This window comes from Andrographis paniculata, unplaced genomic scaffold (assembly GCF_009805555.1).
Source record: "Andrographis paniculata isolate CXL003 unplaced genomic scaffold, ASM980555v1 Contig57END, whole genome shotgun sequence".
Taxonomy (NCBI): Eukaryota; Viridiplantae; Streptophyta; class Magnoliopsida; order Lamiales; family Acanthaceae; genus Andrographis; species Andrographis paniculata.
In genome coordinates this window covers 3,824,876-3,969,054 of record NW_026137592.1, presented here as the reverse complement: position 1 = coordinate 3,969,054, position 144,179 = coordinate 3,824,876, and the positions used below count along the sequence as shown (strand labels likewise).

The window sequence follows — 144,179 nt, the reverse complement described above, 5'->3', positions numbered from 1 at the left end:
TGGCCAATACATGGAACGAAAGCATTAAGCTCCATTTATTTACCTTTTCATCATCTAAAATCTCCACCATGGCAAGATTTGGACACCATGTGCATGCCATACACACACAATGTATGAATTAGAATGCAAAATTTTGTTCCAGTACATTAGATAAAAGTTCCGTTCTAGAATTTCAATGAAAAAACTGAAGGATTTTAATCTCTAATACTTCTTCCTTATGATACATATCTCAGTCAGTTCTGCATCTTTAATTAGAAGTTTCTTAAAATATATCTTTTCCGAAGAAAATTTAGTACACACAATAGTTTCTGCCACGGAGCTGAGTAGCCTCGTATGCCAATCTTAGGTCCAAATGGAAAATAAGATAAAATAAGCATATGCTTAATTTAATGAGTTTTGAAAGGGATCAGAACCTGCAGATGTCTTTCAATTTTTCCGCCATAACAATTACAATATTAAGCTAAGACATGTTATCATATCTTCATCAAAGAAATGCTCAATGTTTCACTTGTACAAAGTTATATAGCATAGTTCTGATGCTTCAAATCTTCATGATTAATTAAGAAATAGAACAAAGAAATTTGCAAGAGGGACAATAGCATATAAAAAATTGTTGTTGACTAGAACTATAAAACATGTAAGCATTAGCTTGAAGGTGCGATAGTCTTATCCTTAAGATAAAATAAACAAACAAATAAAGGTTACAAGGAACTGACAACCATATTCATCAGATGTAAGGTCACCCAACTATAGGAACCTTCAAAATACCGAGCTGCCTCAATAACAGAGCAAATCTGGCCTCGAGTGAAAATCAAACACAAAATCCCCAAACTGAGAACAACAATTTTTTTTTTTTTTTACTCTATGCTCTTTGAAAACTACAAAAAAATCTCCCAACAATAAACTTTAACCTAACATAAGGTTAAGGATTGACCTTACAAACCCTCCGACAAAAACACAGAAGAGGAAAATGAAATTGCTCACCTACGCCGCTGGAGAGCCGCAACTGCTGCTGAAACTTCTACCGAGAAAAATTAAGCTTTCAAAGTCCCTAAATGTGGTGATAAAAACTTGAGAAACAATCAAAATCGATGTAAACGGGTGAGGGAGAGTGGCTGCGGGATGGGTGTGTTTGCGTCGGTGGGGAAGTGGGTTGCCGATGATGTGATTTGAGGAAGCTATTGGGATGATAAATATTTGTTGGTTATGATGGAATAAATATCCATTGTACAATTCCTTGAAAAACTGCAACGGATCTGATTATTCGTCGTATACAATTTAGTATAATTATATATTTTGTGATGGAATAATTTGTTTTTGCAAATTCCGTTGCTAAAATTGCAATAGTTTAAATATTTGGTTGTCTAATTAGTAGTTATTTTGCAACATAATCAATTTCTTTGTAAATTCCGTTGTTGAATTACAATTTCTTGTTTCTGTCTTAATATTTCATGCAAAAATTGTTAATTACAACGGATTATATTTATCATTGTAATTTCAATTGCAATGCTGCGACGGAATGTAAACCCTTGCAGAATTCAATCGGAATTTGCAATTTTTTTTTTGTAGTATGTATTAATGATTGTTAGTTTAAAATTTTATATTTTATTATTGCAAATTTTTGTTGATATATTTATTTATTTTAATTATATTAATTTGTCCACCCACAAAATTTTAAATCCTAAGTCTGCCGCTGCTTTCTACAATAAAAATAAAATTTGAGGGTTAGTATTTAGTATTGTGTGCCGGTGGTGGTGGATAGATGCATGAATATAGATGATGACGTCGTATGTAGTCACTATTTGTGTTTTTGCTCGGCTAAGGAAACGTGGCCAATTACAACATCATAATAATAATAATAATATATTAAAGTAGGTTTCATTTATATTAATTGAATGATAGTGAAAGAGGAGCTAGGGCCTAGGAGTCGCAAGTCCACCACTAATCATGTTTGACTTGAAATTACATATTAGCCCTTTTCGTATACTAGCTTGGAGTCGCAAGTCCACCACTAATCATGTTTGACGTGAAATTACATATTAGCCCTTTTCGTATACTCCTATCTTGCTTTTATTTATTTATTTATTTATTTTACAACTATATATATATTATATAGAACTAGACACATATACTTCGTCTTCCATAGAGTATTCAAATTATTATAAAAACAAAAATTTAAAATGATTATAATTAATAAGTAATTGGAAAATATATTGATAAAAAATAATTATAATATAAAACAAGTAATTATATACTATGACTAGAATAATTAAATAATTTAATTAAGATTATAAAATTATAAATTATAAAATTTAAAATATGATTAAAATGTATAATTATTTTTCGAATTGATACATTTCTATTTTGGACAATACTTACTAAATCAATATATTGTATTGTAAATATTGTAAATATTTTTATCTGTAATTAAAACTCTAATTTTTTTTTAAAATAAAACTAGTTTATATTAATGATAAATGAATATACGTAATTTTTTTATTTACTTGTATTTATATTGCACATATTTTTTTATTGTGATATAACTTTTAAAATATTTAAATATATATTCTAATATTTTTACTCATATATATTAAATTTATTTTAAAAGTACAAATATTATTAATAATATAAAAAATAATAAAACAATAATAACATACTCTTATTAACTAATTACAATATATATTAGAACATACACACATAAATGTTGCGAAAAGACAACCAAATACACCTTCATACTTTCCTTTTTACGAAGTATAATTAGGGTTGAAAAAATATGTAAAGAAATACTTTCATTCGTCTAAAAAAAAATTGTCTTATTTTACTATTTTTGTCCATTCCAAAATAATTTTCATGTTTCATTATTTAGTAACCATGATCTTCACTATATAATAAAATTATTCATATTTTTCAAAATTACCCATAATTATTATTTTAATCTATTTTTTTTTAATACTTCATAAAGTATGGACAATTATTTATATGATAGTTTATATTCACTTTCAATTTAATATTATTATTCCTTAAATTTTATTTTTACTCCCAATCATATACCTCTTTTTTGGGACGGTGAGAGTATAATATATCAGCCATACAATACAAAACATATCATATTTCTCATACAATACATTTTGATATGGTGTCTTACTATGTCATAGATCTTCGATACGATAATAATATATAATTTTGTATATCATAGTCTATCACAATTGCACCAAAATTCGGATTATACTATGATATTGATATATATTAGAATTTTGTACATATCAGTATTACGCTATATACGAGTATATCGAATAAAATTAAATAATAAAATAAAAATAAATAAAAGAATTTATATATTCCCTCCGTCTACAAACTAACATCATACTTTCCTATTTGGAATGTTCAACAATTATTGTGTTCTTTCTATTTTCATACACAAAATTTACTCTTTTACCTTTACTTTATTTACTATTTCATTTTCTATACATATAAGATTAAGGGCAAATTCGTTATTTTATAACAAAAACCCTAATTGCCTAAAAATACGTGAAAATATCAAATAGGACATTAAAAAATAGACGGAGAGAGTATTCATTTTGTTATTTTTAAATTTGGTTATTTTCTATATTTTTAGTTATTTTTGATATTTTAGTATGTTTAGTATACCATTAATTTCGATGCATTCATTTTTAGTACGGTGTACCAATTTGACATTCTAGTATACCAAGAAATTAGTATGGTATGTCAAAAAATCAAGTTGGTATCAATACAAAAAGTATTTATATTATAACTTTCAATATATCGAAAATTGATATTATGCATAATTCAGTTTAATACCAAAATATAATTTTTTATTTTTATTTTTTTATACTAATACTTTCAATACATCATATAGTATAATGTAAAATCTACGGTATATCTTATCCTCGCACCACTAAGAATAATACATATGTATTTATAATGTACACATAATATATATGTAATTTGTGTAATGCATTTAATTTGTCAAAATTGTCTTTATATATGCTTTCATATATGTATATATATATATATATGAATAAGACTCATCACCACATCCACAAACTTCTTTTTATGTAATTTTCTTTACACACTCACGTACAGTCTGGGGCGGAAGTACACGGGCCAGGGGTCAACTGACCTCAGTCCCCAAAATATATGTATTTTTTTTATATAAAAAATAATAAAATTATGTATTTTAAAGTAATTTGTTCTTTTTAATTTTTTTATTTTGTAATATAAAAAATTATAAATTATACTTTTAATCTTTAAATTTTATTTTTTTATAGTAAAAACAGATTATATCTTACGTAATTTTGTTGAAATTTTTTTCTAAAATATTTAAATTTTCCAATTTTTCATTTCTTGTCAAGATGTACGAAGAATAAAAAAAAACCACATTGAATCGATAAAAAGAAAAAAAAAATTGATTTTGTCCCCCCCGAACTTCTATTGTTCATTCCGTCACTGCATACAATACTAACTATAGGACGGCGCTTAAGGTGTTGATTTATTCAATTCAACACCTAATTTAAGTTAATTAACACTTCAACTGTAGTGAGACAATACTCTAACCGCAAGACATGTTGCATTTTAACTGTAGGCAACAATATAAGATTGTACAAATATATTTAGGGGATGTATTCAATTGGGATTTTTATGGATTTTTTTTGGATTTTAAAAAGTTTATGAATTTATGTGGATTTAGAAAATCCACGGAGTCTACATTGAGTTTGATGGATTTTAGTAATTGATTTATATGTATTTCTACAGATTTGATTGAATTCGATTGAATTCTTTATAGATTTATATGGATTTTGTAGGATTGTAAAATAATTTTTTTATGAATATATATTAATTATATAAATTTATATCAAACAACAAATTCTATAAATATATTAATAAAATAATATTTAATATTAATAAATAAGTATATAAGTATTAATAATATAGAAATATTGTAGCATTTGTAATACTACTATATTCTAGATTATTAATTTTAATTTTATACTTTTAGTATTATATTATCATTCAATCTAGAAAATTAGTTTTATATTTCTTTATTAGTTATTATTATTATTTATATATAACTTTTTTACATAAAGAGTAAATACATATATAAATAAAATAAAAAATATAATTTACAATTTTTTAAAAAAATATTAAAAAATAATAAATAAATAAAAATTAACCGTTCAACAAAAAATATATATTTAAATATCTATTTCATTGTTATCGTAATGATAATATAGCGTATTCGATAATTGAAAAGAAAAGACCACAGTAATATATATTTATTGTGATAATAATATTTTTTAAAATTGTATTTATAATATAAAAATATATATTTAAAAAAAATTCATAATAATTTGCTAATATATTTTAGTTTTAAATTATCATTTTTATTAAAAATTATAATAATAAAAATAATAAATATTATCATATTATTGATCACATATACAACAACAACAATAATAATAATAATAATAATAATTTTAAGAATCCATCAAAATCTGTCATGATGAGGAGAGATTCTTTCTTATATAAAATTTTCACAATTTTTCATTAAAATCTATAGATTGTTGAATATGTCAAGATTTTAAAAATTTATATTGAATACCTCAAAATTTTAAAAGTCTTGATTGAATATACCAGATTTTGAAAGTTCAATAAAATCATACAAAATCTATATTGAATATATCCCGTTAGTGTATTGAAATCAATAATATATTATATTATATATTGTATCATTATGTGCTGTCATTTATGCGCCTTCCTTTATATATATTTACAAACTAAATCATAATAGAAGCATAAGCACGAGCTATGGATACATATTTACAAATTCATTCATGTCTAATATTATACGCATTCACAAGTATGTGTCTATGTTACGTATCAATACACAATGTAGATGTGTTAATGATGTTGATGCTTTCATTAAAAGGCCTTTGTTGTGTAGGTATAGGACAAAAGACATGGTTAAATCTCAATCATAAAATTGCCAACCCTAACTCCTATACACACATAGATATATATATATATATATATTAACAAGGAAATATACTTTCTCCATCCCAAATAAGGTGCAATATTTACTTTTGGCACGAATTTTTAGGTGAGTAGTATTAAGTATGATAATTTAGAAATTAGATGATGTGATGGAGAGAGAAATATATATTTTATTTTTTTATCTGGATGATGTGGGGTATAAAGTGTCGGGTAGAGATTAAGTATAATTAATTATTTCCTATTTTGAAAATGTTGCAGGGTGTTTGAGACATACCAAAAAAAAATATTGCAGAGTGTTTGGGTGGGAGGGAGTATAAAACTTCACTGTCTACATTAATTTGTTATAGTTGCACTAGCATATTTCATACATATTTACTTATCTCATATGCATATTTACATACGAACACATATGCATACATTTCTATACATGTAGAAGTCTAAATGTAATATAGGATAAAATATATTTTTGGTCTATTTTATACAATTATGCTCAGTCACATTATCTACATTCTGCTGCACGTGGATCTTAGTATATTAATATTTTATAGGTAATAGTACAATAAAAAGATAAAAAAAAAAATTATTTTGATTTTAACTTATTTATTTTTTAATGACATTGTTTGTAATAGTGTAAAAAAATAAGGATATTTTTTATTAAAAGAAAAAATATTGTTACTATAAAAAAAATAGATATATTAAAGTGGGACAAACTGAAATGACAAAACGGTTACATTTGTGGTGGGCGGATAGAGTATATATGAGTAGGGGTGGGCAAAAAAATCGAATTGAATCGCCGAACTGAAAATCGAATAGAATTTTTAGTTAATCGACCAAATTCGGTTCGAATATAAATACTGCATATTTGATATTTGTTCAGTTCAGTTCGGTTTGGTTTTGGTTTTTTATATTTTTTTTTTCGATTCGGTTATCCGAACCGAATATATTTATATTATTATATTTTAAAATTTATATTAATAATTATATTCGGTTTGGTTTCATTTCAGATATTTGAAATATTTGCAAATATTTTTGTTTAATTAGAATTTTAATTTTTTTTAATGTATTTTTTCTTAATTTCGGTTCCATTCAAATTATTTGCAAATATTTTCGGTTAACCGAAATTTTGGGTTTGAATACGGTTTGCAGTTTTAGATATTTGTTCAATTCGGTTCGAATATCAAATACCTGCATATTTGCAAATAACTTAATCGTGTCCATATTGGAACTTATCAGGAATTCAACATTCAGCCCATGATTTGTCGTGTTGAAATAATTGAGATAAGAAAATAAAGGTAATTAAATCTAACCCGATTCCAATAGCGAAAGCAGATTAGGATCTAAAAATTGACGGATGGTTTTGTGTTCTTTAAGCCTATGGAGCAACTCCTCCTGAGAAAACCGCTAGAGTTTCTGCCGTTGCCCTCACGATGAGATATGAAAAGTAATAGACGTTGTGTTAGACCTGGGATCACAACCCTAATATATATCTCTTATTATTAATTAGCTACATCACTCAATTAATAAGTTACCGGGTTTCTGCACATAGGAGACCCGTACTTACTAAATACATTTAAGTTAGATCACTTAACATAGACTTAACCTGACTGATAGCCCAAATAGTTACATTTAACGCACAATTGGATTTTTAATCCAACAATCTTCCACTTGGATAAATGTATACTGAATAACCTTATGAGCTCATGAAAATTGTCATCAGATCCTTTAACGTATATTACCAATCTTATTTATAAATCACATCAATGCGGATCAAAGTGGCCGTCACTGCATTTATCGCAATGAGACCGATCAATAGTTACAACATCAATATAACCTAAGAGTCGATCAAATGTGGATGTACAACATGAAAATTTCATGTAATGTGGTCTTAATATATCTATTTCCAACTAATCCACATTGACTTTAACTCAGAACAACTGAATACTGAATTAAAAATGAATACTGAACCGTGAATACATAATACTGCAATATAAAATAAAGTAACTTTAATATCATTCGAACACTACTACTCAGCTCCCACTAAACCGAAATATCGAAATATGGTTTCACTCTCAAACGAGCAACACGCTTACTATAGAACTTATGTGGAAACTTTTTAGTAATTAAGTGGATCCGCAATCATCGAAGCTATACAAATATGTTCAATAATTAATTTATGATGTGAAGCCACGCTATTAAGTAAATAATGATCATTATTATTATCAAACAGAGTACTAGATTCAACTAATTTTGAATTTTGGAAGATACAAAAACTTTTTATCTGAATGAACAATAATAACCGAATTTGTCCAAAACAGAAATTGAAATTAAATTTCGACTAAAGATGGTATCATAAAAAATGTTTCATCCAAATTCAAATAATAACCAATACTTAATAATAATAATCTAGAATTGTCAATAACTTCAACTTTAACCTTATTTCCGTCATCCATATAGATGCATTTTTCACCATCAATTGATTTTCGGCAATGAAAATAATCTTACATAAACACACTTATGTGAGTTATTACACCAAAAAATCAACCCTCAGGTGTGTCTATGAATTAAAATTAAATTAATTTCAAGAGCAAGACCAATAGGACAAACATGTCATCTGAAAGATCGAGCTTAAATGACCTCAATCTAGTAGCAATATTAAATATGTTCAAGATGTACTCTTTTATGGTATGTTTGTCGTTATATTTTATAGTAATGAGACTCTTAAGAAGATTACTCATTTATGCCTTATTGTTTTTATAAAATGTTTCTTAATTTCGACGAGGAATCCATATCATCATATTTCGGAAAAATTTATGGAGTGCTTTTCTTAATGATCATCAAACTTAGGCGTTGGACATATCTCACTTTTCAAATAACTACTTTTCATCTACAATGTTTTTCACCGTATAAGTGGGTTGGTCTACCCTTAGTGTCAAGTCAAAATTCATACGGTCTAAATGAATCAATATTGATTCTTTTCGGTGTTTATATTTATTCCCATACCATATTGGGACCGATAAATATATATATATATATATATATAATTATATGAAAGCACAATGAAATTCAAGAAAATTTGTTTGGCGGGACAGAATTTTTTTAATGTATAATAATTTTTAAATTAAATAATAGGAGAATTTTTTTTAAAAAAGAAAATTACAAACAACTTTCCACATTGTTTTTTCTTGTTTTATTTTTTTCAAATATATCTAAATATTTCAAGTGTTTGAACACCAAAAATTTCAATTAAATATCAAAATCGGCCATCAAACATAGATAGTTCCCGCTTTGGCATATAGCACCATCATACGTATAGAAGTTCTTGACAATATTGAATTAAGAAATTGCAGTCGGAAAGGAAAAAAAAAAAACAAGAGCATGAAAAATAAAAATGTACGAGTAATAAGTAATAGCAATAATATTTTACTATGAGAAATGTATATTATATATATTGAAATTTGTATTATGTGAAAACAATGATTAGATCGCTCCATCACAACAGGTTTTTTTTTTTTACAGCTTTCATTTGTTTTATTCAAAATTATATATTTTCTATTATAGTAAAAATAATTTATATATAAATATAAAAATATTTATAAATTTTACAAAAAAATTTATTTTATATACTTACCAAGATAAATATCAATATTATTTTACACATTCTCATTAATCAATTAAATAATACTCAATCCGTCCCAAAATAGTTGTTTTATTTTTTCATTATCATCTGTACTTTTCCAAAACAATTGTCTTGTTTCCGCCGTTTTTGTCGGTTTCACATCTCATGTTACTTTTCGTTTTCTGAAAATGATTACACACCTTTATCTCATTTTAAATTTTAATTTTTTTAATTTTAATTAAAATAATTAATATCTTAATTTTAATCTATAATAATTTATATTATAGAATAATTATTTTTACTAATACATTTTTAATTATCTATTAATTATACTTATATTGAATTTCCGTATCTACATTAACAAAAGACATCCAATATGGACGAATGAAGTATTATTTCTTAATTCCTGTATTAACTCCAATAAGACACGTCTTCTTGAACAGAAGGAGTATTATTTTTGTAATATATTAAAAAATATATATGTAGACAAAAAAATGTGTTATTTTTAATAAATACAAAATTTGTACAAATTATATTTGATTTGAATTTAAAGTGGGTCATATTCTCTAAATGGGTCCTTTGATTCTCCTTCCGAGTCGATTTGTTTTCCAACTTAATTTCCGATGGCTTCTTTGATCCGAAGAGGTTTGGTCTTCGATTTGACTTTGCTGGCTTTTGGAGAGCTTTGGTCTCCGTGCGGGCGATTTGATCGTCGGCTTTGGATTTGATGTCTTTTTTTAGACGATCCGAGACTTTGATCTTTGATTTGGCTTTGCCGCCTTTTGGAGGACTTTGGTCTCCGCGTTGGCGATTTGATCATCGTCTTTGGATTTGTTGTCTTCTTTGGACGATCCACGACTTTGACATTTGTTTTGGCTTTGCCGCTTTTGAAGGACTTTGGTCTCCGTATTGGCGATTTGATCATCGTCTTTGGATTTGTTGTCTTCTTTAGACGATCCGCGACTTTGACCTTTGCTTTGGCTTTGCCGTTTTTGGAGGACTTTGGTCTCCGCATGGGCAATTTGATCATTTGCTTTGGATTTTGGACGATCCGCGGCTTTGATCTTTGTTTTGTCTTTTCCGCCGTTCGGAGGGCTTTGGTCTCCATGTAGGCGATTTGATCATCGGCTTTGGATTTTGTGTCTTCTTTGAACGATCCGCAACTTTGATCTTTGTTTTGTCTTTTCCGCCGTTCGGAGGGCTTTGGTCTCCGCGTGGGCGATTTGATCATCGGCTTTGGATTTGGTGTCTTCTTTAAACGATCCGCAGCTTTGATCTTTGAGGAGGTAGATTTGGTGCTCCGTAACGCTTTTGGCTTCGTGTCCCTTTGACTTTTGGATCGAAGAGGACGGAATTGTTGCTTTGGCGAAGAACGCGATGAACACCTTGAAGCTTTGGGATGAACTTTGGATGCCTTCCCTTGGCTTTGACGAATTCCTCAACTGCTTTGAGAACTTTGATCCTTGAAGAGGTAGATTTAGTGCTCCATAACGCTTTTGGCGGCGTGTCCCTTTGAATTTTGGATCGAAGAGGGCCTGGTTTGCGCCTTTTATGAAGAACGCGACGAACATCTTGAAGCTTTGAGAGCGGCTTTGGAGGCTCTTCCTTGGCTTTGATGGATTCCTCGATGGCTTTGAGAGCTTTGATCCTTCATCCGGCTCGGACATACGACGAAAAACGTTAACTTCATCGATTCGCCAACCAATATTGGATCATTTGTCCACATCGGTGACTTTTCAACGAAGAAAGCTTCGAAGGACACGAAGAACAATAAAGAACATTGCAGAGAGTCTAAAGAGACTTACCCTTGTGCGAGTCTTCAAATGAACTTCGGTGTCTCAAATGAACTGACCATGACTCCTATTTATAGGGGAGGGTGGCCTTGGCTTTCTTTTCGGATGGTGCCACGTGGATGGAAAGATTTTATAATCTTCCCTTTTCCATCAGATGTTGTTTTCCATTCTTGACGGATTTGATTGCGAACCTTCTTTTCTCGCCAAAATGTTTATATCATTATCTTTTTTAAAATATATTTATATACTTCCTTTATTGACAAGATCTTTTATCATTGCCTTTTTTTTTGGAAGATATTAATTTATATACTTTCTTTATTGACAAGATTAATTATTTTGCTGTCAAATTTATTATGGCTCTATTTATGCACGTAATATTTGTACGATATCTTCCATTTTAAGCATATTTTTGCATTAATGGTTGATATTTATTGTACAAAAATTAACATATGTGTATAATTAAATACCATATATTTATTTTATTGGAATTTTATTTTCTTCCAAAAGACATGATATTTATTTGATTTTAGACATATATTTTTAGTGTCTACAAAATGCCCCCTCGAGACTCTTTTAAGCCGACGCAAAGCGTTTAAGGCGTGAATGAGTCTCGAAACATAAGTCAATTTTTCTTTTTGACTGATTTTTTTTTTATGGCTATCCTTTTTTATTTTTTTAGCCAATATTTTTTTTTCTAAGGACTTTTTCTTTTTTTTTTCTTTTTTTTTGATGAGATTTTTTTTTTGTTCAAATGATTTTTTTAAGCTCGATTTTTTTTTGGACTTTTTTTTTTTGTTTTTTAGGGCTTTTCTTTTCTTTTTTTTTTTTTTTGGCATAATTGACTGAACTCGGAGTTATATTCCAAGTTGCCTACGTATCCGGTTAAGGAATCAAGTCATAACGTAGTTCAAAACAAATTGAATTTGTTTGTTTTTGTTAACAGTTTATTCTCGTGTTAAGGAGTCTTGTTAGAAAGTTTATTCTCATTTCCAGGAGATTATAGAAAGTTTATCCTCGTTTTTAGGAGATTAGAGAAAGTTTATCCTCATTTCCAGGAGTGTTGTAGAAAGTTTATCCTCGTTTCCAGGAGATTAGAGAAAGTTTATCCTTATTTCCAGGAGTGCTGTAGAAAGTTTATCCTCCTTTCCAAGAGATTGAAGAAAGTTTATCCTCGTTTCTAGGAGGGGTGAAGGTATGACTGCCACCACTGTTTGGAGTGTTGTATTTTTCGTCTTCTGAAAAATCTTCAGTAGGCGGTCCATACATTCCACTAGACATCATGCTCAATTCCATATCATGAGCACGAGTGGCGAGTTCTTCAAAAGTATGGGGTCGGATCCCTTGTAGGATGTATTTCAAGCTCCATTGCATCACTTGAATGCATATTTCTATGCCGGAAGCCTCGGACAGACGGTCTTTGCAGTTGAGACTTAGACTTCTCCAGCGGTTGATGTAGTCAATTACTGGTTCATCTTTCCATTGGCGGCTGTTGGTGAGTTCGGTCATGCTGAAGGTTCTCTTTGTGTTGTAGAACCGATTGAAGAACTCGTACTTTAGTTGTTCCCAATTGTCGATGGAACCAGCCTCTAAGTCGATGTACCAGTCGAAGGCGTTGCCGTTTAGTGACCGCACAAATTGTTTGACTAGGAGGTCTCCATATGTTCCAGCATCGTTGCATGTCTCGACAAAGTGCGCTATATGTTGCTTTGAGTTGCCTTTGCCGTCAAATTGTTGAAACTTTGGTGGTTGATACCTCGTAGGCATTTTGAGGGCATCAATCCTTGCAGTGTAAGGCTTGGTGTAAGTGTGCGTCGGCCTTGAACTCCCTTCGAATTCTCTTTTGATTGTCCATTTGATGTATTTGTCAAGTTGGGATATATGGATGAAGGAGTTGGATGATCCTTGAAATGGATTTAATTCCGCCACCTTTTCTTTGCCATGACGTCGCTCCAAAAATGTTACCGCTTTATTTTGGACCGCTGGGGAAGATTGTTGATTTTCAGTTGCATGGCCGGCTTCTTCAGACTTGTCCAGCTTTGTGAGAAGTTTTTCAATAAGGGTGTCTTGTTGTTGCATGTGTTGAGACATTCCTTCAACGATTTTGGCCAATGCTATAAGTTGATCTTCTATATTTGAAGTGTTGATAGTCATCACCGGAGCAAAGCTTGATGCGGTTGAATTACTTGAAATTGGCCGATGAGTAGGTGGCATGAAAGTACCTTTGAAGCTTTTATATTCCTTGAGAAGACTTTGATCCACAATCTTTGGATCCTCAATATTTGAAGCGTTTGTAGTCATCACCGGAGCAGAGCTTGATGCGGCTGAATGACTTGCAGTTTGTTGAGGGGTGAACAGTGCGGCAGTACTCTTAAAGTTGTCGTCTTCTTCATAGAGTGGACTTTGCTCTGTGATTTTTGGAGAAGTGTCTTCAGATAACAACAATGCTCTTTTGGTCATGTTTCGTGTTGTCATTCCAGTATTTGTCGAAGCGCTTGAGGTTTTGGACGCGATGGGTGCGCCAACTTCTTTGGCAGCGATGGTGGCTTGAGCAGCAACTTTTGACGCAACGTTGGAAGTCTTGATCTTGTAGGAAGCCATTGGTTGTTGAAAGTTCGTCGGAAAGAGAGATGAAAGGTAGAGAGGTCCCACTGGGCGTACCAAAAATATGTAGACAAAAAATTATGTTATTCTTAATAAACACAAAATTTGTACAAATTATATTTGATTTGAATTTAAAGTGGGTCATATTCTCTAAATGGGTCCTTTGATTCTCCTTCCGAGTCGATTTGTTTTCCAACTTAGTTTTCGATGGCTTCTTTGATCCGAAGAGGTTTGGTCTTCGGTTTGACTTTGCCGGCTTTTGGAGAGCTTTGGTCTCCGTGCGGGCGATTTGATCGTCGGCTTTGGATTTGATGTCTTTTTTAAGACGGTCCGAGACTTTGATCTTTGATTTGGCTTTGCCGCCTTTTGGAGGAATTTGGTCTCCGCGTTGGCGATTTGATCTTCTTTGGACGATCCGCGACTTTGAAATTTGTTTTGGCTTTGCTGCTTTCGGAGGACTTTGGTTTCCATATTGGCGATTTGATCATCGTCTTTGGATTTGTTGTCTTCTTTAGACGATCCGCGACTTTGACCTTTGCTTTGGCTTTGCCGTTTTTGGAGGACTTTGGTCTCCGCATGGGCAATTTGATCATTTGCTTTGGATTTTGGACGATCCGCGGCTTTGATCTTCGTTTTGCCTTTTCCGCCGTTCGGAGGACTTTGGTCTCCATGTAGGCGATTTGATCATCGGCTTTGGATTTTGTGTATTCTTTGAACGATCCGTAGCTTTGATCTTTGTTTTGTCTTTTCCGCCATTCGGAGGACTTTGGTCTCCGCGTGGGCGATTTGATCATCGACTTTGGATTTGGTGTCTTCTTTGAACGATCCGCAGCTTTGATCTTTGAGGAGGTAGATTTGGTGCTCCGTAACGCTTTTGGCGGCGTGTCCTTTTGACTTTTGGATCGAAGAGGGCCGAGTTGTTGCTTTGGCGAAAAACGCAATGAACACCTCGAAGCTTTGGGATGAACTTTGGATGCCTCCCTTGGCTTTGACGAATTCCTCAACGGCTTTGAGAGCTTTGATCCTTGAAGAGGTGGATTTAGTGCTCCATAGCGCTTTTGGCGGCGTGTCCCTTTGAATTTTGGATCGAAGAGGGCCTGGTTTGCGCCTTTTATGAAGAACGCGACGAACATCTTGAAGCTTTGAGAGCGGCTTTGGAGGCTCTTCCTTGGCTTTGATGGATTCCTCGATGGCTTTGAGAGCTTTGATCCTTCCTCCGGCTCGGACATACGACGAAGAACGTAAACTTCATCGATTCGCCAACCAATATTGAGTCATTTGTCCACATCAGTGACTTTTCGACGAAGAACGCTTCGAAGGACTCGAAGAACAATGAAGAATATTGCAGAGAGTTTAAAAAGACTTACCCTTGCGCGAGTATTCAAATGAACTTCGGTGTCTCAAATGAAGTGACCATGGCTCCTATTTATAGGGGAGGGTGGCCTTGGTTTCATTTTCAGATGGTGCCACGTGGATGGAAATATTTTATAATCTTCCATTTTCCATCAGATGCTGTTTTCCATTCTTGACATATTTGATTGCGCACCTTCTTTTCTCGCCAAAATGTTTATATCATTGTCTTTTTTGAAAGATATTAATTTATATACTTCATTTATTGACAAGATCTTTATATCATTGCCTTTTTTTTTGAAAGATATTAATTTATATACTTCATTTATTGACAAGATTAATTTATTTTGCTGTCAAATTTATTATGACTCTATTTATGCACGTAATATTTGTACAATATCTTCCATTTTAAATATATTTTTGCATTAATGGTTGATATTTATTGTACAAAAATTAATATATGTGCATAATTAAATACCATATATTTATTTTATTGTAATTTTATTTTCTTCCAAAATATATGATATTTAATTAATTTTAGACATATATTTTTAGTGTGTACACTATAATTTGACTTGGAACATATATATATATATATATTTATAAATAATGGTGTATTAAATATCTAATTTTGTTTTGTACTACTCCAAAAGATGTATTAAGATTTTAGAAAGTTGTATCTAATCCGATCAGAAATAGAGTATTTGAGTGGTGGTAGTTTTGTCATTTGACGTCGGGATTCGTCATCTTTATTATACTTTTCCACTCATAAAAGCTAAGCCACTGCAATCCCCCACTTTGTTCCTACCTTGCTTGGATCGCCAGGCACAGGCACCACCCTCTCCTCTCTTCCATGGCGGTTACGGACTTATTTGCCGGCGAGATCGCCGCCGAGCTCCTCAAACATCTCATCACCATCGCTCGGAAATCCACGTCCTGCCGCTCCAGCGCCGAGCAGCTCATCCACTACATCCGCGACCTCCTCCCGATCATCCAGGAGATCAAGCTCTCCGGAACTGAACTCCCACAGCATCGCCAGCGGCAGCTGGATAATTTCTCCGAGATACTCTCCGGCGGCCTTGAGTTGGCCAACAAAGTCCTCAATTCCCCCCGTTGGAACGTTTACCGCAACATCTGCTTAGCCAGGAGGATGGAGAAATTGGAGAGAAACGTCTCCAGATTCATGAAAGGCCCCATCCAGGTAGGACATGCGTAAAGAGCTTCACTCTAGTATCACTTATGTTTTCGCCTCTCATCTTCTAGAATTGCGATCTCCATTCTAACCGTCGCGCGCAGGCGCACGTACTGGCCGACGTGCATCACGTGAGGGTGGGAATGGACGAGAGACTCGATCGGCTGGAGTGGAAATTAGGATCCATGAAAATCGGCGTGGAGGAGGGCGGAGGCTGGTTGGGTGCTGCGGTGAAGAGAGTGGAGGATGAGGAGCGTTGGTGTGAGGATAATTTGGTGAATTTAGGGTTCACAGGACTGGAATTGGGGAAGATGAAGGTTAAGGAGATGCTAATGGCTGACAAAAAAGGTCTAAATCTAAACACCTTCAGTGTGGTAGGGATTCATGGAATTGGTGGCATAGGGAAAACCACACTGGCTAGAGAAATCTGCAAAGATCACGAGATCAGAAGTAAGAATTTTCTTGCTAAATTTGAATTTGCACACCAAGTGTTCGATGAATTGACACTCTGCTTTTCCAGGTCATTTCAACGATAAGGTTCATTTCCTTACAATATCTCAATCTCCAAATGTCGAGCAATTGAGGTCTAAAATACGGGGAATGGTGTCGGGGAACACCACTGTCGGAGATAGGTTCCCCCAAATCAAATTAGGATTCGAAGATGTCGAAAGCTCCTCGCCGCAATCTCTGTTGGTTCTCGATGATGTTTGGACATTATCAGTGCTCGAGCAGCTACTGATCAAGATTCCGGGACTGAAAATCCTCGTCGTTTCGAGGATAAAGTTCCCTCCTTCAGTCGTCGAAAACTCCTATGAATTGGATTTGTTGACTGAGAATGAGGCCTTGTCCTTGTTCTGTCACTTTGCTTTCGGGCAAACATCGATACCTATAGGCGCAGACGAGGCCTTGATTAAGGAGGTACTAAAATTTTTCAACAGTTTCCGAATTCTTTTGATCTTTTTCTTGCCGAATTTTGTGCTGATTCCGTATTTTGAGTAGGTTGTGGATGAGTGCAAAAGGCTTCCATTGGCTCTAAAAGTGATTGGCGCTTCGCTCAAGGGCCAGTCAGAGATGTTCTGGACAAGTGCCAAGAATCGACTCTCGCGCAGCCAGCCGCTGTGCGAGTCTCACGAAGTGCAGCTACTCGAGAGAATGAAATTGAGCATTGATAATCTATCCGACAAGGAAAAGGAGTGTTTCTTGGATTTGGGTGCCTTTCCGGAGGACAAAAGAATACCTCTGGACATACTTATCAACATGTGGGTCGAACTTCGCGACATCGATGAACAAGAAGCTTTCGCTGTCTTGGTTCAGCTTTCGGATAAAAATCTCCTCACCCTTGTGAAAGATGCAAGGTTTCTTCCTCCGTAGATTTACATATATCAAAAGAACTACTTTGTCCGAATCTTGCTTGTCTCAATATTGGTTTGAACTCACACTGCAGGGCTGGAGATAAGTTCAGCAGTTACTACGAAATTTCCGTGTATCAGCATGACGTATTGAGGGATCTCGCGATACACTTAAGCAATGCTGGCGGCGTAAATCAGCGAAAAAGACTTCTAATGCCGAGAAGAGAAGCGGCGCTCCCGAAAGACTGGGAAAGGCACGCCGACGAGCCCTTCAACGCTCAAGTAATCTCAATACACACAGGTATATTTAGCGAATGTCGAAAATTTAGTTATTGCGACAAATTTGTGCAAAAGATTGAAGTTTTATGCATCCAATTACAGGCGAAATGAGTGAGATGGAGTGGCTACAAATGAACTGCCCGAAAACGGAAGTATTAGTCCTGAATTTCTCGTCGAACACCTATTTCCTGCCTCCCTTCATCAAAACGATGCCGAAGCTTAGAGCCCTGATACTGATCAACTACAGCAACACCAACGCCTTCCTCAAGAACGCGTCGGTTTTCAGCAGCTTAACGAATCTCCGAAGCCTCTGGTTCGAAAAGATCGCGCTCCCTTTACTACCCCACACGACGACGCCCCTCGAGAACTTGCAGAAAGTCTCGTTGGTTCTCTGCGACATAAGCAAGAGCATCCACCACTCGCACGCCGACCTACCCCACCTCTTCCCGCGGCTCGCCGAGCTCACATTGGACCACTGCATCAACTTGTCGGAGCTCCCGTCGAGCATCTGCCTAATTCAGACGCTCACGAGCCTGAGCGTTACGAACTGCGACAGTCTTGAGGAGCTGCCGGAAAATTTAGGGAGACTCGGGTCACTGCAGATTCTGAGGCTATCGGCGTGCCCAAATCTGAAGAAGCTCCCGCCGGGAGTCGGGAATTTGGGGCGTCTCAAGTATATCGACGTCTCGCAATGTGTGAACTTGGGGAGCCTCCCTGAGGGGATCGGCGGGTGCGCGAGGCTTGAGAAGATTGATATGAGGGAATGCCCGCAGATGAAGAGGGTGCCGGGTTCGGCGTTGGGGCTGGCGTCGTTGCGGCGGGTTATTTGCGACGAGGAAGTGTCGTGGCTGTGGAAGGATGTGGAGAAGAGTAGGCCTGGTTTGTGCCAAGTTGCTCGGGAATGTTTCACCCTGGATTGGCTCGATGAGTAGCGATGGCAGATTTCTACGTTATTATAGAAAATAAAAAAAAAAGTTGTTTTTTAGAGTTTGCAAATTTTGAATAATTTCATCATGCAGTTAGGATGTAAAAAATGAATGGCAATGGGGATGGAAAGAATTAGAAATTATTTGTCGATTCTTAATTATTTGTTTGGACTTTGGAAACAATTGCCACAAATGGATGAATAGTTGACTGGATGTTGGATATTTTTTATATATAATACTCTCTCTATTCCAAAAAAATTGTCAAAATTGTCTTAGACAATTAAGGAATAATAGTATTTAATTAAAAGTAAATATAAAATAAAAGGTAAAAGATTAAAATATCTTTACTTTTTGAATGATTTTAAAAAGTATATTAGAGTAATAATTATGGATAGTTTGAAAAGGTATAAATAATTTTGTTATAAAATTTGAACCACAATTACTAAAGAAACAAGATAATTATTTTGGAAAGACGAAAATAGAAAAATAAGACAACTCTATTGAGATGGAGGAGCAGTATCTTTTGTTATTCTATATCATTTAAAATTGTAGTTATAAAAACAATTATTAAGATTAAATCAGTAATATTTTATAATATCCATTACTCCTGTATTAAACGGAAAGTTAGATGATAGAAGAAAAATATATATATATTTAATTTTTATTTAAATAATATGATTAAATAAATTATATTTAATTATTTTTTAAAAAATATTACAAAATATGCAGATAGATCAAAATAAAAATTATTACAAAATATATGGATGGATTAAGTATTATTTCATCTATTCCGCATAAAGTAATCATTTTTTTTTTTAAATTTTGTAAATCTACACCATTTGTCTTTTCTTTTCTTAAAAATATAAGAATATATTTTAATTATATTTTAAATTTATAATTTATAATAATAATTTTTATTAATATATTTTTTAATTACTTATTAACTATAATTTTTATCTAAATTTGTATGTCTACGGTAATATTAACACTTTTTAATGAGATAAAAAGATATTTAAGTTTGTCTATTTATAATTGTTAATTTTATCATTAATAATATAGGAATCTCCGAAATGTAACAAGAGTAAAATCAAGAGAAGACGCGTGGACCCATGAGAATGAGATCTGATTTGATCGAGTAGTCATCAATTCAGACCTTCTTTTTGTTCTTATTTATTTATTTATTTTATACAATATTAAATAAGTACTATTCAATTAAGATCTTTTGTTTAGCCACAAATTTTTGAAATTTTAAAAAGTAATAATAAAAAATTAATATTTAATTTAATATTTTGTAAAATAAAAAATAAATTTGATGTAATATTTTTTAAAAATAAATAGTGAAAAAAAAAAAAAAGCGAAAGTGTCAATTAAACAAAGCCCTTGTTTCTTACAAAACATTTGTGCATTCAAATTTATGGAGTATTAATGATTAGGGATGTCCACGGGGCGGGTTTGGGATGCGTTCTGCAGGGCCCGAGATCCACTCCGCTAAAAAATATTAGGATCCGAGATCTGCCCCGCTTTCACCCGGCCCTAGGATTCGTCCCGCCCCGAATCCTTCGGGTTCGGAGCCAACCCGACAAACCCATTTTTTTAAAAAATATATAATAATAAATATTTTTTTAACAATAGAATGGTAAAACAAATAGCATTAAAAGTACAAAAATAAAAAAAATCTAAAAACAATCAAATATTAATCCATAAAAATAAGATAAATAAATAAATAATATATTTTTATTATATAAATATAGATATATTAGGTATAATAATTTTAAAAAATTATTTAGAGCAAGCGACTAATTGAATTTTATATTTAAAATTGTTTAAGTAAATAAATAATATATTTTTATTATATAAATATACATATATATTAGTTATAATAATTTTAAAAAATATCCGAGTTCGGATCCGGATCTGAGTTGAGGCGGGTTTTTAGTAAAATTCGTAACCCGCCCTGAACCCAGCCTGGTTTAATATTTTAAATCTACAACTCGCTTCGAAACATATTATTTAGATCCGAACCCACCCCATTAAAAACGGATCCGAGGCGGGCCCGGGGCTAACCCGGCCCGGGGCTAACCCGCCCCATTTGACATCCTATTAATGATAAGTCACAAGAAACAGCGCGGAATCTGCCAACGTCAATTCATTCATAGTACATATGATTATTGCCCATCATATCAATAAATAAATTAATTAACTAAAATACAAAACATTGTCTAAGACCCTCTTTAGACAAAAAGAAAAAAAAAAAAAAAAAAAAGAATAAAAAGGTGTGATATAGGTACGATTTTAATTTTGAATTTTTAATTGAAAATAATAATTTAATATAATATAAATATATATTAATATGATTTTTTAATATAAATTAAATTTTCATATAATATAATAAATAAAAAATAAAGTTCTATTCGTTGATTTTCCAACTCCAATGGGCATTATATTTTCAATGTTTTTTTTTCTAAAAAAAATCTATTTAAAATTTAGTCATTTTTTTAATAAATAATTATATTTATATACATTTAAAACTTATAATTTATTTACAAAATATTTTATGTTAACTATAAATAAATATTTATATTTTTTTATTATATAAAATTTTATATTTTACAAAATAATTTAAATATTGTATATATTTTATTAAAATAATTAAACATATATTTTTAAAAAATTTAATGGTGTATATATATTACATCATAAATTAAATATTAATTGAATAAAATCACTTTCGATTTAACTTTAAATACAAAAATTCAACCGATAACCAAACGCACAATGAGTGTTTGATTTGATAGTTTTTCGGAGAAAAAAAAATTAAAATAATAAAATCAAATGTAAAATATTATAACTAAACACACACTTAGGAAGTTTGAAAGATTTTGAATTTAAACTACATCTTTTAAAAATATGGTAGAATTGGATTTAAATCCCTATTTGCCAAAAATTATTTACATTTAGTTTGTATTTGATAAAACTAGGGCTGCACTCCCTCCCTTTCTATATTATTTATTTTTTCCTTCATTCCCACCCTCCTTCTCCACCCAACGAAAAAGAAACCTCTACAATTATTTTTCGATCGCAAAATCCATGAAGAAACACCGGCAACTACAAAATTGAACCTGCCGTGCTGGTCGCTCACACTCTTTTGATCTTCATCACTTATTCATTCGTCGGTTGTCGATCTCGAACACCCATTGCTCCGCGCCCAAATCGAAAGACCTCAATTTTTTTTAGGTTAGTAACTATATATCAATTAGGGGTAAAATCAGGGTATATTGTGGGAAATTATAATGCCCTGCTCGATGATGCTTACTCACATTTAACAAATTTTCAAACATATCCATCTGTAAATATATTCAAAATCTATTTGCGAATATTTGGTTTTTCAAGCGATTGAATATTGAAAATTGTGTGGATAATTACTCATTTTTATAAGTTAACTAAGATCATGAGAGTCATCTTCAAGCAGAGATAGTTCATTTCTTATGTTGAATATACCCGCTTGATGGGAGGTTGTCACCAATTTGTTTCTATATTGTTCCAATCAATGTACTAATCCTCATGTTTCGTCTGTGTAACCTGGTCGATCAAAGAAAACGTTATATTCCCAATAGATAAAAGCAAGTCACAAAAATACAATTCTTGTGGTCGTCTCGGGCACAATAGAAGAAACTGTAAAGATCGGTTGTCGTAGTCCTTTCGGATGTTGTAATGTTTGGCTTTGTCATGGACGTCTTATTTGACGTGTAATTACTTTTTTCGTGCTTGATATAATGTAATATTTTAGTTAATTATACAACAACAAGACCCCATTTGCATAGAACCACAATTATAATTTGGATGTATTGTGGTACATGAACACGAAAAATGGGTATTTGACACTCTCATTTTATATATAATAATTCATTAACACAGGTATCATGAAACGTAACAGAGACATATATGTTATCTGGGGGGTATTTAGTTGCTCTTTCGAAGCACAATGACATTTTTTGATATTACAGTCTTATAGACAATTGATTGTAATTTGTATGAAGGAATTGGAGCACGTTGTGTTACATCTGTTAGACCCATACACAATTGATTGTAATTTGTACACTAAAGGGAACGGTAGAATGTATTGACGTACATAGACACGAACTTCGGATTTGAAATAGTTCTCATTTTTTCTATGATACTTAAGCCAACAGTTTATGAGAACTTATCAAAGCCACACAACTTATTTTTATATTAACTTTCCCAATTGGTGTATCAAAACACTCTGGCATAGTAGCTTATGTAACAATTTATCAAGGTCACTTTCGGTCATATCTTAAATCTTCACAAGTATTAACAAGAGCTATGAAGGTACGAAGTTAGGAAACCATGTCATAAGATTAGATTTTTCAGTTACATAAAACACTATAATAGGTACGCATAATTTCGTACACGAAGCCAGATTGGGGGTATAGCACAACCGATCTGGAGTACTCACTTGCTCAACCGAGTCAGACCCTATGCTTAGATGCCCTAAACCAAAAATTATTGTGTGCGCTATGGTCTGGATTAATATGTAATAGGTCTAAAAAATTTTTGTTTGTGGCAGTAGTCGTGTACTATAACAACCAACATAATTCAACTTAGTCACTTATGACTTGATTAGACATCTACAAGTGAAGGTTGAACTATGATAGCACATATATCATACAACCTAACTTAGTCAATCCTGACTTGTTTAACCATCAATAAAGAATACGTGTTGTTTACCTATTCTGACATTTCAAAGTGTCTTAATAAGACTACTATGATAAACTCATCTCTGGTTACCGTCAGCAAGTGAAAATTTCGAACCACAAGCGACTCTACCCTAACCACAGGTTACCAGGGCATATAAACGCTTTACAGAAGCATATGAGACCATAATTATTAGTAGTTAGTATCATCCCTAGGGTATGTAGTTATTCTATGTAGGTACGTGAGAATGTGATAAAGGTACAAACCCTGACATGCGAGGTATAAATAATGGTCCCTCGAGTATTATCTGTGTAGTACCAGGTATCCTCAAATGTAGTTGATTACAGTCATTCAAAACACATAAGGATCAATTCGCATCACTTCCTTTCTCAACTTTGGTGGACCGAATGTTGCGTATGCTACAGTTTCGATTACTACATAATAGGTCTAAAAACAATCAATCTGTAGGAGTAGTGATGCATGAGTAGCAAACTACATAACTTAACTATGTCATGTCTGATTTATTTAGCCATCCATAGTAAAAAATATGTTCTTTTCCTTCACTTACAGTTCGATCGATATAAAGAAATACAATAATGATAAATTTATCCCTGGTTACCACGAGCAATTGAATATTTTGAACCAAGCACAACCTATTTTCCAACCACAGATAATCAGGACATATATATGTTTCAACGGAGCATATAATTTCATTTTTCAGGTACGTAAATACTGCATTGGGGTATGCCCGCTGTGCACGTATGTAACAATATTCTCGAGGTACAAACACCAACATTGTAGGTATGATTGATGGTTACTTAAGTATTATATGTATAGTTGCAGGTATCCTTATATCAGTCGATCCTCCAACGATTGAGGTAATTAAGGCACTTTCTGGGAGCACTCCCTCTAATAGTAAAGGTATGTGCATGAGTGTTAAGCCAGTATACATTATGTTACTGAAAGTATTTGTGGACAATCAGTTTAATATATTAATCATAACATGGCCAGATAATCACTGTAAACTACATACAACTGATACATGTAAGGTCATTAACGTACCCCAGAAGAAAAATAAGGACATGATAGTTTTTCATCATGAATAAAATATTGCAAAAATCAAATAAACGAGCAACGTCAGAAATAGCTAAAGGCTCCAGCCCCCTGTGTTAGAGCCTCTTTCAGCTTCTCCAAAATGTCGGACCAAGGTAAGGAGCGTGGCTTCCTTCCAAAAATACGAAAAAAGCTCTCGCTATGAACCATGGAATTATCTGTAACGTACACTCCTTTCGAATGTAATCCAAACACCACAAAAAACTACTCACAGAAAACAACAACTCCAAATCCGTGCCAATAGTAAAGGTCATGCTATCCGGCTGATAACTATTGACTAAAGCTAATAATCGATGCCATGAGAATCTCAATTTCGAACAATCAAGAAAGTGTCCGTACAAAGTCCGTTTTATTTCCTTAATATGAAAATCTAACATTTCCTTCATTAACTTCTCCACCACATTATAAAAGTGAGCAACGACAAACCTGCTAACTACATATTTATACTCATTTCATATTATGTGAAAAAATAAATATTAGTATGTTAGATTTAAAAGATGCAATTATGGGTATATAACAATATCATAACTGATTCTCAACCGATTTAACTTGTAACACAAGTGTCAACCCCTAAACATGATTATTGTTCTTAAAAATACCAACCAATATGTAAAAATTAAACAATTGCAGCCAAATAAAACTCATTGTCCTGTAAAACTTTTCGGAAATATAAAATGTTGAACCCTAAACACACAACTATGCCCAAACACTACTTTCAATAAACGAGGATTTCTCGAGGACGAACGGAGGCATACCATATTAAGGCTGAGGTTTAAACCACGATCAAACATACAATCTAGGGTTAAGAACTGTGAATAAAATAAAAATTTTTAGGAAGAACAAAAGAAAACTTACTTCTTCGTGCTGCGTCGGGGTGATGGGCTTGCTTCCAGTTTCTTTTTCATCATATTTTTCAGTTCGGCAGACGGTGAGCTGAAATAAGAGTGATCGGCTGCGGGTGAGAATTATGAAAACTAGTGTAGAATTTTGTTTGCAACTGAGAATAGTGAGTATTGGTTTTTCCTGACCCACTATTAAATCATGTTTGTAACTTTTGTTTAATTATTATTCTTTTTCTTAAAAGAAAAATGCAAAGGTATATAACAAGCATATATAGGTATATATTTAGAACATGGTAAGTAGCGGGAAGAGTTATGAGTATATATAATAGTTATATAGACACACATATATATATATGACATCGAAGTATTCCTTACTTTTTAGTATTTAGAAATTAAAATAATAACAAAAATACCAATAGGGAGTTTGTTCAAATCAAATCAAAAAAAGGAGGGCAGACCAATTTATTATAAAGAGAGACTGAACTTTAACTTATTATGTGTCAGAGTATTTTAAACCAACTTTCCCTAAAAAAAATTTAGTACTATTTATTTCTCAAAAGTATTATATTTTAAATATATTTTTTTTCTCATTCAATTTTACATAAAATATTAATTTTTTACTATTCTTAAAGTTTCAAAAATTTAAAACTCCTAAAACTTTCTTACTTAAAAGGGATTTTTTTTTTAATTGAAAATATATAGAATAGATAGAAATCATTCAATCGATTTTTCATAATGTTTCATTTACTCCACACCAAGTCTTATTTCTGTACGTCATCTCTATTTATATACATATAACAATTTCATTTACAGTTTTTCTCTTTTTTTATTTCCATCATCAAATTATTTATTTTTAAATATAATTGAAAATATTTTTATATTTATTCAAGGACATCTTTCACATAAATTTATTTGACCAAATCCACTTTTATATAACTCAGCATTCCTAATTTTTATTCCAACAAACCCTCACTTTAACATTTCATTTCCTTTCATTTTTTTTGTTTTTATTTTTTATAACATGGAATCAGCCGCTACTCGATGAGTATGCTTCGGATAAATCCCCAATCGAAATTAATAGTTGGCAATAATTTCCTTTCTATTTTCATTTACGGTGAAGTAACCAAAATAATCTTAAAAAATGTATTTTTATCATTTTCTCCTTAAAAAAAAATAAAAAAAACAAACAAACAAGAAATGAAAACATATATATATATACACGCGTGCACTAGGTGAGTTCAAATAAAACGGTAAAGTTGTATCTTAATGATAATTAATGGGTATTTTTTTATATCTAAGGATTATATAATTATTCTGTCATCCAATTTTCCTCACTGTTTTTAAGTTTTAATAAAAAAATATTTTTATTTTCCTTTTTCTTATATATATGTTATCAATATTAAAGTAGGTGCCCAAAAATATGAACATATAACAGGATGACAGATGGAGTAAACCTTTACAATGAATAGAAGAAGTACTATACTTAGGGGAGACGGACACCATGCTGATACAATATAAACTCTTTATCATAGTAGATTATATACTAATGGTTGAGATTAAACAGGGGTTGGATGTTAATTTCTCAATTCAAACTAAAGGTTTAAGCATTTGTCATCCCTCCCCTCATACCGATTCGTAAGATTTCCGCTCTCGGTATTCTTCTTCGAACCGTCTTCTTCATCAAACTTGTTCACTCGTTCCTCGACCGTCTTCAATTCGTCATCAACTTCAATTCTTCGTTTCAACTTCTTCAACTCGCTGCGTCGTTTCAAATCGACGACATGGATGCGCTCATGGTTGTTGATTTCCTCATCGCCGGTTCCTCATAAGTTTCGGTAAGTATTGTATGTTTAATCGCTCGTTAAATGTTTCTCTCCTTCCATGTTACCCAAGTTAAATCGTTGTTCTTGTTGTTGTAGTTTTGGAGAAGCCTTATTTTGAGTTCGTGAAGTCCTAGTTCGATTAATTCCAACTCGTCGAAAGCGATCAACAATGCCGAAGGAACCTATCGTTCAACTACCACACATTCCCAGAAAAGTCACTCACCTCAACGAATCTTTACAACAACTTTCTCGGAAGTCGATTATGAGGTATATTCAATATAGCCCTTTTAAAGGATTATTCCATGTGAAACCGATGCCTATTCATGTGGCTCCAATTATGCAATTATTGAGTTATTGGGACCCTGATAGCGAGCGTTTTCATCTATCTAATGGAATAGATGGTATATTACAGATCGAAATGTTTCTACTGTGTATGGGCTGCCATATGGGAAAATTAAGGAACCTATTTCTTTGTATGAGTCTGATTTTTGGTACAGTTTTGCCAATAGATTTGGGTTAGATATAAAACTTATAGGTAGGGATAAGAAACATATTGTTGAGTCTACTAGACAGTGGCAGGCTAAGGAGTGATGTTAATTTTAGGAGAATATATGTCACGTATTTGCGTCTTGCTTACGCTCATATCCAATTTGAAGATTAATCATCGTAAATTCCAGTTCCTTGAGTCCAAGGAGTTGGAAAGTGAGTTTAGTTGGGCTGGTTTTGTGAGTTATAAGATTGTGAAGAGTTTGGACACAATTTCCAAAAAATTCAAGAAAAAAACACTGGTCAGTGGAAAGTCATCCGAAGATATGCATTATTTAATGGTAAATCAAAATATTGTAATATGTTTGCTTACTTTTCTATTTTATTGTTCTCTTTGTGTAATATGCTATTTTTCTATTTTCAATATATGTTTTTTGACGAGTTCCATAGTGAGAAATGCGAGAGGCCTTTTTTTTTCATGTCATCTTACAAGAAAACTAACTTTGCAAGATGTTTCAAAGGTCTTCAGCCACCCAAATGCTCGATCCTCAAAAGTTAGAATTTGTATTCTAGTTAAAACATGTAGCTTTGAATATGCTGAGTTGATGGATTTTTCTGCTTGCTAATTGTGCCTCTATGATATGACAAATAACACTTGTTGACATGTTAAATTATACTTTCTGAAATGCGGATTTGATATATATTGTTTGTTTTTGTCTGCTGATTGTTCCACTGTGATATGCTAATCAATACTTGTTGACATGCTACATTAGTGCTTTTGGAGTGTTGTCTTTATTTCTTGACTGACACATAAGAGGATGATTCCAACAACTCATTACAATGGTAGGAGAATGAGATTTCCCGAGTGTCCGAAATTCTTCGCAATTTAAGACAAGAATACAATAAAAAGTTTAAGGGTCATGAGGATACTATTGTTGATGGCAGCAAAATAGCAGAAGAAGAAGATCTTTACGAAAGTTGAGAAGGTGATTTTAATTGTATGAGTTTATAGTTTTAATGTTGTTCTATTATAAATTCATTGTCTTTCTTGTACAATTGCAATGTATATAAGTCTTAGTCTTGATTATTGTATAGGAATTTTTCGAGTGTGATTTGCCCCCGCGGGAGGAAGTTGTCCATGAAGAAGAAGGTATTGATGAAAAGAATGTAGAGAAGATGATTTTAACTGTATGAGTTTAAAGTTTTCATGTTGTTATGTTATATATCAATTGTTTTTCTTGTACAATTGCAATGTATATAAACCTTCTGGTTATTGTCATAGGAATTTGTTGAGTGTGATTTGCCTCTGTAGGAGGAACCTGTCAATGAAGAAGAAAATGTTGAACAGGTATTTTTAATTGATCATTGTTAGATAACCATTATATCCTTTATATTTTAAATTAATTAAGAATATATTGTTGATCATTGTTATAGGACCAAACTGAAAATAAGACGGAAGTACAAACTGAGGGAGTAGATTGTGAACCTCCCAGAAAGAAACAAAGGTGCGTTGAAGAAGTTGATGTTGATCCAATGAGTCTTTTTTCACTTGGGTTAACACAAGAGTTTAAGAATGCTGTTGGACGTTCGAAGGAAGGTTCGCCAACCAAGATTGATATGAGTATTTGCAAGGTATAACTAATTATATAATGCATTTTTAGCTTTATATATAATTGCATATATGAAACCTTTTTTAAGACTGATGAATTTATTTGGCAAGAAATTGTATTATATGAATCAACTGAACGAGAAAACATTCAATCGCCAATGTCCCCTAGTCTAAAATTACCCGAGTATAGTGAGTCCTCCATTCCCAAACTTCATAAAGAAATTAAGGTTCATCGGGATCGAATGCCTTTGAAAGTTTTATGTTCTCCATACAAAAGATCCTTTAGCATTTTTTATGAGTTCAAGTTGAGTAAATAGGAAGAAAGGGCTGTTAAATGGTCATTTTATTTACAACGCGCATCAGCGGCCGATTTGGGAGACATTATTTTTTCGGATGGCATCAATGTCATATTCAAGCATAATATTCAGAGTTTACGTCCCTCTTCTGATGTCGCAAGCAATGTGGTTGATGTGTTTGATACATCTCTAAACAGATCAGTTTTCAGAGAAAGCAAGCATAGAGGTGTTCCAATGTCCAAATTTTGTGTCTCATCCAACATGGTTGTGAGTATTTTTACATGTACTTAAAATATGTATTGAAAATGATTATTTTAATCATATATCAAATGTTAACTCATGGAATATTGGATGCTTATGGTAGAAATAAACTGATGCTATATTTTTTTTATGCATGTAGTATATGGTGCGAGTTGAGATCGATAATAGTTTTCCCCAGAAAATTGACCAATAACTGGTCAAGGAATAAGAACGACAATTGAATCTGGAATACCTTGGTAACGATCGGATTAAATGCTTAAAGGCTGACAATGTGAGTGTTTTTTTATGTATATATGGAATACTGAGTTTACGCACGTGAGATGATGATGTGATGCATTATGAAATGCTGAATTGGTTTTTTGTATCTTGTTGCAGCTCATTTTTCCATTCTATTATTTCAACCACTGAGTGTTATTTTCCGTCTCCATTCTTCGCAAGAAGATTTTCTATTTCAATAGCTTCAATGTTGTTGATGGTTGGAAATCAGACTCGGTGGTTTTTGACCAAATTTTTGGGTATTTTCGACGGGATGCAAATATATTATTTCTAGATCCACGGTGGGATGTCCATTATGCAGTCGAGTTGCCACCCCGTTTTATGCAACCGGATATCAACAGTTGTTGTATTTTCGCTATGTTTTACATGGAAAATTGGCCCTTGACTTGACTCGGCAGGTTTGTGAGCAAATTGACAGGAGTAAATTTTTGGATTGCGAAAGAAGTATTGTGTACAAATCTTACTGCAGGAGGAGAATCGTAATATTGGGAATATGAAAGAGAGGTCAATGTTTTCTGCTGGTGCAAAGATTGCATGTGAAGAAAATTAAAAGGTGATACTCAACCGAGGGAAGAGTCGTATTAAGATGCGTGCACGAAAATATGTTGGTGGACAAGGGCAAAGTCGAGGGCGAGGGCAAGGGCGAGGTCGTGGGCAAGGCAAAAATTGAGTGTGATTATTGGTTTTTTGACTTTGATGAATTGAATTTGAAAGAATTGTTGGTATTGATCGATCGATTTAATTATATGGATTGTTGGTGTTAATCGATGAATTGAATTTTAATTGGTGATTGATATGTTGACTGTATTTTTGCAACAATTACTGTTTAAAACGCATGCCGCTTGTTAAAAAAGGAAAATGTTGACAGATATTTAGTAAAATTTTTGGCTTACTATATATAAATGTTGGCAGGTTTAGAATGAATGTTGTATGTTTCTAGCGGAAACAAGGTATGTTTCTGCTAGCTCGCGGAAACAAACCTTGTTTCTGCGGAAAGCATAATTGAATTGCATTATTTTATAAGAAATAAATTCTACTGTCACTAGAGATTTTTGTGACCCAATAGACCAGCGCCTATGCCCCATTAATTATCCTAATCTCTGTCTCATTAGTGACTTTACCTTTATGCTACATCTCTTTAATCAAAATCGAATTTCTAATAGCAACTAAGTAGGTCGAAAAGGCTCCCGTGTAATTAGCTACATTGAACTACCTAGAATATGTTAATGAATACAACTCGAAATTAGGATAAGATAGTCGAATCTTCTCTGTTCTTCCACAAAGAAATAAGATTCTATTCCTAACATTTTGACACAAATGTGAAGTATGGATGAAAGTGAATATGAAGAAATCTTGATATTTCATTACTTACTAAGAAAACGGTAACAATCTATATTACAAAACCAATAACCAAAGCAGTAAAGTATCCTAAAAGCAGTAAGGTGAACAACCAAATGAGGAGAAAATCTCGACTCCCCTAGTCATTCCTATCTAGAGAACTCCCTTATAAGGTTGAAGCTCTCGGAAAACACAAAAATCTGCAGAAAAGAAGTCTATCACGTAGATTTTTTACAAGATGAATCTGGCCCTATTTATAGATTTATGTGATTGGCAGTTGCAAAGCAGTTGAACGGAAGTTTAAACTGTTTGGCAGTTAGGCGGTTAACGGCGGTTAATCAGTTAAAGGAGTTGCACAGGTCATAACTCTCTGGTTTTCACTTCCCTTGCTTCAGAATGTAAGGGCATATCCCTTGCCTGGATGGTGGAGGGCATCAGCGCAGCTCGAGCTCGTCACTAGCTGACAATGAATGGCTGGGCCGCTGAGATAACACTTAGTGAATTTTTGGAGTAGTTCACTCTCGCTTCGCTGCGGTAGATATCAAACAAAACAAATCAATAAAGTATATCATTAATCAGATATTGTGATGGATTTCACATAAAAATTCAAGCTATACACAGTTTTTCCAAACAAAAATATATTCTTATTTGGAGTTATCAGTGACCTGTCGCGCGGTCAATCAAATATTTTACCTATTCCATGATCACAATTTAATGTAATACATGAGAAGGAATCGTCTCCACAAGGATTGTGTGATTCACTCTTTCGTGTTCTATTGCAGTAAATAAAAGGTGGGAATTTTATTTTATTAACTAATGAAGATAAAATAACAAAACAATTAAATTAACGGAGAACTAGCTATTAAGAGGATGTCTGGCTCAAGGGATGATACAGTTGTGGCACTTGTGTTTTTATCATTAATTCAATAAAGTTAGTTCTTATTAATGTATCAATAAATTGGTTATAGTTATCAACAAACTCTGACAACCAATTTTTACTTACAATGTAGGTAATTAAGGTACGATCGTTAACTACTCCTAATTAAGCAAATAAACCTAGGTACACCCATAAGAAATATTGTCTAATCGCATTCTAATATAGAAAAACCCAATTCAAAACAATTAGTACCTAAGAGGAGCAATTAGATTTGATTGTCTAACCCCCGGGAAGGAACTATTCAACCCGGTTGTCACCTATTCAAATGCGAATACAATTACGGATATCCTACCTGAATTGACTATAGATTATCAGACTAATTCAAATATCGGTACCAAAATATTAAATCAATCTAACAATCACAAATGTTATTCTCAGAATTAAACAAATATTGATAATAAAAAAGAACTTTTATAAAGAAAATTAAGAATCGCCAAAACAAAAGAACCAAAACATTATCATCCCTCAAACTAGAAAAGTATCCATTCCATAATCAAATAACAAAGAACAATATAGAAAGATAAAGTCATAGTGTGAGGGGAAATCTTCTTTGTCAATTTGCTCCTATGCGATCTATGAGTCTGTCAGTCTCCTGCTCCTTGCGTATCTGTCTGGCCATTCTCTCCTTTCGTCTGCGTGTGCCTCCCCTTATTTTATTCAATTTTTGCCCTAATTATTTTGTAGCTGAGCTTTTAGGCCTTTAATTAAATTCTCATGTCATGAGGGTATAGTTAGTCATGGCCATGACTAACTAGATAGTGCAAATCTGAATTTTTCTTTACTTTTTCTGTCAATTACATCAAATTTGATATTTTTCCTCTACACACAACAAATATAAAATACGCCTATAAATTAGGTAGAATCCAATCAAAATCAATCAAATATCGCATATGATATGACATAAAACCTATGCGATTTCTAACTATTAATGACATACACTTTAATACTCTTTTGTTTTTTTTACATCACATTCTCTGTTAGGTTTTTTAAGAATTTGTTGAAAAATTATGAAATTGTAATATTACGAAAATAAGAGTACAAAAATTTATATACTAGTAGGCTCGGGGTTAAACTAAAATAAATAATACAAAATAGATATCTATATATAACACCCCCCTCAAACTCAAGTAGGCGCTGTAGAGACCAACTTGAGTTTGTCCAAGAGCAATTGGAAGCGGTTGGGAAAAAGAGACTCGGTGAAGATATCTGATGTCAGATCTGCGGAGGAGACCGAAACGAGATGGACAGCCCCAACGATGCATTTTGTCGAATGAAGTGACAATCACGTTTAATATGATTTGTGCGCTTGTGGAAGTTTTCATTGTGGGCCATCTTCATAGCACTTTGACTATCAAAGTGAAGAGTCGTAGAAAATGGCTGAGAAACACCAATATCGGCGAGTAATCGAAAAAGCCATAAAAGTTCTGACGTAGAGTCAGCAAGAGCACGATACTCGGACTCGGCACTCGACTGAGAAACCAAAGTCTGCTTCTTATTGCGCCAAAAGATGAGAGAATCACTCAGGAAGAAGCATAAACCAATGGTCGAATGACGATTAGTAGGATCACCAGCCCAGTCAACATCAGAGTAACCGCTGAGAGTCAAAGACAAATGAGAAGAAAAGTGTAAACCATGTAAAAGAGTACTTTTCACACAACGAAAAATATGTAAGACAGCAGAGTGGTGAGAGGTCCTCGGAGCAGCCATGAATTGACTCACAATATGGACTGTATGTACGATATCTTGTCGAGTGACAGTCAAATAGATCAAGCTCCCAACAAACTAACGATATAGGGTAGGATCATCAAAAAGAAAACCATCATGAGGGGTAAGTCGAAGGTCGTAGGAAAGTGGTGTGGAGGCTACCTGACAGTCTGTGATACCATCTCGGGCAATAAGATCTGAGGCATACTAAGCCTAAGATAGAAATAAACAATAAAGAGAATCATTAACTTCAAGTCCCAAAAGGTAACAATGAGGACCCAAGCTCTTCATCTCAAACTTCTGACTAAGATATGTTTGTAGATCATAAATACCAGACCCATCGTCTCCCTTAATAATCATATCATCAACATAAAGCAAGAAGAGAACTATCCCTGATGAAGAATGACAAAGAAAAAAACTCGAATCGTAAGCGCATGTGGTAAAACCAAACTCCAATAGTGCAGCACTAAATGTGGCATGCCAAGCCCGAGAGGCCTGTTTCAACCCATATAAAATGCGACGTAAACGAGAAACCTTTCCAGAAAATGAGAAACCTGCAGGGGAAGTCATATAAACGTTTTTAGAAAGTGTGTCATGTAAGAATGGATTCTTGATATCTAACTGAAGAATGGACAACTGATGAGCAGTAGCAACGGCAAGAAGACAACGAACAGTAGTGAGACGAGCAACGGGAGCAAAAGTCTCCTTAGAGACAACTCCATACTCCTAAGAATAACCTTTGGCCACCAAACAAGCCTTAAAGCGCTCAACGGGACCATCAGATTTAGTCTTTATTTTGAAAATTCACTTGCACCCGATAGGTGCCTTGCCAGAAGGCAAATCCACTAAATCTCAAGTGTGAGTTTTTTCCAGAGGCTTCAATTCCTCAAACATAGCTTGCTGGCACAATAGATCAGCACTTGCCTCACAAAATGACCTAGGCTTATGATGAGATAATTTGATGAGTAACAATGATAATCATGCAAATGAGCAGGTGGATGACTTACGTGATGTAATCGATGAGGTATAACAGGTTCAGGCACCGCAGACGTATCAACATCTGCAGACGAGGTCATATTTGGATCAGAGGTCTCAATTGGACACATGATTCGGAGACAGAGATGGAGTCATAGGATCAGGGTCATGAAACAATGAAGGACATGACGACAGGAATAAAGGTGAACCAGAAATAGATGAGATATGAAATTTAGATATTGTGGAAAACATGACATTCTCCCAAAAGATAGCATAACGAGATATATGCAACCGTTTAGAGATCGGATTCCAAAGCCTATAAGCTTTATGCTCTACCCCATAACCAAGAAGACAACATATACGCGCACGATGTTCCAATTTAGAACGTCCATGCGGAGTGATAGAGACATAACCGATACAACCGAAGGGACGAATGATACTAAAATTGGGTGGCTGACCATATAGACGTTCAAAAAGAGTACTATTATGGAGGATAGAGAATGTAATATGATTTATGGTATAGAGAATAGTAAGGGCAGCTTCCCCACAAAACCTATATGGACAAGAGGCATACAAAAGAGACGCACAGACAGTATCTAGAATATGGCGATGTTTGCGCTCATCGCGACCATTTTATTGAGAGGTGTATAGACAAAATCAATGTACCTTGAGTAGAGAGAAAACTAAATAAAAAAGAATCTCTATACTCAAGACCATTATCAGTACAGAAGATCTGTATAGAACAAGAAAATTGAGTTCTAATCATTTGAGAAAATTAAATGTATTTTTGAAGTAATTCTGAGCGATATTTCAAAAAATATATCCAAGAAAACAAGATTAATCATCTATGAAAATGACATAATAAAGACACACTCACAGAGGGAGAAACAGAGGATGGACCCTATATATCAGAATAAACCAAGGAAAACGGTTTATTTGGAACCGACATATTTTCTGAAAAAAATAAGGCTGATTTTTTTTCCAAATGATAGTGTAAATAATCAAATGAATCAAAATAAGTAGAACCCAAATGACTCTTACTAATGAAAGACTGAATCTTAGAGAAAGACATACGAACAAGACGAACGTGCCATTGGAGACTAGAGGAAGGAAGGGTAGTAAGAGGAGTATGAATAGTAACAACAAAAAAGTATGGGGAGGAATTTTCAAAGACTGAACCTCAAATAGTTTACCCATTTTTTGATCTGTCCCAATAATTTGACCTGTACATGGATCCTGAAGCTGCACACCAAAAGAAGAAAAAGTAACAGTACGTTCCAACTCAACTAGTTGGCCAGCTGATATAAGATTTAAAGTCAATTGAGGAATGTAGTAAGTCAGGAAATGATATAAATGGTAGAGATACAGATCATGAATGAGTGATATCCGTGAGACTCCCATCAGCAGTCTCTTTAGGCAGTAAAGAGGACTAATGATGCGCATCTGTTAAAAGACCAAGTGTAGGTGTCATATGATGGCAACAACTGGAATCAAACTACCACGAATTGTCCATGACATAAGAGGAATTGGAAGCAAGAACTTGATGCGAAAGAGTCACAATATTCTGAATTGATGAAGCCATCTCAGTAACAGACGCAAAATAAAATTAACTCTGATGACAAAATCAACAACACCACAACGTGGGGAATCAAAACAGGAGATGGAGGCCGGAGGTGGCTAGATGCTCCCACACGCGCGGCTGGAGGGGCGGCTACGGAAAAGCCCTTATGCCGTTATTCATGTTGGCTGCGCGTAAGGGTGTACGCGTGGCAGTTGGCGACGATCTTTGGAGAGATGCTCAGCGACGTTGATGGGGTCCCAACGGTGGAGACGGTGTCGACCGGAGCGCGGCGGACGGCGTAGAACAACAGCGGCGGTGCGGCAGCAGCTAGGGTTTTATATTTTTAAAATTTTGCTCTTATACCATGTTCAAATTTGTGAAAAAATTATAAAATTGTATTATCATGAAATAAGAGTACAAAAATATGTACTAGTGGGCTTGGGGATAAACTAAAATAAATAATACAAAATAGATATCTATATCTAACATGTTTATTTCAGTTTAACCCAGAGCAATCCGACCCAACCCAACCTTGCCCGACCTGGTACAAATTTGAACCAACCCGACCCAACTTGGTTGTTTTTTAGGTTCACCAAATCAGAACCAGGTTCTAACTTATCCATACTTTTTGCTCGCGATTTTGAATTATTCTCCACCGGTTCCGTACATTCTTGGAGCTTATTTTCTTCTTCCTCGGTCGGTCCGGTTGCTCGATAAAGTGTAGTTGTTACCTCTTTTGTTGGGGTTTATCCATTACTCTCTTTAGCTATAAATATTGGCTGGTGTTTGTGGGTTTTTGGTGCGGGAGTCGATTGGAAGTGTGGGAGTGAGAGAAACTATCGTTTGATGCCGATCCTTTGTGTTCTTCCTTATTATGTGTTTGCCGGAGTTTCGCCGGTTCTCCTCTCCCGTTAAGCTTTGTCTTCCTTTTGCCCATTTGTAAGATTACTGGTTCCTTGGTGATAAAACCTTCGATTTCTCCCTTTTCTGGTGTAACCTTGTTGGAAGGCTTGGAGTTGGCGCGAAATAGGCTATGATCTGAGCTTACCAGAGTATACCGATATTTCATTTATATTATAACACTGGTTTCTTAGTTTATTTTTAGTTATTATTCTGATTATTGACACTAACCTATTAAAAAAAATACTCTTATGAAGATTATTTGGTTGCAGGAATAACCCGAGTCATCGATCCTAAAGGGAAATGAATTCCTAACACTAGTATCAGAGCTTTGGTTGGAATCGGGTTAGTAGCTGACCACTGTATATTTAGTGAATTGTGTGGCATTCTTGTGTTGAAATTGGGTGGCTTTGTATTGATAATTGAGCATTATGACAACTATATCTATTGCACCTTTTTACACCAAAATTGATTTTTTAATTTTGCAACAAAAGATGAAAGGTATCTTAGTAACACAAGAGGTTGTCAAAGCCATTGATGATGATTTTAATCGTTTGTTGACTAAAGATAGAAAATTTGAGTTAGATGAATATGAATATTCGTTGATAATATTAAATTTTTCTGACTCTGTGGTTAGAAAAGTATAAAAGCATAATTCCGCAAACAAACTTTGGAAAAAAATGGAATAAATCTTATATGGAAAGGTCTTCACCAAATAAATTGCTCCTACTTGAAAACTTCTTCAGATTTAAACTTGAATTAACAAAATCGATAAATGAAAATCTTGATGTTTTTACTAAACTTGTTCAAGATATTAAATAAATAGGAAACAAGAATATTGATTAATACATCCATATTGTGCTTTTGAATGTCATTCTTGAATCTTTTTCTGTTGTCAAATCTACTATTAAGTATGTTAGAGATAGTATAACTCTTGAAATAGTTATAAGTGAATTAAAAGTAAGGAATTAGACTTGCATGTTAATAGGAAAGAAAAATAAGCATTTGACGAGGTCTTGTTAACTAAGGAGTCATATAATTTTGAAAATAAAAAGAATAAGAAAAAATGGAAAAATAAGAATAATAAGTGCTATAATTGTGGGAATAAGAATCATTTCATAAATCAATGTCCGCATTCTAAAGAAAACTTTAGAAACTAACATTGTGATGAAAGAATGTGGCAAAAGAGAATGAGGTAGTGAGTAATGTGTTTATGGTAAGAAATAGTTTGACTACTATTGACCCTGTGTGGGAAATTGAGTTGTTACCTTATATTACCCTTGAGAAATTTGTTTTCTATTAGTAACTCTATGTCGCATGCTTTTTCTGGAACTGGTTATGTTGTATTTAAAGTTTGATTGTGTGGTTATGTGTTAACCTTAGAAATATATGGATATGCAACACCTTCGTGTTGTTTACTGATATGTTACAATTTGGTGTTGTTTCTTAATATGCTACAACTTTGTGTTGTTAAAATGTGTTTGCATATATATTTACTTTATGTTTCTTATATGCTTTGTGCAATATTTATGTGGTAAGTTGCATATATAAAGGAGATGATGGTTAGCATGTTACCCACTCTTGTTATGTCCTCCAATTTGGTTGTTTTTTAGGTTCACCAAATCAAAACAGGGTTCTAACTTATCCATACTTATTGCTCGCGATTTTGAATCATCCCCCACCGTTCCCTACCTTCTTGGCGCATATCTCATTCTTCCTTGGTCCGTTTGGTTGCTCGATAAGGTATAGTTGCTACCTTTTTTGTTGGGGTTTACCCATTACTTCTTTAGCTATAAATATAGGTTGATGTTCGTGGGTTTTTGGTGCGGGAGTCGATTGGGAGTGTAGGAGTGAGAAAATATCGCTTGGTGCTGATCATTTGTGTTCTTCCTTACTTTGTGTTTGCCGGAGTTTTGTCGATTCTCCTCTCCCGTTAAACTTTGTGTTCCTTTTTCCTTTTTGTGAGATTACCGGTTCCTTAGTGACGAAATTTTCAATTTTTCCCTGAGCTTACCGGATTATTCCAAATATTCCGTTTATATTATAGCATTGCTTTCTTAGTTTATATTTAGTTATTATTCTGATTATTGGCACTAATGTATTAATACTCTTAGTGATATTATTTGGTTGCAGGAATAATCCGAGTCATCGATTCTAAAGAAAAAGAATTCCTAACATTCTCTTTTTTTTCAATTCAACAAAAAATATATAAATATTTATATTTATATCAAAATTATTTAAAATTAAAATTTTAAATAAAATATATCTAATACTCTCTTCATCCCAGCTAATTTATCCTCTTTAGTTAGGGCATGAATTTTTATGATAAAATTAGAATAAAATTAGTGAGCTTGTAATTCTTTAGCCGACCTTGTCTTTCGTCTCATCTCGTGATTGACCACGAGGACATGTGTGATACTTTGACCAAGTATTTTTCTCTATTGATGGTAGCAATATCCCACCATCACTATTAATGGGTTTGTATGCCCAACAATTATTCTAACCAATACTATTTTGAAAATATATAATATGCCGACGGTTAAAGGTGATTTAATACCGTGCTAATACTAAATGATGTGTTAATGAGTAGACAATACACAATATTATTGCGGAGAATATATTATGAATATATTTATTTTGTAGAATAATATTATAATAGATATATTATTTTATTGGATTATATAATTATATGATAAAACAATTCAATATTTATCATGGCGGCGACTACAATGCTTAATTTAAAATTCAGTATTGTGCTGAACAGCACATCGTATGCTATTAGACACACGTAATATTCTTACAAACAACACACTGTATATGTTAATATAATACAAATACAATACATGAACAAAACACACATACTGTAGTCTCAACAGCACACAATATTACTACAGACAACATACAATATTAGTACAGACAACACATTATATATGTTAATATAATACAAATACAACACATAAACTAACAGTACATGCTATAGTCTTATACAACACACAACAATTGATTTTAGCAAATAACATATTTGTATACAACACACTTGTTATTATTAAAAAACAATAGATACATTTATTATACACGGCATGTATTGTGTCTTGTTTGTATGTATAACGTGTGTTGATGTGAAAATTAAGCAATGTAATCATTCTCATTTATTATAATGAATTATTATATAAGATTATTAATTTTGTATAAAATACCCCTAATTAAATGGTAAAATTAATAATAAGTTAGGTATTAAGAAATAAATAAAGTAGTTTTTTTTGTATGAATTATACCTTAGTATTATCTAATACCACCTATAAGAGAAGGATTAATAATCCTAGATTATAGTATTATTATATCGGACTTTTCTTAATCCCAAGTTATAGTAATGTATAGTAAACACATGATTAAATTGGATAAAATAGTACACCCTCTGTTTCAAATACCGTGCAACATTTGTTTTTGGAACGGGAATTTAGGTGGGGAATATTAAGTATGATAATTTTGAGATAATTTGGATATTAAGTGATGTGATTGGAGAGAGAAATGATTATTTTTTTTTATTTGAGTGATGTGATGGAATAAAGTGAAGTATATATTAATATATGTATATAAATATTATTAATTATTTCTAAATTTAAAAATGTTGCAGTGAGTTTGGGACAAACAAAAACAAAAAATGTATTATGACGGAGGGAGTATTATTTATCCAAGTCATGCAAAGTAAACACACCTTATGAGTGCGTTTACTTTGTAGAATATGATTATAAGGCATTTATAAATTTAATGGATTATATAATGATATGATAAAATAATTCAATATTCACTATAATGAATTATTGTATAGATTATTAATTTTGCCTAGAATACACTTAATTAAATGATAAAATTACTAGTAAGTTAGGTATTAATAATAGTTAGATATTAATAATAAATAAAATAATTTTTGTACATTAATTATACCTTACTATTATTTAATACCACCTAGAAGAGAAGGATTAATGATCTATGATTATAGTATTATTATATCGAACTTTACTTAATCTCGTGTTATAGTAATACATAATAAGCATATAAGATTGGATAAAATAATATTATTCATTTTAATCATACAAAGTAAACACACCTTATGTACATTGCAAAAATTAATATTAGTACACAATATATTTCTATACAATATATGTCGTAATTGTGAATAGACAATACATGTCTTTATTACACAATACAATAATTTTATCTCACAAACAATTACTTCTTTCATTCGGTTAGAAAGTATGCATGATTATATTTTGGGACGTCCAATTATAAAGTAAATATTTCATTAAATACATCATTTTTTTTTTCTACAAACACTCTTACTTTACATCACATCATTACTTTTACACCAAAAAATAAGGACAAAAATGTCATTACACTACTTTTAAGTACCTATTATAATTAAAATACTATTATTTTTTAAACACCACCCCAAAAATAAATATTTATTTTCTATGTGGACGGGGAGAGAATAGTACTCCATCCGTCCCTTAATAATCCATCCATTTTTCCATTTTCGTCCGTCTCATAATAAAGTATTCATTTCCTTTTTTTTTTTTAGTAATTGTACTATTTACCTAACATTACAAATACCCTTTCAATTTACAATATATTACACAAATATCATTATATTTATATCATACAATACTAATAAGGTTAATTTAGTCTTTTTACCTTTATTTCTACTTTATCCCAGTATAACACTAATATTTCTAAAAATCCGTGCAAAAAACAAATGGGTATATAGATATGGAACGGAGAGAGTATTTAACATAAAATATTAATTTTAATATGATTAATATAATTTTCTATAGGTCATATTAAAATATATTTTACATTGAAGCATTAAATAAATAAACGTATGTGTTTTATATATATATAATAATAGGAATTTTTTTAAGATTTTTTTAAATAATTAAATATTTTTAATTAGATTTTTGAAAATTTAATAATTAAATATTTTTAATTAGATTTTTGAAAATTTAAAAATAATGAAGGATGGGGTCACCAGTTCCATGTACGGAGCCAGCCTCCAACCTCACCATACAATTGTGTACATTTATACATAATATGTAAATATATATATATATAAAGTAACTTTATATATATATTTTGTTTGTTTATTTAGTGGTTTAATTTGAATATTTTTTTTATATAAGGTATAAAGAATTATATTAGTAATATAAAAAAAAATTATATTAAATATTAACTTTTGTAAAATAATAAAATATATATATTAAAAATTGTGTAAAGAAAATATTGGACAAACAAATCATCGTGTATGTATATATATAGTTGTGAAGTGGGGTGGGGTTGGAAGGGATTGAAGATTCCTTTTCAAATAATAAAATTTGAATACTTAATAATAAAAATAAATAAATATTTGATATGATCATTTTTTTTTACTATTAGTGAATAATGCAAAAATATTTTTTTTTGTTAGCAGAAGTTTGTAAGATATTTTGATATTTTTATCTTATAATTTTATGTATAAAGTAATTATATATGTAATAATATATTTATAATTTAAGTAAAAGTTAAAGGAATTTTTGGTTGATGGACTTTTTTTTTTTTTTTTGTAGGATTGAGATTTGATTTATATGTGATGAAATTTATTATATTTAGGATTTGGAATCCTATTCTATGTTTAGTTGGTAACATTATGTAGAATTTATATTTTTCAATTTTTTTTTTTCCATATGAGTTGAAGGATTTAGATTTTTTATATTCTAATACGAATTTTTAATTTATTATTAATATAAATTGAAAAGATATCAATAATTTTATAAGGATGGCAATAGGTTCGCGTAAACTGTCCGGGTCATGTTTGGGGTAATATATTAATAATATATCAACTACAAATATGCAAAAAAATAATTTCTAACAATATAATTATATTAAAAATATTTTTTGAGTTTAATTTATTCATTATTTTATTATAATATTTTTTTAATAAAATACATAAATTTTAATATATGTTGAGTCCGGTACATGTGCAATTGTAAATTAAAATTTAAGAATTGTAAAAAAGAAAAATGGATTTGTCGAATCCATCCGGTCTTACCGGGTATAGTTTCGGTCGGATCTGGTATAATCGGATCCAATTTTAACCCCGGATATAACAATATATATTTGGGACGAATTTCAGTTTCTTATGAATCCGATTCATTGTCATCCCTATAATTTAATAATTCAAATAAATTTTATAATAAAAAATAATTTTAAACAAGGAATGTATTAATTTATTTAAAAAAATATTGTACCAATAAAAATAATAGTATAAATTTAATGAAATATATAATTCAAATAATAATTAATATTAAAATTATTTAATTTTTGTTTTTATATAAATATATTAATTCTTTTATAAAATGATATAAAAGTAAAATTTAATATAGACAGATATTTGAAAATGTCTCCATTTTTTTTTGGTTGAGACAGAAATAAACCATTTTTTGTTCTCTAGTTTTATTTATCTACTGTATAAAGAGAAATTAAGGGAAATAAAATTAAAAAAACGTAGTTTGTTTATATATTTATTTATTTATATTTAATTTTTACTATTTAATTTCTGTTTATTTTTTATTATCTAATTTTTATATTATTCAAATCTCATAAATTATCATATCTAAATTATTACTAAAATAAATTATCAAATTAAAAATATAACTAAAAAATACAATAATATTTTTCTTATCTAATTTATCATTATTTAATGAATTGATATATATATTTTTTTCAACTTGGCAATACAGTGTATTCAATTTATGGGTTGTATTTTATTTTTACGATTCTCAATTGAATTCTTTGTTTTGTCAAACAAAAGACAAATTCTTTTTTCTCTACAATTCCATTGTCTACTATCATTTCTCGCAATTCTATTCTCTACTATTATTTCTTTGTAATTCAATTCTATGTACTAAACTAACTCTAAAAGTAATAGGGTACCCTATTGAAAAAAAATTTTCATTGCAGAATTTTTGACCTCTTTTTTAAATCTCTCATTTGATATTAGTGTATGATTATTTATTCTAAATAAAAAATATATATTTTGAAATGAGAATGACAAAAAATAATAAAAAAATATTTGAATTTGAATGAAATGAGTATTTAATTTTATGAATAGAAGCCTGAGGCAAATGTTGTTTTGTTTCTTATTATTAAAATTATATATGATGTCACAATTTATATATATATACTCCCTCCGTCATATATCTATATATCAACTTGCTTTTTATATAGAGTTTTAGAAATATTAGTATTATATTGAGATAAAGTAGAAATAAAGGTAAAAAGATTAAATTAACCCTATTAGTATGGTATAATATAAAGGTAATGACATTTCTGTAATATATTGTAAATTGGAAGGGTATTTGTAATGTTAGGTATATAGTACAATTATTAAAAAGAAAATTGATACTTTGTTATAAGACATACCAAAATGGAAAAATGAATAGATTGCTAAGTGACGGATGGAGTATATAAATATCAAAATATTTTTAATTTTTATAAAATTATTTATTTCTTTCGTATTTACAAAGACAAAATATCAAAATTATTATACGATAATTAATAAAATATTACTTTTTCCGTATATATATTTTTATTTTGGAATGTTCATTACAAAATAAATATTTAATCAAATACTTCATTTTTTTATCATAAATATTCTTATTTTACATTACATTATTACTTTTATACCAAAAAATAAGAGCAAAAATGTCATTACACTACTTTTAACTATCACTATAATTAAAATATTATTATTTCTTAAATACCGCACAAAAATAAATGTTTACTTTCTCGACAGAGGGAGTATTATTTTTTAATTTACTATAAAAAAAAAATTACTTTGAATTAGAATTGAGATAAAAAAAAAGTATAATATTAAATAAAACATAAATATAAATTGTAGATTAATTCTTTTTTATTCTTATTTATTATTTTGATATTGATTACATAATTTTTTATATCTTACACAAAAAAAAAAAAATATTTTTTTAAAATTATTTCACAAAACAAACACACCCAATATATTTTTATATTCTCTCATACACCATAAAAATTAAAGAAACCCCAACAAATTTATTTATTAAGCAACTTTAGAAACTTTGACATTATATAAATTTTTAAAAATATTAAATTAAATATATTTTTCTTTTAAAATATTTTAACAAACATATTTGGTTTTTTTTATACAGTACAAAAATTTAAATAGATAATATTTATTACGATAATTTGAAAATTAAATGATATGATAAAAAAATATATATTTTTATTTTTTAATATTCGAGTGATGTGATGAAATAAAATATTATAGTATTTATAAAAGGTTAAATATAGGTCATGTTTCTTTAAGGTAAATTTGGAGAAATTTGATTTTGGTTTGAATTGAGTTTGAATTTTATAAAGAGTTTGGATTTTTATGTTCTTTTAGGTGTATAGGTTTGATTTGGGTTGAGAGGTTTTGAAAATTGTTGATTTGATAGACAATAAGTATAATAATATAAATGTATGTTAAATTTAAATTGTTAAAATTAATAATGTATGATTTAAATATGAATTTATACTATTTATGTATGTTTTTATATTTTTATCTATTTGAATTATAAAAAAAAATTATTCTCTACGAAATGACATACATATGGTATATATTTTATTAAATTATAATTATTTTAATTATCATATACTCCATCCATCCCATTGAAAGATAGGTTTTACTTTTTGTACGTACTTTTTTTAATATTCGTATTATATTTGGTTGATGGAAAAAAAACAAAAATATTGTATAATATAAAAGTAATAATATTTGTATAATATATTTTAAATTGAAAGGATATACTTATTAAGTTAGAAAGGTAGTACAATTATTAAATAAAAAAATGATAAAATCTTGTTATGTAACGGACACAAATAGAACATAACAACCTTTCAATAGGACGGAAGGAGTATATAGTTTGGTAGATACGTGCATAGCTGTGCCATATATTTTTATAAATTTATTTTTTTTTAGAAAGAAAAATACTCCCTCCGTCCAAGCTAAAAGTATACATTTACTTTTGGCGCGAACATTAAAGAATAATAGTATTTTAATTATAGTGTGTAGGTAAAAGCAGTGAAATGACATTTTTGCCTTTACTTTTTTGGTATAAAAGTAATGATGTGATGTAAAATAGGAGTATTTGTGGAAAAAATGAGGTATTTAATGAAATAGTTACTTTGTAATTGGATGTCCTAAAATATACTTTCTAACTGGACGGATGAAGTATATAAAACTCTTGAATGCAGCTCCCTTCAGTATAGGATGGCATAGGTAGAGTGGCATAGGGATGACTTGATGCCATTTATCATGAACATTAAAATGGGCCAAACCTCTTTAGAGAAACACATTCATAATTAATTATTTTTTATTTAAAAAATATTGCACCGTATTTGAAACAAACCAAAATATTTAAGAGTATTTAATACAAAACATACTACTAAACTTTTTGGGTGTATTTTATTTGTTGAATTTTATATTTAAATTGAAATAATTATTTGATATAATATAAATATATATATATTGATGTATGTTTTTAATATATAATAAATTTTTAATGCAGTATAATAAATATTTAAAAAATTAAAATTATAAGACCAAAATCAAAATTTCACAAATAAAAACATGTTTTATTATTTTCAAAATTTCAAAACTCAAAAGCTATTATCTAAACGGAGCATTGTTTATACCTCACCTCATACCTTACAGAAATGAAAACAAAAAATATATAAAAATGAAAACTAAGGTGCATTCTTTCATGCATATAATTTACATTTAGTACTTAACTAAAATGTAATCCGATACCAACCAAAACAAACAAGATGTTGTATATATATACTAATTAGTAATTACATTACAGGAATCGAGTGGGTATGTATTCATTTATACGCAGCGGGTAGCTGTAGAATTCGTCGTTGCGGCTATCGCCCTTCCGGTGGTGGAAGGGCAGCAACCACGGAAGCCCTCGATCGTCGCCGGCATGCCGCGCCTCCAATGTGTTGTCCAGAATTGTCCCGACCGTCAGCGCCACAGTTGGCGGCGACGAGAATATTGTATTCAGGATATCGTTGAACTGACACCACACAAATCATGTAAAAGATCGATCATCGAACAATAGAGTTAGATAGATTGTGTTCACTCAAGTCTAAAACCGGCTACACGGGATCCATGCCAAGCCGGACATGGATCCCATGCTATGCTGATTCGATGAAATCTGCACCAAGACTTGTTTGATATGATATTTTATAACACAATATATTATGTAAAATTTATGTTATTTTATCTTTACGACGTATATTGATCCGGTTAAATCTAGATCTGATCCGGTCAAATCAGCACCAATGCTAATTTGATATACATATGTTGTATTATGTAAAATTAATGTTCTTCACCTTTATAATATATACCGATCCGGTCAAATCTGATTTGACTGAATCAACATATATCATAAAGATAAACAATATTAATTTTATATATACGATATATGTTGTGTTATAAGATATTGTACTGATTTGACCGGATCATGATATGTCGCAAAGGTAAACAATATTAATTTTACATAATACAACATATATTGTGTTATAAGATATCATCGAATCAGCATGACATCTCTAATCGACTACATAACTACAAACACCTCACAATTAAGTGCGTCATATTTCAAACTTATTTACGAACTCTATTTTGTAATAAAGTAATAACGATTCTACTCAATGCACGCATGCGAGGCCTCAATTCAAGAAAATGCGCGAAATGAATGCATAAGGTTATTACCCATCCTCCATTTGTCCGGACAGGTCCATGCCCAGCCCCGTCTGTATTCATCACAAAATATTGGGGGATCGATATGCCCAAGAAAAATGTGACCCCTAACACGTAGATGTTCCGCATAGAATTGTTGTTTGTAAATTGCATAAACGAAATCCCGATAGCAGCTGTCGAAGGAAGCCGCGGAATTAGTCACACCATTAGTAAACAAAGAAGAAACAACGATGGATTTGTAAAGGGCCTAAAAAACTTGACTTACCAACAATACCATATAAGATGCAATATATCGCGGCAAATATTGGCAATGGAATTGATGCGAAAAATGCCCCAAATTTTCCTACAAAAAGTTTTTTCCGATCAAGAATATATTGCAAATAGTGAAAAATACAACCTACGTTCACAAAGTAGATTTGATTCAAGAATGCGTAAAGAAAGCAATAGAACGAACCAAATATCGAGAAAAAGATCATGAAAGCAGTCGATATCTGCACAACTCTTCTGCTTCCAACTCGGGACAATCCCAGAAGGCCGACATTCTCACTGCAGAAAGACAAGAACATGGAAAATTAAAACTAAGATTTTCAATATATATACATATAGTATCGAAAGATTAGCCAGGACACAAAAAGTCGCAAGCTTATTACACAGCAGCAGTTGTCCCGGCAACTGAGCCGAATATCCCTTCAAGCAGCTGCCCAATGCCCTGAAACGAACGAAATAAAATGATCGACCAAATGACATCATCAATCAGCCTAAATCTATTACATACTCGAGACAGAAGCTCGTAAACTTACCTGTAGCCCGATGCTCCTGCTCAGCACGTGCCCGGGTGGTGATGTCGCGCCAGCAAGCCGTGCTGCCGCGTAAAACGTTCCCGTTGACTGCAAAACGATACGAGCGTATTATTAAGAAAGCTCAAATCTTTAGCTTCACATTAAAGCTCGATCGTATAGAAAATAAAAGAACCTCGGCTGAAGAAACTAGCGCGGCACCCATCATTCCAAAGACGTGACTCGCTCGGAATATAGGCGTACCCCATTGAAAAGGATATGGAATCTTGATCCTATAAAGATTCAAAATGTGTGCATGAAACAAGCGTCGGAATATGACTAAAAGCCGTCAAGATGAGAAAATTCCATGACTAAAAAATATTTCTCCTTTTTCTTTTTATATTTATTCCGATTTCGAAACTTTCCAACAATGGAGGAATCAAAATAGAATGTTCAACACGAGAAGGAAAATCACTATACACGTCTACACGGAACATACCATGGAGCAGACGACATGAGAAAGGAGCGATCAGTACGGCAACTTATTTTGGTCTGCTGCTTAACATGGTTGTAAGCGCCGGCAGCTGTAAGAATCGCAGCAAACGCCCAAACAAGGCCGATGCAGACGAGTAAAGCAAATCTCTCTAGCATGGGCCGGGCAACTGGATGAATGTGTTGCAAGTACTGCAAACATATATATATGATGTAGTTATCCTAATGTTCCGATTTCGAAGAAAAATAAGATTACCGGGACGAGCACAAGTATGGTATCTTACTTGTTGGGAAATCACCAGCAAAATCAGCATAGGTAAGCCAATTTCGACGCAGTTTCCGAGCTTTAGAGGAAGAACAAGCATAAAATGAAATATAGAGGATTTCTGACACACACTTAAAAAACGAGGTAGCGAAAGGGCAAGAATACCTGAGGGAAACCTCGTGAAAATAAGCCAAGACCTACTACGGAGACGAATGGAACTAAAATTACTGGACTCAAGGACCTGTTTGTTTGAAGCAAAACTCGAATTAGTAATTGTGCATATAGAAACGAAACGATGAAAATATAAGCTTGAAATATCCGGAAAAGGAATTACGGATAAGGTATTTTAAGATTGAATCACCTTGTAAGATTTCCCCAGGCATTGCTGTATCCGAGTAAAATGTTAACGAATGAAGACACAATCAGCGATCCTTGAATGGCTCTCATGGTGTGAGTGAATCTCTAACGCACATCGAATTAGTATTTTCCCATGAATCTATGTCTTAATCAGACAAAGGTGAGGAAAAACAGTGTTGTGAATATATATATATATATATACCTCATGCTCACTTTGGAAATCTGTATCGGAAAGATCGTTGACAATGGCAAACACAGATATAACATAACTGAACGACGGGCCCATTACAGTCGGAAGCCGCGTGCCAAACCATGTCTGAAGAAGAGTGTTTATTCCGGACATGAAGAGCAATGATTGGATCACCCGTGCTCTGTCCCCCTGTGTATAAAATTTCTTTGACACTTAAATAAACGATCATTCAGACATGTTTTTGGACACATTTGAGAGTGAGAGTGAGAATGAACTTACGGGTCCTCCGCCCATTCGAGGCACGAGCACGCTGGCCACCATGACAGTCGTCCCGAGCATAACAATGTAATGCTGGAAACCGAGAATCGCGGTTTGTACTGTAATAAAATCGTCCGGTAAACATAGAATTAACAATGAAGGATCCATGGGATCATAGTAATGAAAAAATATCTGGTCAATAATCATTCGAGACGATACTTAGATCGAATGTGTTCGATTGTACAAGGTTAGTACCTTTACATCTCAATAACATTTTCAGAGTAATTAATCCATCGAATCATTATTCGAAAGCCTTCATTCAATGAATACAAGAAACTTGTGCTCGGTAAAATCCTACATTTGCAAGATTCTTTTGGCTTTTGTTCCCCGTTTTTTACTATTTAGATTCTAAATTTTCGAAAAAAAAATATTTTTTCTCGTGCAAAATATTACATCGAGCATTATTTCAAACAAAGCATTTGTTTTATAGGGATCCACACTTATATTAATTCGACTGTCTTCATCCACACATACTTTTTGATGGGCAGATGCATATGAACTACTTTCGATTGTCCAAAATTAAGCATTACAATGTAATGAAAAAATTGCTCATCACTGAAAAGGATACTGTAAATATATATATATATGTATGTATTCATTTTAGAAAAAATCAACAAATTATTCAGCACAAACAGTATAAAATCAAAAGAAATAAATAAATCAATCCATCGAAGAGTATAAAATAGAGCAGTAATTAACAAATTACTGACCCCAAGAAGGGTTTGAATGGATGCAGTAATTGAGCTGAAGGAGCTGCTCCGCCGGAGGGAAAAGCGGGCCTCTCGCAGCGCCGAGCGGCGGTGCGACGGCGGGCGGAGGAGGCGCCTGAGTCGGCGGCGGCGGCGCGTGGTGATCGTGATTGCCTGTTTCCACCATTTTTTTGTTGCTTTTTCGCACAGTACCAAAGATTTTGCTCTTCTTTCTTCCTTTCCTAATTTTATTTTTTCCTTTTGCTGTTAATCTTTCACGAACAGACAGACTCTGCACTTAATCACCGACACCTAAATGAAACTTATTAATTTATTATTACAATTATTTTGAGGTCGGTTTAGGCAGTAGACATATGCATACGCAAAGCAGAGGTGCTGGTACTTCTTATTACATGAAACTGCATTGAAATAAGGGCTTGTTTAGATTAGTTTAATTTAATTTATTTGATTTTATTGGGAAGGTCGAGAGAATAATTTTTATATATATATAAAATATTATTTTGTACAGATGGGGATGAGTATGGTTGCTTCTTTCTGCCTGACACATGTGATGCAAGAAGAAAAGGAAATAATAATGGCATTGAAGAGATTGATGATTCAGAAGAGAGAGAGAGAGAGAGAGAGGGGGAAGAGGAAGAGGAAAGGGGATTGGATTTGAGTTGAAGGTTCTTGTCCCTTTCTGGCAACTTACGGCATGGGGTGTGTGGGGTTCTGAAATACCAAGAATGCCCCTGGTTGTTGTCAATATCACCTCTTGCCATGCTTATCTATCTTGCAATTTTTTTTTTGCTTTTTTATTTTTTAAATTATATAACACTTTTTGTGCATGTGTTTTTCGTAAAAAATGCATAAATTATTTAATATTTTATTTATTTTTGTTAATATAAAATTTTGTAAGAGATTAATAAATTATTTATTTATTTATTTATTTTAAAATATTTTGTATTTTTTATTTGTATAAAACTTGTGTAATTTATGTTTTTATTTCGTATCAACTTTGCATTAACACATGAGTTTCATGCAATAAATAAAACACATGATATTCTGTATATTTTTACTAAAACACAAATGAGTATTATATAATTTACCCTTAATTAAATAACATGTAAATTAAATTTAACCAAACAAGATAAATTATACCCTTCTGTCCCAATACAATAGTTTTATTTACCATTTTTATTCGTCCAAAAAAAAAATAATTTTATTTTCATAAATAATCATATCACCATAAAATTACTCATACTTTTTATTTTTATTACACAATTGTCACTACTTTTTACACTAATATACTCACAGGGACGAAAAATTCTTTTATCTATAATTTTTTACCAACTACCAATATAATATCAATATTTTTCAAATCTCGTGTCCAATCCAATTAAGACTATATTTATGGAATGTATTTTTAATATAGATATAAGTGAATGACGAAGGTGAGCTTTTTAATTTTAATAAAATTTTCGTATCAAGTGTATGCGTTGATTGGTTGATGAGTATTGCACGGTGAAGAATTAAGGAGGTCATTTCTATGAAAATGTATTTTTGTCAACGAAAGATGATTAACTACATCTATTAATATTATATATTATCATTTCGTGTATATTATTTCTTGGTAAATTCCAAATGACATCGCCTATATTTCTAGGGTGCATTTCAACCGCACTTTCAAATTTTTTCAGGATCAGGCAGTATTGCAAAAAATATCTCGTACGTATACCTCGTTATCATTTTTATCCTGTATTTATCTCATTGGCAAAATATATCTCACATGTTTGCAAAAGTCGTTATTTCTATCATTTGACCGCGCATGGCCGCGCGTGATTGCGCGTGGTGTGAATTTCACGCGCGGGGGCAAATGACATAAATAGCGACTTTTGTAAACATGTGGAATATATTTTGCTAGGGAGATAAATACAGGACAAAAAGTGATAATAGGGTATAAGTGTGGAATATTTTTTGCAATATTCTCTTCAGGATTATAAGAAAAATAAAGCTTTAGATAAGATAAATATATTATTTTTTTCATTACCGACATTATGTCAAAATTACTGTAGATATGAAATGTTAGAATATGAAATTTAAATTCTCTATTTCAATCATAAGGATATGTACATATTTATAGTGATATACAAATCGTCTAAATAAGGTAAGAATTCTTCCAATCTCTTAAATAAGATAACTATCATAAATATAATATATTGTTTCTAAATATATTTTAACACGAAAATTTAAAAAGAGTATAATTAATAAATAATTAAAAATACATTAGTAAAATTAATTACAATATAATAAAAATAATTAAAAATTAAAATAATTAATTAGTCTAATAAAATTTCTAAAAAAGATTATAAATTATAAAATTAAAATGCGATTAAAATATATAATTTTTTAAAAAGAAAAAAGTGACACCAAATGTGAAACAAATTTAAAATAAAAATATGACATTACACGTGAGAGAGTAAGAAAATATTAAATTTATTTTTAAATAATATTAACTACAGATATAATAATGAATCTCACAAAAAAAATAAATTATTTTAATCATATATTCAATAATAATAATAATAAAAAATATTTTAATCATATATTCAATAATAATAAAAAAAAAAAAAGTCATATGCGCAAAATGTATTACGAGTTGAAAATAAATAATATATTAACTATTATAAAATCAACAATCTAATAATAATATGAACAACAATATGAAACCCTTTTCGACAAGAGGCAACGGTGGAGAAGAAAAAATAAAAAAGAAAGTATATTTTAGTTTTGGTTATATTTGCATGTAAGTTTAAAATCTAATACAACTATTAATAATAATATATTAAAATATAAAAATATAAAAATACTAGATTGTTTGTCCCAAAATTGGCCATGTTTTAGTTTTGAATTTTAAATAGTAATATAAAGGGTAAATAAGTCTAGATATAATATTTTAAAAATAAAATTAATTATTAATATAATATAAAAAAATGATATATAATTTGATATTTGATAGAAATTTAATAAATAGTAAAATCATGCCAAAATTTTTAACCAAATACACTTTGGTGAATTTCTTTTATTCTTATATTTTAATAGTATTTTAACTAATATATTTTATATAAAAATATATATATATATTTTTATACGGAGAATTGCAAAATTAATTTGAAAATAATCATATAAATTTTAATTTTAATGGTAAATATTAAACACGGATGCACAATACATAATAAAATCATTAACTATTTCTAAATATTTTATGGTGCAATTAGTCAGTAATTTTTTAATTTTAGTTTTAATTTTTAGAAAAAATTATTTTTAGTCTCACTTTTCATAACGAGTTTGTACATATAGCAATAACCAAAATATTAAAAGATGCATTATGGCTAAAAACATTTAATTTTTGGAATTAATTATTTTCGTACTTATGTTACTATATTTTCAGATAGTCGCTTTAAAGAAATTATTGCAGATCATGTGTTGATTCGGCCAAGTCAGTTTGACGATGTTTTGACTGGTCAGCATATATCATGTAGTAATCAACATATGTTTATACATTCAGGATATGCATGTGTAAGAAAGCATATACTGAGTTAAAGTATAATATATATATTATATTATAAATATGTTGAAATATGTATAAATATATGTTGGTCATCCATATAGCATATTCTGATCCAATATCAGTATCATGTTTACTTGACCAGATCAACCGTTGATCCATGCATGCCCATTTGAAATATAATTATGTAAGATATTTCATGATAGAACAAGATACATCTATGTATGCTTTCACTTTACACGAGAATTGTCGCTCCAACTTGGAGGTTATAACATGCGGTGTTTCTTCCCTTTTTTTTCGAACTTCTTTGTAGTGTTTTATGTCCATTGTTTTGCGTAAGGATTTTTATTCTAATTTTGTGTGAAGATAGGGGCTTTAGAGTGTGCATTTGTCGCCTTTTTAGTTGGTTCGTATTGTTTTGTATCGATTGTATTTGTATTTGAGTGATTGGGGACCTAAGCCTCTACATTTTGTTTATTCAAAGTGTTTATATGAATGAATTGTTAATTTCTTATTTTTTTTCATTTGATTCTTTTGTATTTTGCCAAAAAAAAATCATATTTTTTATCCTAAACTTTATAAGGTACTTCATCCATCCATTTGATAGAAAAACTTTTACTTTTGAAATAAATATTAAAAATGTTGTATTTTAAGTATAGTTAATGGTATATTATGTTTAACAAAAAATTTACCCTTATGTATTTTTTGGGCTTTTAAGTCATTTATATTTTAATAATGTAATTTTGAAAAAATAAAACATGATTAAAATGATAAAATTATTTTTAATTACAAAAATAATTAAAATTACATATCCGATAATAAATTTGCATGAAAAATAAAAATATATATATATATATTGGCTTACAAATTACTCCTCTTAAGTATTTTTGGAGTTTTGTATTATATTAAGAAATAATATTTTATTAGTTATTGGAAATGTGTAAGATATTTTGATATTTTTGCCCTTTGATTTATATATAAAGTAATTGTATGTGTAATAATAGGTTTGTAATTTAGGTAAAAATTAAGGGTCTTTTAGTATTAATGTATTATTACTTTTAGATAAGAAATACTTTTGAATGTGACACATGAAACTAGTAAAAACAATATTTTGAGCTTAAACGGAAAGAATATAAAATATAACTAAATATTACAAATTTTATTATTTAAATACGGGTCATTACCTAAAGATTAAAAATAAAATAAAAATAAAAATTATTGGACAATTTGTATAAATGAAGCTCCCAAATCTATTATTAATCCTCAATGAAATCAAAGAATGAGATATAACAACAAATAACATTAATACACATCGAAACTATAAAAATTTGACATGATAAGTTATCTTATTTCACTAATTGGAATTTTTGTAGAGAAAAAAATCAATGAATTAAAATTTCATCACACTGAAACAAAACAAAAATGTAACATAATCGAAAACAAGATAAATGCATGTAATTGTCAGGAGAAACAACTAAAATTTAGAACGAAGCAACAATACCCACAATACACAATATATAAAAAACACATTTGAAACCAAGCAGCATCATCCAACTATACAAATTCAATGAAAATGTGTCTATTTTTTACATTAAATATATTTTTCCTTTCATACCGATAACTTTTTTCCCATGAAAATCACCTTAAAAAAATTGTATTGAAGCCATAAATACACAACATTAACTAAACAATAGTTGATATAAGGATGAAAATTTGAGTCATAGAACTATACATGGCTGTTGCGACTAAATATGTCTATAATTTCAATGGATATTGCATATTTGATGGAAAAATAAAAAATTTCTCCATCATTGAAAAAGTTCTAGCCAAAAGAACTTCACATAATTGAACAGCCAGGACATGGTCACAAAGTTATTAAAATCAATCACAAAGAAAGCCACGAAAAGGTTTTTAAATGTTAAGATACTTATTTTTCATATTCCAGTAAGTATTAAAATGTTTGTACTCAAGATATTTTCATCATCGAATAAATCATCACATAACTAAATCCCCTTAATAAGAATTATAGTGCAATATAGTGCAATATTATAAAGATTTTTTTAAACATCTCTCACACAATAATTAGTGCAATATTCTTAAGTTTGGAAAGCATGTATTGTGAAGATCATAGTAAATCTAGGTGGGAATAAATATAGAATACTTCATTTAAAAAATAGAACAATCAGGAGAACTGAAAGTCAAAACAAAGACATCTAAATGGATGTCGAAATGATCAAAACAATTATTGATCATTTAATTAATGTTAATCAAGCCAGGGGTTTGGATGATCTCATTACAACTGTTTAAAAAATTTAGTATTACGAATTATTCTAGGTAAAAGAGGCTCATTATTGCTATAAAACACCTCACATAGGAGATTTGTTTAAGTCATAAACAAAATGTTCAATAGTGGTTCGTATTTTTTGTTTTAGTATTATCTCAAAATTTATATTATGATATAATAAATGTAGCAGTGAGCTTGAGATTAACATCATAGAGTGTCACCTCATCACTCTTAAGTATATACAACTGCTCGTAAATTATTCTTGGATAAATTTTTTTATTAAGTAGGTGTGTGTGGAATAATTATAATTCCAATTGTGGTTGAATTACTTATCTAGTAAGCCTCAAAAATAATTTGCACAACAAACACAAATAACAATTTGTTTGAGACGTAATGATGATGATAAATCATAATTTCTGAATCAATTTGTCCTAAATCCAAAAGTACATTACTTAACACACAAGAACATAATGCAATAAAACAATAGATAAAATTTTTTACCTGAACATATTATGGAAGAGTGAAGACCAGAGGATAGTGAATTTTTAAGAACATTAACTTAACCTCACAAAGCACAACGTATGAGATTTTGACTAGAATATTTGCCTTGCCGCTAGTTTCAGGCACAAAAAAGGGTAAGTGGAACTTGTCCTCGGAGTCCGGCACAACCAAGTCATCGTATAAACCACATGATTTCAATACCACCAAATCTTAGACAAAGTATATCGAATAAAAAAAAAAAAAAAAGAATTGAGCTTTTTAGATATAAGGTTAGGACAATTTGAAACAATCTCACCAAAAAATGACCCAAAAGTCTCTGGCATCGCGGATGTTAATCTATTCAAAGAATGAGGCATTGAAAAGAAAATTATGTCTATTACCTTGGATAATGTTTTTTCTAATGATTCTTTAGTGGGTGGGTTAAATTTTGATTTGAATTTATTATCCGATGGTAAAAATTTCCACGTTCGTTATTGTGCACACATATAAAATTTGATTGTACATAATGGATTGAAAGATGTAAATGAAGTTGTTGTTAAGGTAAGGGAGGTTGTCAAATATTGCAAAGGATCTCAACATGTTGGACTTGAATATGTTAGAGGTCTAAGTAAGATGTTCCCACACGTTAGATTTCTACTTATCAGATGTTAGATAGTGTATTGTATTACAAAAAAGCCTTTATACATTTGAAAAAGACTAATGCAAATTTTGTTTATTGTCCAAGTGTTGATGAGTGGGTGATAATTGAAAAAATTTCCCAAGTTTTTAAAGGTATTTCATGAAGTTACTTGTGCTTTTTCGGATTCTAAGTATTCAATAATCAATTTGTACTTTCCTAACATAGTAAAAGTGAGGCTACTTTTGAACGAGGAGATGAAAAGTAAAGATACATTTATGAAGAATAATGGTTGTAAAAATGTTTGAAAAGTTTGAGAAGTATTGGACTCCGTTTAATACTATTATGGACATTGCTGTTATTTTTTATCCTCGATGTAAATTTCAAGTTATTGATTGTGAATGCATTTAAGAAGATTTATGTGGTGGATTATGACATTAAGTTGAAGTTGTTCAAGATAAACTTTTCAGATTGTTTAATGAATATTCATTTTCAACTTCTTCAACTAGTGACATTCAAAAAGCTCATGGCTCTCATTCTTATATGTCGGTTGAACAAGTTGTTGATGATGGTTTTACGAAGGTAATTCTATCATTTATTTTTGTAGTTATCTATTTTTAATTTCATAATATAGCTCATGTTTATAATATATATTTCTAATTTTTTGTTGCATGTAGGATTTTGATTTTTTTTATAGCAATGAGTTCACTCATTGTTGGAAAATATATTTGGAAGAGCCAACATTAGTTCGCACAAGTGACACAAATGTTCTGGAATATTGGAAAACTTGTCAAATGACTTATCCAATCCTAACTCGGATGGCTAGAGATATTTTGGCTATCTTAATCTTCATTGTGAATTCGGAATTAGCTTTTAGCATTAATGGGAGAGTATCATTGATGTGTCTTAGGGATTGACTATCCAAACAAGGTAACAATTATAAATATAATTTATATAATTAAGTAATTTTGTATTATTTTCATTGAGATATTAACATTTATTAATTGTGGATAACATCATTTGAACCTGATATGAAAGAATTGTCTAGAGAAGTATTTAAAATGAAAAATGAAAGATTCTGTTGATGATGATGTCTTAAATATTTCGGATAGTAGAAGCAAAGTTTCTAAAAGTTAGCATTCTAGGTTAGTGAGTTAAGTATATTCATTCTTATACATTTGTATGTTGTATTGATTGTTGTTAGCGATAATTCAATAAATATATATTGTTATTTTCAATCCTCATTAATTTATATTTCTTATCTTGCATTACAGGAGTTTGACATGCTTTGGGAATAATTTCGGTTTGTGTTTATGGTAACACATATGATGTGGATTCTATTTTTTTGAATTGAATTTCAGTAGCAATTTCGCATTGTCGTTGGTGTTTTGTTGAATTGTGGTGTAATATTTATGTTCTTAATGTTTATTGAATTGGGGGCATTTGTCATTCATTTCTATCTTACTGAATTATCTTTAATTAACTCATTATTATTTAATTTGTGTAATATTAATTTTAGATTTGTTTTTTTTTTTAAATAGATAAATAAGTCGATTTTGTGTTAAATGAGTTAATAGGTCAGATCGTGTCGGGTCATCTGACTCATTTAAAAATTATAAAACGGGATAACAACTCATTTCGGATCGTGTCGGATTTTACCGGGTCGGATTCGTATTGTGTGTTTTGACCCGTTTACATAAATGGATCGATTTTTTATTGACTTTTAATCCGTTTAAAAAGTTGACCCGACCCGACATAATCCATTGCCAGCTCTAGCAAATGTATAAAAATCAACCGGCAAAATCAAAGCATCAACTCCGGCGTCGCCACAAGCATTTTCAGAGCACGGGCAAGATGAACTAACACCGCCCGACGGAGAGCACCACATCAACCACCAACGTTTCATCGAAACTCGCTATGTAAGAATGGATTGCGGCAGAAAAGATTCAGGAAGAAGAATCAATTAGGATTTGTGATTGAAGGCAGATGAAAATAGAAACAAACATGATTGACGGGGAATGTATTCGGGACTTTTGGTTTTTTTTTTTTTTTTTTTTTTTTATGTTTTTAATTTTGTTTTAGTTTTGGTAACTTAATTTTTAGGTGATGTGTTTTAACTTTTGTTAAAATGTAGTTAGGTTTAATAATTTCATTTATTTTATTAGACATTTTAATTGATACGTTAAAATAATATGTATGTCATATGGGAAGTAGAAATATCATTCAAATAAAAATTCTATCCTCAAACCAAACCAAAACGAAACAAACCCACCATATATATATTCTCAATCGATCGCATCAAAACTGAAGGGAAAAGAGAAGTGCCCATAACATGAACACACACAAACAAAAACACAAAAGAACCCCAAACAGGCCTTCATCACTCTTTATTCAATCTAAATCTAATCTACATTATACCCTCCCAGATGATACGACACACACACACATACATACATATACATATATATATGTATTTATTTCGAGCACGACACATGATCCATCAAGTACGAGGATCCACCAGTTGTCCGGCGAAGAGGATGACGCCGGTAATGTCCTCCCGGAGCACAAACAGGAAGGAATGATCGGCTACAAACTCCACCTCCTCCTCTATAATCAACGATCGATACATTACTACAGCAGCCGTTGCAGCCGCAGCCTCGGTGCCTTCTTCGTTCACTTCAATGAAAGCCTTGTGGAAGATGTTCGACACATACAGATTCTGGCTGTTTACAGACTCGACCATCTCCGTCAGACCCCCGCCGGAGAACGGATGCACCACACCCATTTTCTTGAGGATTTCCGTGGCCTCGAACCCGAACGATATCTTAAACTTTGGGACGCGAAAAGCTTTCACTTTTACTTGTCGCAGCCGAACATGGTGCTCGATGAATTCCGGGTCAGAGGTCATTTTCTCGGATAATGCAGACAAGCCGTCCTTGGTGTCCGGAAGAAAGATGTACATCGAGAATTTGCGCTTATCTTGGCCCTGCGCGTACGGTAGCCGCAACACTTTGAAGCCGTCGAAAGCTCGGACGTATTGTTTCTTAGTGCTGGTCATGAAGGGGCATCGGATTGAAGTCCCGTTTAGAAGAAAAAAGTCGTGGTCCCTCGTTTCGGATGCGTCGAACTTTTCGTCCCAAGCTCCTTTGAAATATACTGCATTTGCGAAAAGTAGCCTTGTGGAAGCATCGACGGAACCCGCCGGAAGTATCTCTTTGATTAGGCCACTCGTTTCCTTTTCAGCCCACGCGTTCACCTTTTCCGTTATCTCAGCAGCCTTTGCAAAATCATCGAGATAACAAATGAATGCTATAGTTAGTACTAAATTTTCACCGACATTCCTCAGAAACCCCCAAAAAAAAAAAAAGAAAAATTGCACATATTTATCCGAGGGCTTCGGTTTGAGTGCTGACTAAGTTCAATTTGATCCAATCAGCACATATAATCAAGACAGACAACACATACTTAATAGCATATGTTGTGACAGCAAGTTAATGTAGCGCAGTATATTAATTGATTTTAGCACAATAAACATGTTTATACAACATAGTACAAGTATAAAACTTCTATGTGACACAATATTGTGATATACTCCCTCCGTCCCTTAACAATCTATCCATTTTTCCATTTTGGTCCGTCCCATAACAAAGCATCCGTTTCCTTTTTTTTTTTAGTAATTGTACTATCTACTTAACATTACAAATACCCTTCTAATTTAGAATATATTACACAAATGTCATTACCTTTATATCATACAATACTAATAGGGTTAATTTAGTCTTTTTACCTTTATTTCTACTTTATCCCAATATAATACTAATATTTCTAAAACTCCGTGCAAAAAGCAAATGGATAGATAGATTGGGGACGGAGGGAGTATTATATATAGCATGCGTTGTTGGCCTTGATTATGTGTGTTGATTTGATCCGATCAACACCAAAACCGCTGCCTAACCAAAATGAAAAGAATTGAAATAGACAAATCTGCAATGACATAAATCGTTCGCAAATTTGTAAACATCTGAAGATTGTACCAATTTCACAGATCAATGTCCCGTTGATTGTAAATCACAATGGCAAGTGATTAATTCTAAAGAGATTTCACATTTTCGAAAGAGATTTACTCGACGACATTGCATTCAACATAAATTAATTCTAAACAAGTGAGGTTACACTGCAAAACATGTAGAGAATAACATTAATCAAATCCTCATCCATGAATCGGTTAGATAACAAAGCCAGATAGAGATTCCCATTATTAATTTGACTCCACAAATCATCTTACAAAATGCATACTTCTAATTTAATATAAATGAATGAATAATCCCGTGCAAATTTCATTGCAGAATTTAACTATAATATCAGTATGCTCTGAATCCCTATTGTGTCAACATATTATCCACAAATGTAGGAGATCATATTAACATTCCGGCGAGCATGAGGAATTATATAAGGTTTCACAATTGTTAGATTGAAATTACAATTATCCTAATTTATCCAAAGACTTCGAATTCTCGGTTTTCTTTTATATGCATCATCCAAAGCTATCACAAAATCTTTCTGCCAATATGTACGGCTAAGCATGCTCTTCAACTCAGGGATGATGCTCAAGGCCGTTATAAGGTTTCTATATGAATGGATCGAACTATGATCTTATTTAAGTGTTACCCGGAGCTAATGGGGTTACAATGATTTTGCTTTCCTCATAAGAACCCTAAACTTTCCCGACAACTATTTGCACCTAGAGCTGTTAAATGAACTAGGTAACTTAAGGCCAACCTCATTAACAGCTCGAGTCAACTCGTTTATAGAGATAAATGAGAAGGGCAGGGCTCAAAAATCATTATTACTATAATATAGTTCGATTGAGTTCAGTAGTGATAATCCATTTGTATTATTGTATATATTAATATAATATATAATTATTTATATGAAAATTTGTACTTATTAATATAATTTAAATATTTTATTATAATAAATTGACAATAAAACCAGATATATTTAGTTTATATAATAAAATGTATAAAATTCAAGCCAAATACACCATTAATAAGCAAATTATGGTGTCAACAACAACCACCTTTAACTGTGCATAAACTGAAGTTCCTCAGCTCCATTCAAGACCATGTGATGTGATTGATTCTTTCTACACCTAAAATTTCCTAATTGGAATAACAGACGACAGATCTAAACCTAAAAACAATCAGATATCCATGGATTGATGAAAAACTGCAATGTTATGAAGAATCCAAAAAGTGCCCAATATATATGATTTCTAGAATACCGTTTAATTTTCAAAAATGGAAAGAAAATGAAAATAGAAACGATCTGAAATAAAATTTAATCTGAGAACAAAACCTTGGTCTGAAAATCAACGCGATTGGAAGCAGCCTTGTAGTTGTTCTCGACAATTTCCTTGTAGGCCGGTTTGAAGCTTAGGGTCTGATCGACCCAGACGCCGTTGGCGAACGACAAGCGGGGGCCGCCGAGGGGGCCGCCGTCGTCGAAGAGGAGCGCCACGAACTGCGAGGATAGTGAGTTGAGGTCCTCCAGGGAATTGGACTTGAGGACGCCCAGGAGTTGGTCGCGGGTCGGGCCGCCCGACCCGGCGGCGATCAATCCGAGAACGACGTGGATGGAAAGCGGGGAAAAGGCGAAGTTGGAGTCCTTAGCTTCGGAGGAGATGACGTGGCTTGTGAGGGACAAGGAAACGGCGGTTTGGTTGAGGAGTGATTGTCGGAGGTCCATTGTCGGAGTCGGAGGCGAATCTAGACTGTGTGTGTGTTTTCTTGGTAGCTAAGATGGTGCGGTATGTGATGAATGGCATTTTTGAACGCGGTATAAAGAGGGATACGTGGCGATTTTTAGGACAGGATGGTCGGTCACTCATTCATTAATGTCCATATTATTACTCTTTGGGCCCACTCTAAAATATTGGCGCGGATCAAGACATCTTATTAATTTGACATAATCATTATTATATATATCATCAAGGTGTACATATGGGTGTGTTTGTTTGGGGTTTCGATCTTAAGTAGTATGTGTGTTTCTTTATTTATTTTATTTGAATGATTATTATTATTATTATTATTATTGAACGGCACAAACTGAGTATAATAATAATAGGTGATGTTGCTTCGTAATTATAGTATGTTGTACAACAGTATGTGATATGCTGAAATCAATTAGTATTTGTGATGTATAAGACGATAGTATGTGCTGTCAGTTCATGTGTTGTATTTGTATTGTTGGTTCATAGTTACAAGTGTGTTGTATAACAGTACGTGATGTGCTGAAATCAAGTATTGATTGTGTTGTATAAGACTATAATATGTGTTGTTAGTATTGTTAGTGTTGTTAGTTTGTATTTGTATTATATGAATGCAGACGGTGTACTGCCGGTAGTAATATCGTGTGTTGTTTGACTGCACACTGTGTATTATTTAACTGCACACCGTGTGCTGCGGTGTGTTGTCAGCACTGTAGCAGCCTATTATTATTATTATTATTATTATCATTATTTGATTTTGTAGATTATACTCACATTGAAAATTTTTTGATATGAATGAATTCTTAGAAATTAATACAAAAAATGTAATAAGTTCTAATATTAAAAACAAAAAATTATTTTTAAACCAACACTTTAATTGTGTATCAAGAGCATGGATCAACTACTGATCCGGTCAAGTCAATATGGTGCTGATATGACAGGATAAACCTATAGTATAGAGTGACAAATAGATATTTATACATATTTCAACATATTTATAATACAATATATATTATATTATAATTCAACATATACTATAATATAACAATATATGTGTTGAAATTGTATAAACACATGATGATCACCTATATAACATACGTTGACCTCATCAATTGAGTACCATTTTAACTTGACTAGATTAGCACACAGAATAAACACACAGAATAATGACTATAAATAAAATTTTAACACTGCCTCTATATCAGAAGAGAAGCCGCTCCAATATATATACATATATATATATGCCTAACAAGAAGCAAACACCAATACCTATACCCACGATGCTAGCATTGTTTTGAACATTATTCTCTGTATTTCTTTTTTCTACTAGCATACTTTTTAACAGTGCTCTTATTCATCGATCCGACAACACGAACACGAACACAAACACGAATACAAACACAATACAGACAACCCCACACAGGCCATCGCCACTCTATTCAATCAAAAAATCTAATCTATATTACATATATACATATCTACACACACGACACAAGATACCTCAAGTACGAGGATCCACCAGTTGTCCGGCGAAGAGAATAACGCCGGTGATGTCTTCCCGCAGCACAAACAGGAACGGATGATCGGCTACAAAATCCACCTCCTCCTCCATCTCCATCGAACACAACATCACTACACCAGCCGTCACAGCCGCAGCCTCGGTGCCTTCTTCGTTCACTTCAATGAACGCCTTGTGGAAGACGTTCGACACATACAGATTGTGGCTGTTCGCAGACTCGACCATCTCCGTCAGACCCCCGCCAGAGAACGGATGCACCACACCCATTTCCTTGAGGATTTCCGTGGCCTCGAACCCGAACGATATCTTAAACTTGGGGATGCGAAAAGCTTTCACTTCTACTTGTCGGAACGGAGCATGGTGCTCGATGAATTCCGGGTCAGAGGTCATTTTCTCGGATAATGCAGAAAAGCCGTCCTTGGCGTCCGGAAGAAAGATGTACATCGAGAATTTGCGCTTATCTTGGCCCTGCGCATACGGTAGCCTCAACACTTTGAAGCCGTCGAAAGCTCGGACGAATTGCTTCTTAGTGCTGGTCATGAAAGGGCATTGGATTGAAGTCCCGTTTAGAAGAAAGAAGTCGTGGTGGCTGGTTTTGAATGCGTCGAACTTTTTGTCCCAAGCTCCTTTGAAATAAACTGCGTTTGCGAGAAGTAGCCTTGTGGAAGCATCGACAGAACCCGCCGGAAGTATCTCTTTGATTAGGCCACTTGTTTCCTTTGCAGCCCATGCGTTCACCTTTCCCGTTATCTCAGCAGCCTTATTGCAAAATCATTGAAATAACAAATGAACACTATAGTTAGTACTAAATTTTCACCAACATTCCCCAAAAAACCGAAACAAAAAAAAAAAAATGAACATATTTATCCCATAGCTTCAATTTGAATGTTGATGAGGTCAAATCAGCATATATAATCATTACGGACAACATACTTAATAGCACACGATATGATTTCATGTAGTGCATATCTTGACAATATATAATATATTTTCATATAGCATGATTTTAGCAAACTAAACATAGTTACAAAACATAAGACAAATATAAAACTTAACCGCACATATTTCTATATAACACAACATTATGCTACCTTACCTTATCAGCACCGAGACTGTCACCTAAGAAAAATGAAAAGAATTGAAATGGACAAATCTGCAATGACATATATCCTTCGCAAATTTGTAAACATTCAAGATTGTACCAATTTCACATACCAACGTCCCATTCATTGTAAATCACAATGGCGATTAACAGATAGTATAATATCACAATGGATTTCACATATTCAAAAAAGATTTACTCGATGACATTGCATCCAACATAAATTAATTCTAAACAAGGAGTAGAGAATAAGACTAATCAGGTCCTCATCCATGAAACGATTAGATAATCAAAGCCAAATAGAGATTCCTATTATTAATTTGACTCCACAAATCATCTTACAAATCGCGTACTTCTAATTTAATATCAATGAATGAATAATCCCGCGCAAATTCCATTGCATAACTTATCTATAATATCAGTAAATAATATGCTCAAAATCCCTATTGTGTCAGACATACTATCCACAAATGCAGGAGATTATACTACCATTCATAAGGTTTTGCAATTGATGCAGTATATACCTAATTTATCCCGGGACTTTGAATTTTCGGTTTCTTTTATATGTAGCATCCAAAGCTAACACAAAATTTTGCGGTCAATGTGCAGGGCTAAGCATGCTCCTAAACTCAGGGATGAGGCTCAAGGCCATTATAAGGTTGCTATTTGAATAGATCGAACTTATGATCTCGTTTAAGTGTTATCTGGAGCTAATGGGGTTACAATGATTTTGCTTTTCTCATATAAGAACACTAAACTTTCCCCCCACCTATTTGCACCTAGAGCTGTTAAACGAACTAAATAACTCGCGAGCCAAGCTCGATCCTACCTTAACTCATTAACAATTCGACTCGATTTGGTGATTCGGTTATAGAGATAAACGAGTCAAATTCGAGCTCAAAAATTAGTATTTTTATAAACGAACCAAACTCAAGCTCGGCTCGTGGGGAGTAGTAATCGACTAATAGTATATTGTATATATAAATATAATATACTCCATATATACACTATCAAAAATTGTATTTATTAATAAACTTTGAATATTTTATTATAATAAGGGTAAACTATTTTTTTAGTCCCGTAACTGGACCCCCTTATCATTTTAGTCCCGTAAGTGGAGCCTGTCGCAAACTAGTCCCATAAGTGAAAGATTTTCGCTGTTTTAATCCTCCGGCGCCGGAGATGCTTGCGTGGCTCGCCAGAGGTGACGTGTCCGCCAGGTGTCGCTACGTGGATTTTTTTTTCATTTTTTAAAATTTATTTTAAAACTTATTTTTAATTTATTTTAAATTTTATTTGTATTTTTTTTATTTTTTTTATTTGGTACAATTAAAAAAATTAAAAAAATTAAAAAAATGAAAAAAAAAATAAATCCACATGTCCGCCAGGTGTCGCTGACCTGGCCGGACACCTGGCAGACACGTCACCTCCGGCGAGCCACGCGAGCGTCTCCGGCGCCGGAGGACTTAAACAGCTAAATTTTTTCACTTATGGGACTAGTTTGCGACAGACTCCACTTACAGGACTAAAATGATAAAGGGTCCAGTTACGAGACTAAAAAAATAGTTTACCCTTATGATAAATAATGAGTGAAATTAAACATTGGCAGGCTGAGCTTGAACTTGAAATCGAGCCTAACGAGCTAAGCTCACACCATTATTTTAACTCGAATCCCAAACAAGCCATGTCAGCTAATCCTAAACAAGCCAAGTCAAACCCGTACTAATGACATGTTCAAGTTGGATTAGAACAACAGATGCTCGAGCTTACTTGGCTCATTTATTAGCTCTAGCAGTCTGCACCATGAATGAGCATATTATGGAGTCAACAACCTTTAACTGTGCATAAACTGAAGTTCTTCAGCTCCATTCAAGACCATGTGATTCTTTCTCCAACTAAAATTGCCTAATTGGAACCCACAAATGGTGGATGCAGCTATACTACGGACAAAGCAACTCAGCAATAACAGATGACAGATCTAAACCAAAAAACAATCAGATTTCCATGGATCGATGAACACCTGCAATGTTATGAATGCAAAAAGTGCACAATATATATGGTTTCTAGAATACCGTTTGAGCCAGAGTCGCACTAATTTCCAAAATGGAAAATAAATAAAAATAGAAACGATTTGAAATTAAATTTGATTTGAGAGAAAAACCTTGGTCTGAAAATCAACGCGATTGGAAGCAGCCTTGTAGTTGTTCTCGACAATTTCCTTGTAGGCCGGTTTGAAGCTTAGGGTCTGATCGACCCAGACGCCGTTGGCGAACGACAAGCGAGGGCCGCCGAGAGGGCTGCCGTCGCCGAAGAGGAGCGCCACGAACTGCGAGGATAGCGAGTTGAGGTCCTCCAGAGAGTTGGACTTGAGGACGCCCAGGAGTTGGTCGCGGGTCGGGCCGCCAGACCCGGCGGCGATCAATCCGAGAACGACGTGGATGGAAAGCGGGGAAAAGGCGAAATTGGAGTCCTTAGCTTTGGAGGAGATGACGTGGCTTGTGAGGGACAAGGAAACGGCGGTTTGGTTGAGGAGTGATTGTCGGACGTCCATTGTCGGAGTCGGAGGCGAATCTCTGTGTTTCTTCGCAGCTAAGCTACGCTAATGTAATGTATTTATTGATTGAGGGCGACGGGAAAAAATATACTGCCAAGTTGATTGAGAAACGCTTTTAGGGAGGGAATTCGTGGCGCCTTTTTGGGACAGGATGGTGGGACATAGACGGGGCGGGTTGGGAATCAATTTTGCAGGCATCGGGACGCCAGTTTAAAAATATTAAGCCTCAAGATTCGCCTTCCCCGCCGTCCGGCCCGGAATATGAGAAACTCATTTTTTTGGAAAAAATATAAAATATAATCTATTTTAGTGACAATTGGGATAAATCCCTCTTTTCATAATCAAATTGATATTCAGTCCCATTCATAATAAATTATGCTGCGCTCCCTCTTTTTTCATTTTGTTTTATCTCAACTCTCTATTCATCTTAATCTTCTCCCTCCTCTTCTAAAATATCATATCGTTGAAATTCGCACAAAATCGGAACTGAAATTTGATAAGAAAGAAATCAGCCATCGGAAAATTTACAGCAGTTCGGTTGGGCAATCTGCAAGCCTCCCAAAGACTTATTTCTCACCCCGTCGGTTTCTTCATCGTGCGATTTTGCCCTCCATCTCCGAAAAATATCAAGGTAAGGATTGATCTACTCTAATCGTGCGATTTCGTTTGTCATCACCAGAAATCGGTCCAGTCTCAATTTCGTTCACTGCCTGTTCATTATGTCGATTAATCAACGAGAGAGGGACAATTGTGTATTTCTGGTAACAATTGGCTTGCCTATTTTTCTAATTCATTTGATTTGAGTTCATCTTGATGTGTGGCTTTGTTCTTCGTCTGGTTTGATTCTACTCTAATTGGTGTCGGAATTAATTAATTTTGGAGTATTGGTGTTGGTGTAGATTGTCAGTGCGGTTGTGGTTGTTTGAGGTTGAATTTTCATATATGATTGATTCTACGGCTCCTCATCGGTCAAGCTATGTCGAGATGTTTTCTTTTCCTTCTTGCACACCAAATGTTCGACATAATACCTCATCGAAGACATATGCTTAGTTTGATAGTCCTAAGAGTTTTGGTTAGGTTTCTATGGGGAATAGTTGTCCATGGTGAAGTTTTCGATATTTGAAATATCAGAACTTGTCTCGGATTTAGATTTGCTCTTGTTGGGAAATTTTAACATAGTTATTCTTTGTGGAAAGACTTATATCCTCTTTTGATAATCTAAAGCTTTACGTCCAATTCTTAATTCTCTGAATGAATTACAAACATATTTTATTCACCTCTCTGATGATGAAGTTTATTCTCGCTTGAGATCAAGAGTAGCATGGTTACTGAAAGGTTTTCGAAAGTGTGTTTCCAAATAATTTTTAAGCTTCAAGCTAAATGTGGAATTCCAAATTATCCCGGTATGAATTCAACTTCTTTCGCTACCAGTTCACTTCTTCCTCAAGAAAGCTGAATGATAAAAAATGATTCATTCAAATTTTCAGAGATCATAATTACAAAATCATTTGATGTCAATGTAACTTTTGTATAATTACTTTTGGTGTGTTGGATATTATGTAATATATAATAAGTAAATATACAATAGTTAGACCGAATTTGTATTGAAACTTGTTTGTAAATTTGTTGTATCGTGGTACTTGAACGAGAAGTACGGGTATATGGCGACAATCATTTAGAAATGAATTTTTGATGACATAAATTTCTTGAATGATAATAGAGGTATACGAATTGACAGTCATAATAAAATTTTTAAATTAATGAAATAACTAGTTGATATTACTAGACATATCAGTCTACAACGTATTACTCATTTAAAAATTATAAAAATATTGTGTAATATTATTTTAGACCCATATGGAGAGGATTATAAATCTCTATTCTAATAGAAAATTATGCACTAGTTTTAAGAGTATATATATACATTCAAAAATGTATTATCCGTAAAAAAAAAAAAAAATAGATATTTTTTAATTTAGTTAATTTGTTACATGAAAGAATGCAATAAGTACACAATTAGTAGGATTTTGTACATCAAGCCACATTGAGGGTACGTCGGAGCCATTCTGGAGTATTCGTATTTTTAGCTGAGTCATGCCCTATGCAAATATGCTCATGATCGAATGTTGTTATGTGTGCTACATTGTGGATTACTATATAATAGGTCTAAAAATTTTCAATTCAAGACAACAATTTTGTACTCTAACAACCCAATATAATTTAACTTAGTTGTTTATGACTTATTTAGCCTTTAAAGTAGAAGTTGGACTATGATTTATACATATATCATATAAGTCATTTATGACTTATTTATCCATCTATAGTAAATATATTTTGTTTATCTTTTCATCCAATTCAAAGTAGCGTAGGAACCCTATCATAATGAATTCATCTCTGGTTACTGACAACAAGTGAATATTTTGAATCGAAAATGGTTGATTTTCCAAGCACAAGTTACCAGGACATATATACTCGTTATTGAAGCATATAACACTAGTATTATAAGTACATAAGATATGCATCAGGGTATGTATGCATTTGATTTAAGTGTGTAAGTATGCGCTCTAGGTACAAACATAAAAATTCAATGTATGAATGATAGTTTCTCAGGTATTATTTGTGTAATAGCAGGTATCCTTGAATGAAGTTAATTTTAGACAATCATTTGACGAACGAGCCAATTCACAAACTCAATGAGAGTACTTCCTCTCCCAGCTCCGATGGAAAAGTTTGAACATGGTACATTTACATTAGACAATTTATGTCATATTTTTCCATACGAAGACCATAAAACATGTATAAATAACAACCAATGTAATTTAACTAAATATTTTTTTTATCTTGTTTATCAATACATAGTAAATATGTATTGTTTATTTTTACATATAGTTCTAGAATTCCCGAGAGCACTATAATGATGAATTCATCCATGATTACCAACAACAATTGAATGTTTTGAATTGAGAACACTATAATGATGAATTCATCCATTTATATTCAACAACTCATGCCATATTTTTCGATAGGAAGACAACAAAGCATGTATGAATAACAACCAACATATTTTAACTAAGTATTTTCTCTCTTGTTTATCCATCTATAGTAAATATGTGTTGTTTACCTTTATATATTGTTCTAGGATTCGCGAGAAACTATAATGATGAATTCATCCATGGTTACTGACACAATTGAATGTTTTAAATTGAGAATGATCGGTTTTCAAGCACAAGTTATCAGGGCATAAATACTTGTTACTAGAGCAAATGAAATCGTATTATATGTAAGTAAAAACTACTTAAGGGTAGTTGATATTTAATGAAGGTATATAAATAATTAAATATGTGTTCTGGATACGAGCATTGACAATCAATGTATGATTGATGTTTTCTTAGGTAGTATTTATGTAATAGCAGATATCTTTGAATTTGGTCGACTTCAGTCAATCCCTTGACGGATAAGGCAATTAAGGAACTTGGTGAAAGCATTTCTTCTATTAGCAATTCTTTACTTCATTGGTGGTTGAGAGAAATGATAGTGACTAAAAGAGCATAAACCTTCGCATCATATGTATATAATTTTCTTTCTTAGTACACCATTAATGTACTTAAGTATCCGTGAATGCAGTTTTGTTCATTGCAAACATTATTTCAACCATTGCAATGTCTTGTAATGAATTAGTTAATTCCAATTTAAAATTCGTATGCGTAACTTTTCTGGTTGGTTGTTGTCTTCATACAAGGATAACATTCCTAACAAATGAGTAAAATTTATATGAGCATATATATGTAGTTTGAAGGTATTTCGATCTAGTTAGACGGGTACATCGATCCGTTGTGGAGGTACACCGTATGCATTATTGCAATTCTAACCATGTAAAAAATTAATCATACAATCATTTATGGCACAATTCATAGCATTACTCTAAACATTAAGTTTTACCAAATTCAACCTACAATTCAATCCATCTATCAATCTTAATACAATCTCATCAAATATGAGGCAAATCAAACCAATTTAACTAACAATTCAATTAGAAAATAACATATTAACAAAATCAAGTACAAATTACACAACCCAAATCAATCCCAAATCCATCTAAATTCATTACAGATGTTCACTTACCCTGTGCTGCTCATAAGAGGCTATGATTCGGAGGGCAGACCTTTCATTATTTTGACCGCAATTTTACTGTGGTAGCTCTTCACATTATCAAACTCACCGTCGATGCCACCAATGGAATGGACTGCTGGATTCGTGTGAGCGTAACACTTGCTGAACATGCAGACCAAAAGACCACAGTCGAGAGTATCACCTTGATTCCGACATCTTACGTACTCGGGCATCTCCCTTACCATGGGTCATAGGTATATTGCGTTCAGGTACAAGCATAAAAATCACGATTGTAAAAATAACATAAGATTTTGTTACGTAATTCGGTTTATCCATGATAAATTAATTATATTTATTTCGTAAACGTACCAATTTCTCCGCGTTCCCTTGCCCGAACGGATCGCATAGTGAATTGAACAACAAGCACAATCCGACCTACGATCTGTAAATAAATATCATCAGTACATTACCCAATGCTGAATATATTTAAAAATTTATCAGAATCTATCAGGAGTACGTAACAACACATGTCGAGTACACATTAGTCCCTAAAAGTATATTACTTAGCAAACTAGATCTAAAACTGCAACTCCGGGTACTTAATAATACCACATTAGCCAACCCACAAACATGACTAATTACCGAACAATCAAACAAAAAAACTAAAATATGCAACTACGGGTAACTAAACAAAATGTACATCTACAAAATTAACAAAAAAACACATATTAAACAAATAAAATCACCAAATATCGGTGCCAAAAAAAAAATCCAACCCGGTCTACGTGGGCAAACATACGAACGATTTTAAACCCGGTTAACAAACACAACTACATCGATCACACAGGGCTCCTCAACACCGAACCGAGACATACAAACACAAGACCAAGAGTTACACCCCAAACAATCGAACAACTACAGTACAAAATATTAGTATCAACAAAATAAAAAATCGAAAAAAGTCCAGTCAGGAACTTACTTCTTCGAGCTTGTCTCGGGGATGGGAGCGATCAACTGTTTTCTTCTTCGAGCTTGTCTCGGGGATGGGAGCGATCAACTGTTTTCTTCAGCATTTTTGCACCAACCGATCGCTACTTGGTTGTCAAGGGTTGAAGAGCGTCGATTCTCCTGAAGAAGAGAGATGTAGGGTTTAAAATTGTGGTAAGAGAAGTTATAAGAGATTTTCTTCATCAATCCCTGTTAAATCGTGGGTAACTATCTTTTTCTTTTTTATTTATTTTTTAATTCGCGAAAAAAGTACGCGATATTTAACTAGAAGTAGATAAGATTATAATGGGGGTAGAGCGGGAAGTAATGTAGGTATATATTACAATATTTGAAGTATTGATCAACTTATTTCGAGTACTTATTGCGTATACAACAATAATTGAGGGATAAATACAAATGGGGAGCCATAACATACCTAATCCATAAAGTAGGGAGTGCAGACTAATTCATTTTTAATAGGGACTGAACTGTAAGTGAATTTATCTGACAGGGATTTAAATCCAACTCCCCCTTTATTTTAATAATATAATACTAAAAAAAAAAACTATTTGAGTTTATTTCAGTTCGAACCAGAGCAATTTCATCCGATTTGACCTAATCCGACCCGGTACAAATTAGAATATATCCGACCCAATACAAATTAGAACCGAATCGAACCAGCTTGATTGTGTTTTGTAGGTTCTTTCAAATCAGAATCGGGTTCCAACTTATCTTTCTTTCTGCTATTGATTTTGAATTATCCCCGCCGGTTCCTACTTTCGATGCGTTTATCTCCTTCTTTCTCGGTCCGTCCGGTTGTTCGATAAGGTATAGTTGTTACCTCTTTGGTTGAGGTTTACCCATTATCTTTTTAGCTGTAAATATTGGTTGGTGTTCGTGGGTTTTGGTGTGGGAATCGATTGAAGGCTGCAGGAGCCAAGAGCGAGATTAGTCGCTTGGTACGATCTTTGTGTTAGTCTCTGTGTTCTTTATTAAGTGTTTGCCAGAGTTTGTCGGTTCTCATGTCCGGTTAGACTTTGTGTTCTTTCTGCTCCTTTGTGAGACTGCGGGTTACTTGGTGTCGAAATTCTCAATTGCTCTCCGTTGTGTGTTGTGTCGTTGGAAAGCTTCGACTTGGCGCGAAGTGAACTGTGATCTGAGTGCCAGATATTTTGTTATATTATAACATTGATTCTCTTTTCTTATTACTACCTCTGTGTTACTATATAAATGGTATTTTTAAATAATTATAAATTAAGATTAAGATAATTAATTAGAAACGGTAACGAGGACATGGTATGTTGGACGGAGGGAGTATTATTTTGATTTTATTATTTATTTATTGAACTAGCCTACTAATTGTCTCCGTGAGAATTACAATATTTAGTTGTACGAACCGGAGTCATTGATCCTAAAGAAAACAAATTCCCAACATAAGTGTTAAAGACCAAAAAATTTGTAGTTCAAAAAACAAGAATAATAAAATATTGGCGGTGGTTTGCAATGATGGTGGTCGGTGACAAACAAAGCAAAATTTTAGTTCAAAAAAAAAAACAAATATTGGCGGTAATCCCTGGTGATGGCCATCGGCGGCCGACGAGACGATGACAGTAGTTCTGATTGTGAAACAAATTGAGGAAAAAACTAAACAAATTTGATTTAGAAATTATGATTCTATTTTATATTTAAATTTTTAAAAATAAATACGTAATGTTATTTATATTATATAAATATATATTAATCTAAGAATTATTAAAAATCGGGATTCGGATCCGGGTCCGGGTCCGAGGTGGAACTGGTTTTTAATATAAGCCATAACTTGCTCCGAACCTGGCAGTGGTTGAAAGTTAACATTGCACATATTTTATTGAGATATAATATTTAAAATATTTAGACATATATTTTAAATTTATTTTAATCATATATATTCATTCTTATTTTAAAAATACGATAATACTAATTACATAAAAGATAATAAAATAATATCTTAATTAATATTATTAACTAATTAAACTCTATTACCTTAAATACCGTATCACAAATAAAAAGAGTCATTTCAATTGGAACGAAAAAAATACCTCAAACCAAAATACTAAATATATATTTTTTATTTTTTATATTATGATGATGCATGTAAAATAAATATTTTATTTAAAACTAGAAAATGTAAAAATGGTACCACAGCTCTTTCAGTGGATGAACAACATAGGTCCGATCTTTAGGGTTGCTGCAGTGACTGAATTATCATCCTTGAAAAGGACGGATATTCAAGACTTTTATCGAATAGGAACCGAAGAGAAGTTTGTTTGAGTAATATACCATGCTTCAGAGGTAAATGTATTATTTAATGTTGTTACCATTGTAAATGAATAAAATAATTTCTTATATGATATGATTAACATAACTTGTAGAAAGAAGCTCAAGAAATTGAGATGTTGAAGGTGGAGTTACGGAAAAAGGATGCTGCAATTGCGAAACTTACTCGTAAGCTGCAAATGGGTAGTTGAGGAGGACGGTGAAGATCAATGTGAGGATGAGGGTGATGGTGATGACGATGATAACACGGAGTATGAAAGTGATAGTAATGACGAGGGTGACACGGAGTATGAGGATGAGACAACAGAGCGGAAGGATGTGGAGACAGAGGAGAAACAATTGGAGGAGGATGAAAGAAGATCAAACAGAGGGGGACCAGGAGGAGGAGAAGTCAGGCTGATGAGGGGGAGAAACATGCCGAGGATGAGGAGAAGTAGGCTAAGGAGGAGGAGAAACAGGCTGAAGAGGATCTCGACGAGGCAATGGAAGAACGAGTTAATACTGAACGGCAAAGCAAAAAAGAAAATGGACACCTTTTTGGGCCAGATTGATCCAATAAACGAGTCGGACGATGAAGGCGTCGGTAGCATACAAGACTTTAACCAACTAATGGTCATTGTACCGTATATCGCGTCTCTGGATGTCAAGGTAAGTTAATTAATATAGTAAGTACATTTTGTTGGTCGTAGTTGTCCGTCTAATTAATGATTATTTGCTCTGTTGAAATCATAGCCGGTCGATGAGTCTGGCAGTCAGACTTTTAGTGGGGCTGCGGATTCATCGATCGTACGTGTTGTTATGGCACGTACTGATCGGAAGAGAGAGAAAAAAAGGCTGAATTTGTGACACCCATATCAACACCGTGAATAAAGAGAGCCAGAAAAACTGGGAGGGCTAAAGGAAAATCAATGGCCGATGTTGTAGATGAGCAAGTACGTAGTTTGATACAAATATTAATCATCTGGCTTAAAGTACTTCGGATAGTTTCTTAAATACCCGGATATTTTGAATTAATACTTCTACAATAAATACAGATACCTACGGTATGATTATCTTCATTGTTGGTTCAAGAACTATTTGTTGTCGGCGAGGATGGGGATTCAGACGCTACATCTAGAACAAACGATGAAGTAAAAAAGTGGGAGATATATCAAAATAATGACAACTATTGTATGGAAAGGGACACTATATGAGGATGAGACAAATACTATTGGACAATTTCTCGTGTCCTTCGTCGTCCGGTATTGCTATTCACAACTAGGGCGTCTTATATTTTTCTCAAGTGATTTTTTTTTTTTTTTTTTTTTTTTTTTTTTTATGTTTGCGGCTATCATTTTGTAGGGACAATGTATGACAGACAGGCATCGTGTTTGTCTCGTCCGATTCGGTGCTAGAACTGTTGTTCGATGAAGCTATCAAAGGCGAGGTGATTGACGCATACCTTCAATATTTATACAACACTGAATACCAGCTTCAGCACAACCTGCAGGTGCGCTGTGGGTGTGTGCCCATGGTTTGTATTGGTGATTATCTTATTTGAAATTTTTACGGTTAATATTATAAAACATACTGTTATTATTGTGTTAGTGGCTTTGTTAGATTTTCAGAAAGCCGTGAACGATGGGCTATCACCCAACGTCTAGAGGATAAAAAAAGCCGACCATTAATAAGGGTAATTGACCATATGCAAGGAGATCGCCGCAATAATAGACAAAATTCGAGTTGGATGCCAATATATAAATTTTCCGGTGCACAACGGTTCCATTGGCATCTCTGCATGTTGGATAACATCAGTTGGGTGGTGTTGGAGTGTAATTCTTTATGCGATCCCTTCGGCCAAGGGAACACAAAGAAAATGGCGCGTCTTTGCAATAACTATAATTAATTGCCCAAATTCCTCTATTTTTGGAGTAACACTGTACACTCCACTCCATTTTTTTAGTGGAGTTTGTGTGATGTTTTTGTGGTGTTTGTGTATTTTTATTTTTTTTTGGTATATTGTATAATTTTATTTTTTAGAAAAATGAGATGTAATTTTATTTTTTAAAAAATAATGTATAATTTTATTTTTTGGAAAGTGATATTATTTTATTTTTTAAGAATAATGTAAAATTTTATATTTTTAAAAAAGTGATATATAATTTTATCTTTCGAAAAATGATATATAATGTGTAATTATATATATAGGTTATATTGTAAAAATAAATTAAAGCTGGGGCGTCATTTATAAATATAAAAAATTATATAAAAAATTATAAAAGAAAAATATATAGATAATATACTTTTTTGCATTTTTACTGTAGCTACTACAAGTAATGGCTGTAGATGATCTAATAATAATAATAATAATAATAATAATAATAGAAGGCTGGGCTGGAAAAACATCAACTACTCAAATCAAATTTCCATCCAATAATGTAGCAAACCCTTCCGGCGGCTGCAGCAATGAACAAATCTCCAATCTCCCATCCTTCACCGTGTGTTTGTTTGAACGATTTTGATCAAATTATATATTATTCATTCTCATTTTTTCCCAAAAATATTAAATCAAAAATATTCATTTTTTATTTTTATAAATACTAAAAATAAATTTCATATTTAAAACATCACATCACAGCTTATTGATTGACATAACATGATACAACTATTCCAATTAAAAAAAATTTAATGTTGAAATCTCAACCCCAAACAAAGTGTATAACCGTACAAATTTTGCACTAAAAATTACTGCCCCTGCTGTTTATAAACAAAATCTATCATATTGATTGACGAATAAATATTAAGCAACAAATTTTGATCATGAAATTTCCTATTTCATTTAATCTGTATAATTAATCATATAATCATAATTGATCTGAGCAATAGATGCAGAACCGATTAAGAAGCAGGTAAACAAGACTATCGGGCTCGGGAATAAGAGCAGAGGTTAAGCTGTTCCAAAAGTGAAAAGTAAATGACTCCTTCAAGATCTTGTTGAAGAGCACATCTTCTTCAAGCTTTTCGGCCTCGGTTCCCGGTGCAACAAAGTACCTGCAAACAAATTTTAAGATTTTAAACAGCACTGACCGAATGCTAATATGCACATTCGAGGCTATCGACACCCTCACAATGTAAACCACAGTTTCTTCCTTGCGATTCTGATGATCAGACAACGATGACATGGAGGCTTTTCAATTCATACCTTTTGGTGCAAAAAGGTTCACGAATTATTCAATTTGACTAGAAAACTGGTTTCATGCTCGTTTTATTAAGCTGCATCGATAAAGTGGAACCAAATTCTTACAAACAGAGTACACTACATAAAAAGCATCAAAGACAACTTCAATCAAGGATTAAACACTATGAATTCTTTTTGTCAAATAAAGATTTGGTAATATCTCTAAAATTGGTACTTAACACAAGAGATGACTGCAACTATGCATAGCGGATACGATATAAGAATCGAACCAGTAGAGATATATTCTTTGTTGACCTACTGTCCGGAACAAGATTTCATTCTTTTACCAATACATTTCAAAATATAGATATGCATTGCCACGTTTACTCATAAATTTAATCTATGAAGCTTACCTCGAAATACTTTTGTGGTCAATGGGGAAGAAAATGGAAGAGGGTTGTAATTGGAGCTTGAATTTCGTTACAGAATTAACATGATTGGTTGAAATGTTTTTGGCCACCCTGGTTAAAAGATCAGCGCCGTTCCATAGCAGCTTAGCATCATCATATGTTGCATAGAATTCTATCAAACACTCCATTAGAAGAGGACTGCACATAAATCATTAGCTTTAGTTCTATTGTAAGTTTGTGCAAGTATGGATCTCGTCAAATATATAAAAACTATGAATCCATTCAGTTTGCATTTAATTCAACCAATAGAGTGCTTCATACAGAGTCAAGCATTGAACACTAAATCCCAACTTTCTGTTCTATTTGAATAAGACATCACCAGCTTCGATGGAGGAATTATTCAGTTCAAAATCACGTGATTTCATCATCACCAGGATACAATTATTTCGCTGGTGCTGGCCTTAACATTATTTCAGCCACACAAAAGTCTAAACCATAGGATTATAGGACTATCCACCCATTGATGTATCAATAAGAGGCTTCCGCAATATTTTAAAAAATATAATTGTACATCTTAGAATTTATATCATGCATCCAGCATCCTATTGTGCAGAAGGATATTCTACCAGATCATCCTATATAACATAAAGTATTGATTTAAACTTCTGAGTATTAAGTACGAAAGCAAAAAAGAAAAAGAAAAAAAAAACGGATTTCCCCTCCATTTACTGGTCAGTAAAGATTATGCATTGCAATTTGCAAGCACAACAATGCTGGCCAATGAGAACAAAAGGCAAGCTTAAATTGTTGTGGAGACAACTGTCTCTTATGTTGTATGAAGACGTTATCCAACAATCCATCAGCATGTATGCAATTCAAATAATGTTCAATTTGCACGTGCAACATTAGTTAACATTAGTTAACCAAGGCATGGGATGAGCATCTTACAACATTCCGGGCGAACCATGTGTGGCAGGTAACCTGAGGCGTCGGGGGTTTGAACCCATGACTTCACGGTCACAAGTCCAACCCCTACACCACCAGGCCATTCCTTACGGGACGTGTTTTGTACATACCTTTTTTTTTTTTTTTTTTGACGTGGGAACCCGCAGCCGCTACCCGAAAGTGCGCACTGGGTAAACCTCCGGCCGAAGTGTTTTGTACATACTTTAATTCAACAGAAAGGGATTTTAAGCAATAAATAAAATACGAGTTATTGTGTGCATCTTTACTAAATTGCAAAGGGTGTTGTATAATTTACCCTATAAAACTTTTAAGGTACCTGTACTTGTCAAATGCCATTACAGCTCCGTTCAAAGTTTCTCCAGCAAGATTGTCCTGATATCCGACGGTATTATTTAGCTGAGGTAGCGGCTTCAACACAATAACATCAGAATCCAGATAGATTCCACCATATCTACAGTTCACAAACAAAATGGATCAAATGCTTCTGGAGTTGGCCAATACATGACGGCATGAAATGTCAAAGCTTCAAGTTCCCATCTATAGTTGGCACTTAATAAGGGCTCACCTAATCATCACAATGAAAGAAATAGGAATCTTTCATTTTCGAGAATCTACTATAAATTTTATCTTAAGAACCATAATATGTGCTGAATACTAAGTAGTAAAAGGTTAGTTTATACAATAAAAATGTATCTGTAGAAGATACTACCTTCAACGAGCTGAAGTGATAATTAGTGATGTTCCCTCTGAAGTCTAACTAAAATAGAAATGCAAGTGCGATTGATATGTCAAACATATGAAAGAGAGAAAAATACAGTAAGATGGGAGATCTATCTCCACTATAAACAATACCTCCGGCCTGATGAATTGTGCGTATGTGAAATTGTGCCGACATAGAAAGATAAATATTAAAATGAGAATGGTTGTCTAGGTTAGCCTATGCACCAATCACTTTCCAATGCAATCTCATCTACAGAGTTTCTGTAAGTATATTAACCAAGAGCATCGACTTAGCTTATATTAAAAGTGAAATAAATTAACTCTCCAACTTTCGAAATTCGAATAACCAATTACAGCTTCAGGTATAAATTTATATGGATTACTTGTAAAGAGCCGCAAGCCGAATAAGTTCACTGTAGTGCGTAGGATAATGTTTTGTCTGCTTCCATTCATGCCAGACAGAAGAAAATACGTGTGTCGGTGTGTCTTTCAGCAGCTCATCAAGATTTGGCATGACAATAGCTACTTTGTACCTGGACAAGGGAAACACAACCTTTTACTTGTTCCCTTTGTTCTGAATCAAAGGTAGAACAACATAAACAGGAAATAGAGCAGGATTAAGTTAAAAAAAGACCACCGAAGGCTAACAACAAAAGACATTTATGTCATATAACTGTCAGAACCTATATGCATCCAAGACACAACATATCCATATGCACACAAGAAGAACAAATGAAAATGTAAAGCACACTACATGGAATAGGAAATTACCCATCTTTTACAAACCCATCGAAGAAATTAAGCTGCATAGTCTCGGAAAATACCACCACGCAGGCGTCCCTCTGATGATATAGAACACTCTCCAGTCCCCTCTGCTGCCGAACACCAAACATCCAAGCCGGCGAATTCCACACCATGAAAATCCTCGTTTTACACCTCCCCCTTCTGAAGAATGCATCCATAAAATTCCCAAAAGATAGACTTCCATCCAATCCCGGGAAATAACCCCACCTCTTCCCATCAGCATAATAAGCTTTCTCCAAACCCTCATTCTTCCTCACCATTTTGATATGATCACTACCTAATGTCTTTCTCTCCACAATCCTCTGTTCCTTACCCTCATCGTTTCCTTTCTTTCCTCGAAGCTCAATTTCGGACTCGGAGGTCGTCAGCGGCTTCTTTATCAAGAATGGCGTTTGTTTAAACTCGCTAAGGATACCCTTGAGGTATAACTTATCGCCTCTTGTCAACCCTGTCAATCCAGCTCCATCGGGATCTTGCAAAATCGGATTGTTCAAAGGATTCAAAACCTCAACATTGGACTTGAACATCCGATCCCTCCTTAAGAAATCACCCTTCTTATCGAACCACTCCCCCCAACCTTCCCTCAATGCTGATCCCTTCAACAGCAACGCATCCTCGATTTTCTTCACGTCACTAAATTTCTTCCGCAATTTCTCGTCCACCAAAACATCGTCCGATCCGAAAATTGGCTTCAAGTCATTATTCCCAAACCCTAAATCTGAGGTGAGCTTCAAATTGAAGGGGACATAATCTTCCCATTCTTCAATAGAGCGTCGGTTAAAAGATCTACGAACGACGCCGCCCACGGGGTCGAAGAAGTAATTGGAGGTCACAGCAGAGTTCTGGTTCTGAATAGCATCTTCGTCTTCTTCCTCGGCAAGGAATTCCTCATTATTGCTATCTAGAATCGCATCATCAAGCTCGTCGATGCGATCGTCGTTGGAAAGGGAGGTGGTTAGAGAGTCGGAATCGAGATCGTCGAGAAGAGGGTTAAAGGAAAGAGAATTGTCGTGTGGAAGAGGGAGGGGGTGTGAAAGATTCGAAGTGAAGAAAGAGAGGCGGCTATACAGAAGGGAAACGGAAAGGAGGAGGAGAAGCGCAGCAATAAGAGCGCAGATGTGTGCGCCGTACCGCGGGCGCCGCCGCGCGCGGAGGTGCCGGAGCATCCCAAGCGCCGCCGAGTGGCTCCACAATTGAATGCAGAAACTGAAAAATTAAGGCGAATGGCAATTGAATAAATCAGTCTAGTCTAGACACCATGAAACATAGAGTATCTTGGCGTGAGAAATGGAGGATGCAGGCTCTGGCTCGCTTGCAAACGCTCAGGCGGCGCCATTGCCCCTCGCCGACAATTATTCCTCCGTTGGTTCACGTCGTCACGCCGCCCGGATTCATCACTGCCGTTGGACTGGGCTTAACGGAGCTTTTCTGGTTTTCAACACGCTAGATGGTAATGGTCTTGTAAGGGTCGGTACAGATAACCCGAATTCGACCCGAATATATTCGGAATCCGACAAACTCGAAATATATTTTTAAGTGTGTTAAAGAATTAATTCATCGTTAGATCCGAGTCTCAACTCCTCCAATGTATTTTATTAAAAAATATAGTAATAAAATGTGTTTGTTTATTTGAATTTTAAATTTTATATTAGAATTTGAATAATAAAATTTTAAAATTTAAATAATTATAAAATATACTATATAAATAAAAATTAATGTAATTTTTTTAATATAAAATTAATTTTTAATTTCCTACTATAAAATATAAAATAGATATATTTTTCTTTCTATATTTTTTGTTAAAATTCGATAAATAATAAAAACTTGAAAATTTTGCCAAAACACGGCCAGTTTAAAGTTTAGTACTAAATAAATAAATCAAACCATAAAAAATATTTTAATATAATTATATTATTATAATTTTTTAAAAACGAGAATATATTTAATATGATTAATATATTAATTTTATTGGGTTCGGATCCGAGTTGAGTCTATCTTTATACCTTAAATTTGATCTGGACCTATTAAGATATTTAAGATCCTATACATATATGTCTCAATACCTCAATAATTGGTTAGATTTTGAATTTATCCGAACTCATTGCTATCTCTAACTTATGTATAAAATGGACGCGGAAAAGTATAAATTAATTAAATAAATTTTTTATTTTTTATCTTTCTTCGTGCAATATATATATAGATATATTCCTGTCGAGAATCCCATTCATTTAATTTGTATTTAAATATATTTTTGAAGGTGTTTTAAATTGTAATTATTTATAATTTTCTATTTAATTTTTTATTATTTATAAAAGAATTTTGATATATATCAAGCTAAATATTTTTTATAATTATATTAAAAATTAATTCTTATTAAATATCATATTAACATGTATTTATGTTGTATTAAATAATTATTTCAATTGATCAAAATTTTATTATAATAAAATTTAAATCCAAAACTCAAATCACACTAGCCTTATGGATTCAAAAAGTTTTGGATATTGTAAAATATTTAATAAAAATAGATATATGACATATAAATAACATGAACTATTTTTTAGTCTCATAAGTAAATTTTTTATCATTTTAATTCTACAATTGGAGTCTATCTCAAAATAGTTTCATAAATAATAAATTTTCGCACTTTTAGTCATTCGATGCTTGTAATATAGTAAAGAACATAATATATAATATACTCAAGATAATATCATGATCATAATATATATTTCTATAGAGCACCAAATATACTTGTATAGACCATAATATATGTTTCCTCCGTCCTCCTCTAACGGTCACATTTACCTTTTGTATCATTATATTTGATATTAAAATTATCTTTATATTTGTATAATTTTTTTTTACAAATGCCCATTTATTAGTATTATAAGACTATAATAGAAATATTTTTGCATATTTTTTTTCTTAATTTGTACTATATTTTGATATAATAATTAATATTCAAATATCAACAGACAAAAAGTAAATGAGACCCTTAGAACCGGACGAATGTAGTAATTATATGAATCATTGACATGGTCGATCCAGACTTTTGAAAAATTAGAACGCAATAAAAATAAGAGTCTCTAAATATATAAAAATAATATTTTTTTTATATAATAAAATATAAATAATTAAATAAAAACAATATTTTCTCACGTTTGTAGATTACAAAAAGTAAGGACTCCTAAATATATATAAAAACTAATATCTTTTTTTATATATAATAAAAAATATATATTTTTCTAATATGGATCACCCCATGCTATCAAATCATATTTTTTTTATATTAATATATATCAAATAAGTTTTATATATAAAAATTATATATATACAGGTCGGCTCTGAGCTCGAGCGATAAGGTATACTTATTATATATAGAACTTATTTTATTTGCTTTAAATTAAAAAGGAATGTAGTTTTGTGGTATTAAGTTACTTTGAAATGGTGAGGTTGGATTCTAATTCGTAGGATATAAAATTGTGAAATTTTTCTAATACTATTTTTATATTTAAAAAATTATAAAAAATATTTTATTTAATTATTTAAATATTTCTTATAAATAAAAAATATTATTTATACATATTTAGAAACTCCTATTTATATTTAATTCTGAACACTCAAAAGTCAAGAGCGACTCAAGAGCGACTCTATCTATCTATATATATATATAACATAAATACATGAACCCCTTATTTATATGGGGACTCACCTGGCCAGGGCCAGTCTTAATCACCAGACATATTAATTATGAAACATATTTTTCTATAGCACCAATATAACAAATAGACATTCAGCCTTTTTTTTAAGAAATTAACACAATAATAGACATATATATATATATATCTATATGATATTTTGGGGAATAAAGTTGAATAATTCCAACTTTATTTACAAATCCAAATCAACTTTTTTATTTTATTTTAAATTTTTTTATTAAGGACTTCATCCAATTCAAGTATTTAAGTAGGTAAGGCATTAATCTTTCATTATATGTTGTTAAAATGAATTGTAACATTTGAAAACATATATATATATTTAATAGAATAAATAAATTTTGTAATGAATGCTATTTGTTTTATTAAAAAAAAAAAAACGGAATAATTCGAGTTGTCAAAACATATTAAGCCCATCGAATTAATGTGTGTGGCCTGCCTAAATATAGACTTGGAAGTTTGTTCAGTTTTAATTTAAAATTGGAATAGTAATTTAAATTTTTGATTATTGAAATACGAAATTAAAATTCTCTATTCAATTATAAGAACTTATTTATAATTATTGAGATATAAAACTCTATTATATCATAAAATTTGGATATTATATCATAAATTTAGAAATATGATTGACATGGTCCTAGGGTTTGCTAAACTATAAATATTCATGTATTCTCATTTAACAAGTGTCTGCGTATTTTATTGTAAAATTCCTGGCTTGGCAGCACCCCCGACGTAAGTCATTATGATCGAACTAGGTAATCAAATTCTTGTGTTCTTATTCGTCTTTTCTTGATTTCCTGAGTTTTTTCATAATAAGTAGTATCAGAGTCTTAGGTTCTTTTGTGGGAGTCAAGATTGGTGATCGTTTGTGAGAGTCAAAGTATTCGATGGAATGAACTTCAGTTTCTAAAAGATGTAGATAGAAGATTACCTGTATGGTAAATATCTAGATGCAACATTGAAAGAGAAATCTGAAGACATGAATGAATCTGAATACAAAAAGATCGAAAGGAAGGCCATGAGTATGGTTCGACTAACCCTTTTGGAAAATGTCTTGTTTCACATGGTTCATGCAGAATTGACACTAGAGATTTTAAGAATCATGTCAGGATATGCACAAAAAATCATTTGCTGCAAACAAGGTTTACTTGATGCAAAAACTGTTCAAGTTGAGGATGGTTGAAGAGACTCATGTTGTTGTACATCTGAATGAATTCAACCTGATCACTGCGCAATTGCGGTCTGTGAATCTTGAATTCAATTCAAAGATCAAACCGTAATTCTACTATTGTCTTTTCCGGATAGTTGAGATTCAATAGTAACAACCTTGAGTAGAGCTTTTTTAGGGAAAAAGATGATGAAGTTTGATGCAGTAAGAGATCTAATATTGAGTGAGGAGATCCGAAGAAATTTGGGTAAGAATACTGAATTTGGATTTGGATCTGCCATTAGTGTCGAAAATAGGGGTAGATCTGAGGCGAAGGGAATGAGTCAAGATCAAGAATAGTCAAAGTCGAAGCCGAAGAACAAGGGAAAAAAAATGCAAGTCAGGTGGTATATTGGAACTGCAACAAAAAAGAATGACAGTGCAGGGCATTGGAGAAGGATCAGGCTTCAGCAAATGCAGAGAATGAGCTATCTGATGCACTGATTTTGAGCGTCAGCCGTCCAATGGAGTCATAAATCTTGAACTCAGGAGCTTCATTCTACTCATACAGTGATTCAGGAATCATGAAATCCTATATCGCAGGTAATTTGGTGTTGTCGAGCTATATTGCAGATGACCAGCCACTGAAAATTGTAGGTAAGAGAATGGTTTGAATCAAAAACCGAATTGAGTGTAGCGGAGACTAAATGACATGAGATATGTCTTAGGTCTGAAACAAAATCTGATTTTTATGGGACAATTGGATGAGACAGGTTACTCGACAGTGTTTTAAACTAAGTCGTGGAAGGTAACCAAGGGATCCATTGTGGTGGCTCAAGGAAAAAGAGATGAAACTTTCTACATGATGAAAAGTATGCGGGACGGAATCGGTTCTATGACCATAAATAATGACACAAATTTATGACATTCTCGTCTCGGAGGGAGGTATGTGTAAATTCCCTTAAGCGTAAATATGATGATTTTAATACCTTTAAAATGTGAAAAACACGTGCAGTGGAAATAGTGGACCGGTTTATGCGCAATCTTGGAAGACAACCTAAGGTGGTGACGCCTCCTGATGGGTTCAGTTACCCTACCCTCAATGTATTATGCCCCTTCTATACCGACCAATACACATGACGGATAGTGATTGATCGGTATAGAAGAGCACAATACATTTGGGATAGGATAAATGAACCCCTGTCTTGATACTGCGTTGATAATTTTGAACAGAAAATCACGCCCGTGAAATAACAAATCTGACTAAACACTTCAAGGGCAACTCGCCCATAGGCTTGAATTTAGTATGACAGCTCTAAGTTGATCCGAATTAGTTAAATAGTATGAATTTGAAACTCAAATTAAATATACATTATTATTATTATTATTATTATTATTATTATTATTATTATTATTTGTCAACGTATTCAAAATAATTCTCATGCAAAACATTATAGCCATCTACCTCCATTTGTAAATCACAAAGAACTTGACAAAACATAAAAGTTAAGGCAGCTAAATGTAATCAACATAAAACAAATAGAAAACTATATATATATATATATATATATGTCAAGATATAAAACCCCATTTAGGGTTATTACAATATACAAAGCAGAATTCTGCAATTTTATTGATCATCCAAGTATACATCCATATACACTAGTCTCGTTACTATGTATATCAACCTTCAAAGAATAACAAATGATAATTCTAAAATAAAACAAATGAAGGAAAATAAAATTAAACCTATAGAAGGAATTAAGTGGAAAATTAGGAGCAGAGATCTAGGGTGTGTTTGTTTGTGGGTTTGGATTTTTGAATAGTAAAAAGTTGAATTTGAATAATTGTTTGATGTGATGTTTTGAATGTAAAATAAATTTATAGTATAATATATAAAAAAAAGTAATTGTTTAATTGATGTGATATTTTTGGACGAAAAAAAGAATTTGAATAGCAAAAACCTATAGTAAAACCCACAAAAGAACACAACCCTAATGTCCGGCGCCGGGGCTAGGGCCGGATTTCTTGATTCCTTCGAGTGTTAACACGTCGATTGCTGAATGCGCGCCGTTGCCTCCAGTTTTCACAGCTTGAAGGTACAAATTGTTCAAGACTTTCACGATACCGTTTTCGATGGAATTGAGATTCCTCGGCTCCGGTTTAAGCAAACGGGATTCGCCGGATAATGCGAAAGAACTAAGCAGCATTAATAGAAAAAGAGTCGAAAACCCTGTTGAGATTTTTAGAGCTTTTGCCATTGCTGCAAATAATTGTTCAAGCTTAGCTTGTCTTGAAAAAAAATATATATATATATATATATTGTCTCAAATTATATTAAAATGAATGTTTTGGTGGAGGGAATTGTATAATTGTGTGGAAGTCCAGTTAGGGTTTTGCAGCTTATTTATAGAATGAATGAATGGATTGATGAGTTATGGGAAGTGTTGAATTGGAATTCTGAAAAGGAGTGCTTTGAATTCTATGGTGTGGAAATTAAATAATGAATCAACACCAAGTCCATATTGAATAAATATATTTATATTAATATTGTAAATGTGGAGTATTACTCCCTCCGTCCCACTTACCATGTCCATGTTGCCGTTTCTGTCCGTCCCACATCTCATGTCATTTTTCCAAAAAGGAAAATGATTACCCATCTTAATTTTATTTTAAATTTTCTCATTTAATTTAATTTTATATTAATTAAACTAATTAGTTATCTTAATCTTAATTTATAATGATTTATATTATAAGTTAATTATTTTCACTAATAAATTTTTATTTATCTACTAATTATACTTATCTTAAGTTCTTATGTCCACAGTAATCAAGACACCTAATGTGAGACGAATATAATATTTATTAATTATTCAAACATGCACAAGCTAGTCGATAGAGAAATGTGTAAGGTCAAATTCTAACATCTGATCAATTCAAAACAGTATAGGTTGACTTGCTCTGTCTTTTACGAACATATGATAGTTTGTTCAGACACGTACATAAAGTTAGTTTGCTTGTGGTCTCAAAATTAAACCAACTTGCATCGAATATTTATTTAATATTTTGCTAAAAAATATAAGACAGGTTTAATATAACATTTTAAACGAAAAAATAACTATAGAATGTAATATAGTTTTAAATATTTTTGTTGTGAGATGTGGAAAATTATAAAAATATTATTGGAATGATGTTTTGTGTGTGTTGTTTTTATTATTATTATTATTATTATTATTATTATTATTATTATTATTATGTATTTTTATTCTTACGTGTGTATGTATTATATACTCCCTCCGTCCCAAAAAAGATATCTTATTTGGAGTGGACACAAATGAGTATAAAGTAGACGGTAAAAATCTAAAATACATTTGCTTTTTGAATAATTTTAAAAAATATGTTAGAGTAATAATCATGGTAGTTTGAAAAATTATGAATAATTTTTTTATAAAATGGGGACCACGATTACTAAATAAATTAAGAAACAAGACAATTGTTTTGGGACGGATGAAAATGAAAAAAATAAATCAACTCTATTGGGACGGGAGGGAGTATTATATTATTGTAGTTTTTTTATAATATTTTTGGAAAATTATATTTATATTTATGGTTTTTTTTTTTTGTTTTTTTCTTAAAGAAAATGTACGATTTATTTGGTATTAGAGTTTTTATTTGAAATTTGCGCCCGACAGGCAACCATGTGTGGTAGGTGACCTGAGGCGTCGGAGGTTTGAACCAATGATCTCACGGTCACATGTCCAATCACTAGACAATCCCTTGCGGGACAACTTGAGTTTATTTTGGTTGTATTGAAAGTTGGGACAAAAGTAATTTTTTTTTTTATTTTTTAAAATATTTTATTAACAAAAATAATATATTTTCATTAAAAAATATATCAATAATTTTTATTAAAAATAACTAATTGTCAGTAAAAAAACACATCTTCGTATAGTTCTTTCTCTACTTTTTTTTCCTTAATGTTTTTTTTTTTTTTTTTTGAAATAGATGTTGTTTGTGATGTATTTATTTATTTTCTCTTTTCAGATAACTTGATCAATTGGATTGGTAAAAAATAAGGTTTTATTATTATTATTTTTTTTCATTGGTTTTTTCAACTTTTTACCATGCAATTTTACAATTAGCAATAAAATTTATATATATGTTCGTATCAAATATTATATGAAACAAATACCCTTAATAATAATAACAATAATAAAGAAAAAAATCAAGGGTATGTTTAGATTAACTTTAAAATATAAAAGCATTAAAAATATGAGAACTTGAAGTCAATAGAAGAACCATATTGGCTGTTTGTTTTGATTTGAAATTGGATGTCTGATTTTGAGTTTGTATAGTAATGTTATGTTTGGTGTGGAGAAAATAATACTTTTTTTCGTCCATTTTAAAGATGTACATTTATTTTTTTGGTGCATAATTTTAAAAATAATAATATTTTAATTATAGTGAAAAATATTGTAAAGATAATTTTGACCTTATTTTTTTTGGTGTAAAAGTAAACTATGGTGGTAAAGTAAGGGTATTTGTAAAAAATTACTAAAAAAAAAAAAATATAATTACTTAGTAATTAGACAATTCAAAATAAAAAAATATATATTTTGTGAGTCGATGGAGAAAATATATTTTTATGGGAACAGTTCGAGTTAAACAGTATTAAAATATCTTTGAAATTAAAAAAACAAACAAATTAATTTTGTATTTGAATGAATTTTTATTAAATGAAGTGTTTTTTTTAAAAAAAATATTAGAATGTAATAAAGTTAAAACTATTTTTTAACCGGCCAAATTTAACAAAAATGACATATACGGATGTTAACTTAAATATACTTTACTAATAATGCATTTAAACTATTAATATAATTAAAATTTTATTTTAAAGTATAATATAAGAAATCAAAATCAAAATCAAAATACAATTTAATTGTACTAAATGCATTCAACAATAACAAAACCTATATGTGTTAAAGGTTCTCAAATCAAAATAAAGAAAATTGAAATTTTAAGGACTCAAAAATCTATTTCTGCTTCAGCTTTTAATAAAAAAAGCATTCAAAAAAAATTGGGTAAACTGTATTTTTAGTCCCGTAATTGGACTCCCTTATTATTTTAGTTCCGTAAGTAAAGTCTGTCGCAAACTAGTTTCATAAGTGAAAAATTTTCGCTGTTTTAGTCCTCCGGTACCGGAGATGCCCGCGTGGCTCGCCGGAGGTGACGTGTCCGCCAGGTGTCGCTGACCTGGCGGACTCGTGGATTTTTTTTTTTTTCATTTTTTAAAATTTCTTAAAACTTATTTTTAATTTATTTTAAATTTTATTTGTTATTTTTTCATTTTTTTATTTGGTCCAATTAAAAAAACTAAAAAAATAAAAAAAATGAAAAAAATAGTTATTCTTAAACTACACAATCTTTTCAAAAAAAAAAAAAATCATTTCTCAAACAAATGTCTACTTTATTTAAAATTTTAATTTTGTATTATTCAACAAATTTAAAAAAATAAAAATAAAATAAGAATCCAAAAATATCATGTTCCAAATTTATTTTTATTTAAAATTTTATATTAAAAATATATTTTATATTTAAAACATCACATCAAAATTTCATTTCTCATCCAAAATTTTATATTCTAAATATAGTCTGTAAGAGTTTGTTTAGATATGAGTTTTTAGAGAAATTTGGAAATTTGAAAGTTTGAAAATAAAAAAATAAAAAATAAAAAATTAGTATTTGATTTGATGTATTGTGAGAGAAAAAATATATTTAATACGATGTTTAATAAAAATAAATAATGACAAATGAATGAAAATGTGTTGGGTAAACAGAGAATTTTCCACAATACCTCAAAAAAAAAATACTCCCTCAATCCATAACTAGGTATCTATTTGCTTTTTGCACTTAGTTTAAAAATATTAATATTATATTGTGATGTATTATGAATAAAATAGAAATGACTAAAATAACCTTATTAGTATGATTGTGATATAAATGTAATGAAATTTGTATAATATATTGTAAGTTGTAAAGATATTTGTAATGTTAGATAGATAACACAATTACTAAAAAAAAAAGAAAAAAAAATAAATATTTTGTTACGAAAATAATTATTACGGGGACGGAGGGAGTATTTAAAACAATACCTTCAAAATAGTGTATTTTGAGTGTAAAATGGGGAACAAACGTAGGCAGCAGAAATTTCTTAGTAGTAATGGTTAGCTAGGGAGATGGTTTGAAGATCATCATGCATACGAACAAGTTTGACTTTGAATATTAGAATTTAATTTATTTATTTATTTATATATTTATTGTGGTCAAATGTTAGAAATATTCAATCAATTAATACTTACAGGTGAGCTAATTCTTGTGTTACATGTGGACATTAAGTTTGTTTGGAGGTTTGGATTTTGAAATGAGATTTGAACAGTAAAAATTTCGAATTTGAATAGTCGTATGATATGATATAAATTGATGTTGACGTGATGGTTTGAATGTAAAATTGATTTTTAGTATAATATAAAAAATAAAAATAGGTGTTTAATTTGATGTTTTTGGACGAAAAAAATTGGATGAACAGTAAAAATCCAATCCAATCCCCCAAACAAACACACCCTTAATCAAATTCAAATGCGTGAGAGGCAGCTTGTTGAATTAAATACTAACTTTTACTAATATTTACTTTCAAATTACTCTTCTCCATACAATACCATTAGTTTATTTTTTTATTATTATTATTTTTTCTCCTTGACTTCTTGTATTTTACAATAATATAGAAATTACTGAGAGGTTTTCCATTTCTTACTTTATTATTTCTCAATTACAAAAGGGTTGCCTCTCTCTTCTTCTTCTTTTTTTTTTTTCAATATATTTTTTTTAAAAATATAATATTATATAATTATTTCACTCAGACACATTAAAAATATCAAAAGAATACACCATAATACTTCAATATAATAATAATAATAATAACAACATCAAGGCACTTGCACTAAAAAAAAAAACAAATAGTATATTTGTAACGGAATTCCGTTTCTAAAGTTCACGTAGCTAACGTAATTTTATCTCTAATTCCGTCTCTAATATCATTAGTAACAGAAAAAGTGAATTTAGGAACGAAAAAATCTCGTTACAAAATTGATAATTTCTTTTAGTGTTGGATATCTTAACATTATTATTGATGAAAATCCTAAGGTGCCTATATAATGGTAAAACTAGTAATGGAAATCAATGACAACTATAGAGAACATATATAATTTAAGTTAGAAAAACAAAAGCAAAATATATATATATATATATATAGATATATAGATACCATGGGGGGTTTTCGATTGAGGGCGTTTGGTACAAAAAATTGGAGAAAAATGAGAATAGATAATGGAATTACAGAAAAAATAAATTTAGCAAAAAGAGAATTAATTATCGTTAAAATAGAGAATTCAATTGAGAAATGTAAAAAAATTGTATGTATTTGAATGAATCGATCAAAAATAAATGATTAATCGAGCAATAAAAAATTTTAACATGTGAGAATCCATAAAAAAAAAATTATTTTTTGTGATTTTTTTAAATAATAAATTATATACAATATTTTGTAAAATCAAATTTTAGTATAATTTTTTTTAAAAAAAATAATAAAAAATAAAATATATGAAGAATAAATTAAATGTGATATTTTATAAGAATGAAATAATATAATTTAATAAATATAAAATTAAATAATAATAAAAATAAAAATATAAAATAAATATACTGCATCAATATACAAATATCTCTGTATTTCTCTGTATGTGATAGAAAAATGAATTTAGAGAATGAGAAATGAGGTAATTTTTATTTTTCTCGTCTTATTTCTCTATATCAAACATACCCTCACCATTGTTATAGTTATTACTTTTTCCTATAATTTTTTTTTTTTATCTCTCATCTATATTATATCTATTTCAACCTATTATTATTACTATTTTATAGGACTCATAATAATTTAGTATTTTTATATATTTTTATTATATAATAACATATATATAATTTTATATTATGATAAATAAAACGTGGTAATTAGTTAATGAGTTTTACATATATTCATAAATAATTTCTGTTAATTTTAAAATTTTAAATTTTCAAATTTTTTTGATAATATTTCATCGTCTTTTATTATTTTTTTAAGGTAATTCGTTCTTGAGAAAAATAATAAATGTATAATACTTCTATTTCTTATTAAAGGTAATGACTATTATTACAGTAACGAAGAAGATGCTCTTAAATAAAGTTTTGTGACTTGTCTTATCAGATCTAATTTGCAGGATATTACGTTCGGTCGGAGGGTTTACCTAAAACGCACTCGTCGAGTAGCGGGTTCACGTCTTATTATAAAAAAAAAATAAAAATCTCATAATCTAGTTTAAGATTGAGGTGGTAGTTTAATAATAACTCTCTAGTAGAGTTATTGTTAGTGAACTTAGGGAGTGTATTAAACATGGGAAGCCAATTTTTTTTCTTTTGATCCATGTTGAAGTCTATACCCATGAGGAGGCCTCTTGGCTATCTATCATAGAACATACACATAAAACTACATCCAGACTTTCCCGTCGGGCCCGATTTGCAGGGTATTAGGTTCGGTCGGAGGTTTACCCAGTGCGCACTTTCGGGTAGCGGCTGCGGATTCCCACATTATAAAAAGAAAAACACTAGATCCAAGCATTAGCAGGCCTCGAGGAACCATGATCTAGATTGAGAAAATCTGAAGAAATCATGCGTCAGGATGAAGTATCGGAATTACTTGAACGATTGTCACCCGCCACTACAAGAAAAAATTATTTTTGTAACAAAATTTTTTTGTCTCTAAATCTATTTTTTCCGTTACTAATGACATTAGAGACAAAAATAGGAATGGGATTACGTTAGCTACGTGAACTTTAGGGACGGAATTCCGTTACAAATATATTATTTTTTTGTAATACGCACAATGTCCAGGTTAAGGAGGCAAAGGAATACTATAGAAGATCGAAAAATCACAAGTCATATTTGGTTCACATCGCTCTTGTCTAAAAAACATTTTAATTTGAAAAAAAAGAAAAAAAATTGATTCAAAATCATTATTTTCTCTGTATTATAATTGTTCATCATCATTTATGAATTCAGAACCAAATGCATATGACTGGTGTAGACAAAAAAAATTGTGTTATATTTTTTATAAACACAAAATCGTACAAATTACATTTAATTTAATATATGCGGGTCCTATTCTCTATTTGGATCCTTTGATTCTCTCTCCGGGTCGATCCATTTTTCCAATTTGGATTTGGGTGGCTTCTTTGATCCGAAGGGATTTTGGTCTTCGGTTTGACTTCGCCGGCTTTTGAAGGACTTTGGTATCCATGTTGGCGATTTTGATCGTCGACTTTGGATTGATGTCTCATTTGGATGATCCGATGGAATTTGATCCTTGAGGGAGGGATTTGGTGCTCTATAACGCTTTTGGCGGCGTGTCCCTTTGACTTTTGGATCGAAGAGGGCCTGGTTTGCGCCTTTTATGAAGAAGGCGACGAACATCTTGAAGCTTTGGGAGCGACTTTGGACGCTCTTCCTTGGCTTTGATGGATTCCTCGATGGCTTTGAGAGCTTTAATCATTCCTTCGGCTCGGACATACGACGAAGAACGTTAACTTCATCGATTCGCCAACCAATATTGGATCATTTGTCCACATCGGTGACTTTTCGACGAAGAACGCTTCGAATGACACGAAGAACAATGAAGAACATTGCAAAGAGTCTAAAGAGATTTACCCTTGCGCGAGTCTTCAAATGAACTTCGGTGTGTAAATGAATTGGCCAAGGCTCCTATTTATAGGGGAGGGTGGCCTTAGCTTCCTTTTCGGATAGTGCCACGTGGATGGAAAGATTTTATAATATTTCCTTTTTCATCGGATGCCGTTTTCCATTTTTTGACGGGTTTGATTATGCACCTTCATTTCTCGCCAAAATCTTTATATCATTGCCTTTTTTTTGGAAGATATTAATTTATATACTTCATTTATTGACAAGATCTTTATATCATTGCCTTGTTTGGAAGATATTAATTTATATACTTCATTTATTGACAAGATTAATTTATTTTGCCGCCAAATTTATTATGGCTCTATTTATGCACGTAATATTCGTACTATATCTTCCATTTTAAGCAGATTTTGCATTAATGATTGATATTTATTGTACAAAAATTAACATATATGCATAATTAAATACCATATATTTGTTTTATTGGAATTTTATTTTCTTCCAAAATACATGATATTTAATTGATTTTAAACATATATTTTTAATGTTTACAACTGGCATTCAAATTTCTAACATATTTCTTTATCATGAATGAATTCATCTTAGATGAGAATTAGAATATATATATATATATATATATTACACCCTTCAACATTTTTTTTTTACTTATCTTGTTGTATTATATTACTGTGCCGATGAACTATCTCAATAATTTATTTTTTTGTAATTTTATAAAATATCGACTAACTGCAAGTTATTTTTGAAAAGACAATTATCTCGCTTGTAAATATAGTTGGCCTCATTCCGTCTCTTAAACAAGTATCATGTTATTTTTTGAACGATAAATTTTTTAATATTAATGTAATTTTGATATATAGTATAAATTAAGAGAAAATAAGAAAAATAATCTTATTATTATTGTATAATATAAAGGTAATTCTATTTCCGTAATATATTATAAATTGCAAAAATATTTGTAATATTAGGTATATAGTACGGTTATTTATCATCATTTCCACTACCCCTGTTTTTTTCTTCTTATAATTTTTTTTTTTCAAATGAAAAGCAAACACTATAATATTAATAATAAAAAAAAAAATATAGAAAAGCCTAAAAGAGCCACACTTACATTTTCACATAGTATAAAAAAAAAAGAAAAAATCCTACACAAAAAATGCACATATTAAACAAATTCCAACCCATAGAAAAAAATAAAAAGAAAAAAAAAAGAAACAAACACAATGTCGGGCCTTCAACTCTTTTGAGGTTATAGGTTCAAACTAACGATATCTTTAAGTCTTGTTTGTCACACATAATTTGCCTAATATGATTTGATTTGTCAGACCTAATTTGCAAACTATTAGGTTTAATTAGAATTTACCCAGAGCTCACTCGTCCAATAACGACTGCAGATTTCCACGTTAAAAAAATAAATAAATAAAATAAACCCCACAATCATAAAATAAACCCCACAGTCACACGAGATAAAAAGTTTCTCCCAAATATTTTCCCTTTATATTATTAACACTCTCTTAATTACATATTTATTCCTTTCATAAGATAATATATATTTCTTCATTCCAGAACTATAGTTTCGGTTGTATTTGATACAAAATTTAAGGAATATTGATATTACATTGACAGTGGGTAAAAAGTATGGGCAAAAGACATTTTTGCCCTTGTGAGTGTATTAGTATAAAAAATAGTAGCAATTGTGTAATAATAATGAAAAAGTAAAGGTAATTTTACAGTGACATGATTATTTATAAAAATAAAACTATTGTTTTGAGATAGACAAAAATAATAAACAAAATTATTATATTGGGACGGAGTATATAAAAGCTTCATCTATTCATTAAAAATCAGAAGTCCTGAAATTATCCACCATCCCCACTTATATACACACCAACATTAAACCCTCAAATTTCAACCATCACAAATAGTTCAAAAGTCAGCTTTTCCAATATCATAATTCTATTAATAGCTACACAAAATGTACAAAAGGCCAAACTTACCAATAATGTTGAAGACAAAAGTTGTACAAATGTTTTTGGATAATTCCAAAATTGACCGGGACAGCGGCGGAACCAGAATCCGAATAAATATCGGATTATTTTTTCCTTTAATTTTTTTTTTCAAAATTCAATATACCAAAAAATCGGTATGATAAATATATTTATTGATACCATACCGAAATTTAGATACAGTATCTTGATATATACCATTTTATACCAAAATACTAAAATTTAAAAGAATAATTTTGGCATCAATATATTAAATTATTTGTATATATCGATATGTCGAATACTAAAATATTAAAATTATTTTAGTATATACTAAAAATATCAAATTATATATTGTTACCGTACTAAAATATTCAACATGATATTAGATCATAACAAAATTTTTGGTATAACAAAATTTTTATATAATTTTACTATATATTATTTAAAAATTATATAAATTATAATAAAAATAAAAAATGGAAATAAAAAATCAAGGGTGGGATGGAGTGGGGGGAGGGTGGGTTTGGAGCCCCCCTTGCCCCAGATAGATATGCCCCGATCCCGGGGAATTGTAGGAGGTGGTTGAGTCTCTCGACATTTAATATTGTGTATTAATTTTATGTTCTCTTTTAAATCCAGGATGATAGTTAAATTTAATATTTTGAATAAAATATATGCTATGATAATATTTATTTTGTTTTTTTTTTTATATTAAAATTTCAAAATACACACATATTACACCTGTTTATATTTGAAATGATTAATCATTCATGAAAAGTCAGTGTTGTTGTTGGGTTTTTTTTGCACGAATTGAACTTCGGAACTTCGGGAATCCTGTAAATACTATAAAACTCACACAGAGAACTTGATTAGCGGATAACGGTATATATTGTATACAAACAGAATATAAGTAACATAAATAAATAAACGATCAGGTAGCCTCAGATTCACAGCCACTCCCTTCACCACCCCAAGTCATCCAATGTTGCCGACTTCACACAGGATCGAAAGTTGGTATCCGTAATGGATTCACAGAAACAGAACCAGAAAGAAAGGGAACAGAAGGGGATTGCGGCAAGAACCTAATAATCGTATTATCCAGAGTACGCAATAGTTGTGTTTCAAGAGTTCAACTATAGACATTATGGTTATTTTCAATAGTGATTTCAAATTGGAGCATGTGAACTTGGAGTGATTTTTTGGGTACCCTTAGGGTGTGTTTGTTTGGGGGTTTGGATTTTGAGTTGGGATTCGAATAGTAAAAATTTTTGAATTTAAATAGTTGTATGATGTGATATAAATAGTTGTTGATGTGATGTTTTGAATGTAAAAATTGATTTTTAGTTTAATATAAAAAATAAAAAATAAGTGTTTGATTTGATATTTTTAGGAAAAAACTATGAGATGAACAGTGTATTTAAAATCCAATCCCCCAAACAAACACACCCTAATTGAATGCTTAATTAATTCATCAAAATTTCTGTGATGCTTGCAAATTCAGATTTTGCTGCATTGTATTATCTCAGTGTATTATTATAATTTAATTATTTAGTCCAATATATATATATATATGTTTAATGTATTTAGAGTATATATTATAACGAGTGTCTCTACTCCATTATTTTTATTATCTTTCATGTTCATATCTATATTAATATTTAAATTACTTCTTTTAACATCTATTATAGTATCGTCACTTTTACCTCATTACCTTTATAATTTTATAAATTCATAATAATGATTTATTTTTATATATTTTTATAAATTCATAATAATAATATTTTTTTAATATAAATAATATTTCCTTGTGTTCCAATTTAAATACTATTTTTATTATTTTCTTCTATCTTATTTCAAAGTATTTTTTTCCTATTTTAGAAAAGATAATCATACACTAATACTAAAATACCTTTAACTTTTACTTAAAATACAAACATATCATTACATAATATATACAATTACTTTATAAAAAAAAATTGGCAAAAATGTCAATTTTTTTTACACACTTCTACTTACCAATTAAATATTATTATTTTTTAATTTACTACAAAACCCCAAAAGAACATGCGAATTCATCGAAGTAATCAAAAAGGATAGAAGGAGTATGTATAATACAATATTATATTATATTTAAAGTTAGAAATATTAATTTATATAAATTGTAATAATATTACATAATTTTTATTAATTATTTTGAAATATTAAAATTATTTGAATTTCTGAAAGTAATGACATTTGAAAAATTGAATGATTGAAATTAACTTGAATTAATATATTGTTCGAAAATGAATTATTTTCAACAATCTTATTAAAAAGCTAGTTGAAGAAAGATTAATATGAAAATCTAAAAATAATAATAAATGTTAAAATTGAATATATAAAAAATATATAATTAACAAATATGTAGGTAAACATGATATTTTAAAATAGATTTGAATTGTGTTTGTATAAATAATTATTGATAATTTAAATTTTTAAATTTTTTTAATTTCAAAATTTGGATAATAATTAATCAAATAATATTTTTTTACGGTAAATATCTCTACTGCATTAGAGCATCTATTAATTAATTTGGATTATATAAACCATTAAAGCATCTGTTACACAACATTACTTTTCTTATCTCTTCTGTCCATATCATATTCATATCATTATTTAAATTACTTTTTTTTTTTTAACGTCCAGTATAACATCATCATCTCTACCCCTATTACCTTTACAATTTTATAAATTCATAATAATTATTTGTTATATATTTTTTTATTGTTTAATAATATATAAATAACATGTGTTATAAGTATTATATTTTAATTTAAAAATATTAATTTATATAAATTGTAATAATATTATTATATAATTTTTATTATTATTTTGAAATATTAAAATTATTTGAATTTTTGAAATTAATGTCATCTAAAATTTAAATGATTGAAATGAACTTGGATTAATACATTGTCCCAAAAAAAATTATTTTCAATAATTTTTATTAAAAAGCTAGTTGAAGAAAAATTAATATAAAAATAAAAGAGAATAATAAATGTTGAAATTGAATATATATAAAAAAATATAATTTAAAAATCCGTAGGTGAATGTGATTTTTTAAAATAAATTTGAATTGTATTTGTAAAAATAATTATTGATAATTTAAATTTTTAAAATTTTTAATAATAATAATAATTGAAGGTTTTTATGATTGCTTGTACAAATCCCAAAATTAGGCCAATTATGAGATTTTGTAGTATGTAAATTGGTTACAAATCTCTTAATTAGTCCATTAATTTTGAGATAATTTCTGTTGTTGAATTTGGTGATAAGACCATCCACAACTTAGCGCCTCCCATGTCACCATTTTATTAAAAAAAAATAAAAAAATTGATCTGACGCAGGAAATCGAATACTGCGAGGTTGAAGTTCTTCCCTGTAATTTCTTCTTTTGGATGGAGTCAAGTGCCTATTTTTATATTTAATTAATAATATTAAAATTATATATATCATATTTATATTAATTTGTTTGTTTTAAAGATTTTATTTAAATTTATTATATAAATTTTATTTAATATTTGTAATAATAGAAAATTTAAATATATTTTTCTTTTTATTTTAAATAGTTTTTAGTGAATATTTTATAAAACATTTGATCTAATATCTACTATTAATTTAATTATAATTATTGATTAAAAAATAATTTTTTATTAACATATATAACTTAATTAAAATTACACATAATACAAATAAAAATAAAAGTAAATGAAAATATTTATAAATTTAAACGTAAACTTACATGATTTAATTAAAATTATACACAATACAAATAGTAATTGAAAATGCATAAAACTATTCATAAATTTAAATGCAAACTTACGCAACTTAATTTCGAACGTGGAGATCATGGCAAACCTACAGTTATATTGGAAGTTGTAGCGTCGTTAGATCTATGGATTTGACATGCATTTTTGGGCACACCAGGTACATGCAATGACATTAATGTACTCGATCGATCTCCGGTATTCGATGACGTTTTGAATGGGTGAGCTCCAGAAGTTAACTTTGTTATCGACGGTCATCAATATAATATGAGATATTATCTTACTGATGGAATTTACCCTCCGTGGGCAACTTTTGTTCAATCAATTCGTCTGCCTCAAGGTTATAAAGCACAACTATTTGCGCAACATCAAGAAGCGGTTCGAAAAGATGTGGAGCGTGCCTTTGGTGTATTACAAGCTCGGTTTGCCTTCATTAAAACTCCATTACTTATTTGGGATATCAATTTACTAGATAAAATAATGAAAGCATGCATCATATTGCATAATATGATTGTAGAAGATAAAAGAGACACTTACATGCATTATTACGATACATCTCAATATAATCAAGTGGAGACAAGTGCTAACTCGAATTGGTCATACAACAATACGAGACATGCAACTATGAAGCAATACTTACAAAATAGAATGCGACTCCGGAAACACACCATCAACTCAAAGCGGATTTAGTTGAACACATTTGGGATAAGTTTGGTCAATCGGGTTAATTTATTTGAAAAATATATTGTAATATTATGTATTTTTTTTATTAAATTTGAGTTTTAACTTTAATTATTATGCAAGTGTGAAATTATTATTTTTATTTATTTATGCTAAATAATTGTTTTATTTTTATTAAATATTATAAGAATAAAATATGATTGAAAAATATAATTTTATTTTATAAATATATAAAATATTTAATGATGTGGAAAAAATAGAGTTTTTAAAAGGTTCTTTGATGTAGATATAAAATATGATTGAAGTTCTTCGTGACGTGAATGAGAGAAAAGCTGATGTGGCGCAGGAAAGAGAATGGGAAGAAACCCTGTATGAGTTTTTGCATTGCGGGTGTCCTAAGTAAATTGGTTATTGAGCTTTAGCTTAAGATTTTATTGTAACGGATTTGTATAATACTTGCAAATTTACGTATGAATATTGCAATTATCTAGGTATTTAATTTGCAAATTTAATACATATTTTATTGTAAGAAAACATTAGCTTGTATACCAACCTTATAAATATTTTGTGGTATGTTTATGGCTTATTATTAAAAATGTATTAATATGTGTTATGGGATTTAAAGAAGATAAAAATATTAGATTAAACAAAAAAAAAAATAAAAATAAAAATTCATGCATTGATTGATTGCTCGAGATCTAACAGAATGAGTATAATAATTAATGATCTCATCTTTTTTATTATTATTACAAATTCATATGAGTTAAATTATAACCAAAATATATATTTAATGAAACTTATGAATTTTAGAAAAAATTGGAGGAAAATAATCTATTTTTATATTTAAAAAAATTAAGGTGTGGCAGGATCTTTTAAAATATCAAAAAACAAAATAAACTATTGAGATAGTTAATAAATACATATCTGATGAGTGAAAGAGAAATAAATAAAATGAAAATTGTAAGAAATATATATATATATATTCTTTAATTTTTAACTAAAGATGAATTCATTCATAGTTGCAAGGTGTTATAGTTTTGGATTTTAGTCATATGTATTTAGTTTGAGATCCATAATTGATGACCAACAGTTCATGGCACAAAGAAAATAGTAATTGTGCGGTCTGTATTTGATTTGAATATGTAATATCTTAATCTTCTATCGTATTCCTTTGCTTTTCAATTTGGACATCTTGTGGGCAATGCGGCGATGAGGCCGATCCTCCGACCAATTTTGATGTCTTACTCGGCTGCCCACATTCTTTAAATTTTTTCAACTTTTAGATAAAAGGAACTAGTTTCAGTGTATATTCTAAGGTAGGTGGCCAAGATACTTTTTTATAAAATTGACCTCTTATTGCATATAAAATTCACATATTTGATCCAAACACACTGTCTAACCTCATCAACAACAATGTCGAATATACATAGGTTACTTCTTATATTATAAATCTTACTAATATTTGAGAATAGCGTGTGTTCCACCATTTTTAATTCCTAACACCATATCAACCATGGTAGTATTAATGGCTACGGATCATGTGCTGAGCTAATATTTCAATTCTACATTTCCGAATATAATCTTAGCCACTAAGTTTACATCTATGATTATAATTACACAAGGATAAATAAAATTAAGGGTTAGAATTAATGGCAATAGTGCTGATTTTCATGGATTCAGCATGTATCCATGTTGTTCTTTAATAGTCATAATAATAAATGACTTATTGCACACAAAGTGCACCAGTTAAATTATATAGCCAAAATAGTCTTATACCAAATTACAGTACAACCATTCCAATTGTTGTCCAAATCAATTTCGGTTGTGATCCACAATTTATAAAATCTAAAAAACTACCTTTGTTTGAAAGAAGTAGATTTAGATGGAATAGAGACATTATACATTTATCATACATCATAATATTAATTATACAAACATTTGATATAATACATCGAAATGGCTACAAGAATCACAGAAGAATTCGCCGAAGGAATCGAATTAAGCACTTAATCTGTACCCAAAACATCACTCAAAGTTAGCTCACCTCCGGTAGACAGCTGCGGCATTTTCTTTCAACAGTGAAGTTTCTAGAAAAATGTCTTTGCACGCATCAACATCGACAGGCTCAATTTCGAAGTTGTCCTAACAGATACACTCATCTCATTCGAACCACATCTTCGCGATGGATTCCTTCTTGAAGCATGCAACATTGTCTGCCTCTTCGAGCGAGCCGGTCGTGATCAATCCGTAATTATAAACCTTCCTCTTCTATCCTGGTCGGAACGCCCTCCCATTGTCTTCCGGGTCACAAAGGGGTTCAGGTGAACGTCTAGGATGAGAATGCGAGAAGCCTTGACAAGTGAGATTCTAATGATGTGTGAATTTTCCCTCGTCCACTCTGTCTCTTCCACCAGAGTTCTTCGCAAGTTCCTTCAGGGTCGGGTGTACATAAATGAGACTTGCGAATGCATTAATTGTGAACCTGTTTTGCAAATATTTCATCACCCTAACTTCTGCTCGTTGTGCAGGAGTGAGCTCGAGGAAGACAGCAAAATCTACAAGTCCTAGAAGTTCTCCCAGGTTGTCCCCCTTGTAATAGTGCATGACCTTCCTCGTCATCTTGCGGAAATCTTGTATCAGAGCCACCTTCCGGCTGCGATTCTCATCCCTCATTAACCCGTCTTCTATCATCTTGTAGAAGTTGCCATTGCTGCTAGCAAGTTTTCTCAGGCTCCATCTGCTAGATATCTCAGCCCTGCTCACGATCCGCCTCAATTATTTTAGAATTTTCCATCTTAAGAAAATTTAGGCGGACCAGATCTAAACTGCTGAAAACTTCCTCACGTTGTTTCGGTAAAGAGTACCCAAATAAATAACCTTTCTTGTCGTTTCAATGCTCCTAAGGGAGCTTAGAATGTCGGTGTCTGGGTTCCGAGGATGACGATTGAAGGCACTTTAAGCAAATATCAAGCGCCCATCATCAACATCGTAGACAATAGAAGAAACTGCTTGTACCCTAAAAACAGAACGCTTCTCCTTTCGACCCATTCCTTCAGAACTTGAAGCTGCTGCACACGATGTTCTACCTTAACCGAGTAGAAGTCGTAGAGGGGTATCTCTTCGACTTGCCATGTAAAAAACTCCTTCAAGATGGGTAGAATTTCCCGGGGAAGCACAACTAGCCTAAAATTTCGCCATAAAGCTTTGAAGGAAACTGGTTATCATGAACATTTTACCGGAGCCGGGAGCATGAGCCATGATACAACTTCCGAGGTTCTCGGACACTACATTATTTGTAAGCAAATTGAATCCCTCAACTTGATGAGGTTTTATCTCCCTTCGGTGTCGCGGATGTGGATGCATATCAACAGTAGTAAGATCATTATGTTGCAACTAGAATTGACAAAATTGAGAACCACAAAATTGGGACAAAGAAAAGTTAAAGGAGAAAGAAGAAAACTTTCTTGTCTTATTGCTACACGATCAAAAAAAAAAAAAAAAAACCTGCATAAATGTTAGTATGCTAAACCAAGTCAAATAATGTTTGTTAGCAGTGGAGTAGTTGTTGGCTTATTTTTAAGAATACTCAGTTACTTTATTTACTATAAATGTGAGTTTTTGCAGTGTCAATTTGATAAAATATATATATATATATATAAAGTATCAAGTTATTGTCCTTTTATCTCTAGGTTTTTCCTCCTTATGTCTACATCTGGTATCAGAGCCACGGAAACCCTTTTTCCCTATTAACTATCTCTTCCTGCTAAGGTCTTTCGTCTTTTCTTTATTTTGACCTGCAAGTTACCGAGAGTGCAAATCACATTTATTTCATTGGTATCTTTCTCTCGTGAGAAATGGCAACCAGTTTTAATGTTGTGTGGATTGGTTCGAAATTAGATGGAAACTTGGATTACAATTATTGGCAGATAATGATGTCTACACATCTGAAGGCCCAAATCCTATGGGCGTTTGTTGAGCCGGGACTTGCAGATAGAGCAGACGCAAATACTCAACGACGGGATCAAACTTGCCCTAGGTCAGATCCACCAAGGTGTTGATTACTCTGTTTTTGGGCAAATAGCAAGTGCGAAGACTGCAAAGGAAGCGTGGGACATCTTGAGGATGTCATACAATGGAGTCGATCGAGCCCAAAAAATCTAAATTACAGTCATTAAGAAGATTGTAAGATCAATGCGAGATGACATCTACAAAGACAGTGGAGCAATATTTTTTTTTTTGTCTCACTAATCTTGTCAACAAAATGAGGTTATCTGGAGACGAAATTGAAGATGGTACTGTGGTTGAGAAAGATGCCGATGAAGTATGATCATGCGGTGGCTTCTATAATTGAGTCCCATGATACCGAACTATTATCGGTTGCGGAGTTGAAAGGTATGATTGAGAGCCACATCGATCGGATTGTTGCAAAGACAGAAGTGCCAATTGAAGAAGCCCTGAAAAGCCAAATTACTTTGAACCCAAATGCATTTCAGAACGAGGAAGGACTGAGCAGAGGCCGTGGAAGAGAAAGAGGAAGGGGAAATTTTAGAGGACGGGAATGTGGAATCACATATCACAGAGCAGAGATACATATAACAACCAAGATAAGTTTCCCTTTCATTGTTATAATTGTGGCAAGTATGGACATAGGATTGCAGATTGTTGGCAGAAGAATTCTAACAACCAAGCACATCTCGCTGAGAACTGATGAATGCGGTAATGAAGCTGAAACTTTACTTTTAGCCAGTGACATGGTTCATGCAGATGAGAACACATGATTTTTGGATACCGGATGCAATAATCATATGTGTGGGAACAAAGAGTTATTCTTTGAATTGGATCAATCTATCCAATCTGAGGTTACCTTTGGAAATAAGTCGAAGGTTCCAATTTTGGGAAAAGGTAAAGTCTCCGTACGGTTGAAAAATGGGACTCTGAATTTTATATCTGATGTTTTTTATGTTCCTGATCTTCATCAAAATTTGTTAAGTGTGGGACAATTAGCAGATAAAGGTTTTATTCCTTAGTCCACTGTTCGTATGATGTTTTTCTTTTTGATTCTTGTTGCAAATCCCCCGTAATAATATACTATATTAATAATACAAAATAGCTTATTAAGATTTATACATAAACAATTTAATACTTTAATTTGTTTTTTCATAAAACATATAACTAGACACATTGCATATAACTAGACAGCCTATAGACCATATAGAAAATATAGTAAATAGTGTAACAATATTGAATTGAATATGAGATAAGATATTTTACAAACATAAAATATATAATTAACAAATTATAAAATATCAAACAGATTAACATGTGCAGTAAATACAAATGAAACCAATCAACAACATGCAACCAAAATCAAACCATGAAAAATTTGATTTTGGTATCAATATTTATTAAATTGTAAATAAATTTGTCCTCCAGTTTCAAACCTAGATTGGTTTTTCGATTTCAAATACTGAACCGAAATTAATTTTTGAACAGTCCAATTTCAGTTCTTATGTTCTTGAAATCATAAACTGTCGGTTCTAATAGAGGAGTATGAAGAACGGAAAAAAATCGATGCAGCAATTGATGCTAAAAGAAGTTAGTGCAATCGACACACAAAGGAGAAAACAAAACGGTGCCCAAAAACAATAACAACCGGAGCGACTGATTATGTAAAATGACCGGCGGCCGCAACTTTATTAGGTTTTGTAAACATATTTTATAAGTATATATATAATATAATACGCAGTATTACATTCATATAAAATAAAAAATATATAAAAATATTATATATATTATTAATAACGTATAGAAGAATAATATTTTAAATTCTATAATTTTAATTATATAACCATTATTATATTAATTTGATTTAATTTGTTAGAATTTTAATATAATTTTTTTTTATGTGTATATGCATTATTAATGTAACAAATTTACTGTAAAATGATAATGAAATATAATGAATATGGAGAAGAATAATATATCATTGCCAAGTGATTTGTGTTCAAATCTTCTCCATATTCTTTTTAATTAAAATTTATTTACATAGTTTTTATGCAACACAAAATAAGAATTAATAAATTAAAATTTTCAATTAAAAATATATAATTTTAAAAAATTTGGTATAATTTGCAATTATATTTTATTTTTTAAAATTATTATCATTTTTCACTAGTATATTTTGAAATTATTATTATTTTATTAAAATATTACATAAATACTATCATAATATTTATCACTTCTAAAAATAATAATAATAATAATAATAATAATAATAATAATAATAGTAACAACATATTTTTAAGAATCCATAAAAAGCTCTATTGGTCAGGATAGATTTCATAGTGTACAATTTTTTCATAACTTTCCTTTAAAATCCAATAAAATCCGTATACTTTCAAAGTTTATAAATTATTTAATACCTTCAGATTTTAAAAAACTTTTAAATGTCTGAATTAGATACTCTAGATTTTAAAAGAGTTTTAAAAGTAAAAGTCTGAATTGAATACTTTCAAATTTTAAAATATTTTTAAAAATCTGAATCGAATACACCCAAATTTTAAAAGTTCAATAAAATCCTACCGTTGATGTATTTTTTCAACAAACAAAAAGTAAAATTCAAAGATATGGAAATATCCTTAAATTTGATTAATTAGTGTATGAAATTAGGAATCTCTAAACACGGTACATAAGAAAATTAACTGGAAAATAAAATGTTGAAATTTAAAGTGGTGATCCCCAAATCTGACTTTGCTTTGTTGAAGTTGATTGAAGATACCATCTCAAGAGATCCAAATCTTTAAATACTTCATGAGAAATTGTACTGGAAACCGTCGCCTGAACAGTTACAACGTCTCTTTTTCAACCGTCTGCCAACCCTTCTCCTGCTGACACGTGTCCTTAGCAGACCCACATTATCACTCTATTCCACTCTTAACAGCATCCGCCTCTTTGGACCGATCGCAGACCTTCCGCCCTTTTGGTCCAAACACTACTCTTCCACCTTATTGGCCCGACTACCAATCTTCCCAACTTGCGGGCCACCCGACTTGTTGATCCAGTCGCAGATCACCCGACCTAAAGACCATCCGACTTACTGGTCAAGTCGCAGACCTCCCGATCTAAAAACCATCCGACTTACTGGTCTAATCGCAGACCTCCCGACTTACTGGTCAAGTCGCAGACCTCCCAATCTAAAAACCATCCGACTTACTGGTCTAATCGCAGACCTCCCGACCTAAAGACCATCCGACTTATTGGTCTTTCCGTCATGAGGACTTCCCGATCTGAGGACCTCCCGACCTGACCTTTCGACCTAAGGACCTCCCGACCTAAAGACTTTCCGTCCCGAGGACTTTCCGACCTGCGGACTTCCCGACCTAAGGACTTTCCGACCTGAAGACTTCTCGACCTGAGGACTTTCCGACCTGAAGACTTCCCGACCTGAGGACTTCCCGACCTGAGGACCTTCCGTCCTGCATTTTCCTTAGAAATTAACCTATTTTCCTTGAGTTCCCCACGGTGCCCTTCAACCAGTTCGATCAACTCTATTACCAGGCCCATTTTTTCTTTTACCTTGGGCTTTTTAACCTAATTCTAAATTTCATATGTAACACCTACAAAGCTGTCCATTGTTGGAAAAGGAAGAAAGCAATGATGCTTGCTGCTGCTGTCTGGAATAAGTCCCCGGAGCTGTTGGCTGCCGATGGCTGGCTGATTCACCGGAAGAGAGCCACCGCAGGTCTGTCGTGAGTTCATCAGAGAAGAATGCCGGAGGGGTGCTGCTGGTCTCTGGAAGAACTGTTGCCCGTCGTCGCTGTTGTCGGAGAAACACTCGTAGTTGTCGTGGTTGGAATTCCCAAAACAGAGAAGAAGACGGACAGGAAGAATCCTAAATTGTCTTCAATAATTTAGTTTGCTTTTAGTTTCCATACTTCAGAAAATTAATTTGGCCTTATGGTGTTGTTATTTCAATTTCATTCGGTTTAATATTATTTTGGTTTTATTCGATTGTTGCTTCCAGTAGTATTTTGTATTTTTATACGAGGTTTGTTCGAACAATGTCATCTGATTTGAGATATAAATTCACAAATTTTCATAAGAGTTGGACATGGGAAAAAACGAACACCTAAGTGAATATAGGAGTGAGTTAGCCATTCACAGACGCCAACTATTCGAGGACTTTTCCAGAATGAAGTTATTTGTTCGGAGCCCTGCCAGCCCTCATCCTGAAATTATCATTATCAGTGATCAAGATGACGATGACACAGAAGAGTGGACTGAGGACATCAAACCTCAAGCTGACATGTCTGAGCATTGTACAAATTCACCAATGCACGATCCTTCGGTAGTTTAATTCTGAACATTGGTACCCATAATCAACTTATTAATTGACCAGCGCAATTTACACACTATTCACTTAATTAACACTGCTACTACTGCGGATCAGCATATCAGTTTCATCGAAGTTTACACACACACATATATATTCATTTTTTTGTTCGATGTTTCAGGATATTTTCGAACTTACTCAGCATGAGAAAAATGGTGGCGAGGAAGAAGATGAGCCTGAGCACTCTTCGATATTCAACATGAATGTTTGTCACATTTGTGGAGTGATTGAAAGGCCAATTGAAACTATCGAATATAAGTTCTCGAAGGTATGGATTTTCATTCACTATGTTTACTTATGTTTCAAAATTCTTTTAACACTATTTATCAAATTTGGATTTCTCTAAAAACAAATATAAAATGTACGTAATATATTTTCAAAACTTCACGTTCAATCCTCTTTTTATATAACATTAAATATCTGTTTCTAAATTAATCCAAAATCATTTAGGCATATCAAATGTGTCTTCATATTCAATTTTCTATTCATTTTTTTTTTTTTTATTATTATTATTTCTAAATTAATCTTTAACCAACATTACTTTCAAAATATATTTAGTTGTATCAAAAGTTTCTTTATTAATATGCATTATCATATTTATAATGTTTTTACAAGTTGAGACCACTCATTTTCATGCAATATTTAAAGGCAAGCCAAGACGCATCATCCGAATGATTGTAATGTAATTTCGTATTAGTCTATCTTTGGCTGTAAAATTGCAATAATTTACTCTCAGTGGATTAAGTAGAACCATGCATTTTGAAATGTTTAATTTATAGTGACCTTATAAAAGAATATAGCACTAGTTGGCATAGATATTTATCATCTCAATTCTAGTATAGCAATAGACACATATGTTTAGTAAGGGTTTTTTCGTTTGAAGAATTTTACCAAAATTTTACTATTCATCCAAAATTTTCTCCCCAAAAATATCAAATCAAACACCTATTTTTTATTTTTTATATTATACTAAAAATCAATTTTACATTCAAAACATCACATCAACACCTATTATTTATATCACATCATACAATTATTCAAATTCAAAATTTTTACTATTCAAATCCCAACTCAAAATCCAAACCCCTAAACAAACACACCCTAAGTGTCTTTTTTATTCATCAAACCGTGAGATTTAAATTCAACCATTCATCCAATTTTTTCTCCCCAAAAACATCAAATCAAACACCTATTTGTCATTTTTTATATTATACTAAAAGTCAATTTTACATTCAAAACATCACATCAATACCTATTTATATCACATCATACAACTATTCAAATTCAAAATTTTTACTATTCAAATCCCAATCTAAAATCCAAACCCCCAAACAAACGCACCCTAATTTTACGAGGATGATGGATTAAAATCCGGCTTAGATTAGCTTCTTAAGGGGTTGTAAATTTCTACTTATAACACTATTAAGTTAAAATTACCCTTTTATTCCTAATAATAATAATTAGAAAAATAATAGTAATATACTATAGTTCAATTAAAATTCAAAATATAATTATACTTTTATTTTTAATTTATATGTTATATTCAAATTAAAATTTAAAATTATAATTGAGATATTAAATATAAAAATATAAATTTTTAGTTATACGAGGAACATAAAATTATTAATTCTATCGTTTATAAAATGTTAAAATAAATTGTAAAGTACAATTAATGTAAAATTAAATATTATTTATATTTAACTAAAATTTAATTTAATTTTTTAATACAGTTAACAAATAAATAAATAAATAAATAATTTATTGAAGTTAATGTATATTAACTGTCTTTTGAAAAAAATTTACCGTAGCAATTTCAACTTTATATCCAACTAATTTTATTTATTTATTTATTGTTTCTTTAAGTTTTTATTTTTATTTTATTTTATTTTATTTTTATAAAAATTTATCTAAATATAAAATCAAACATATTTTACTTTAAACTTTTCATTTTGACTTTTACTTATTTTTAAGTTATTTATTGTAGATGAAATTTATGTTCTATTTTTAGAATGATGATGTCCTCTCAAAAACTCATAATGATTAACCTATATACAATAAATATGAATTTAATAACGTATGATAATAAAGTTAAATAACATTGCACTTAAAATAAGATATTAGTTAGTTAAATTATCTATAACTTAATTAAACTAATGAATATGAGATATTTTAAACAAGACTAGACAAACCGGTAAATATTTTAAAAAAAAAAACTAATAATCTTATTTGAAATTAAAATGATAATTCAAATATATATTTTTTAGAAGACCAAATTGTTGTTTATGGGCTTAAGCCCTCTATTTTGGCCAACATTTGAATTTTAAATGCCTAATTTTATTAAAAGACCTTTTGGTCACTTACTAAAAAAAAAAAAGTTGAAATTAAATTCTTTCGCCTCAAGGTTTTTATCTTAAAACACATCGAAACTAGATACTTTCATCTGAAGGTTGATAAGATTTGAAAAAATGGGCAGTTGAGTAAGATATCAAAATTGCTTGGAAGATCATCCGGTCGCTCACACAACGTCCAGATTGTAGAGGAGAGGAATACAATAGAAGATCCAGAAGTTACAAGTTCATATCATGTTGGTTATTTTGCTGTCATTGATTTTATTCGAAAATAAGGAATGTTGTATCGAACTATTTTTCGGAAAGAATCGCGTGGGGTACGCGTTCGAGAAAGCCTATACGATATTGAACGAAGTATGAAATAATATAATGAAGGTGAAAAGTATGGTACCTATTGTTTGAAAATTATTATTTTCAATTTAAGAATTAAATTAATTAATTCATGCCTTTAATCTTCAAATTTTCAAATTTAATTGATTTTAAATTTGAATTGACAACATGAATAGATGAAATCTTTTCAATTTAAAATTAAAGTTGTATATTTTCACTAAAGGTTGTGTCTTTTGGATTTAAAATTAAAGTTCAAATATTCTCAGAAAAGACACTTCCGAATGTATTTATATTTATTTGTAAATCTAATAATAAAAATGAGTTGAAGATAAACACAAACACGTCTTCGAGGTTTCCCTACTACTTCTAGGTTCGACCTTCATGTTTTTGGTTACTCCATATGCCACGCTGACTGCAGACTGCTATTTTCTCCCAACTTTATTCTATTCTTTTCATATTACTTTTGTGTGATCTCCCTTTTCATGAACAGATATGAGTTCCAGAGACAAAAAAAGGATGAAAATGGATCAAGGAGTCGAATCCAATGAAAATGCATGCTCGAACTCAAGGGGATCCCATTCCAACTTTGTAAATGACCGTGAATCAATAGCCGCAGGAAAGATTCAGGAAGGGTTGGATGAGGGAAAAAACAAACACTTGAGTGAAGGCGAGGATGACGGCTCGGATGATGAAAGTGAGCAGGAAAGTGAAGAGGCTCCGGATGCCAGTTCCGATGACCTGGGTGACCCGTGGAGAGAGATGGCAGTTGCAATGGAGTGTGCGAAGGTGGTAACACTTTCTCTTACACATATAGAATTACATATTTATTTTGGAACTACAGTTGGGTTTATTTTAGAGGCTGTCATGTTTAGTTTATGTTAACCAGGACCAGCATATCAGTTTCATTCCAAGTTTATGTACATATATTCAATTTTTTGTTCAACTTGTTTCAGGATGTCTTCAAACCTACTCTGCATGAAAAAAATGACGGTGAGGATGAAGAAGACTGTGAGCATTCATTTATATTCAAAGATGATATAGGGGATGTTTGTCGCATTTGTGGGGTGATTAAAAGGCGAATCGAAACGATTATTGAATATAATTTCTCCAAGGTATGGCTTTCCGGTCACTACAATGTTGTACCTTATAATTTTTAGTTACTCAGTTTCTTATGAAACTTCTTATTTCCATGATATTCGTCAAAATTTGTTTTCTCTAACAAGAAGCATGAAATATGTAATGTATGTTCAAAACATCACATTCAAGCTTTTTTCTTAAACATCAAATATGAATTTGTATTCAATTTAGTTAATCAAAAAATATATTTAACCATACCAAAAGTTGTTTAAATTTCATTTTCTATTCAATTTAACGACTCTTTCCAAATTAATCTAAAATAAAAATTACTTTCAAAATATATTTAGTCATATCACAACTCTCTTTGTTAATTAGTATGAATTGTCATAGCTATAACCTGGCTTTGTAGTGGTACAATTATCTTAGTTCCTTTTATATGATTAATTAAAGACCTATTGCAATACTTCTAAAATCTTGTAGTCACGAAGAACAAGCTGAGACGACTAATTTGCATGTAGTATTTAAATGCAGGCCCAGACAAGTTCCCGAACTCGAAGATATGGAGGGTGGAGTCCTGGAGAGCATGATCAATCAGAAACCTTGCCGGATGGTTTAGATTTACCCAATAATAATGATCTTGTTGCTGCTGATATGCATCCACACCCGCGACACCGGAGGGAGATGAAACCTCATCAAGTTGACGGATTCAATTTTCTTGCGAACAATGTAATGTCTGAGAACCCTGGAGGTTGTATCATGGCTCATGCTCCCGGCTCCGGTAAGACATTCATGATCATCAGTTTCCTTCAGAGCTTCATGGCGAAGTATCCTGCTGCTCGGCCCCTGGTTGTGCTTCCCCGCGGGATTCTGCCCGTCTGGAAGAAGGAGTTTCTTACATGGCAAGTCGAAGAGATACCCCTCTACGACTTCTACTCAGTTAAGGCAGACAATCGTGTTCAGCAGCTTCAAGTTCTGAAGGAATGGGTCCAAATGAGGAGCATTCTTTTTTTAGGGTACAAGCAGTTTTCTTCCATCGTCTGCGAAGTTAATGGCGGGCCAGCTGCTTTGGCTTGCAAAAATTATTTGCTTAAAGTCCCTTCAATCGTCATCCTCGATGAAGGGCATACACCGCGGAACCCAGACACCAATATTCTGAGCTCTCTTGGGAGCATTGAAACCACAAGAAAGGTTGTTCTTTCGGGTACTCTTTACCAAAACAGCATGAGAGAAGTTTTCAGCATTTTAGATCTGGTCCGCCCGAATTTTCTGATGATGAAAGATTTTAAAATAATTTTGAGGCGAATGATGAGCAGGGCTGAGGTTTCTACTAGAGGGAGTCTGAGAAAACTTGGTAGCGGCAATGGTGGCTTCTACAAGACAATAGAAGATTGCTTGATAAGGGATGAGAATCGCAGCCGGAAAGTGGCTCTGATACAAGATTTGCGCGAGATGACTAGGAAGGTCCTGCACTACTACAAGGGGGACAACCTCGGAGAACTTCCGGGACTTGTAGATTTTGCTGTCTTCCTCAATCTCACTCCTGCTCAACAATCAGAAGTTGAGGTGACGAAAAATTTGCAGAACAGGTTCGCAATTAGTGCACTCACAAGTCCCTTTTACGTACACCCGTCCCTGAAGGAGCTCGCGAAGAACTCTGGTGAAAGAGGCAGAGTGGACGAGGGGGAAATTCACACATTACTAGAGAAGCTAGACATTCGTGACGGGGCAAAGCTTAGCTTCTATATAAATCTACTCCAGCTCTGCGAATCCACCGGAGAGAAGCTGATTGTGTTCGGAAACTTTCTGTTGCCCCTGAAATTTCTGGAGATAATAACCAGTAAATTGAAGGGCTACAGTGTTGGCCGCGAGATGTTTGTGATTACAGGCGACTACGACGCAGATGCTCAGGAGTCTGTGATGGAACAATTCAATCAGTCCCCGGCAGCCAGAGTCTTCTTCGGTTCTGTCAAGGCATGTGGCGAGGGAATCTCACTCGTCGGGGCTTCTCGCATTCTCCTCCTCGACGTTCACCTGAACCCCTCGGTGACCCGGCAGGCGATAGGAACGGCGTTCCGGCCGGGACAGACGAGGAAGGTTTATACTTACCGGTTGATCGCGACTGGCTCACTTGAAGAGGCGGACCATGCTGCATGCTTCAAGAAGGAATCCATCGCCAAGATGTGGTTCGAATGGGATGAGCTCAGGGGTCAGGACAACTTAGAAATGGAGCCTGTCGATGTCGATGCGTGCGGAGACATGTTTCTGGAAACTCCACTGTTGAAAGAAAATGTCGCAGCTGTCCACCGGAGGTGAGCAAACTTTGATTGATGCATTACATCAACTGTATATATTATGTATATAAATATTTAGTGTGTCTATGTAAATTATCTCTGTTCCATGTACATCTACTTGTTTCAAACAAAGATAGCTGGGGAAAATTAGTTCCTCCACGAATCTGGAATTGAGGATCGTTTTAATGTATATTATTCGTTTCCTAGAAAGTGTAAATTGTTGATCACAAGCGACATTTAATCCGACTGTATTAAAGAACACTACCCTAGCTGATATTAAAAAGCAAGCCATACTAATAGACACAAATCTTATATATTCAAGTCAACACTTTCTTCAAACCTTGTGATGATTGTATCTATGTTCTAAAGTAGATGACGAAGATGAAGATGACTTTTATAACGTAAGACTACTTAGTGGATATAAAATCTCATGTTCGGGCCCATACACAGTGTTTAGGTGTTCATCAACAACAAAAATTCTTTTTATTGAACTACCACCACAATTTAAAATTAAATTAGGAAAATTACAAATTTTGTATATATATATATATATATATGAGATAAATTATAATTTTTAGACTTCTTTTGTTTTTTTTTTTTTTTTTTTTGAATTTTACATTTTATGACAATAATTCATTGGCCTTACATTTATTCTCCAACATCGGAAAAAATTACGTGCAGGTCACGTGATCCAATGTGGCATTATCAGCGTTGAGGTGAATGCGAGCGGAGTTGAAGTGACCCTGAGTGGCATTTTTCGGGCAATGATGTGGCAAAATAATTTAAAATTAAATAAAAAATCTATTTTGGCAATTTAGTCTAACTGAGCCAAATTGCAAATACAATAATTGCAATTTGGTTTGTTTGTGTTGGTTATCTATTTTTGGCAATTTAGTTGGATTGGACCAAATTGTAATTACTGTGTATACAAAATTAGATTTTTTTAGAAAAATAAATTATATAATTTTATAAATTATTTTGTAACTTTATTGCCGGGAAAATGCCATTCAGCATCCACCTTAGTGCCGGTAATGGCACATGGGATCACATGACTTGAATGTGATTTTTTTGGAGAAGAAAATTAAGGCCAACCTTGGAAATATTATCCTAAAATGTGAAATTTAAAAAAAGGATAATTTACCTCACATATAGAACAAAATTTACAATTTTTCTATTAAATTATAGGCTTATTTCTTAATATGGGCCCTCTTGTCTATCCATGTAGAAGATATTGCATGTTGGTTAGTTTCGTTAAGTTACCCACAACTTTCGGATAATCTTACGAGTTTCTAGTAATTGTGTGGTTTCAAGAAGTGTCCCCAACCTAGCTAATACCCTGCAAATTAGGACATGAATGATGTAATTTTCTATTTTTTTTTGGATGACGTGAGAACCCGCAACCGCTATCCGAAATTGCGCCAGTGACAGGTGGTCACAAATTCAACCCCTACACCACCGGACCATCCCTTACGGGACAATGATGTAATTCTCTCTCTTTTTTTTTTTTTTTGGATGACGTGGGAACCAGCAATGATGTAATTCTCTTTGTTTGAAGAAGAAGTGTTTTGGAAATAAAATAGAACAGTTATTGCATTGCATTATCTTTCCCTCTTTTCAACCAACAATTGTGATAACACTTTCTCTTAAACATTTAGAATTACTTATTTATTTTAGAAGTACATTTGGTTTTGTTCTCGAGGCTGGCATATTTACATTTATGCTAAATAGGATCAGCACATATATATATATATATATATTCAGTTTTTTGTTTGATGTTTCAGGATGTTTTCGAACCTACACAGCATATATGAGAAAAAGGGTGGTGAGGATGAAGATTAGTGTGAGCACTCTTTTATATTCCAACATGATATTGACAATGTTGTCGCATTTGTGGAGTGATTGAAATGCCAATTGAATCAATTATTCAATATAAGTTCTCGAAGGTATGGATTTTCATTCACTATATCGTCGTAGCTTATAGTTATTAGTTACTCAATTTCTTTCGAAACTTCTATTTACGTATGTTTCAAAATTCTTTTAATACTATTAATCAAATTTGGATTTCTCGAAAAACAAATATAAAATATACACAACATATTTTCAAAAACATTCAATCATTTCTTTATATAATATTAAATATCTATTTGTATTCAATTTTTTACTATTTCTAAATTATCCAAAATCACAAAATAGATTTAGCTATATCAAAAGTGTCTTCATATTCAATTCTCTATTCATTTCTTTTTTTTTTTTTTTTTAAATTTCTACATTAATCCATAACAAAAAATACGTTCGAAATATATTTAATCGTATAAAAAATTTCTTTATTAGTATGTATTGTCATATCTATAATGTTTTCACTCTATATTTGTTTTATTAATGCAAATCCCAATTTGCTTTATATTGTAAATAATATGGTGGGTGGTGTCACACTTAAAGGTCGTATCATTTATTTTTACAAAGTGTAAATTATGGTTCACAACAAAGATTGAGCTGCAAAACTCGGAATGATTGTAATATAAGTTCGTATTAGTCTATCTTCGGCTATAAAATTGCAATAGTTCACTTTGTGTAGATTAAGGAGAATCATTTTGAAATGTTTAATTTATAGTGATTTTATAAGAGAGCATAGCCCTAGTTGACATGGATGTTCATCCTCTAAATTCCAATATAGCAGTAGGCACATAAGCTTAGTAAGTGTCTTTCATATTAATCAAATGTTAAGATTTATGTATTAATTTTACGAGGACGATGGGTTAAAACCCCGTTTAGATTAGCTTCTTATAGGGGTTTTTAATTTCTACTTCTAACATTATTAAGTTAAAATTAAGCTTTTATTCCTAATAATAATAATTAGAAAAATAATAGTTATATATTATACTTCAATTATAATTTAATTTCTATATTACATTATAGTTGAAATTTAAAATTATAATTGAGATATTAAATTTAAAAATGTAAAATTTTAATGATACTAGAAACATAAAATTATTAATTCTTTCATTTATAAAATTTTAAATTAAATTATAGAGTACAATTCATGTAACATTAAATTGTAATTTTATTTTATATATTATCTTTAAATTAAAATTTGAAAATATAAGTTACCAAAATTAAAAAATATATGTATTTTTTATACAAGATATAATTTAATTTTTAAATATAGTTAATAAAAATTAAAAATAAATTATAGAAGTTTAATCGTAAATTACAAGTATGTTAACGTGTCCTTTTGGAAAATTTTCACATAAGCATTTTCAACTTTATATCCAACCATTTTTTTTTCAAAGTTGTTTTTAAAATTATCCAAATATATAAAATCAAATAGATTATGCTTTAAACTTTTGTTTTGCCTTTTACTTCTTTTTAATGGCCCAAGAAATAATATTGACTATCTTGTGTACTATGTTTACTGTAAAAGAAATTTATGTCCTATTTTAGAATGGCGATGTCCTCACAAAAAAAATTATAAAGATTATCTTGTATACAATACATGTAGATTTAATAAAATTGAATAGCACTGTTCTTAAAAGAAAATAGTAATTAGTTAAATTGTCTATAACATAACTAAACTAATGAACATGTGATATTTTAAGCATGGCTAGACAAAAGAGTAGATATTAAGAAAGAAACCAATAATCTTATTTGAATTTAAGATGGTAGTTCAAAGAAATACTTTCTATAAGACCAAATTGTTGTTGATGGGCTTAAACAGTGTCTTTGAGCCAAACATGTGAATTTTAATTGCACAAAGAGATCTACTTGTGCAAAAAGATTTTTTTTTTCACTTACTCTAAAATACATGGAAATCATATTCTCCATTCTCGGAGTTCCTACCCTAAGACACATTGAAACTAGATTTTTCTATTTCAAAGGTTTCTATCCTAAAGATACTTCCAAATCAAGGTTGAAAAAATTTGAAGAAAGTGGGCAGACAAGTAAGCCATCAAAATTGCTTGGAGGATCGTCCCTATCGCCCACACGATGTCTAGATTGAAGAGTAAAGAAATACAATAGAAGATCCAGAAGTTACTGGTTCAAATCAAATTCAAATTGTTCTTGATCATTTACCTTAAAATATAAAAACTAAATCTTTCCATTTCAAGGTTAAGAAGATTTAAAGAAGGTGGATAGTTGAGTAAGGTACCGCGTCGCCCCGGTTTCCCACACTACGTTCTTATTGAAGAGCAAGGGAATACATAGAAAATCAAGAGGTTACATGTTCAAATCAGATCCAAATCGCTCTTGTCTCCTCAGTTTTCAATTTAACAAAAAGGTATGAGTCACAATCACTATTTTTTATTGTACTTATGAACCATCTCAATAATTTATTTTTAAAAAATCTCGCCACAATTTAAGTTTTTTTTTTTTAATATAAAATTATTGAGACATTGCCTTCAGTTTTTTCTAATAACGATAAATCTCATTAAAATTGCATTTTTTCTTACAACTTAATTTTACAATTTGCTAATTTGTTGTACAAAATATTAAATACTTGAATTTGTGATATGGTAATAATAATAATAATAATAATAATAATAATAATAATAATAATAATAATAATAATAAGATCATTAATTTTCGTACTCATTCGTTGGATCTCGACCAATCAATGCAACGTCTTTACACCATCTGGATGTCCGAAAGTACTCAGGTAATGATCATTGATAGTTAGAAATCGCATGCATTAAATGTTCATGTTATATGCGATATTTGATTGATTTTGATTGGATTCTACATAATTTATATGCATATAGTTTATTTGTTGTATGCAGAGGGCAAATATTAAATTTGGCGTAATTGGTAGAAAAAGTAAAGAAAAATTCAGATTTGCACCACCTAGTTAGTCATGGCCATGACTAACTATACCTTCTTGATATGGGAATTTAATTAAAGGCCCAAAAGTCTAACTACAAAATAATTAGGGCAAAAATTAAATAAAAGGAGGGATCATACGTTTCAAAAGGAAAGAACGGCCGGGACAGACGAGGAAGGTTTATACTTACCGGTTGATCGCGACTGGCTCACTTGAAGAGGCGGACCATGCTGCATGCTTCAAGAAGGAATCCATCGCCAAGATGTGGTTCGAATGGGATGAGCGCAGGGGTCAGGACAACTTCGAAATGGAGCCTCTCCACGTTGATGCGTGCGGAGACATGTTTCTGGAAACTCCACTGTTGAAAGAAAATGTCGCAGCTGTCTACCGGAGGTGAGGGTACTTTGAGTGATGTTTTGGTTCTTCGCTTCGTCTAGAAAATTCATCTGTAATTCTTGATAGCCATTTTTTATGTACTATATCAACTGTATATTATATATATTGTGATGTATAAAAATTTTTTAATGTTTTTTAAGTGCTTCAAAATGTTATTGTTATTAAATAAATAATACCGTGCATATATTTTAGAAGTTGTATTAAGTTATATTAGGCGTTGCAATAGTTGGTTTAAAATTTGAATTTATAATATTTAGTAATTATTGTATCAGATTTATTGTATTAAAATTAACAGGAGAAATGAAAAAAGAAAAAAAATTCTCCTAGAGCGAATATATTCTAGATTTTTGGTCCACAACAAAGAAAGTGAGGGCCTGTGCTTGTGTCATTTTTTTTTTTTTTTTTTCTCCGAAGTGTAAAATTTTGAAGTTTTTTTGTTCGTATGCAAAATGTCAAACGGAAATTCTTCAATTCAACCATTAATTCTAATTTTCAAAGGAGAGAAGTACCATTTTTGGAGTTTGAAAATAAAAACTCTACTATGTTGAGGACTCCCGTTTGCGGGATATGTAACTAATGTCTTAGTTTCCCTAACAAGTTCGAGCTTTTAGGTGAGACGGTCATTAGCTTCCGACATGGTATCAGAGCCTAGGTTAGGTCTCGAGTTCGAGTCCCGCCCGTCCCCATTTGTGGCATATGCATGTGCAAGTTTCGTAGACCCACTTGCACCTGAGGGGGCGTGTTGAGGACTCCCGTTTGCGGGATATGTAACTAATGTCTTAGTTTCCCTAACAAGTTCGAGCTTTTAGGTGAGACGGTCATTAGCTTCCGACAAGTCTCAAGAATTGTGGGATTTGGTTGAAATAGGAATTGATGACCCAGATCCAACTCCTCGGCACAGGATCAACAATTGCGGGAAAATCGTAGAAAGGATACAAAGGCACTGCTACTCATCCAATCGGCATTAGAGGATGATATTTTTGCATGTAAGAAACTATCTATCAACCAGATGAAGTGTTATAGAGAATCCGGATCGGTCAATAATCAGATTGGTGTCAGTAAGGTTCTCAAAAGTATGATTCCAAAATATGATCATGTTGTTGCTGCAACTGAGGAAAGTAATAATCTGATAAATTGATGAGTTTCTAATGGCGAATGAAGGAAGATTGAACAGATCTTATGAAAAATTAGAAGAAAATGTTGGATAAATAATCCGGATTGAATGAAAATACAAACAAATCAAATTTATACTTTGAGTCGAGTAGAGTCGCTTTCCTTATACAATATTTCGACCCTATTAACGCCCCGGGTTACACGAAATTCATATGAGGATAAAACAAAGCAACACTCGAATTTTAGGCGAAAAATCGAACAAGTAAAAGTTGGGAGATTATTTGCACACACAAATTAATTCTGCAGACAAGAATCTGCATAATTTTTTCTTTTTCTCTTTTTAATCGTTAGATGATCAATGATCAATTGGACTGCAGGCAAGCCGAAATATATTGCCGTTTGTCTCTCCAACCGAATAAAATAATTGTCTGCATTCTTTTCGAGATGCAAATTTTTATTCTCTTGAATAAAAATTCTGAACCCACATCGGATTCATTTTTTAAAAATCAATTCTATCGATTTGATCATTGGAAATAATAGATTCCAATATCCTCAAATTTGGACATGTTTCTAAATTTCATTTTCATATCCGCCAAAGTATCCCATCCATGATCGTCCGAAATTATCGTATAAGATTGTTGGAGAAATAATCTGGATTGAATGAAAATACGAACAAATCAAATTCCGCAGAGTATACACGATCTTGGATATACTTTGAGGTGTTGATTCGCTTTCCTTATACGATATTTTGACCCTATTAACGCCCGGGTTACACGAAATTCGTACGACGATAAAACAAAGTAACAATTGAATTTTAGGCGAAAAATCGAGCAAGTAAACATTCGGAGATTATTTGGGCAAACAGATTTATTCCGCAGACAACATTATTTTTGTTCATTTCCTCTTTCTCAGAATTTGTGAAGATAAGTTTTATATAATAAACTTTGAAATGTCTATTCAAGAAAAGATGCATTTAAGTCTGAAAGGTGCATCTTTTCTTGAATAGACACTTCAAAGTTTATATATAAAACTTATCTTCACAAATTCTGAAAAAGAGGAAAAGACAGCCTCCTCTCATTTGTCTTCCTCCGAGGAGAGGTCATTGCAGCCCTTCCTTTTGAAGGTCTGATGCTGCGCCGCCCTGAAGCCCCCTGCAGGCATGTTGTCGTCTGTAGTGTCACTTTCTTTTTTTGAACTTTCTTCGCACCTTATTGTCAGATCCGGTCGTCTTCATAGTGGGAAGATCCTCGCTTCCATTTCAGAATCTGTAACCATGTCGGAGAAATCAATTTTTCTCCCTTGAAGTTGTACCGATAAACAAACAAAAATATTACAAAAACTAAAACACACCTCGATCTGTTGTAGCAATATTATCTCGCTGCTGCCTTGCCAAAAATCTCTCCACTCTGCCGATCCCGTGGGTCGTCAACGGAGCATTCATTGATTTGCTTTTATCTATTTCGTAAGAACTGAGCAAATGATAGCCAACTTGCAGTTTCTCATTCCTCTAGAACAATGACTGTCTGAGTAATTATGTGCAAATTTTTCGGGGCTGAACTGAGGAATTATTTAAAGACAATCTGAGAGGGGTAGGTGGAGATGGTATGATACGTAGACTTACTCATCAAATAAGTTTGTTCACTTATATGTTGCTGACAAGGCACCACCGAGTGTGGATCGCTTGGAATCTGTGTAAAAAGGAAGACATGTTTGTTAGTATTTTGTGAAAGATTTATAGCTGAAATATAAATTTTTTCGTTAATAATGTAATTAATTTGTAGCATGAAGTGTAAATTTGTTGTATAATAATATAATTATTTTGTCGATAAAAGTATATATTATAAATTTATAATACTGTAATATAATTAATTTTTCGATGACTGTGTAAAAATTTAATAATGTAATTAATGTGCCAATGAATGTGTAATTAATTTGTCGATGAAAAATTATAAATTTTTCGTTTAATGATCCAATTAATTTGTGGATGAAAATATAAAGTTGTCATTTTAAAATTAATGATGCGGTTACTTAGGTAGTAGTTAATGTATAAATATATCGATAATAATATAACCAATTAATTTTTCGTTTTTTAAATTTAATGATGTGGTATTTTTTGGTATTATTTCAATTAACACCCATAAACTTTTTGAATAATAATATAATGAATTTATTAGTTAAATTATTTAATTAACTTATTCTATTTTTGAACTAATAATATATTGAGTTGAAGAATATTATAATAAATTTGAACAAAATAAAATAGTATTACATATATTTTTTATTGTTATTTTTCCATAAAGATAATTACTTATTAATCATTATTGGTAATATTATTTAAAATAAAAAATATATATTAGATATAATAAAAAATGATAAGTTGAATAACTTATAAATAAGTTTGAGATATCCAAAAATATTCCTCGTTTAGACTACACCATTACCTACCTCTTTTTCTAGTAAATAAAACATATATTTTTTACATATCTGATTTGAATAATTTTATAATTTTGCCCAAATTACTTCATATATTTCTATTAAAAAAATTATTATTTTATTTAATTGGCAAATTTATTGCAATTCAAATTATGTCACTTACTAAAAACAAATAACAATATAGTTTGGTAAACTAGCTGTAAAATTAATAATTGGTTGTAAATTTAATTATTGATAAACCTCTTTTATTTTGTTTAGTAAGTGGTTGGTTTCTTTTTTTAATGACGATTAGTAAGTAATTGTTGGTCTTAAATATATTCGCCATTTAGTAACTTATTAATAAATAATATAAATATATGTGATTTTTTATTTTATTGTTTAAATAATTATGATATAATATCTGTAAAAAATATAATTTTATTAAAAAATATTTGTATGGATAATAAAAAAGATAGAAAATTGAAACAAAAAAAAATCTTGTGTCCACGTTATGTTTTCATTGTATTATTATAACTATTGTTATAGTGCAATGCATGATTTTATTTTATTTATTCTCTTTTTGCTATAAAATTATAAATTAAATATTATAATTGTTGAAAACGTGACTTGAATTTAGCGTTCTACTCGACCCGAAACTAAAGCGAAAAAGTTATTTCAATTGGCAAGGTTCTTTTTAGGCCCATCCTAGTTATAACAAATGAGATTAGGGTTTAGAGTGTTTTGGAGTGCTCATGACACTACAAGAAAAATTCATTTTTGTAACAAAACTTTTGTCTCTAAATCTATTTTTTCCGTTACTAATGACATCAGAGACGAAAATAGGAATGAAATTACGTTAGCTACGTGAACTTTAGGGACGGAATTCCGTTACAAATATATTATTTTTTTGTAGTGTGAATAGACAACTATCGTTCATAGCCGTTTGACAATGACTGTAGGTCTCTGAATCAGTATAATAAAATCTCTCTTGTTCCTACTCGTGGACGTAGGTTGACACACCGTCAACGAACCACGTAAAACTTCTGTATTGTTTATTAGTTTTTTTCTGGTTTTCTCATAATAAGTGGTATTAGAGCCATATTTGATTGACACACTGTCAACGAACTACGTAAAATCTCTGTGTTCTTTATTTGTTTTTTTTTCTCCATTTTTTCATAACAAGTGATATCAGAGTCATATCTGATTGATTGAAGATGTCCTCGTATAAGTTTGATCCGAAGAGGCTTAATGGGTCGAATGACTTCACGTTCTAGAAGGTTAAGATGCAGGCACTTCTGGTTCAACAAGTATGTGCGGTTACGTTGGAGGGAGAAAACAGGTTTTCTAAAGACACGAAGGAGAAGATGAATAAAGAGATTTTGGCAAGGGCTCATTCCGCGATCTTGTTGTCAGTTACTGATGAGGTGTTACGGGATATTGTAGATCAGACGACGGGTGTTGGGATATGGAATAAACTGTGTGAGAAGTATTAGAACAACTATCTCATGAAGAGTTTATATCAGAAGCAACGTCTTTACACCATCCGGATCTCCGAAAGTACTCAGGTAAATGATCATTGATAGTTAGAAATCGCATGCATTAAATGTTCATGTTATATACGATATTTGATTGATTTTGATTGAATTCTACATAATTTATATGCATATAGTTTATTTGTTGTATGCAGAGGGCAAATATCAAATTTGGCGTAATTGGTAGAAAAAGTAAAGAAAAATTCAGATTTGCACCACCTAGTTAGTCATGGCCATGACAAACTATACCTTCTTGATATGGGAATTTAATTAAAGGCCCAAAAGCCTAACTACAAACTAATTAGGGCAAAAATTAAATAAAATGAGGGATCATACGTTTCAAAAGGAGAGAACGGCCAGAGCAGATATGCACAAAAGCAGGAGACTGATAAACTCATAGATCGCGCATGAGCAAATCGACATAGAATATTTCCCCCTCCCGCTATGACTTTATCTTTCTTTTTTGTTCTTTGTTATTTGATTATGGAGTATATACTTTTCTGGTTTGAGGGGTGATAATGTTTTGGTTCTTTTGTTTTGAAGATTCTTAATTTTCTTTATAAAAGTTCTTTTTGATTATCAATATTTGTCTAATTCTGAGAATAACGTTTGTGATTGTTAGATTGATTGGATATTTTGGTACCGGTATTTGAATTAGTCTGATAATCTAAAGTCAATTCAGGTAGGATATCCGTAATTCTATTCGTACTTGAATAGGTGACAACCAGGTTGAATAGTTCCTTCCCGGGGGTTAGACAATCAAATCTAATTGCTCCTTTTAGGTAGTAATTGTTTTGAATTGGGTTTTTTCTAGATTAGAATGCGATTAGACAATATTTCTTATGGGTACACCTAGGTTTATTTGCTTAATTAGAGGCAGTTAACATTCGTACGTTTATTACCTACCCTGTAAGGAAAAATTGGTTGTCAGAGCTTATTGATAACTATAACCAATTTATTGATACTTTAATAAGAACTAACTTTATTGAATCAATGATAAAACACAAGTGCCAGTACTGCATCATCCCTTGAGCCAGACATCCCACTGATAGCCAGTTCCCTCTAATTTAATTGCTTTCTTGTTTTATTTTCATTAGATAATAAAAGAAAATTCACCCCTTTATTTACTGCATTAGAACACGAAAGAGTGAATCACACAATCCCTGTGGAGATGATCCATTCCCCTGTATTACATTAAATTATGATCAAGGAATAAGTGAAATATTTGATTGACCGCACGACAGGTCAATCATCTTGATACCTTTAACCGTATTGTTCTTGATCTTCAAAGGGTTGAAGTTAAAATAGATGATGAAGATCAAGACCTAATTTTACTGTGTTCATTGCCTAGTTTATATGAGAATTTTGTAGATACTATGCTATATGTAGAACTACAATTTATGTTAATGATGTGAAAGATGCCTTATGTCCAAAGAATTGAAAATGAAGTTTCTCTAGAAGAGGGTTCTGGTTTAGGTTTTTGTTTGCAGGTAGGGGAAGACCACAGGAGAGGGATAATGGGAATCGTAGGTCGCATTCAAAATTAAAATTCTCTAGTAAAGTTAAGTATTATCTTTGCAAGGAGAAGTGGCCCGTCCACAGGAGAAGTGAAATACAAAAGTTGAGTCTAGTAACAGTGGTTGTTGTGGTACAAGACAGTTCTGATGATGGGGACCTCGGTGAAGTTCTAACAGTGTGTAATGCTAGTACTGCCGATAACTGGATTATGGATACCGGGGCTTCTCACCGTATGACGTTGTCTCGTGATCTAGTCACTTCTTTTCAAGGAGTGGAATGGAACGGTGAAGTTAGATGATCATGGGGTTCTAGCCATAAAGGGGTGCGGGATAGTGCAGATAAAATTGTGTGACAGTATTGTCAGAAAATTTAATTTCTCATGAAAGAATTTGATTTCTCATGTCACCTTAGCCAAGAATGGTTTAAAATATCATGGCGAAGGTGAGTGGGTGAAAGTCCTGAAAGGTGCTCTGGTGACGATTAAAGAAAAACTGCAGCATGAAATTTATTTTCTACAGGGGCCGGTATCCCAGTCCTTGGATAAACATGATGACAGGAAAAATTTGTGGCACCGCCGATTGGGTCACATGAGTGAGCAGGGGTTGTCTGTGCTGAACAAGCAAGGTTTATTTGGTGGGGATGTGACAGGTAAAATTCAATTATGTGAGGCATGTGTAAAAGGGAAGCAACGCAGGCTGAGGTTTAGTACCGGTCGTCACACTTCAAAAGAAATTCTGGAGTATGTTCATTAAGATTTATAGAGTCCCTCTCCGATGAAATCACAGGGCAGTTTTTCTTACTTTGTCACTTTGCCAAGTTCTTCCATAGGAACTCAAATCCCTCGCACTGGTGTTCCTACATAGTTTCTCGCACACCAGCGACGATGCTCCAAACTGAGCCGCTTGTCCAGCTGCTGCTTACAATAGCTGCATCTGCTACCGGGAGACTAATGGCGCTGAGATCCAGCCCCTCCCTTTTCTCTTCCTTCTTCTTCTTTTCCGGAGCGCGATGAGCTTTGATCGCCTGCAAAAAGAGAAAGAAGAAGTCATATAAAGGGTAGCTGCGCAAATTTTAAATTGACTTAAAATTAAAAGTAACAATTTTGATGTTACCAACAGTTTGATAATTTTCTGATTTCAATACTTACCCACGGAGGAAGTACATCTCTGGGTTGAATCGCCACATGTTGACAGTAGCGACAATACCATCTTTTATCGTCGTCTAATGTGAATGCATGAAGCCCTCGAACGCATCTGCACCTCTTCCTCTTCGTCATCCTCCGCTTGAACAACCTCAAGTCGTGAATAGATCATTGTTCTGATACGGCTTTCTGAATAATAATAATAGTGCCGAATTAGTTCTCAATTCGTGTTGGATGAGGGAAAAAAAGAACACCTAAGTGAAGATAGGAGTGAGTTAGCCATTTATAGAAGCCAAGTATTCGAGCACTTTTTGAGAATGAAGTTTTTTGTTCGGGGCCCTGCAAGCTGACGATGACACAGACGAGTGTACTGAGGACGTCAAACCTCAAGCTGACATGTCTGAGCATTGTACAAGTTCACCAATGCAAGATCCTGAGGTAGCTTAATTCTGAACATTGGTACCCATAATCAACTTATTAATTGACCAGGGCAATTTACACACTATTCACTTAATTAACACTGCTACTGCGGATGCAATTTATTTTTTACATATTGCTGATACGGTTATAATATCTTGCAGAGACGACAATTCATTCAAGGCCTATTTTATCATTTGTTCGACACACCTTTGTTCAATGTGCTTGACCTTGAAAACTCTAAAAGCTCGGATGATGGCTCGGATGATGCAAGCGAGCAGGAAAGTGAAGAGACTCCGGATGTCAGTTTCGGTGACCTGGGCGACATGTGGAGCGAGATGGCAGTTGCAATGGAGTGTGCGAAGTGGGTAACACTTTCTCTTAAACATTTAGATTACCTATTTATTTTAGTAGTACATTTTGTTTTGTTCTCGAGGCTGGCATATTTACATTTATGCTAAATAGGATCAGCATATATATATTTAGTTTTTTGTTCGATGTTTCAGGATGTTTTGGAACCTACACAGCATTATGAGAAAAAGGGTGGTGAGGATGAAGATTAGTGTGAGTACTCTTTTATATTCCAACATGATATCGGCAATGTTATCACATTTGTGGAGTGAGTTAAATGCCAATTGAATCAATTATCGAATATAAGTTCTCCAAGGTATGGATTTTCATTCACTATGTCGTAGCTTATAGTTATTAATTACTCAATTTCTTTTGAAACTTCTCTATATTTATGTTTCAAAATTCTTTTAACACTACTAATCAAATTTGGATTTCTCGAAAAACAAATATAAAATATACGACAATATATTTTCAAAAACATTCAATTCTTTTTTATATATAATTTTAAATTTCTATTCGTATTGAATTTTTTATTATTTCTAAACTATCCAAAATCACAAAATAGATTTAGCCATATCAGAAGCGTCTTCATATTCAATTCTCTATTCATTTTTTTTTTTTTTTATTATTTTTACATTAATCTATAGCAAAAAATACGTTCAAAATATATTTAATAAAATTGAATGGCAATGCTCTTAAAATAAAATATTAATTAGTTAAATTGTCTATAACATAATTAAACTAATGAATATGTGATATTTTAAGCATGGCTAGACAAAACGGTAGATATTAAAGAATGAACCAATAATCTTATTTGAATTTAAGATGGTAGTTCAAAGAAATATTTTTTAGAAAACCAAATTATTGTTGATGGGTTAAACAGTGTGTCTGGCCCAAACATTTGAATTTTAAATACCCAAAGATGCTTACCTGTGAAAAAGATCTTTTGGTCACTTACCCTAAAAAATACACTCAAATCATATTCTTAGTTCTCAAAGTTCCTATCCAAGACACATTGAAACTAGAGTTTTCAATTTCAAAGTTTCTTCCTTAAAACACACTGAAAGTTTCGGATACTTTCATCTCAAGGTTGAGAAGATCCGAAGAAAGTGGGCAGCAGTAAGACATCAAAATTCCTTGGAGGATCGTCCCTGTCGCCCACACGATATCCAAATTGAACAGTAAAGGAATACAGTAGAATATTCAAAAGTTACTGATCCAGATTGCTCCTGTCTTCACAAGTTTTCAATCTGACAAAAAGATATGTGAAGATTTGAAGGACTCTTGTCATCTACCCTAAAATATAAAAACTAGATCTTTCCATCTTAAGGTTAAGAAGATTTGAAAAAGATAGATAGCTGAGTAAGACCCGTAGCCCGTGGCCCACAAGACGTTTTGATTGAGAGGTTACAGGTTCAAATCAAATCTGATCTGGATCGCTCTTGTCTATCAATTTTCAATTTAAGAAAAAGGTACTAGTCACAATCGCTATTTCCTTTGTGTCTTCATTCTTAATTGAGAATTAAAACTTACATATACATTTCACCTTTTATTTTTTTTCATTTTTCTTTCACTCATCTAGTTTCATTTTCTATGGTATCATGAACCGTCTAAATAATTTATTTTGTTTTTTTATTTTTTAAAAAATCTCGCCACAATTTAAGTGTTTTATTTTTATTTTTTTTAATATAAAGTTATTGCGACATTGCATCCAATTTTTTTTAATAACCATAAATCTCAGTAAAAATGTATTTTTTTTTACAACTTAATTTATTATAATTTGCTAATTTGTTTTACAATATTAAATACTTGAATTTGTGATAAGTTAATAACAATAACAATAATAATAAAGATGATGATAAAAATAAGATCATTAATTTTTGTAAGCATTCCTTGGATCTCGACCAATCAATGTATCAACTTTTTTGTTCAATAGCTGTTACTTTGTCGAGAACTCTACATGTGAAGTAACAGACTACTTCTTCTAATATATCTTATAAATGATTGTTTCTTCAAATCTTACTATCATGCACATTGCTTGAACAATGATGACACTTAACATAGTTATTTATAAAAATTAATCTTTGTCTTGGTTTGTGAATAATATTTATGTGTAAATGGAATCAGAAAAATAAGATAAAGATAAAAAAAAAAAACACAAACACAAACACGTCTTCAAGGTTTCCTTATTACTACCAGGCTCGACCTTCATGTGTCACACTGATTGCACTGCTATTTTCTCCCAACTTCATTCTATTCCTTTCAAATTAAGTAATACTAACAATAACTTTTGTGTGCTCTCCCTTTTCATCAATAGATATGAGTTCTAGGGACAAGAAAAGGATGAAAACGGATCGAGGAGTCGAATCCAGTGATAATGCACGTTCGAATTCAAGGGGATCTCAGTCCAACAGAGAACGAACGCCCCCCATTGTAAATGACCGTGAATCAATAGTCACGGGAAGGATTCTAGAAGGGCTGGATGAGGGAAAAGACGAAAACTTAAGTGCATATAGCAGTGAGTTAGAAATTCATAGACGCCAATTACATGAGCGCTTATTCGGAAGGGAATATGAAATTCCGATCCCTGCAAGCCCTCATCCTGAAATTATCATTATCAGTGATTCAGATGACCAAGACACCGAAGAGTGGACTGAGAACGTCGAACCTGAAGCTGACATTTCTGAGCATTGTACAAATTTTCCAATGCAAGATCCTGAGGTAATTTATTTCTGAACATTCGTACCCATAATCAACTTATTACTCGACCAACGCAATTTACACAGTATTCACTTTCTTAACACTGCTACCAGGTGACATTTTTTTACCTATTGATGACACTATAATATCTACTTGCAGAGACGACAATTCATTCAGGACCAACTTTATCAGTTGTTTGATAAACCTTTGTTCGATGAGCCCGAGCTGGCAAACTCTGAAAGGGAGGATGATGGCTCGGATGATGAAAGCCAGCTGGAAAGTGAAGAGACTCCGGATGTCAGTTTCGATGACCTGCGCGACGTGTGGAGCGAGATGGCAGTTGCAATAGAGTGCGCGAAGGTGGTAACACTTTCTCTCACACATTTATTTTAGAAGTACATTTGGTTTTATTTTAGAGGCTTTCATGTTTACATTTACGTTTAATAAGATCACCATATCAGTTTCATTCGAAGTTTATATACATATATTCAATTTTTTGTTGGACTTGTTGCAGGATGTTTTTGAACCTACTTTGCATGCGAAAAATGGCGGTGAGGGTGAAGAAGACTGTGACCATTCTTTTATATTCAAAGATGATATAGGCGATGTTTGTCGCATTTGTGGGGTGATTAAAAGGCCAATTGAAACAATTATCGAATATAATTTCTCCAAGGTATGGCTTTCCATTTACTATGTTGTACTGTATAGTTTCAGTTACTCGGCTTCTTACGAAACCTTTTATTTCCATACTATTCGTCAAACTTTATTTTCACTAAAAAAAAACATGAAATATGTAATGTACTTTCGAAACATCAAATTCAAGCTTTTTTATTAAACATCAAATATGAACTTGTATTCAATTTATTTGCGATTTCTAAATGAATTCAAAATCAAAAAATTTATTTAACCATACCAAAAGTTTCTTTAAATTCCTTTTCTATTCAATTTTACGCCGTTCCCAAATTAATCTAAAATCAAAATTACTTTAAAATTATATTTAGTCATATCACAACTCTCTTTATTAATTAGTATGAATTGTCACAGCTATAACCTAGCTTTCTTGTGTTACAATCATCTTATTTCCTTTTATAAGATTAATTAAAGACCTATTGCAATACTTCTAAAATCTTGTAGTCAGGAAGAACAAGCCGAGACGACTAATTTGCATGCAATATTTAAATGCAGGCCCAGACAAGTTCCCGAACTCGAAGATATGGAGGGCGGAATCCCGGAGGGCATGATCAATCAGAAACCTTGTCGGATGGTTTAGATTTACCCAATAATAATGATTTTATTGCTGCTGATATGCATCCACACCCGCGACACCGGAGGGAGATGAAACCTCATCAAGTTGAGGGGTTCAATTTTCTTGCAAGCAATGTAATGTCTGAGAACCCCGGAGGTTGTATCATGGCTCATGCTCCCGGCTCCGGTAAGACATTCATGATCATCAGTTTCCTTCAGAGCTTCATTGCTAAGTATCCTGCTGCTCGGCCCCTGGTTGTGCTTCCCCGGGGGATTCTCCCCGTCTGGAAGAAGGAGTTTCTTACATGGCAGATCGAAGAGATACCCCTCTACGACTTCTACTCAGTTAAGGCAGACAATCGTGGGCAGCAGCTTGAAGTTCTGAAGGAATGGGCCGAAAGGAGGAGCATTCTGCTTTTAGGGTACAAGCAGTTCTCTTCCATCGTCTGCGATGTTGATGACAGGCCAGCTCCTTTGGCTTGCAAAAGTTATTTGCTTAAAGTCCCATCAATCGTCATCCTCGATGAAGGGCATACACCGCGGAACCCAGACACCGCTATTCTGAGGTCTCTTGGGAGCATTGAAACCACAAGAAAGGTTGTTCTTTCGGGTACTCTTTACCAAAACAGCGTGAGAGAAGTTTTCAGCATTTTAGATCTGGTCCGCCCAAATTTTCTTATGATGGAAGATTCTAAAATAATTTTGAGGCGGATCGTGAGCAGGGCTGAGATTTCTAGCAGTCGGAGTCTGAGTAAACTTGGTAGGGGCAACGGCGGCTTCGACAAGACGATAGAAGACTGCTTGATAAAGGATGAGAATCGCAGCCGAAAAGTGGCTCTGATACAAGATTTGCGCGAGATGACTAGGAAGGTCCTGCACTACTACAAGGGGGACAACCTTGAAGAACTTCCTGGACTTGTAGATTTGGCTGTCTTCCTGGAGCTGAGTCCTGCGCAATGATCAGAAGTTGAGAAGATGAAAAATTTGCAGAACAGGTTCGCCATTAGTGCACTCGCAAGTCCCATTTTTGGGTTTAGAGTTTAGGGTTTAGAACAAAAACCCTAAATTTGCGAAAGGTGCATCTTTTCTTGAATAAACACTTCAAAGTTTATATATAAAACTTATCTTCACAAATTCTGAAAAAGAGGAAAAGAACAAAAATACTGTTGTCTGCGGAATAAATCTGTGTGCACAGGTAATCTCCCAACCTTTACTTGCTCGATTTTTCGCCTAAAATTTGAGTGTTGCTTTGTTTTATGCTTGTACGAATTTTGTGTAACCCGGGCGTTAATAGGGTCAAAATATCGTATAAGGAAATCGAATCGACGCAACTCAAAGTATATCCAAGATTGTGTATACCCTGCGGAATTTGATTTGTTCGTATTTTTATTCAATCCAGATTATTTCTCCAACATAAAAGACATTTTAAATTAAGGTAGAGAGTTCAAAGGGGAAGTCTGAATTCTCTGCAAATCGAAGGCATGGTAGGGGTAGCTTTCAAGGACAAGGTCGTGGGGAGGCAGGGGCAGGCCTTCTGAACAACGCCAATTAAAAAATCTTATTCAATGCAGATATTGCAACAATAGGGCATAAAGAGGCTTATTGTTGGGTAAAGCAGAAGGATGAATAGAAGCTTACAAATTTTACCACCGAGCAAACCGAAGAAACAAGCAAATTATTTATGACACATTCATTGATTTCTGGGGATGATAATAACGATATTTGGTTTGTGGACAATGTTTGCTCAAACCACATGTCAGGAAATAAAGCTTTATTCAAACGAGAAGTTCGACTTGGAGATGGAAAGAAAATGAGAATTGAAGGAAAATGTACGATTACTGTGAAAACAATTGAAGGTGATTTTTGTCTTCTCCATCATGTGCAATTTGTGCCTACATTAGCTCATAATTTACTAAGTGTAGCACAATTAATTTCAAGTAGATATTCGGTTATGTTTGATGGCAAATCGTGCATTATTGGTGACAATAATTCTTGTCAAACACTAGCGACTATCCGTATGAAAAGAAGTCGAATGTTTCCATGGGATCTCTCTTGATCTGTGGACAAAGCTTTGGTTGTTAGGAAAAATGAAGAGTCAAATATTTGGCACTTGTGTTATAGCCATCTACATGTAGAAGGTTTGAAGTTGTTGTGTAAAAAGAAATGGTGGTTGGATTGCCAAAAATTTCAGAGACTGATTTTTGTGAAGCATGCATTCCACCATCGCTGTTTCTGCAGGTCTGTGGAGCTTTCGAGACCGAGGCGAGGCGTGCTCCTGCATTTTCCAACAGCCTCCTCTCCATCGTCTTCCTCCGAGGAGAGGTCACTGCAGCCCTTCCTTTCGAAGGTCTGATGCTGCGCCGCCCTGAAGCCCCCGCAGGCATGTTGTCGTCTGCAGTGTCACTTTCTTTTTTTTTTTTTTTGAACTTTCTTCGCACCTTATTGTCAGATCCAGTCGTCGTCATAGTGGGAAGATCCTCGCTTCCATTTCAGAATCTGCAACCATGTCGGAGAAATCAATTTTTCTCCCTTGAAGTTGTACCGAAAAACAAACAAAAATATTACAAAAATTAAAACACACCACGATCTGTTGTAGCAATATTATCTCGCTGCTGCCTTGCCAAAAATCTCTCCACTCTGCCGATCCCCTGGGTCGTCAACGGAGCATTCATTGATTTGCTATTATCTATTTCGTAAGAACTGAGCAAATGATAGCCAACTTGCAATTTCTCATTCCTCTAGAACAATGACTGTCTGAGTAATTATGTGCAAATTTTTCGGGGTTGAACCGAGGAATTATTTAAAGACAATCTGAGAGGGGTAGGTGGAGATGGTATGATACGTAGACTTACTCACCAAATAAGTTTGTTCACTTATATGTTGCTGACAAGGCACCACCGAGTGTGTATCGCTTGGAGTCTGTGTAAAAAGGAAAACATGTTTGTTCGTGTTTTGTTTGTTAAACTTTTAAGCTTATATATCAATTTTTTTTTCTGTTTTATTAGTATATAACTCTTCCATTTTTTATAAATAAAAAAGTATAATATTTTATCTGATAAGTATCGTATCAAACTATTATAAAAATACAAGCATGAAAGATTTATAGCATGAGGTGTTGCGGGAGGTTGTATATCAGACGATTGGTGTTGGGATATGGAATAAACTGTGTGAGAAGTATTAGAACAACTATCTCACGAACAATTTATATCAAAAGCAACGTCTTTACACCATCCAGATGTCCGAAAGTACTCAGGTAAATGATCATTGATAGTTAGAAATCGCATGCATTAAATGTTCATATTATATGCGATATTTGATTGATTTTGATTGGATTCTACCTAATTTATATGCATATCGTTTATTTACTGTGTGCAGAGGGCAAATATCAAATTTGGCGTAATTGGTAGAAAAAGTAAAGAAAAATTCAGATTTGCACCACCTAGTTAGTCATGGCCATGACTAACTATACCCTCTTGACATGGGAATTTAATTAAAGGCCCAAAAACCTAACTACAAAATAATTAGAAGCAAAAATTAAATAAAATGAGGGATCATACGTTTCAGAAGGAGAGAACGGCTAGAGCACATATGCACAAAAGCAGGAGACTGACAAACTCATAGATCGCGCAGGAGCAAATCGACAGAGAAGATTTCCCCCTCCCACTATGACATTATCTTTCTTTTTTGTTCTTTGTTATTTGATTATGGAGTAGATACTTTTCTGGTTTGAGGGGTGATAATGTTTTGGTTCTTTTGTTTTGGAGATTCTTAATTTTCTTTATAAAAGTTCTTTTTGATTATCAATATTTGTCTAATTCTGAGAATAACGTTTGTGATTGTTAGATTGATTGGATATTTTGGTACCGATATTTGAATTAGTATGATAATCTAAAGTCAATTCAGGTAGGATATCCGTAATTGTATTCGCACTTGAATAGGTGACAACCGGGTTGAATAGTTCCTTCCCGGGGGTTAGACAATCAAATGTAATTGCTCCTTTTAAGTAGTAATTGTTTTGAATTGGGTTTTTCTAGATTAGAATGCGATTAAGCAATATTTCTTATGGGTACACCTAGGTTTATTTGCTTAATTAGAGGCAGTTAACGTTCGTTCCTTAATTACCTACCCTGTAAGGAAAAATTGGTTGTCAGAGTTTATTGATAACTATAACTAATTTATTGATACTTTAATAAGAACTAATTTTATTGAATCAATGATTAAACACAAGTGCCAGTACTGCATCATCCTTGAGCCAGATATCCCATTGATAGCCAGTTCCCCCTAATTTAATTGCTTTCTTGTTTTATTTTCATTAGATAATAAAAGAAAATTATCCCCCTTTATTTACTGCATTAGAACACGAAAGAGTGAATCACACAATCTCTGTGGAGATGATCCCTTCCCCTGTATTACATTAAATTATGATCACGGAATAGGTGAAATATTTGATGACCGCGTGACAGGTCAATCATCTTGATACCTTTAACCATATTGTTCTTGATCTTCAAGGGGTTGAAGTTAAAATAGATGATGAAGATCAAACCCTAATTTTACTGTGTTCATTGATTCCTTACTCGAGCTCACACTTTCTTCAAATATTTTCAACTTTGTGGTGATTGTATCTAATTTCAAAGTATGTTCTATAGTAGGTGACCAAGATGAACATGACTTTTATAACGTTGGCCACTTAGTGCATATAAAACTCTCATGTTTGGCCTAGACACAATTTGATATACTAAAATTCTTTTTATTAAACTACCACCTCAATTTAAAATTAAACTAGAAAAATTATAAATTTTTCCATATATATATATATATATATACATATACATGAGATAAATTATTATTTTTAAACTTTTTTTTTTTTCGGTGCAGGTAGGTCATGTGATCCAATGTGGAATATTACGTTGAGGTGAATGTGGCCGGAGTTGAAGTGACCCTGAGTGGTCTTAAATTATAATTACTGTATATGCAAAATTAGATTTTTTTAGAAAAATAAATTATACTCCCTCCGTCCCATAACAAAGTATCCATTTTTTCATTTTAGTCCGTCCCATAACAAAGTATTCATTTCCTTTTTTAGTAACTGTACTATCTACCTAACATTACAAATACCCTTACAACTTATAATATATTACAAAAATGTCATTACCTTTATATCACACATACTAATAAGGTTATTTTAGTCATTTCTACTTTATTTCTACTATATCCCAATATAATACTAATATTTTTAAAACTACGTGCAAAAAGCAAATGGATATTAGCTCCGGGACGGAGGGAGTATAATTTTTTAAATTAGTTTGCAATTTTATTTGCCGGAAAAATGCCACTCATGTAATTTGACATGCACTACAAGAAAATATCATTTTTGTAACGAAATTTTTTCGTTTTTAAATCCACTTTTTCAATTACTAATGATATTAGAGATGGAATTAATGATGGAATTAAATTAGCTACGTGATCTTTAGGGACGAAATTATGTTATAAATATACTATTTTTTTGTAGTGATGTGGCAGATGGACCCCTAGGGGTGCGGTTTGAACCCATGACCTCATAGTCACAAGTTTACTCTCCACACCACCGGGTCATCCCTTGCGGGAACAATGTAATTCTCTTTTTCTTTTTTTTTTCTTTTTTTTTTAAGAAGTGGTTTAGGTAATAAAATAAAACATTATCTTTTCCCTCTCTTCAACCAACAATTGTGGTATCGTAGCAAAATAGAAATCTCCCGGGGTTTAAATTTTATATGTCAATTATAATTCTAGATTTCAATTTGAGTATAAAAAATAAATTAAAATGAGTTTTAATTATCAACTAAGGATAAACTCATTCATGGTGTTGAACGGTATTATAATTTTCGATCTTAGTCCCGTGCATTTCGTTTGGGATCCATAATTGATGTTCACCCGTCATAGCACAAAGGAAATAGTGATTGTCACTTATACCATTGTTTTAGATTGAGAATTAAAGAAGAAATGAGAGATGAATTTGATTTGAACCTGTAACCTTTCGATCTTCTACTATATTCCTTTGCTCTTCAATTTGGACGTCGTGTTGGCGACATGCACAATCCTCCAAGGAATGTTGATGCCTTACTCATCTGCCCACCATCTTCAAATCTTCTTAACCTTTATATGGAATGATCTACTTTTTATGATTTGAAAATGAGCATTCGTCGCATCTGTGGCATGCAAATGAGCAATAAATAGATTGCTCTCCTTTTCAACCTTTTCTATCATTCTTTTTGAGAGCTGAAAGGAAGACACACTTGGACTACAGTTAACGATAACCTTCTAGAAGCAGAAAAAAATGGTCGAACAGGCCAAGGAAGCATGGAAACATTAAGATATTCGACAAAATCATCAGGACAACGAGTTGATTCTTGTCCACATGATTTTGTTGGGGGCATTTGTACACACTCAAAATTAATTGGACCGGCCCAACACAAGTGTAGCCCGAATTCTCGAGGTTCGCAGCCCAACAGAAGATCCAGATCAGCGAGTGGGCCTACGGACCTGACTAGCCCAAGGACATAGCCGACCTGGTGCATTTGAAGCAGTCAACGGATGAAAGAAGGTGGAAGTGAAGGTGGTTGGAGTTGTTGAAAATAATTAGAGATAATATCTTATCCAAACATGATTCAAAATAAACAAATAAATAGAGCATATCATAACAAAAAATGGACGCCATTTTTTCACCATGTGATCTTCTTCTTCTTCATTATTTTCTCTGCGATTTTTTCATTCTTGTAATTTTTTCAGATTTTTACAATTTTTTTCAATTAATTCCAATTTAATTTTCAGCTTCGTTCTTGTTTATTTTACCTTCCTTATTCATCAATTTGTCGGTTATCGCGAGATAGTCCGGATCCTTTCTTGAGGGGGCCGGGGAATCTTACAATGAAATCAACTTCGACTGGCTATTCCAATTAAGCCGTCGGTGGCGATTTTTTTACGACAACAAATTGTAAATTTTGTTTTAAATGGTTGTTTAAAAGAAAAAAAAAAAAACAAAACTTTTTATGCATCAATATACAAAAAGGGCACTTGGTTATCTAATGTAAAAACTAGATTCTTCCATCTCAAAGATAAGAAGATTCGAAGAAGGTGGGTGGTTGAGTAAGACATTAAAATTGTTTGTAGAATTGTCCTTGTTGCCCTTATGATGTCTAATTGAAGAGCGAAGAAATACAGTAGAAGATCAAAAGGTTACAGGTTCAAATCAAATCCAAAACTCTCATGTTTGTTGGTATTTGGTGTAGGAAGTGAAAGAAAAAAACAAGGAACTCTTGTCCCACATTGGAGGAGGAGACAAATCTCTCCTACTTAATAAGTGATGTGGTCCCAATGATAAATTGGATTGGAATGAATGGACTATTGATTGGGCTAATATATATACATATAGAGTCAAGATTGGGCCTCGTGGGCTAGGCCCAATTGCAATTAATTCAATTTTCTTCTTTTTTAAAAAAAAAATTTATCTAAATATTGTTTTGACTTATTCAAAACAAATTTGAATTAATCAGATAAAATAGAATATTATTATAACGTGCATAATGGGATCGGATCATGTGGGATTCATTTTCTCACGTTACACCAATAAATAGAAACCCCACATTAAATTTTCGTTAAAATATAGAAAAAAGTGCTCTCCGAAACTTTTTCATTTTTTTTCTCTCGCGAAGTCCTCTCCAAAAATTTTCTTCTGCAATCAAA

The 144,179-nt window shown here is 32.0% G+C and overlaps 7 protein-coding genes, 1 long non-coding RNA gene and 2 pseudogenes across 12 annotated transcripts in view; 4 read left to right on the top strand and 6 right to left on the bottom strand.

Annotated features, from left to right (window-relative positions):
- The window catches only part of LOC127257319 (uncharacterized), a 2,782-nt gene extending 1,609 nt beyond the window's left edge, over positions 1-1,173 (bottom strand). The window contains exon 1 of the long non-coding RNA XR_007839957.1: positions 985-1,173. This is a non-coding gene — a long non-coding RNA (uncharacterized LOC127257319). The remainder of the gene's footprint in view (positions 1-984) is intronic.
- A 14,977-nt stretch (positions 1,174-16,150) lies between these two features.
- LOC127257111 (probable disease resistance protein At4g33300) lies at positions 16,151-19,261 on the top strand. Its single transcript, XM_051283424.1, has 6 exons — positions 16,151-16,573; positions 16,669-17,014; positions 17,085-17,482; positions 17,564-17,919; positions 18,009-18,214; positions 18,295-19,261. Exons 1-6 carry the CDS (start codon positions 16,226-16,228, stop codon positions 19,122-19,124), a joined length of 2,484 nt encoding a protein of 827 aa, XP_051139381.1. The 5' UTR covers positions 16,151-16,225; the 3' UTR covers positions 19,125-19,261.
- Positions 19,262-47,712: 28,451 nt separating this feature from the next.
- LOC127257158 (nucleobase-ascorbate transporter 3-like) lies at positions 47,713-52,462 on the bottom strand. The gene is made up of 14 exons (XM_051283509.1): positions 51,880-52,462; positions 51,131-51,228; positions 50,864-51,040; positions 50,666-50,766; positions 50,470-50,545; positions 50,324-50,383; positions 50,047-50,231; positions 49,744-49,840; positions 49,572-49,658; positions 49,422-49,480; positions 49,226-49,317; positions 49,037-49,114; positions 48,784-48,944; positions 47,713-48,082 (listed from the first exon to the last, which is right to left on the bottom strand). The coding sequence occupies exons 1-14, from the start codon at positions 52,043-52,045 to the stop codon at positions 47,864-47,866; spliced, it is 1,656 nt and encodes a 551-aa protein (XP_051139466.1). The 5' UTR covers positions 52,046-52,462; the 3' UTR covers positions 47,713-47,863.
- Positions 52,463-61,087: 8,625 nt separating this feature from the next.
- LOC127257031 (serpin-ZX-like) lies at positions 61,088-64,654 on the bottom strand. Its single transcript, XM_051283293.1, has 2 exons — positions 64,186-64,654; positions 61,088-62,104 (listed from the first exon to the last, which is right to left on the bottom strand). Exons 1-2 carry the CDS (start codon positions 64,573-64,575, stop codon positions 61,328-61,330), a joined length of 1,167 nt encoding a protein of 388 aa, XP_051139250.1. The 5' UTR covers positions 64,576-64,654; the 3' UTR covers positions 61,088-61,327.
- Positions 64,655-65,774: 1,120 nt separating this feature from the next.
- Positions 65,775-69,995, bottom strand: LOC127257032 (serpin-ZX-like). Its single transcript, XM_051283294.1, has 2 exons — positions 69,380-69,995; positions 65,775-66,875 (listed from the first exon to the last, which is right to left on the bottom strand). Exons 1-2 carry the CDS (start codon positions 69,767-69,769, stop codon positions 66,099-66,101), a joined length of 1,167 nt encoding a protein of 388 aa, XP_051139251.1. The 5' UTR covers positions 69,770-69,995; the 3' UTR covers positions 65,775-66,098.
- Positions 69,996-77,329: 7,334 nt separating this feature from the next.
- On the top strand, positions 77,330-79,068 carry LOC127257269 (uncharacterized). The gene is made up of 4 exons (XM_051283652.1): positions 77,330-77,833; positions 77,918-78,117; positions 78,220-78,426; positions 78,527-79,068. The coding sequence occupies exons 1-2, from the start codon at positions 77,330-77,332 to the stop codon at positions 78,029-78,031; spliced, it is 618 nt and encodes a 205-aa protein (XP_051139609.1). The 3' UTR covers positions 78,032-78,117; positions 78,220-78,426; positions 78,527-79,068.
- An 813-nt stretch (positions 79,069-79,881) lies between these two features.
- On the bottom strand, positions 79,882-84,681 carry LOC127257147 (uncharacterized protein At4g19900). Of its 5 annotated transcripts, none has more exons than XM_051283484.1 (5): positions 83,210-84,679; positions 82,822-82,971; positions 82,035-82,169; positions 80,756-80,950; positions 79,882-80,215 (listed from the first exon to the last, which is right to left on the bottom strand). In XM_051283484.1, exons 1-5 carry the CDS (start codon positions 84,406-84,408, stop codon positions 80,029-80,031), a joined length of 1,866 nt encoding a protein of 621 aa, XP_051139441.1. In that variant the 5' UTR covers positions 84,409-84,679; the 3' UTR covers positions 79,882-80,028. The 5 variants fall into 5 exon arrangements, 4 of the variants coding, with proteins under 4 accessions (XP_051139441.1, XP_051139442.1, XP_051139443.1 ...); XR_007839946.1 differs by lacking the exon at positions 79,882-80,215 and adding an exon at positions 81,701-81,919 and having other exon boundaries at positions 80,808-80,950; positions 82,014-82,169; positions 83,210-84,681; XM_051283485.1 differs by lacking the exons at positions 79,882-80,215; positions 80,756-80,950 and adding an exon at positions 80,957-81,919 and having other exon boundaries at positions 82,014-82,169; positions 83,210-84,681.
- A 22,067-nt stretch (positions 84,682-106,748) lies between these two features.
- Positions 106,749-107,891, bottom strand: LOC127257268 (protein CHROMATIN REMODELING 35-like; annotated as a pseudogene).
- Positions 107,892-112,034: 4,143 nt separating this feature from the next.
- Positions 112,035-118,841, top strand: LOC127257267 (protein CHROMATIN REMODELING 35-like). The gene is made up of 7 exons (XM_051283651.1): positions 112,035-112,122; positions 112,484-112,728; positions 112,895-113,041; positions 115,247-115,346; positions 115,942-116,237; positions 116,405-116,563; positions 117,060-118,841. Exons 1-7 carry the CDS (start codon positions 112,035-112,037, stop codon positions 118,839-118,841), a joined length of 2,817 nt encoding a protein of 938 aa, XP_051139608.1.
- A 15,993-nt stretch (positions 118,842-134,834) lies between these two features.
- LOC127257265 (protein CHROMATIN REMODELING 35-like) lies at positions 134,835-137,504 on the top strand (annotated as a pseudogene).
- The last annotated feature ends 6,675 nt before the right edge of the window (positions 137,505-144,179 follow it).

What these genes read in the sequence shown, in the direction of transcription:
- LOC127257269 (XM_051283652.1), top strand. Translation starts at nt 77,330, where the DNA reads ATGCTGCAATTGCGAAACTTACTCGTAAGCTGCAAATGGGTAGTTGAG. An exon ending in TCGCGTCTCTGGATGTCAAG is followed by an intron (nt 77,834 to 77,917) that starts GTAAGTTAATTA and finishes TTGAAATCATAG; the next exon opens with CCGGTCGATGAGTCTGGCAG.
- LOC127257031 (XM_051283293.1), bottom strand. Translation starts at nt 64,575, where the DNA reads ATGGACCTCCGACAATCACTCCTCAACCAAACCGCCGTTTCCTTGTCC. An exon ending in GCGTTGATTTTCAGACCAAG is followed by an intron (nt 62,105 to 64,185) that starts GTTTTGTTCTCA and finishes GATTTTGCAAAG; the next exon opens with GCTGCTGAGATAACGGAAAA.
- LOC127257032 (XM_051283294.1), bottom strand. Translation starts at nt 69,769, where the DNA reads ATGGACGTCCGACAATCACTCCTCAACCAAACCGCCGTTTCCTTGTCC. An exon ending in GCGTTGATTTTCAGACCAAG is followed by an intron (nt 66,876 to 69,379) that starts GTTTTTCTCTCA and finishes TTTTGCAATAAG; the next exon opens with GCTGCTGAGATAACGGGAAA.
- LOC127257147 (XM_051283484.1), bottom strand. Translation starts at nt 84,408, where the DNA reads ATGCTCCGGCACCTCCGCGCGCGGCGGCGCCCGCGGTACGGCGCACAC. An exon ending in CGGCTTGCGGCTCTTTACAA is followed by an intron (nt 82,170 to 82,821) that starts GTAATCCATATA and finishes TGTGAACTGTAG; the next exon opens with ATATGGTGGAATCTATCTGG. An exon ending in ATGGCATTTGACAAGTACAG is followed by an intron (nt 80,951 to 82,034) that starts GTACCTTAAAAG and finishes ATTTATGTGCAG; the next exon opens with TCCTCTTCTAATGGAGTGTT.
- LOC127257158 (XM_051283509.1), bottom strand. Translation starts at nt 52,045, where the DNA reads ATGGTGGAAACAGGCAATCACGATCACCACGCGCCGCCGCCGCCGACT. An exon ending in TGCTGGTGATTTCCCAACAA is followed by an intron (nt 50,232 to 50,323) that starts GTAAGATACCAT and finishes ATATGTTTGCAG; the next exon opens with TACTTGCAACACATTCATCC. An exon ending in CTCATGTCGTCTGCTCCATG is followed by an intron (nt 49,841 to 50,046) that starts GTATGTTCCGTG and finishes GAATCTTTATAG; the next exon opens with GATCAAGATTCCATATCCTT.
- LOC127257111 (XM_051283424.1), top strand. Translation starts at nt 16,226, where the DNA reads ATGGCGGTTACGGACTTATTTGCCGGCGAGATCGCCGCCGAGCTCCTC. An exon ending in ACGAGGCCTTGATTAAGGAG is followed by an intron (nt 17,483 to 17,563) that starts GTACTAAAATTT and finishes TATTTTGAGTAG; the next exon opens with GTTGTGGATGAGTGCAAAAG. An exon ending in AGTAATCTCAATACACACAG is followed by an intron (nt 18,215 to 18,294) that starts GTATATTTAGCG and finishes ATCCAATTACAG; the next exon opens with GCGAAATGAGTGAGATGGAG.
- LOC127257267 (XM_051283651.1), top strand. Translation starts at nt 112,035, where the DNA reads ATGATGCTTGCTGCTGCTGTCTGGAATAAGTCCCCGGAGCTGTTGGCT. An exon ending in CCGGAAGAGAGCCACCGCAG is followed by an intron (nt 112,123 to 112,483) that starts GTCTGTCGTGAG and finishes AATTTTCATAAG; the next exon opens with AGTTGGACATGGGAAAAAAC. An exon ending in TTGAATATAATTTCTCCAAG is followed by an intron (nt 116,564 to 117,059) that starts GTATGGCTTTCC and finishes ATTTAAATGCAG; the next exon opens with GCCCAGACAAGTTCCCGAAC.